Here is a 121,896-nt window from a genome sequence, read left to right as displayed (position 1 = left end):
TTGTTTAGGGTCACAAATAGAGGAGGCTTCAATGATGCCCCCTGCGGCCCTAGGCTGCATTTCTCTATTAATGGGCTTGAGCCTCTTCTCACATGTTTATGAACTAATATTTTCTCCACTAATATTTTCTCATGGTGAAAGGACTACTTGTGTCTTTGCCTACTTCTCTTTGGATTTCAAATGGATTTGTAGGACTTACTTGTTTATCCTCCGTAATAATCTTTTGTCATTTTATGTGCTGCAGACATCATCTAACAGGTGCTCAGTGTGTAATCTCTGTGTTGGAGCTTTTGTTGCACAGAGTTCTTCATTCCAGTTGTACTGAACTTGTCAATCTTTTATGGTCGGTGTCGTTTGTGTTTTTAGAAGTCCTTCCCTATCTGGAAGTCATAAAGACATCTGTCCTCTATTGTTTTATGAAGTTTTATCCATTGGTTTTTTTTTCTTTCATTATGACATTTATGTTATGTTGTAGGTATATACTTTTTTTAAATCGTATGATTAATTGGCCCAGCGTCTTTTATTAAGGAATCCATCTTTTAACCACTGATCTTTAAAGCCCAATCTGTCTTAAACCAACTTTATATATATATATATATATATATATATATATATATATATATATATATATGCAGGTTTGTTTCTGAGCTCTCTATTGTGACTTACTCTGATCTATTGGTTTATTTCTCTACCCAGATCACATTGTCTTATAGCTTTATAAAAAGTCCATATCTGACCAGACAAGCTCCTTGATGTTTGTTCTGAATAAGCAGCCTGTTTATATTTAGAATCAGCTTGTACATTTTATTTTTTTCTCTTTTTTTAAAAGATTTTATTTTTTACTTTTTATTTATTCATGAAAGACACACAGAGAGAGAGAGGCAGAGACACAGGAGGAGGGAAAAGTAGGCTCCATGACGGGAGCCCGACACGGGACTCCAGGATCACGCCCTGAGCCGAAGGCAGGCGCTAAACCACTGAGCCACCCAGGGATCCCCTCAGCTTGTACATTTTCACAAAAAACTCTGGGATTTTAATTGGATGGCATTTAGTTTATAGATCAATTTAGGAAGAATAGACATCTTTGTGGCTTTGAATCTTGTATCCATGACTTCCTTCATTTTTTAAGTCTTCTTCAATGTCTTTGAGTATAATTACACATTTTCCCCAGAACAGTATTACATATATTTTATTAAATTCATTCCTAGATACTTTATAGTTTTCAGTGCTATTGTAAATTGTATCAGTTTAACAAATACTTTTGCTATGTTTGGGGATAGAAATACAACTGGCTGTTTTATGTATTTTTTTTTTTTTGTAGCTGTGATCTTTTTAGAATCTCTCATTCTAATAATTTGTTGCCTCTGTTGAGTTTTCTATATACAAGTAATGACTGTTTTGTATCTTCCTTTCCAATCTTTTTACCTTTTCTTTTTCCAGGATAGCTATGAGCTCTAGTGTGCTGAATACAAGTAATGATTATAAGTGTCCTTGTCTTGTTCCTGTACTTGAAGGAAATATTTTCAATGTCTGATGAAAAATGTAAACTCAAAAGCTAATATCGCTTGTGACCCACAGGTATAAAATCCTAAATGCTACGCAACTGAATCTAACAGCATATAAAAATATATATCCTGAATATATATCCTAAGGAAGGTTTGTACCAAGAATGCAAGTTTGGTTCATTAAACAAAAGTTGAATGTTCTATTTCACATTAGCAGATTAAAGGAGAAAAATTATTTGCCATTTATTATAAAAGTTACGCTAGCCTCATACAATGAGTAAAAAGTGGTTCTTTTACTCATTTATTTGCAAAGTTTGTTTTAAATCAGTTTATCTTTTTCTTGGTAAAACTTGCATATACAGTTATCAGCACCTGGCTGTTTTCATTGTTGTTTCAAGTTTTTATTTAAATTCCAGTTAATTGGGCAGCCCCGGGTGGGCTTAGTTTAGTGCCGCCTTCAGCCCAGGGCATGATCCTGGAGACCTGGGATTGAGTCCCGCGTCGGGCTCCCTGCATAGAGCCTGCTTCTCCCTCTGCCTGGGTCTCTGCGTCTCTCTCTCTCTGGGTCTCTCATGAATAAATAAATAAAATCTTAAAAAAAAATTCTAGTTAATTAGCATATCGTATAATATTGATTTTAGGAGTAGAATTTAGTGACTCATTACTTACATACAACATCCAGTGCTGATCATTGCAAGTGCCCTCCGTAATACCCTGCACCCCCCAGGCCAGGCCCCCTGCCCTCCCCTCCAGCAACCCTCAGTTTTCCTCTGTAATTAAGAGTTTATGATTTGCTTCCCTCTTTTTTTTTCTTCCTTCCCGTATTCATCTGTTTTGCTTCTTAAGTTCGTCACATGAGTGAAATCATATGGTATTAGTCTTTCTCTGACTTATTTCATTTAGCATAATACCCTCTAGATCCATCCACATTTTTGCAAGTGGCAATATTTCATTCTTTTTATGGCTGCGTCCTGTTCCAGTGTGTGTGTGTGTGTGTGTTGTGTGTGTAATATTGTACACTCACACACATCTCCTTTATCCATTCTCCAGTCAATGGACATTCAGGCTCTCTTCATAGTTTGGCTATTGTGGACATTGTGCAATAAACACTGGGGTGCATGTGCTCCTTCAAATCTGTATTTTTGTGCCCTTTGGGTAAGTGCCCAGTGGTGTGATTGTCTATTTAACTTTCTGAGGATGCTCCACGTTGTTCTCCAGGGTGGCTGCACCAGCTTGCGTTCCAGCCAGCAGCATCTTGGGGTTTCCACTTTCTCCTCCTTGCCAACATCTGTTGCTTCCTGTGTTGCTAATTTTAGCCATTCTGACGTGTGAGGAGGTATCTCATCGTGGTTTTGATTTGTATTTCCTTGATGATGAGTGATGTTGAGCATCTTTTCACGTGTCTGTTGGCCATCTGGGTGTCATGTTTGGAAAAATGTCCATACGTGTCTTCTACTACCTGGCATTTTTAAATGGAAAGATTAACGATTTAAATCTTTTTTTTTTTTTTCTTTTTTTTTTTTTCGATTTAAATCTTTAATGTTTATTTTTCTCTTGATTTGATTTTGATATTTTATATTTTTTAGTAATTTTTTCACTTCATTTAGGTTTTCAAATCTAAATTATTTATATGTTCCTTATTTATTTATTCTTTGTGGTATCAGAATTTTTGTTCTCTTTTTCTCTATTGTGTCTTTTCTTTCAGAAGTTTGTCTCTTACTAGTCTTCAAGGAACTTGACTTTGTTTACCCCCATCTTTTGTATTTTTTTCCATTTTTTAAAGATTTTATTTATTCATGAAAGAGAGAGAGAGAGAGGCAGAGACACAGGCAGAGGGAGAAGCAGGCTCCATGCAGGGAGCCTGATGTGGGATTTGATCCCGGTACTCCAGGATCACACCCTGGACTGAAGGTGGTGCTAAACCGCTGAGCCACCCGGGCTGCCCTATTTTTTTCCATTTTATTAATTTTTATTTGTATCTTCATACTATTGATTTTCTCCCTTCCCAAATGTTATAAGAATGGCTATTCATAACCTGGGAAATAGCTTTTATATCTGATAGGCAACATGACACTTCATTCTTTTAAATTTATATTTCTTTATCCGTGATATTGAGCATAGTCTAACAACGTATTTGTTAGTTACTTATGAATTTGATGTGAAATGTAACAGATGACATCCAAGACTGAGGAAACTGTATTAAAAAAATTTAGAGGGGGATCCCTGGGTGGCTCAGCAGTTTAGCACCGCCTTCAGCCCAGGGCGTGATCCTGGAGTCCCGGGATCGAGTCCCACATGGGGCTCCCTGCATGGAGCCTGCTTCTCCCTCTGCCTGTGTCTCTGCCTCTCTCTCCCTCTCTGTGTCTCTCATGAATGAATAAATAAAAAATCTTTAAAAAAATTTAGGGACATATGTTTAGGGAATGATATAGCACTGTGTACATTCTATGTTATATGATATGTGTTTTATTGTATTAGAATCGCTTGGTTACATGGTTTGAACTCTTTAAGGACAGACACGAATTCATACTTATCTTTGAGTTTTAGACACTATCACATGCATCGGAAGGTTAGACATTGTCTGACTCTACCAAATAGATGGGTGGCTGGATAGATGGTGGATTAGGAAAGTAGGGTATGTTCAACTAATAGAGAGGGTGTTGACACCTTGTTTGCAGAATAAGAATAATGTTGAACCCGTATTCTATTGGCGTGAAGAGCCTGCTGTGCAGGGCTCCTGCTTTGATAGTTGCTCCTCTTCTAAGTCAATGTGGTCTGTAGCCTTTCAAAGAGACAGTGGAAATTGTGATATTCTTTATCAGTATATGGAGCATGGAGGTCAGGACGAGGGAAGAAAGGATGGAGCATGGTTTAAACGGGGAGCAGGACCTTTATGAGTTATAGGATAAAAGATTTATTATATGAATTAGACCTTATGCAACTGTCAGAGGGGCTGGAGAGGTGAAGATCCAGGAGGAAGTTAGGAGTCCCTCATTTCCAACCACTGAAATGGGACTGACTGCAGAGGGAAGGCTGGTGTGTGTTGCGGGCTGTGTCTGTGGGAGGCCGGGCCACTGGACGGTCTCTGAGGGCCTGCCCACTGCCGGCCAGCCAGTCAGTAATAACGAAGAGCAGGGCAGAGTGAGGGAGAGTGAAAACAGGCTGCTGGAACTTGTTGGCACCTCCGGGTCTGTCACCGCCTCTTGCCACAATGACCTTCAGAGCAATGACTCCTGATTCATTTCCACCTTTCAGGTCTTGTGAAAATTGGTCTTTTGGCCAACTCCAAGCCAGAACTGTGAAAGGTAGAGGATGCCTGGAAATGTCGTTCCAGCTCTGCAGGTTGACACAGTGCCATCCAACACAGGACTTCCAGAAGGGAGCACCCTTCCAAGGGTTACAGAAGCTGAGGCTTAAAACTAGATTCTACAGTGGGGAGGAAAGAGTCCTAATTGCAATGATTAGGGGAAGAACTGAGAGGAGAAATGCCCAGAGTGCTACATCTAAGAGAATAACTACGAGCATAGTGAATAGTGCCAAAATGTGCACCGTTTCCGATTTGGGGATGTCGTGAGCACAGCCCTGGTGGTGAAGTCGGAATCCTACTAAGTCCTACTTCCTGCACGTACCCTTCCTCATCCCATATTTATTTATTTATTTTTATATATTTATTAAATATTTATTTATTTTGTTTATTTGAAAGAGAGAGAGAGTGAGCGAGCGAGCAAGCAGGGGGAGGGACAGAGGAAGAAGCTCTGTCCCCTGGGGTTCTGGGATCATGACCTGAGCCCAAGGCAGATCTTAGCCAGCGAGCCACCCAGGTGGCCCCACCTCATCCCATATTTAAATGATGGTGCCCTTAGGAGTTCTACCTATGGCCTGCTGCTTCTCTGCCTCAAAACATTTGAGGGAGGACGGGGGAGAACCCACCGTTCCGCTCATAGCTACATGTTCAATTACCAAACCAATCTTCCTAAATCTCTACGTCCAGATAGTTTCCCGAAGTAGTAGTAGTGAATTTACACCAGCTTCATAGGCTGCATGTGCCACAGACACGTTAGATCCAGCATGTCTGAAACACAACTCGTTATCTCTGGCAGCCACCTCTGTTGTGTCTGTAGCAGTGGCTGACGTCCCCATGTATTTAGCTTCCAAGCCAGAAACTCAGGAAGTCACCTCTGACTGTTCCTTCTTCATTTCTGATGTACAGCCTGTCATTGGATATTTTAATCATACCTCTTAAAAGATCTCATTTATTTTCTTTCCATTCCTGTTATCTTAGTCCAGTGGTTCTGCATTCTTGCCTGACTCTTGCAAATGGCCTTTTCTTTTCTTTTTTTCTTCTTTTCTTTCTTTTTCTTTTCTATTTTATTTTATTTTATTTTTTTATTTTGCAAGAGAGTGAATGTGGAGTGCCCGTGAGTGGGGAGGAGGGGCAGAGAGAAAGTGAGAAAGAATCTTAAGCAGACTCCACATTGAGTGCAGGGCCCAACATGGGACTCGACCTAACGACCATGAGATCATGATCTGAGTCAAAATCAAGAGTCAGTTGCTCAACCGGTTGAGCCACCCAGGTGCCCCTACAATGAATGGTCTTTTTCCTCTTCTTCTTATTTTTTTTTTAAAAGATTTTATTTATTTATTTATTTATGATAGAGAGAGAGAGAGAGAGGCAGAGACACAGGCAGAGGGAGAAGCAGGCTCCATGCCAGGAGCCTGACGTGGGACCCGATCCTGGGATTCCAGGATTGTGCTCTGGGCCAAAGGCAGGCGCCAAACCGCTGAGCCACCCAGGGATCCCCGAATGATCTTCTTTTTATTTTCTCTATAGTGGAAATTGTTTTTCCCCATTTTTAAACTTTTTAATAATAGTCACCATAATAGTAGCGTTGTCCCAGTTTATAAGCTAGTAAGTAGCAGAGCCAAGATTTGACATCATAACTGTTATTCTGCTTCAAAGGCTTTGGTCAAGTTTCTTCTCTGAGATTCGGTGTCCCCACCTGTAGGATGCAGATAGTGTCATTACCTACCTGCAGGGCTGTTGGGAGATTGAAATGAGTTAACACACGTCCTCCATGTGGTACATGGATGAGCAGAGGCAAGCAGACGGCGCTCAGTCATGCTGACATTCCAGCTGTGGGGCAGCTGGAGTTTGCACCCCGTCACCCTGGCTCTAGCTCTGGGAGTCTGGTCCATTCTGCTAACGTGCTCTGCTGTTCAGGATGGGAAATGCTGCCGACAGGCTCCCCTTTCTCAAACCTCAGTCTGGTCATGTTCCGGTGGCCCTCCTCACTGCAGGTCGCGCTCCCCCAGTTCCACTTGCTGCTGTTTCAGGCCCGGCGGTCGCTGTCTGGAAGCAGGCGACCCCTCTGGTGACTTGTCGGAAGGTCGTTAGTGGGCTCACACTAGGTCACGAGGCCCGTATCATTCACCTGCTTCATCGCATCACGTAGGCGTGTTACCAGCTCACGTCATCACAAGCAGAGGGGAAGGCACAGTGCAATAAGCTGCGTTGGGAGGCCCCGCATAACTCGAGTCACAGCCTGTTGTATTTTTGGCTGCTGCTGGTGATCTCTTACTGGGCCTCATTTACAAATTCGACTCTATCATCCATGTACGGGTATAGGAAGAGACAGTGTGTGTAGGGTTCAGTTCCCTCCAGGTTTCTGGCCTCCACTGGGGGTCTAGGAACAGTATCCTGGTGGATAAAGGGGGACTGCCCTGTTTCCTTATTTAGAAACCTTCAGCAGCCCTATAATTCCAGTAAGACATTCCTTCACACAGCCACAACGTTCATGTTTGTCTGCTTATTTATATTATCTTGCGTCTGCTTTTCTCTTTTAATCCTAATCCGTGGAACCCCCAACATATTCTTAATATCTGGACATTTTCCATGCTCTTTCATACCTCAGCACTTTTGCACCTGTGATCCCTTCTGCTTGAAATGTTTGTCTCCCCCGCTAGAGAGTTCCTAATTGTCCTTTGGATTCAGTTCAAATCTTACCTCTCTTAAAAAACCCTGAGCTCTCCCATCCAAGTACTAACCATGTTGGCAAATTGATCACCAATAAAAAATAAATTTAAATTAAAAAAAAAAAAAAAAACCCTGAGCTCACCTGAAGCAGATTTTGATGTGTCTATATTGATAGTCTCAGAGCCCTTAGGACATTGTGTTTTAATTATTTGCTAGTGGGGCTGCAAGCTTTTGGAAGGTTCTCATTTTTGCAGCCTTAGATCCTAGCTCGGTGCTCAGTAAATCTACATGGAACAGATGAACAGACTTTAAAAGAGCGTTTATGCTGTTCCCATGGTAATCACCTATTTAGCTCATGGTAATGGGGAACTCTCGGTGTCAGGATTGTGTCAGCATTTTCTGTTCTTTAAAAATATTTTATTTTTTATTTTAAAAAATATTTTATTTATTTATTCCTGAGAGACACAGAGAGGCAGAGACATAGGCAGAGGGAGATGCAGGCTCCCCGCGGGGAGCCTGACATGGGACTCGATCCCAGGACCCGGGGTCACGCCCTGAGCCCAAGGCAGACACTCAAGCGCTGAGCCCCCTGGGTGCACCCCTCTTTTTTAAAGATTTTATTTATTTATTCATGAGAGACACACAGAGAGAGGCAGAGACCCAGGCAGAGGGAGAGGTATTTATTTATTTTACTGAGAGAGCATGTACTCACAGGTGTGAGGGTGGGGGGGAAGGAGAGGGTCTCAAGCAGACTCCACACTGAGCCCAGAGGGGGGGCTCCCTCTGTGCCCCGGGACCATGACGTGAGCCAAAGCCAAGACTCGGCTGCCTAACCTCTGGGCGTGCCCTGGCCCTTTCTTCCCTCTTTACTGCTCTACCTACAGCCGTGACTTGTGACCATGGGGTGTCCTTGCTTGCCGTGGCGTGGGACGCAGTTTCTTCCAATGCCTCATCAACTTAGCTTTGTCTGTTTGGTCTCTAGACCTGTGGCTGCAGGCGCCCTGTGTCTTACGTCCTCTCGCCTTCCTGGGGGGCCTGTCCGGCCGTGTCCAGTGGGGAAGTCTCCCCTGGTGTCCGGGACAGGCCGTGCCTCCCTCGGCTCAGTGACATGCGGCCTGCTAAGGAGGCGGGAGCCACGGGCCCGGTGCTGGCCGGTTTTGGGCCTTCATTCTTTCTATGCTCGATCCCTTATGCTGAAGTGTTGCTTTATATTTCTATTCCCTTAAAATATTGAACAAAAAAGCTATTTTTTTTTCCCCAAAGGAAACTGTATTGTTAGGATCACTCCACCTCCAAGCCAGAACCATGTTTTCACTTTCCTTACCTCTTGGTTGGTTTTCAGCACACGCTCAGCTCCTGGCAGACTCAGAGCAGGGGATGTTCTCGTGGAAAATTGTGCTTGTGTACATATATGTGGATGGGGGAGAGGGAAGGGGGAGGTGGAGGGATGCAGGAGGAGGACGGCTGCGCTGGCCTCTTCCCCAGCATGGGAGGCGGCATCACGCAGGGGGACGAGGTTTGCATTGTGGTTTTCTGCTCCCTGATCATATTTATTTTTTTTATAAATTTATTTTTTATTGGTGTTCGATTTGCCAACATAAAGCATATCACCCAGTGCTCATCCCGTCAAGTGCCCCCCTCCGTGCCCGTCACCCAGTCACCCCCACCCCCCGCCCACCTCCCCTTTCACCACCCCTAGTTCATTTCCCAGAGTTAGGAGTCTCTCATGTTCTGTCTCCCTTTCTGATATTTCCCACTCATTTTTTCTCCTTTCCCCTTTATTCCCTTTCACTATTTTTTTTTTTTATTGGGGAATAATCTTCTTTTTCATTTAATTTCTGGGAGTTAAGTATACAACAGGGTAAAATTGTAAAGTTACATAAAAAGTAACAGAGGCAAGCTTCATCTCCACTCCTGCCCCCTAGTTCCCTTGCTGTAGTAGCCACTCCTCTTCCAGAGAGAGTCTATGTATATGTAAGCCTAGTGGCACATCACTTAAAATACAAAAAAATCATATTGCCTGTGTGATCTTAGGCACATCTCTTGAACTTCAGCACAATTTAACTTCTTTAAATTCCTAGATGGAAATACTAAAACACGCTTGACGAAACCCACACGGGTTCTGTGACAATTAATGAAGTGCTGTTTGTAAACGGGCTTGAGAATCATTAGGTGTTTTACAATCACAGGGGGGAGGGGAGCGTGATCGTGCAAGCGCCGTCGTTCTGCACGAAGGACAGTGAGCCGTGTGTGGTCTGACCTGACAGGCATGGTTCAGAGTTGGTAGTAGGGCTGTTGTGTCAGCAGCACCCTGCATAACTCCACAGGGTGTTTCCCAGCCTCCAGGGCTGGTTGGCCTCATGGCATGTTCTCGGGGTTTTCTGCACAGCTAATCAAGAGATAACACTTGCACCCTAATTGCCAGGTATGCGTGCACTTGGGATACGAAGTGGTCACTTGTCAGGTGTGGAACTCGTCTGGCTCCCTCCCGTTTGCTCCCTCCTCATGTTTGGGGAGTTGGTACTGACACTTGACTGATGCAACAGTTTGAGTTACGGTCCCTTGATGCTGTGGGATCCATATTCACTTTTAATTGGTAGTTTCTGGAATCATTTCTCTCTTCCTCGCCCTGACTTCTTTTTTCTAATTGACTCTCAGGGGTCTCCAACTCCCGCTTTAATCAACCAAGGCAGAGCTGCCAGAGGGACCCAAACTGGCACCTGGAGACCTCAGGATCTTTGCTATGATTCTGCTGCTTCAAGTTTCCTTTCTAATCTGTTAAAACAACTTTGTCTTTGGATTAGGCCTGGGGGACGGGGATCCTTTGGGCATTGCGTTCACAGAGGCCGCTTGAACAGTGCCAGTCTCTTCAAGACTTTGCCAACTACTGTGTTTCCCTGAAGTTTTTTGTTCTTGCTAGCAGAGAGGGGAGAAGAAGATGTTTGGTTGAGGCATCCAGAATGGGCAAAGTGAATTATGGGGTAAATGAATAGATGGAAAAAACCTATCATTTGAGGCAAACTTACTAGTTGAGCCTCTACATTTTTGGTCTATAGACTGTTTCTCTATAGCAAAAAGCCTTGTAGAAAACTTACTTTGTCTGCTTCTGTTTGTCACTGCCAAAAAGAGAATAAACGAATTATGGAGTTTTGGCCAATAATTATTATTGCGTTACGTTTTTAAGGTTATTTAAAGAAATAATTTATTTTTTAAAGTACTTTTACATTCACAGCATAATTGAGTGGAAAGTACAGAGTTCCCATGTACCCTCTGTACACACGTGCGCACACACACACGCGCGCTTCCCCAACCATCAACATACTACATTAGAAGGGTACATTTGTTATAGCCAATGAACTTACATTGATACATTATTATCACCCCAAATCTATGGTTTCCATTAGGATTCACTTTTGAGGTCGTACATTCTGTGGGTTTTGACAAATGTATAATGTTGTATCCGCCATTACAGTATCATACGGAATAGTGTTACTGTCCTAGAAATCCTCTGTGCTCCTCTTATTCATCTTTTCCTTCCCTAACTCCCAGCAACCACTGGTCTTTTTACTGTCTTTACAATTTTGCCTTTTCCAGAATGTCATACTGTTGGAATCATAGAGTCTGTAGCCTTTTGGGATTGACTTTTGGGTTACATTTTTAAATGATATTTGAAAACATTTTTAAAAGTATGATTTTAAAGCTATGTTAGAGAATAAATTTGTCTCCTTCTGGCATACACAAACACATTTGTGTGACCTCTTTCCGAACAAATGGATACTGCTGAGGGGGATTGTCCTGGTTCCAGCTCACCCTTGGAGAAGCAAAGCATAGACTTGACTTTGAGCGCCTTATTACCAATGCTCGTTGGCCAGGGCACAGTCAAGATCTAGGATGGAAAACTTCTCTGAGGGTTGAATTGTTACCTTTCTGCTGAATGATGGGATAGTTGTTAGCCTGCGGATAAACTTGCTCACAAGGCTGTGTCTTGGGACAAGACCAAGAAAGAGATAGAAATCTCAGTCTATACAGCTTTATTGCTGTTCATTGGGAATGTGTTCTAGAAAAAGCATCTATCTATCTATCTATCTATCTATCTATCTATCTATCTATTCTTATTACCATCTAATGTATATGATTTGTAAAGTATTATAAGTATTTCCTGCAAGATTTTGATCTCTTCTAGGTAGGAAATGTCTTTCTAAAATATGTTACTAACTCTAGTTATCTGTTTCCAGTAAACACTCAATAAATATTGAGTTGAATATATATCATCCTGTTGTTGATTACAATTCTCTGAACACACGTTTTTTCTGTTTTTGTTTATGTATGTCTTTCTTATTCTTGCTTTAGATTTAGGAGATCAGATTCTCATTTTTGCCCCATGTATTTTACATGCTCATATTGATAGAGAAACAAAATGGCTACATGGTCTTGCTTATCTTTGCTCAGGTCATGAGAAAATATTAACGAGAATTCTATCAGATGAATAGAAGCAGATCTAGAATGCTGGGATTTTAGTGCATGGCCTCACTGCATGGCGGAGTGCATGGCTTCCCAGTGTGGTCAGGGAAAACTGCTTCCCAGGGGAAAAGGAATCTTAGTGAAGGTCTAAGGTTACCTGTCTTTTTGCCCTGTTGGCTTTCCTTCCCTTTGTGCTCATTTCCTGGTGCAGGCCATTTTTCTTTGCCTGGCCAGGATTGAACAATTGCTGGGGGGAGGACTATATCCTTTCTTATATTTGCTTACCTGTTGTTATAGCCCACTTAATAAGTTGGCAAGCAAAGAGGAGGCCTCTTTCACTTCTTCCCTGGTTTCTCCTGGACTCAGTTCCTGATTAAATTTATAAATGTTGATTGGACACCTACTCTCGTATTGGATACAGCAGTGTGAAAGTTTTAAGATGAATGTCATACAGCTAGTGAGTGATAAGCTGGAGCTTAAATTTAGATCTGAAACCAGGTCTAGTGCTTTTGACACTATACTGGGCTGTTTTGTGGGGATATTATTGCAAAGAAAATGAAAAATCATGTGTTTTTATTTAAACCCACAAAAATATAATGCAAGAAGGACTAAAGATATTTTAAAAGATTTTATTTGTTTATTAGAGAGAGAGAGAGATCATGAGCAGGAGGGAGAAGGAGAAGCAGGCTCTCCATTGAGCAGGGAGCCCAATGTGAGGCTCAATCTCAGGACCCCAGGACCATGACCCAATATGAAGGTAGATGCCCAACCGATCCACCCAGGCACCCCATGAAGGACTAAAATTTAATAGTTTTTTTATTTTTATTTTTATTTTATTTTATTTTTTTTTAAATTTAATAGTTAACATTAGTGTGTATAGTGTCTAATTCTCCTTAGGTGTTTAGATTTAATTTTTAAATGTATTTTTTCATATATTTAATGTTTATACTTGCTTGTTTGGTACAAAAAATGTATAATTGAGGATAAAGCCATATTAATCCAGCCTTTTAGTAAACCATTTCTGTTTGATGTATAGTTGCTCATATGAAAGACCTAACCATTGTTTGTCTCTTTTTCTTTATTTGGTCATTTGTTTCCTAAATTCCACATATGAGTGAAATCATATAGTATTTGTCTTTCTCTGATTGACTTATTTCACTTAGCATAATACCCTTTAGGTCCATCCATGTTGTTGCAAATGGCAAGATTTCCTTCTTTTTAATGACTGAGTTATATTCTTTATTTTATTTATTGTTTTCAAATTCGAAGGAGAGAGACAGAGAGAGCACAAGTGAGGGCAGGGGCAGAGGGAGAGGTTCAAGTAGATTCCTCACCAAGTATGGAGCCCAATGCAGGGGTCGATTCTAGGACACTGAGATCATGACCTGAGCCAGGTCAAATGCTTAACTGACTGAGCCACCCAGGCACCCTATGGCTGAATAATATTCTATTACTTCTTTATCCATTCATCTATCATTATCCATTCATCCATTCATGGACACTTGGGCTGCTATCATAATTTGACTATTGCAAATAATGCTGCAATAAACATATACCTTTTTGAATTGGTGTTTTCTTTTTTCTTTTCTTTTCTTTCTTTCTTTTTTTTTTTTTTTGGTGTTTTCATTTTCTTTGAGTAATTACCCAGTAGTGGGATTACTGGGTCCTATGGTAATTCTATTTTCAGTTTTTTAAGGAACTTCCGCACTGTTTTCCACAATGGCTCTACCAATTCGCGATTTCACCAAGAGTGCATGATGATTTCTTTTTCTCCACAAGGAGCATAAGCAATGTGATAGTTTATTTTAAAATTAATAATCTTGCAAGTCTCTAGGAAGAAATAAGCAGCCAAAGTCAAAGCTCAAAATGATGGCAAATGTTATTCTAAAATATATGGAAAGATCTTTTTTTAAAAAAAATAAATTTATTTTTAATTGGTGTTCAATTTGCCAACATATAGAATAACACCCAGTGCTCATCCCATCAAGTGCCCCCCTCAGTGCCCGTCACCTAGTCACCCTCACCCCCCGCCCACCTCCCCTTCCACTACCCCTTGTTTGTTTCCAAGAGTTAGGAATCTTTCATGTCCTGTCTCCCTTTCTGGTATTTCCCACTCACTTTGAGAAAGATCTTTTTGAAGCAAGGAGCACATTAAATTGGTGGTTGTAGTAAGTACTATTATGAAGGATAGAGATGGTTGCCTTGGACGATATGTTTAGAGACTGGAGGAGAGATAAAAATCAGCATGATATTGACAAGTTGTATTGATGTAGAATCAACCTCCAGAAAGTTCATTAAGTTTTAAACTATAACATTCATTTTCACAAACAATTCTGGGAGGAGGAATTTAGTCAGAGTAACTTAACTCCCCCAAGATGTTGAAGAGAATTGTTGACTGGACAGATTTGCTGTCCCTTATGGCAGTGCTTCGAAAATTGTCCACCAGGAAAATGATGCTTATATGACAAAGTGGAATACATTTGAAGGGACTTAAAGTCAGCTCTATAAATTTTGGTGAAAAAATTCACAATATTTCTTATGTCTTAAGAAAAAATCATATATGATTAAAATTTATAATAAAAATATTAAATATTAAAACTCTTCAAGTTCTAGGTATTCATCATTGATGAGAAATTTTCTTTGCATGAATATGTAGTAGCAAGTGGCAGAGGGTATATGTTACTTTTTCTCCTTTCTGGCTATTTAACAGAACTTGGGAAATTCAACTTCTTTGGATCATGCTTCAGGGTGTGATCATTCTTTCTTTTTTTGTAAGTTTGTTTATTTTGTAATCTCTACACCCAATGTGGGGCTTGAACTCACAGGAGCCCCAGGTCTTTAAATCTCATGGCTCATCCTTTTCGGTCATTGCCAATGTGATGTTAAAAGACCTTGTGAGGAAACGTTAAATGTTATAGTAGCATCTAATTAAGCTTTCTCTTATCAAGTCGTTTAGAAAATGTTTGATTTTCCTCAAGCATACAATGATGTTGCTGTATTAAGTCTTAATAAATATTCTTCAGGATTCAAGTAATAAAACTGACTAAACATAATAAATGACCTACTTTATTTATTTATTTATTTATAATAAATTTATTTTTTTATTGGTGTTCAATTTGCCAACATACAGAATAACACCCAGTGCTCATCTCGTCAAGTGCCCCCAGTCAGTGCCCACCGTTTAATGCAATCCCTATCAAAATACCATGGACTTGCTTCAGAGAGTTGGAACAAATTATTTTAAGATTTGTGTGGAATCAGAAAAGACCCTGAATAGCCAGGGGAATTTTAAAAAATAAATGATCTACTTTAAAGCTTCTTTAAAGCTTCCTTTTTTCTGAAGTTGAGGCTTTCAACTTCTGAGTCTGAGGCTTTCAGAATCCATGCATCCTGTGGGTACACCAGTGTATTTTCATGTGGACCTTGGCATTTCCCATGAGACTATTCAGGCGGTATAAGTATCAGGTAAGCCATTTAAAAGGCAATGAACTTTTTATTTTGGAATCCTTTTATATTTATAGAAGTTTAAAAGATAATATAGGGTCGCCTAGGTGGCTCAGTCAGTTAAGCATCTGACTCTTGATTTTGGCTCGGGTCATGATCTCAGGGTGGTGAGACTGAGCTTCCCGTTTGGCTTTGAGTTGAGGGTAGAGTCTGCTTAGGATTCTTTCTCTGCCTCCCCCCAACTCCCACTCATGCTCTCTCTCTCTCAAGATAGAATAACATAAAGATGAAAAAAAGTTGATATATAGAATTACACTCACCCAGTTTCCGCCATTGTTAACATCTTATATGGTACATTTGGTAAAACAAATAAACCGATATTTGTATATTATTGGTAACAGATCTCCATTATTTGGACTTCATCAGTTTTCTCTGAATGTCCTTTGTTTGTTCCAGGATCCAATTCAGGGTACCCACGTTGTGACCTCTCTCCTTTGTGTCTGTGACTCTTTCTTTCTTTCTTTCTTTCTTTCTTTCTTTCTTTCTTTCTTTCTTTCTTTCTTTCAGATTTTATTTATTTATTCATGAAAGACACACATAGAGAGAGAGAGAGAGAGAAAGGCAGAGACCCAGGCAGAGGGAGAAGCAGGCTCCATGCAGGGAGCCCCATGCGAGACTCGATCCCAGGTCTCCAGGATCATGCCCTGGGCCGGAGGCAGGCGCTCAACCTCTCAGCCACCCAGGCATCCCGACCTTGACAGTCTTAAGGAGTATTGAGCATGGTCTCTTGCAGAATGGCCCCTAACCTGGGTTTGATATTTTTTCCTCATGATAAGACTATGATTGTGGATTTTAGGGGAAGATACCATGGAGATGAAGTACCCTTCTTGTCATGTCATACCAGGGGACATGATACCCACAAGACATCGCTCAGGAGGTTAACCTTCATCACTAGGTTGATGGTGTGTTTTCTAGTTTCTCCACTGTAAAGTTTCTATTTTTCTCTTTCCCTTATGTTCCTTGGAAGCAAGTCACTATGTCTAGGCCACCTTTTGGGAAAAGGGGTTAAGCTCTACCTCCTGGAGGGGGAAGTGTCTATAAATATATATTGTTCCTCCCTTCTCCCTATCTTCAAGCCACAGATAGACCACAACTTCCTCCTTGAATACATTTGTCTACAGCATATACTGGTAATAACTCATTTTCCTAAGTTCTTATGGCATTTAATGTTCAAATCAAGGAAGGAAAATTAACACAATATCAATCTCACCTCTAATATTGGTAAACAAATGAGAAAGCGTGAGAAGATCCAGGGCTGGGGAGGCTATGGGAAAAAGAACATCTCATGCAAGTTTTTTAGTGAGATACACTTCACATCGCATAAAATTCACCCTTTTAAAGTGTAGGTAGTTTTTAGTATATTTACAAGGTCATGCAACCATCACCACTATCTGATTGTAGAATATTTTCATCACTCCCCACAAAAGTGGGAACCCATTCCAGTCATTCCCCAGTCTTCCCCCTGGCTAGTCCTTCATAACTGCTAATCTTACTGTCTGTATAGACTTACCTACTCTGACATTTTATGTAAATGGAATCATACAATACGTCCCCTTTTGTGTCTGGCATGCTTTACTTAGCATAATGTTTTCAAAGTTCATTCACATTGTAGCAAATACCATATTTCATCCCATTTTATGGCTGAATAAGATTCTATTCTATGTATATATCACATTTTGTCCATTCATCAGATGATGGACTTTTAGAGTGTTTTACTTTTTTGACTAATTATGAATAATGCAGCCCTGAGCATTTGTATATACATTTCATGTAAACATATGGTTTTGATTCTCTTGGGTTTATACCTATGTATGAAAATTGCTGGATCATATGATAACTACATTTATTTGAGAAATGGCTGAATTGTTTTCTGAAGCAGCTGTATGTACCATTTTACATATCAGCCAACAAGGTGTGACTGTTCTAATCTTTCCACACTCTGGCCAACACTTGGTATCGTCTGCTTTTTTGATTCTAGCTATGCTAGTGGGTATGAAATAGTATCTCATTGTGGTTTTGGTTTGCATTTCCCTAATGACGAATGTTGTTGAGAATCTCTTAATGTGCTCATTGGCCATTTGTATATCTTATCTGGAGAAATGTCTGCTCAGATCTTTGTTCATTTAAAAAATTGAGTTATTTGTCTTTTTTATTGTTGAGTTGTAAGAGTCCTTGTTATATTCTGGATAATAGACTCTTATCAGATACATGATCTGCAAATATTTTCCCCCCCATTTTGTGAACTTGTACTTTGGTAGTATCCTTTAAAGCACAAAATTTTAAACTTTTGATTAAGTCCAATTTATTTTTCCTCTTATTCTTTTTAAGTTTTGGTTTTATGTCTTAACAATTGAGTAATTCAAAGTCCCACAGATTTAAATCTATGTTTTCTTCTAGCAGTTTCATACTTTCAGCTCTTCCAATTAGGTCTCTGATTCATTTTTTAAAAAGATTTTATTTATTTATTCATGAGAGACAGACAGACAGACACACACACACAGACACACAGACACACACACACACACACACACACACACACACACAGAGGCAGACACAGGCAGAGGGAGAAACAGGCTCCATGCAAGGATCCTGATGAGGGACTCGATCCAGGTCTCCAGGATCACTCCTTGAGCCAAAGGTAGACGCTCAACCACTGAGCCACCCAGGCATCCCTCTGATTGATTTTGAATTAATTTTTGCATGTGGTGTGAGGTAGGGGCCCAACTCCATTCTTTTGCATGTGGATATCTAGTTGTCCCAATACCATTTGTTGGAAATTTGAACATTTTTGGGGGGCATCTCATTTAGCAGTATTTCTCAAAATTAAAAATACACATTTCTTAGATCTCAGAAATCCTTCCTCTAATTTGTGGAATATTGATGTGAATGTGTAGAGACTTATATTTAAGGACATTAGTTGCAACATTGTTTTAATCGTTAAATATTGGATACAATAAACTGCCTTAAGTGAGTAATTGATGAACAAATTGTGATATGTTCATATAATGGAAAACACTGTGCCTGTTAAATAGAATGAGGTAAAGTTACATGTACTGACTTTAAAAGTCCTATTATATTTTATTGAGTTAAAAATATTTATTGAGTTCCACTGTTTATTTATTTATTTATTTTTTCACCTTGGATATTAATTAATTAATTAATTTATTTATTGGTGTTCAATTTGCCAACATATAACACCCAGTGCTCATCCCATCAAGTGCCCCCCTCAATGCCCATCACCCAGTCACCCCCACCCCTGGCCCACCTCCCTTTCCACCATCCCTTGTTCGTTTCTCATCTTGATGAAGTCCCAATAGTTCATTTTTGCTTTTGTTTCTTTTGCCTTCGTGGATGTATCTTGCAAGAAGTTACTGTGGCCAAGTTCAAAAAGCGTGTTGCCTGTGTTCTGCTCTAGGATTTTGATGGAATCTTGTCTCACATTTAGATCTTTCATCCGTTTTGAGTTTGTCTTTGTGTCTGGTGTAAGAGAGTGGTCTAGTTTCATTCTTCTGCATACGGATGTCCAATGTTCCCAGCATCTTTATTGAAGAGACTGTCTTTTTTCCAGTGGATAGTCTTTCCTCCTTTGTCGAATATTAGTTGACCATAAAGTTCAGGGTCCACTTCTGGGTTCTCTATTCTGTTCCATTGATCTATGTGTCTGTTTTTGTGCCAGTACCACACTGTCTTGATGACCACAGCTTTGTAGTACAACCTGAAATCTGGCATTGTGATGCCCCTGACTCTGATTTTCTTTTTTAATATTCCCATGACTATTTGGGGTCTTTTCTGATCCCACACAAATCTTAATATAATTTGTTCCAACTCTCTGAAGAAAGTCCATGGTATTTTGATAGGGATTATATTGAATGTGTAAATTGCCCTGGGTAGCATTGACATTTTCACAATATTAATTCTGCCAATCCATGAGCATGGAATATTTTTCCATCTCTTTGTGTCTTCCTCAATTTCTTTCAGAAGTGTTCTGTAGTTTTTAGGGTATAGATCCTTTACCTCTTTGGTTAGGTTTATTCCTAGGTATCTTATGCTTTATGGTGCAATTGTAAATGGGATTGACTCCTTAATTTCTCTTTCTTCAGTCTCATTGTTAGTGTATAGAAATGCCACTGACTTCTGGGCATTGATTTTGTATCCTGCCATGCTGCCAAATTGCTGTATGAGTTCTAGCAATCTTGGGGTGGAGTCTTTTGGGTTTTCTATTTACAGTATCATGTCATCGGCGAAGAGGGAGAGTTTGACTTCTTCTTTGCCAATTCGAATGCCTTTAATGTCTTTTTGTTGTCTGATTGCTGAGGCTAGGACTTCTAGTACTATGTTGAATAGCAGTGGTGAGAGTGGACATCCCTGTCTTGTTCCTGATCTTAGGGGAAAGGCTCCCAGTGCTTCCCCATTGAGAATTATATTTGCTGTGGGCTTTTTGTAGATGGCTTTTAAGATGTTGAGGAATGTTCCCTCTATCCCTACACTCTGAAGAGTTTTGATCAGGAATGGATGCTGTATTTTGTCAAATGTCTTCTCTGCATCTATTGAGAGGATTATATGGTTCTTGTTTTTTTTTCTCTTGGTGATATGATCAATCACATTGATTGTTTTACGAGTGCTGAACCAGCCTTGTGTCCTGGGAATAAATCCTACTTGGTCATGGTGAATAATTGTCTTAACATACTGTTGGATCCTATTGGCTAGTATCTTGTTGAGAATTTTTGCATCCATGTTCATCAGGGATATTGGTCTATAATTCTCCTTTTTGGTGGTGTCTTTGTCTGGTTTTGGAATTAAGGTGATGCTGGCCTCATAGAACAAGTTTGGAAGTGTTCCATCTCTTTCTATTTTGCTGAACAGCTTTAGTAGAATAGGTATAGTTTCTTCTTTAAATGTTTGATAGAATTCCCCTGGGAAGCCATCTGGCCCTGGACTTTTGTGTCTTGGGAGTTCTACCGTTTAACAGGCACAAAGCTAAGAGCTTTAAAAGTATTGACTCATTTTTTAAAAATTATTGAGTCATAATAACCCCACAAGACAGCTATTATTATCATCATCCTATTATACTGGTAAAGTAGCTGAAATTGTGGTATTTAAGCAACTTGCCCACGGTTTCACAGCTAGCAGAATAGGCAGGATATAAAGTCTGACTCTAGAGTTTGTACTTTAAGGCATTGGTTATGAATTCATATGTATCCGTATTATTTGGCAACAGAGGCTTGTGTGAGTATACCAAACATCTGATAGAGCAATCCGCAAATCATCCATGGTCAGATTTAAAAGATAGGAAGGAGAGGGGAACAAACATGTGCTGAGAACCTCCTGTGTGTCTCTCATTGTGCTATGGTCCTTACGTAAATCGTCTCATTTATCTTTATGAGTTTATTTTCAAGATATAAGTCTTACAGCCATTTTTACAAAACAAGACTCTAAGAAATTGTCAAACTGCATAGCAGAAGACAAAGTGGGGCTTCCTGGGTTTAAAGAGTAGCCTAAGCAACAGTGTGGAGATGCTGGAGAGGGAGTAGTTAGGTGACTAGCCTGCCTAGAGCTGAGGGTTGAGTTGCGAGGGGAAGAAAAATACAGTAGGTTTAGTGGAGCCATACTATGAAGTGTGTTGAGTGCCAGACAGAGGATTTAAGGAATATTGACTTTGAGGAGCACAGTGAAGATGAGAAATCCATCATTTTTATATACTTCTTCATCCCTTGACTTTGTTACAACTATATATTATTTTCATAAGTAAAAAAAAAATCAAGGTAAAAGTATCTAATAAACATTTTTAGTTCTTATTCTATGCTAGGTATCATAGTATTGTTGACTCCCACTCATGAAAAGGCCATCAGGAACACACTTGTCACTGAACAAAGATAAATTTAATGGCTTTTTGCAGTAAGGGAGAACATATGTCAGGAGGAACATGGGGCATCCAAAAGGAAGATGTCAGAAAGGATTTATTATATGGTTTGGACTTCTGTTAGTTGACTTTGGGGAGAATTTGAAGAAATAGAATTTCTCTCTGGATGTTGTCAGAAAGTGGAAGATAATTCTGTGATTGTGTATCTTAAGTTTTACCTGAAAGGCAGTTGGGCTAAAGCTTTACTTGGTAAAGAGGCAGCAGTCACTAATATTATTAGCCTAAAGAGAGGGATGGTTGGTCTTTTTTTTTTTTTTAACAGTTGGTACTATATTCTTGTTCAGACATGATTATGGAGTGGTCTTCTTTTGTCTTGATCCATCGTGTTCACATAGTGGCCTGGCTGGATGGTGGTATTCTGTGAGATTGTTTATGTTCAATAGGTTTACACACCACAGCCTGACTGACAGTACCAGGCTGACTCCTGGCAACACCAAGACTCAGAAGACAATTGCCAGGCCAGTTCCCCAGTTGCAGAGGCTTTCTTCTCTGTCGCTGTGTGTTGGGGATCCAGAAAGGAAAAAGGCAATTCCTGTTCTCAAGGAGCTCTCTTGAGGGGGGGAAGTACACATAAATAAATAGACTATGCTACAATGTGGTACATGTAATAATAGGACTGTTAATAGAAACTTCAACAAATGATTTTTTAGCTTGGATCCAAGATTTATTTCAGTTGTACCATGGAGGAATTCCATCCCTAAGAAAATTTGTTGAAAGAGTTCCTATTGGCAAAGAGAATTTTCCCCCCTCTCTTTTAATATAGGGAAAGCATGCTGAGATAAAAATTTTAGGCTAGGGATAAGAAATGAGTGTGCTAAAAGTTATAGAAAGGTCTCATGGCTAGTTAAAATCCACTGCACCTTTAATGTACATTAAACATGTGCAGTCCTTTTGTGTATCAATTATACATCAACAAAACTGCTAAAAAAGTCACTACACCTTTAACTATTTGGTAAAGGTCATTAGACTTGTCCTAAAAATGAAGGTAAATTTTTCAGGAAATCTAACTTCTCTCATATACCAGTCCCACTTAATCACTCCAATAATGATAGCCTTCAGAAAAATTACTTGCCGTGAATTTAGGTTTTAGTAGTCAGTGTCGGTATTTAAGCTGAGCACACTTCCAGGGAAAAAGAAAAACTTTTAATTAGAGTAAGAAATAAAAGGCCACTAAAAAACTTATACATCTCCAACTTACTCTTTATTAGAACTTGGAAGTCTGAACATCTTCAGCTCAAGAGTTTTGACTAGTTCTCATTCTAAACAGGATGTTTCTCAGGGCGAGTTTCATGTCCTTATTGCGAAGACTATAGATCAGCGGATTAAAAAGAGGCGTCATTATCGAATATACCAGTGTGAGAATCTTCTGCATCAAAGTTGGGATGCCATATGTAGGACTCACATACATTACCATGACTGTCCCATAAAAAAGAGACACCACAGCTAAATGAGAACCACAGGTGGAAAAGGCCTTTCTCCGGCCAGCTGCAGAAGGGACCAGAAAAACAGCTCTGAGTAACAAGATGTAGGATCGAAGAATGTACATAATAGTAAAAAAGAGAACAAGGGAGCTCTGAGTATAGAAAATAAGTTCAGTAATGGGGGCTGGAGCACAAGACAGGGCCATCAGGGGGTCCATGTCACACAGGAAGTGGTCAATGATATTGGATCCACAGAAGGGGAGTCGGGAGATGAGGAAAATGGGGATTGGGTAGCCAAGGAATCCAGTGAGCCAGCAGAGAGACACCAGAGTTCTACAGAGTTTCCCAGTCATGACGGTGGGGTAGTGCAGTGGGTGGCAGATGGCCAGGTAACGATCATAAGCCATTACTGCCAGGAAGAGACATTCAGTCGTGCCCAGGGAAAAGAAGAAGTAGAACTGGAGGAAGCAGCCAGAAAATGAGATGGCCTTGGTTTTGGAGAGGATGTTGGCCAGGACGTTGGGAACAGTGGAGGAAGCATACCAGATCTCAAGGAAGGCGAAGTTGCCCAGCAGAAAGTACATGGGGGTGTGTAATCGTGGCTCCCATCTCACTGCACAGATAATGGTTCCATTTCCCAGCAGGGTCAAGACATAAACCACCAAAAAGAAGGAGAAGAGGAAAATCTGTATCTCCCAGCAACCGGGGAATCCCAGGAGGACAAACTCGGTTACAACGTGAATGTGTGTTGCTGACCTGTTCATGGGTCTTAAACCTAGGAGGACAGACATGAGTGCACCACAAGTCTCTCTGCTCCCTACTTGCCTCGAGAGCTTTTGTGAGAAGGGCACGTAAGCTCTGCAGGAAAATGTGAGATATTTTGAGACGAGATGAGAATAAATCCCACCTTATTTTGAATTGATCGTAGTTCTAAATCTTAGTATTCTTTTGCTAGAATCCAATGCAGCAAGAATCTTCTACATCAGTGGTACAGCCAGGCAAATTTCTTTCTTTCTTTCTTTCTTTTAAATTTCTTTCTTTTATGTTTTCTTTAATTCTTAAGAATATCTTGTATGATTTTGGTTTGTTTCCCTAAAGTTAATTATGGGTCTTCAATGCACAAACTCGTCCACTTTCTCTTATTCAACACACCCTGTTAAAAAAAAAAAGGCAAATATTTTGAGGACAGCTGATGTGAGGGTGGTTAAACCTTTGGCAACAGAACAAAATTAGTTGAATTTTAGTTGAATTACTCATGGAGCTAAAACTTACTCCAGATCATTGGCTTTCCAGAATAGTATAATCAACTGAATTAATTGTTACAGACATTACTACAGTCGAGACTCAAGGCTGTCCTTAAATTGTCCCTTAAAGATTTTCTTTTAAAATATCACTCTAACAGCTGTGTGACACCTAAAGAATTCACAAAAGACAAACCATATTAAGTATCTTTGCTCTAAAAGATAAGTGGGAATATTATTTTCAATGATCTCTGTATGCAAGTGTATATTTTTTATGTTTAAAGATTTTATTTATTTATTCATGAGAGACACAGAGAGAGAGAGAGAGAGAGGCAGAGACACAGGCAGAGGGAGAAGCAGGCTCCATGCAGGGAGCCCGACGTGGGACTTGATCCTGGGACCCCGGGATCACGCCCTGGGCTGAAGGCAGGTGCTAAACCGCTGAGCGACCCAGGCATCCCTGCAAGTGTTTATTTTCATATTTTTTGCACATACTATAAAAAATGAACTGTCTTATTTTTTATGTTCAGATCCTGCCTAGTTAAAATAAAGAAAATGATGTTTTCAGCACAAAGTTTTAGTTCATTTGGAAATAATTTTGGATGATAAAAACAAAGGGATCTAAGGCTGAATGGGGTCTTATCTGCACTTTTATCGGGTGGAATTTGTTTTCTGAAAGGGAGAGGATATTTTCAAATATTTCAATAGGTATGTACTTTTCAGTAGTTATTTAAGAATTGAACAAAAATACCAATTTTTGTGTTTAAGCAACAGAATAATCTTGTAATTAATTAATATTGAAAAGCACTAGGAGCCTTAAAAATGGTAGTTTCAATATTGAGTGTTTTTGGTTAAATTCAGACCTCTTGCCTTATCTATTGGAAGTCACTAGTTATAACTTGGTCAGTAATGGAAGATAAAGAAATTTGAAAGGCAAATAACAACAGATATTTGGGCTTCAATACGACTAGTCTCCTGTTGGTGGTTTTTAAGGAAGCATAAAAAGGAGGTTTGGGCACCCAAGTTCTAAAATTGTCCAGTTTTCCAATCGATGTTGAACTTGAAAGTCATTTGTTTACCACCCTCACTGAATAAGGTGCTCAACAGATAATTCCGACTGTTATTTATGAAGCATAAATAAGTTTCCTGCTACAGATCAGGAACTAGGTCCAGGCCCACAAATTCAAACTAGAAACCAGAATCTTGAGATCTGTGCCTCCTATCCTTCTTCCTGAAGAATGGACCATGCCTGCTTAATGTGAATAACAGGTTAGGACCCTCTCCATTATACACCAACAACTTCACACTTAATTTCATTTTTTTTCTACCACCAAACCCGGTAAAGTTTATTAGCAGAAACATTATTTTCCCCATAACCTCGGTCAAAGTGTTGGTAGGTAATGGGATAATCACAGGGTGGGGAGCTTAATGGCAAAACCGGGGTAATCAGTTTTTATTTTAACCACTGATAGACTAAACTGACTCCGTAAAGTTCTGCGTGGCTTCACCTTTGAAAGCCTCCAAAATACTAGCTGGGGATAGGTAGGGTATTAGAGGGGCAAATCTACCATTTTATACCATTAATAATGCTGTTTAATGCTTTTGGCATCCATAAACCACTATATGAGCCACAATCCTAGGAGACTAGCTTTTCCGTACACTTCTTTCTAGTACAAGAAACCAACCAACTAACCAATAAACTCACCATTCCTGGGTGGCCATCTGGAGAGAATAGTTTGATTAAATAGCCTCCTTCCTAGATGCCGGGTGGCTCAGTGACCGCACGTCTGCCTTCAGCTCAAGGTGTGATCCCAGAGTCCTGGGAGCCTCCCTCTCCCTCTGCCTGTGTCTCTGTCTCTCTCTCTGTGTCTATCACGAATAAATAAATAAATAAATAAAATCTTTAAAAAGAATAGCCTCCTTCAAACGTCCCTCACTTGCCTTCAGTATATCACAGCAGTGCTTGTAATATGGACAATTAGTCCCTTTCTCGTACATACGATCATGGATTTCCTGGCTCAGCCTGGAAAGAGGGATAGACACAGTGGAGCTGAACAGAAAGGCATTGTCTCCTCATTGGCTTTGGTGATGAAAACTCCAGGTAAGGGCATTATATGTGCTCCACTGGACTGCCTTAATTTCTGGAGGCTCTAGAAGCTTGTTTTCTAGGTGTTTACCGAGACATTTTAGCATGCAAAGGGGTGTTTAATCTCAGGGATTGATCCCTCTCAGGGATTACTCTGAAACTTGATGTCTCTCCCCAGGTGGTTTCAGTGGCTTTCTCATGTTTCCCTGGAGTGCATCCTCTTTCCAATATTTGGGGCTCTTCCAGGTTTTAGTAGATTAGCTCTAGTAGCTTAGCTCTGTTTTGTAGAAAACAGAGAATCCAGGGGAAAAACTGAAGAAATTTCAGGAGGCTTTCTATTGTGGAGATTATATTCCATTAAAGAGTCATCCTCTGTGGGGATTAGTGCAATAAATGGAAGTTTTGACCATGACTCAAATTCTGAAACTGAAATATGTTTGTGAATAAATGCTTAAGTGAAGTGTTGCAACAGAGAAACATGAAACTATGTTCTCTTGGTCACTTTAATTTTTTTTAAAATTATTTATGATAGTCACGGAGAGAGAGAGAGAGAGAGGCAGAGACATAGGCAGAGGGAGAAGCAGGCTCCATGCACCAGGAGCCCGACGTGGGATTTGATCCCGGGTCTCCAGGATCGTGCCCTGGGCCAAAGGCAGGCGCCAAACGGCTGCGCCACCCAGGGATCCCCTCTTGGTCACTTTAAAAAAAAGATTTTATTTATTTATTCATAAGAGACACAGAGAGACACAGAGACTCAGCCAGAGGGAGAAGCAGGCTCCATGCAGGGAGCCCGAGGTGGGAGTTGATTCCAGGACCCCGGGGTCACACCCTGGGTCGAAGGCGGCTCTAAACCGCTGAGCCCCCCAGGCTGCCCTCTTGATCACTTTAAAGTTAAACACACTACATTTTTTCTGGAGTCTTTCACTGTAATGACCAGGTGGTTGGTAATTACCTATTACCTGGAACTACCTTGTGTGACTGAAATCCAAGATGGCAGGAGCCATTTATTCACCTACTATGGTCAAATTGCCAGTTTGCATTATGATTTCACTTTCTAAGAGTGGGGAATTTGAAATCAGTTCAAACATGAGAAGAGATTTTGTATCATCTGTCTTTTGTTTTTCTTCTTAAAAAAACTGAGGTTTTCTGAGGGGCCTCTTAAACCACTTCTTTAAAATATGACTCTTATGGTGATGGTGATGATCAATGAGAAAATCTTCATTGCTGGTTCCTGGGGTAGTTTGTATGTGAACTTGATACTCAAGGACCTCACTGACCTACACTATTTCTCCATTGAATATTTTTGGCTCCTTTGTTAAATATTAGTTGAACATATTTGTGAGGGTTTATTTCTTGGCACTTGATTCTGTTCGGTTGGTTTGTGTATCTATTTTTGTGCCAATACCATATTTTTTGATTATGATAGCTTTGTAGTATAGCTTGTAATCAGGAAGTGTTATTCCTTCAGCTTTGTTCTTTCTTAAGATTTCTTTGCATATGCAGGATCTTTTGTGGTTCCATTCAAATTTAGGGTTCTTCCCTATTTCTGTGAAAAGATGCCATTGGAGTTTTGATAGGGATTGCGTTGAATCTACTGATGACTTTGGACAGTATGGACATTTTTACAACAGTAGCTCTTCCAATCTGTAAGTAGGGAATATCTTTCTATTTATCAGTACCTTTTTTCAGTTTGTTTCATCAAAGTCTTAAAGTTTTCAGTGTGTAGATCTTTCACCTCCTTGGATTAGATATATTCTTAAATATTTTATTGTTTTGATGTTATTGTAAATGGGATTATTTTATCTATTTTTCAGATATTTCATAGTGTACATAAATATAACTGATCTTCATATGTTGATTTTGTATCCTGCAGCTTTACTCAATGTGTTGAGAGTTCTAATAGTTTTTTTGGTGGAGTCTTTTTTTAAAATTTTTATTTATTTATGATAGTCACACAGAGAGAGAGAGAGAGAGAGAGAGAGAGGCAGAGACATAGGCAGAGGGAGAAGCAGGCTCCATGCACCGGGAGCCCGATGTGGGATTCGATCCCGGGTCTCCAGGATCGCGCCCTGGGTCAAAGGCAGGCGCCAAACCGCTGCGCCACCCAGGGATCCCCTTTTTGGTGGAGTCTTTAGGATTTCCTATATATATAAGATCATGTCATCTGCAAAAACAATTTACCTTCTCCCCCCTGATTTGATGCCTTTTATTTTGTTTTCTTGACTGATTGCTTTGGCTAGGACTTCCAGTACTACATTGAATAGAAATGGTAAGCATGGATACCCTGACATTGTTTCTAACCTTAGCAGAAAAACTTTTGACCTTTTACCATTGAGTATGATGTTTGGTGTGAGCATATATGGCTTTTACTATGTTGAGGTATGTTTCTTCTCCACCCACATTTTAAAAGTTTTTTTTTTTTAAATCATGAAAGGATGTTGTATTTTGCCAAATGTTTTTTCTACATCTCTTGAGTTGATCATATGGTTTTTATCCCTCATTTAATGAATGTAGTGTATCACATATATTGATTTAATTATGTTAAACCATCCTTGCATCCCAAGGATGATTCCCAATTGATCATGGTGTCTGATCCTTTTAATAGATTGTTGAATTTGGTTTCCTAATAGTTTACTGAAAACTTTTGCATGTAAATTCATCAGGGATATTGGCAGTAGTTTTCTTGTGTCTTTTTTAAAAAAGATTTTATTTATTTTAGAGGGGGAGGAGTGAAGGGAGAGGGACAGAGAGGGAAGGAAAGGGACAAGCAGACTCCAGACTGAGCACAGAGCCCAACATTAGGCTCAATCTCATGACCCTGAGATCATGCCTGGGGCAAAACCAAGAGCTGGACACTCAAATGACTGAACTGGATGGGGAGGAGGGGGAGGATGAGGAGGACTAGGAGGAGGGGGAGGAGGGGGGGAAGATGGGGAGGATGGGGAGGAAGGGGAGGATGGAAAGAAGGAGGAGGAGGGGGTGGAGGGGGAGGAGAGGAGGAGGGGGAGGAGAGGAGGAGGGGAAGCCAGAGTCTTCAGGGCTGCAAGCCCCAGTGCAGGGCAGCAGCCGGAGCGGCCCAGTGGGGGCGCAGCAGGTGCACCGAGCAGAGGGTGCAGAGGCCGCAGGTGCCCAGGGCTCACAGGTGCGCCCCTCCAGGGGGCCCACGGTCCCGGGTTGAGGCGGCCTCCCGAGCCCCAGGCAGCCCCCAGGGCGAGGTGCTGTCACCTGGTCACCTGGGGGAGGTCCTGGGGGGGTCAGAGTCCCAGGGGCATTGGGGTCCGGGGGGTCACTTGGGTGACCCCTTACTCAGGTGGATCCTTTCACCATCTCCCTAGTTTCACGCTCTCTGGACTCTAACCACCGGAGTCACAGGCTGTAGCCCTTTCCAGGTTGTTTTTCCCTTAGTAAAACGCATTTAAGCTTCTCCCGTGTCTTTTCATTGTTTGATGGCTCATTTCTTTTTTTTAAAATTTTTTTAATTTTTTCATTTCTTTTTTTAAAGTTCTTAATTTAAATCCCAGTTAACATACATTATAGTGTTAGTTTCAAGTGTAGAATTTAGTGATTCATCACTTACATAAAACACCTGGTACTCCTCCAATCCTACTTAATCTCCATCAAATGTTTCACACATCCGATTTCATTCTTTTTTATGGCTGAGTAATATTCTATTTTATATACGTATGTATGTACATATATATAAATAATATATATATATGTAATGATATATCTCACTTCCTTATCTATTTATCAATCAATGGACATTTGGGCTGTTTCCATAATCTGGCTACTGTCGATGATGTTGCTGTAAACATTGGGGTGCATACATCCCTTCAAATTAATATTTCTGTATCCTGTGGGTAAATACATAGTATTACAATTGCAGGTTGTAAGGTAGCCCTATTTTTAACTTTTTGAGGAATCTCTATAGTGCTTTCCAGAGTGTCTGCATTGGTCTGCATTCCCATGGACAGTATAAGAGGGTTCCTCTTCCTCTGCATCCTTGCTAACACCTGATGTTTCTTTAATTGTTCATTTTAGCCATTAACAGCCACCTGTTAATTTTAGCCATTCTTAAAGGTGTGAGGTGATATCTCATCATGGTTGTTTTTTTTAAAAAATATTTTATTTATTTATTTGAGAGAGACAGGGAGAGAGAGAGAGAGAGAAGGAGCAGGAGGTGGGGGAGAAGGAGAAGCAGACTCCCTGATGAGCAGGGAGGCCAACACGCGGCTTTATCTCAAGTCTCCAGATCATGATCTGAGCCAAAGTGGCCGCTTAACTGAGCCATCCAGGGACCCCTCTCATCACGGTTTCAATTTGTATTTCCCTGATGAGGGAGTGATATTGAGCCTCTTTTTTTTTTTTTTTTGAGCCTCTTTTCACATGTCTTTTAGCCATCTGGATATCTTCAGGTGTGTAGTGGTATCTAAATATTTTAATTTGCATTTCCCTGATTACATATGGTGTGGAACATATTTTCATACACTTATTTGCCATCTTTTAAAAAATATTTCATTTATTTATTCATGGGAGACACACAGAGAGAGAGAGGCGGAGAAACAGAGAGAGAGAGAGGCGGAGACACAGAGGGGGAAGCAGGCTCCATGTGGGGAACCCGATAAGGGACTCGATCCCCGGACCCCGGGATCAGGACCTGAGCCAAGGCAGATGAACCACTGAGCCCCCCAGGTGCCCCTACTTATTTGCCATCTTGATATCTCCTTTGGTGAAATATCTGTTAAAGTCTTTGGCCCACTTTTTGTTTGGATTGTTTGTTTTCATATTGTTGCATTTAAAGAGTTCTTTGTATATTGTGAATAACAGTTTTTTAACAGATACATCTTTTGCAAATGATTTTCCTCTTTTGTGACTTGTCTTCTAATTCTCTGGACATTGTCTTTTGCGTAGCAAAAGTTTTTAATTTTAACGAAGCCCAGCTTATCGATTATTTCTTTAACAGACTATGTCTTTGGTATGGTATCTAAAAAGGGATCACTGTACCCAAGATCTTCTAGATTTTTTCATATTTATCTTCTAGGAGTTTTGATTTTGCATCTTACACTTAGATGATCCATTTTGAGTTAATTTTTGTGGAGGATGAAATGTTCAAATCTAGCTTCATTTTTTTTTTTTTTTTGCATGTGAGTGTCCAGTTGTTCCAGCACCGTTTGTTTGAAGAGACTACCTTTGTTCTGTTGTATTGCCTTTGCTCCTTTGTCAAAGATCAGTTCACTGTATTTCTGGGACTCTATTTCTGGGTGATCTAGTCTGTTACACTGATCTATTTGTCTTTTCTTTTGCTAGTACCACACTGTTTTAATTACTGTAGCTTTATAGTAAGTCTTAAAGTTAGTTCCAGTTAGTCTGCCTATTTTGTTCTTCTTCGATACTCTATCAAATATTCTGGGTCTTTTCCTCTTTATATAAACTTTAGAATCAGTTTGTTGATGTTTATAAAATAATTTCTGGTATTTTAATTGGGATTGTGTTGAATCTGTCAATCAAGTTGGGAAGAACTGACATCTTGACAGTACTGAATCTTCCTATTAATGAATGTTGGCTACCTCACCATTCATTCAGTTCTTCTTTGATTTTGTTCTCCTCATAGTTCTTACGTATATTTTGTTTAGATATGTAATAATTTCATTTTTTGAGGTGCTGATGTAAATGGTATCATGTTTTTAATTTCAAATTCCCCTTGCTCATTGATGGCATATAGGAAAGCAGTTGATTTTGTATGTTGAACTTGTATCCTACACCCTGGTTATAACCACTTATTAGTTCCAGAAATTTTTTTGTTGATTCTGTTGCTGGGTGAACTGGGGAGATCCTGGGCCCTAGAGTCTGGGCCCGGCCCATCCCCAAAGATGTTGCTGAAGGTCCTTGGTCTTGTCTCAAAAAAGAATTCAGGGATAGGCATGCAACACAAACAAGAAAGTCCATTAAACTGAAAAAATACACTCTTGAGATAATGAGAATGGGCAAATTCTAGAAAGAGAGATGCACTCCGTGGGGTTTGGATTTCTGTTTTTTATTGACAGTTGTTACGTAGGGGATGGAATATTCATTACTTGTGGGAAGGATGCAGGGTTTCACAGTTTTTCTTCTTAATTTGGTCAGGGGTTTCCTGTTCCGGCACCCACCATCTTGAGCCTGTCTCGTTTGATCTGGCTTTTTGTGGAGTGTGCCAGAACAGGTCTCTGACTTTCCTGGTAGCTGGTCATGACCTCCTTATTGCTGGCTTCCAGGTACCCTGTTGAAAACTAACTGCCTACTCAAACAGTTCTTTCAGATTTTCTACATAGACAATCATGTCATTTGAAAAATGATAGTTTTATGTGTCCCCAATCTGTACACCTTTTCTTGTCTTATTACATCAACAAGGACTTCCAGTACAATGTTGAAAAGGAGTGGTGAGAAGTGATATCTTTGCTTTGTATCTGATCTTAGTGGAAAACTAAGTTTCTCATGATTAAGTGTGATGTTGGCTATGATAGCTTGCTTTCTTTCTGTTGTGAAAGTTTTCTTAAACTTAAGTTTTATGATAAAATTCTATCTCCTTCTTCTCCCATGGTCACTCCTAGCTATGTTCATTTAGATTTAAATTTTTGTTTTACATATTTTGTTTTGCAGAAAGGGTAGAGTATAAATATACACATATATCTATGCATGAATTTTTTCTTTCATATAAGTAAGAAATTACAAATAACAGAAATAACAGAAATATTTCTTCCAGAGAAAATTTTGTGTGAGGTTTATTTTTATTTTTATTTTTATTTTTATTTTTTTTTATTTATGATAGTCACAGAGAGAGAGAGAGAGGCGCAGAGACACAGGCAGAGGGAGAAGCAGGCTCCATGCACCGGGAGCCCGATTTTGTGTGAGGTTTAACACAAAAGTAGGGAAAAGGGGAAGACTCTTATTTATTTATTTATTTATTTATTTATTTTTAAATTTTTTTAAGACTCTCATTTATTGAGTACCGCATTGTAGGCATATTACATACATTATTATTTAGTTTTCACAATTCACAACTGAATCAGGATAAACTAGTATGTTTTTAGAAAAAACAAGTATATTTATTTATTTATTTATTTATTTTCCTTAGCTTTTATTTTTAATTTATTTTTATTTTTTATTTATTTATTTTTATTGGAGTTCAATGTGCCAACATATAGCATAACACCCAGTGCTCATCCTGCCAAGTGCCCCCCTCAGTGCCCATCACCCAGTCACCCCAACCCCCTGCCCACCTCCCCTTCCACTACCCCTTGTTCATTTCCCAGGCTTAGGAGTCTCTCATGTTTTGTCTCCCTGTCTGATATTTTCACTCCTTTTCCCTTTATTCCCTTTCACTATTTTTTATATTTCCCAAACGAATGAGACCATATAATGTTTGACCTTCTCCGATTGACTTACTTCACTCAGCATCATACCCTCCAGGTCCATCCACGTCAAAGCAAATGGTGGGTATTTGTCGTTTCTAATGGCTGAGGAATATCCCAGTGTATACACAGACCGCAGCTTCTCTATCCATTCACCTTTCGATGGACACTGAGGCTCCTTCCACAGTTAACTAGTATATTTGTAGTTAAATATCTGGGGATTAAAGAAGTTAAATAATAAACCAAGGATCACACAGTTGAGTTTATGACAGAGCTATAGTACAAATAGAGGTCAGCCTGAGACATGATCCATGCTCTTTTTATACAGCACATCATATTAATGAATTTATTGTTCTTTTTTAGTATTAACTAGGATTATTTAATCCCCAATACATAATGAGATTATACTTGGTATTTACCTTCCTTATTACTACTTTATTACTTTCCATTAAATAAAATGAAGGAATATTTAACAAGTCTTTTTATGATGAGGAAAATGCAAATCAAAACCACAGTGACACACAGCCTCACACTTGTTGGAATGGTCATCAAAAAGACAACTGGTCTGGTGAGAATGTGAGGAAAAAGAACCTGCATACACTGTTGGTGGGGATGTAAATTAGTACAGCCACTATGAAAAACAGTATGGCGTTTCCTCAAAAAAATTAATAAGAGAGCTACTATATAATTCAGCAATTCTACTTCTGGGTACATATCTGATGGAAATGAAATCACTGTTTACAAGAGATATCTGTACCCCCATGTAAATGCATCATTATCTACAAAGGCCAGGAGATGGAAAAAACCCAAGTGATGGTCGATTTACTAATATAATGAATGGATACAGAAAACATAATGTATATGTAGGAGTGGAGTATTTTTCAGCCATAAAATGATGGAAACCTTGCCATTTGCAATAACGTGGATAAACCTTGAGGGTATTATGCTAAGTAAAATAAATCAGACTGAGAAAGATAAATGCCCTATGACCTCACCTATATGTAGAATATCAAATCAAATCAAAACAAAACAAAAATCCTAAAATCAAGCTCCAGATAGAGAGAACAGACTGATGGTTGCCAGAGGTGAGGGATGGGAGTGGATGAAATAGGCGAAGGGTATCCAAAGGTACAGGCTTGAAACGCAATGTACAGCATGGCGACTGTTGTTAATAGGACTGTACTGCATATTTGAAAGCTGCTAAGTAAGAGAGTAGATCTTAGAATTCTTATCATAAGAAAAATATCTTGTCATTATGTAGGATGATGGATGTTCATTGGATTGGCTGTGGTGATCGTTTTGCAACACATACAACTATCAAATCGTTGTGTCCTACACCTGAAACTAAAATAAGGTAATATGTCAATTACACCTAAGAAAAAAAAAGAAAGAAAACAAAGGGGACCAAAAGTTTCAGACACCTTTCTCAACAACGCCTTGTTAAAAGAAGCAAGAAATTTCAGCATTCATATCAGCTTTTGGGGACATCTGCTAAAAATAGTTGGAAATACTCTCAAGGACTAGATAGAGAGGTATTTTCTAGCACTTTGGCATTTCATCACATACCCCATGGTCTATGCTCCTAGCACCTCTTCACCATGAAGTGGAATTTACTTATCAGTGTCATACGAAAAACACAGCGCTGACCTAAGAGAGACAGGCTGTTACCAGACAAAGGGAATAACCCTTTTTAAGCCTTGGAATGAGTCAACAGGAATGATTGAGAACTCTGATAATGACACTTAAGAGAATTAAAAACTCAAAAAATGAATAAAATTGAATATAAAGGAACAAGATAAACAGCTGGTATTCCAGCTAAGCTGGTGTTGCTATAGTGCTGGTACTATCATAAGGGCAACGTGTTCTATACAAAAAAAATAAGTATCTGCTCTAAGAATAGCATGGGAGTATCTGATCAACACTGGGGAAACTGAGTCCCAAAGGCCAATTAAGGGCCTCCTGAGGGAAGGGAACATTGGGGATATAACTGACTATCCTCGCTCATCAATTATCACTACTGGAAGTCACAGGAGACACTATCCCATAGGAGGAATCAGACAGATTTCAGAGAAACATAGATAAGTCTGTAGTGGAGCCAATATTTCTCTCCAAACCAGAAGTGTCCAGCAACGCAAGCGCCCTCTCTGGGCTGCTGCCTGCCAAGGAGCCCATGTTCTCCATCGTGCCTGCCTTCTGCTGCCCTGGAAACAGAGGATTACAAGTCAGACCTGCCGGATCTACGGGGAGGTGGGTTCAGAGGAGGTACAAGTGTAGGACAGTCCTCAGGTAGGCCTCCTATCTCCACCGCCCCTGTGTGATCCTGGAAACAATAGCCCCTCATGTCACCCGAAGAATGTAAGGAGATTCATCTTTACACCTGAGAGGCCTGGCTGTCAGGGAACCGAGAGATGGGGATGAGGAAGAAGGGAGAGTTGGTCCTTCTTAACCAGGAGCTACATCCGGGCGGAACCAGGTCTGTCCCTCACTGTGGAGGGGATTCTGAAATAAATTAATAAATTAAGACCAAACTACTAACAACAGAAACGTAGGCAACTTCACAGGCTTTGTTTTGCTTGTCTCACCATGGAAATCACACGACACGTAAGACTTACTCAGAGAAGGAAGTTTTCGTGAAGATTCTCCTTCAACTTCCCAAAGCAATGCCAACCTTCCACATCTGGACTAGGCAAGGGAGTAGGAGGGGGATCTTGGTCAGAGGGAGGGGTTATGGCTCCCACACTGCTCTCAGTTCCCAGAGGCCTCTGCTGGGCAGTATCTGACATTTGGGAGCGTCTGCATCCATCCCTAACCCAGAAGAACGGAGGCCTTTCCAGGACACTGTGTGACACTTCAGGCAAAACCCTCAAAAATCCTTAAATAATATACCAGTTACATTGCTCAGTTTCTCGACCTATAAGTAGGGATTCAACCTACACCAAGGTTTTACAGAAGCATTTGAATTCAACAGGTAGAAGATGGAAGTGATATGAAAGCCATCATGTAGATGTCTGGGGGTTCCAATTTTTATCGAGTTGACAAACCATGATGAACGCTGAAGAATGGATGGTATGTTTGATGATTTTTGTCTCAGTTGTCAGATAACTTTAGACACCGACACCTACAATTCAACACTGATCCAGAATAACAGTGAAATGCAGAAGGTTTCCGTGTGTTGTCACCTTTCTCCCTCTTCTGATGCCTAACATCTGGGTTTCTAATTCCAAACATTTTAGTAATTGAAACTCTGTCCAGTAGTAAGGGTCTATCTCTCTTAATCTATAGAAACGAATACGTGATGTTCACACCTACTTACATTTGTGAGCACTGCCATCAACCTTCTCCAAGCTGCTTACTGCATAACATCCTGCATTTTAATGCGAGAAGGTTCAGAGAGAGAAATGAGAGAATACAAATATCTAAAGTCTGATCACCAAGCCCTACCCAAGGTTTATAATCTTCAGCAGCGTAGCTATTTATTTAATGGAATAATAGAATCTGAGGGAGTTAGGGATCTCCAAAAAGGAAATATTTCTGAAGATTAAGGAATAAGGTCATATTTGTCATTGTCACTTTTTCCTCTCTACCCCTTAGGAAGCTGCGAATATGTCAGGAGTCAGCACAGTGACTGAATTCATACTCCTGAGTTTTCCGTGCTCCAGAGAGGTTCAGGTCCTCCTCTTCCTGCTGTTCTTTGTGTCCTACATCCTGACACTGATGGGGAATGGGGCCATTGTCTGTGCAGTGAAGCTGGATCCCAGGCTTCACACCCCCATGTACCTTCTGCTGGCCAACTTCTCGTTCCTGGAGATCTGTTACATCAACACCACCGTTCCCAATATGTTACAGAACTTCCTATCTGAGACCAAAACCATCTCTTTCACAGCCTGTTTCTTCCAGTTCTACTTCTTCTTCTCCATGGGCATCAATGAGACCCTCTTACTGCCCCTCATGGCTTTTGATCGGTACTTGGCCATCTGCCAGCCTCTCCATTATCCTATCATCATGAACAACCGCCTCTGCATGAACCTGGTGGCCCTGTGCTGGGTCACAGCCTTCCTCTGCTATCCGATCCCTATCTATTTTATCACACAGCTCCCCTTCTGTGGCCCCAACACCATTGACCACTTTGTCTGTGACCCCGGTCCTCTTCTGGCCCTGTCCTGCATCCCTGCCCCTGGAATTGAGCTTTCCTGTTCTCTATTGAGCTCTCTCATTATCTTCATCACCTTCTTCTTCATCCTTGGTTCGTACACCCTGGTTCTCAGAGCAGTGTTGCGTGTCCCCTCAGCAGCTGGCCGACGTAAGGCCTTCTCCACCTGTGGTTCCCACCTGGCTGTTGTGTCTCTTTTCTATGGATCCATCATGGTGATGTACATCAGCCCAACCTCTGCGAATCCAGCTGGGATACAGAAGATTATAACCCTGTTCTACTCATCAGTGACCCCACTTATAAACCCACTGATCTACAGTCTACGGAACAAAGACATGAAGGCTGCCTTGAGAAAAATTCGTATGTGTGGAGAAATTAGTCAAGACAAATGAACATTCATGAGTGGACCAAGATCATGATATGTATTTTTCCGCATCTTCCCACTTAAAAGTAGGTCTTTATTCATTTGTACCTAGAGATGCAGACTTAAATTCATCTGTTTCTGACGAGTTAAGGACAGTAGTAGCCCCAATTAAACCAGATCTTGCCTTCGAATCAGGACTTCATAGGTGGTAACTTGAATTTAGTGATCTGGATGTCTGAACTTTGGACTCTTCTCCCACCCTGCGCTCCAATAACTGCTTGCTCATTTACCTGTGATCCCTTACCTAATCCTTGACCTCATGACTTTTTTTTTTTTTACTTCTATTGCTTGAATCCATTTTTACACTTAAAGCAGAGATCATTTGGCTAGAAAGTCTACTTCTAATAGAAGTACATCCACAATTTTTGGCTCATACTAAAGGAAATTAGTACCAGTCTATAAGTCATAACTGAACTAAAGTTTTACAAATTTAATTGACATCCAAAAGACTAAAATGATCTGAAACACTGTCTCCCAAACCTGTGTGTCTCATAATTGTTTGAGGGTCTTTTTAAAAGAAAAACACGATTTTCAGGTGTTATTCCAGTGCTCCTAAATCAGAGTCTTTGAAGTAGACCCAGGAAATTCCCATTTAATGTTACTCAGGTGATTCTAGTGCATCTCTATCAGCACGAATCCACAGACTGATCTTGTAGAGCCACTATTTTAGATAAATATGTAACATAAATAAAAATCTTATATTAATTTTGGGGGAAGCGAAAGAAGTTACAGTGAGTACTGTAAGTGACTCAAACACTCATGATAATAGAAGTTTCTTTTCCTGCATCAATTTTGAAAGCCTCCATTTAAAAAATAAGGACTAGACTATATTCTTTTTACCTTTCTTACCTGTGCAAGAATATGAACATACTGGAAATAGGCTTACATTTTAAAAAAGGTCGTTAGCCCTTAAGAAGGGCATGAGATGGGATGAGTCCTGGGTGTTGTATGAAACTAATGAGTTATTTCATTAGCTACATCTGAGACTAATGATGTGCTCTAGTTGGCTCTTTAGATTAACTAATTAATTCATGGCTCTTTTTTAGTTTATTGCATGAAGGAGTTAGTCCAAGTGTAATGCAGGGCCCAAGTGGTTACATTATACAAGCTGTGAGGTTTTTAAACTTGTGACAAGAGACAGAAGGGTAATTCTGTTCATTGCAAGGAAATCCTCACTTAAGCTTCCGTGAAGCCAAAGGCACTTAAAACCCATGCACCTCCCAGCTGCTTCCTTAGCCAGTGCAGTCTCCGCCAGGAACTGGCACGCATCCTTGCACTGGTCACCCCGTGGCTGGGTTACCTCTCCCCTGATGCTCAGTCACAGTTCCGTTGCAGGCACCCCTCTCCTGGACGCCTCCACTAGTGTCTTTTCGTCATAGTCATCAGCGATCCCTTGGACAGCAGGAAGGACCTTCCTGCCACTTCTCTGCCCAGTTCTCATGTGGCTACGATCCGCAGGGCCAGCAGGAAGCGGGTCGTCACCCCAACTTGCATCAGCAAAGGGGTGCAAAGAGTGGAGGGGACATACAATCGGATTCCCTTTCCTCGTGGAAATGGCCCATGGAAGGGGGAAGGCCGGGGCTGGGGTGGGAAGTTGGGGGGATGGCACCTTGGGAGGTGAGGGGGCTCCAGGGGGCGGCTGCAGAGTCCTCTGCTGGGGTTCAGGGACTGGGGCGGCTGCTTGAATTTAAATAGATAAGTAAAGAAAGGTTAGTCCCCGGGGTCACCTGGGTAGCTCAGTCAGTTAAGCCTGCGACTCTTGATTTTTGTCTCAGGTTATGATCTTGGGGGGCTGGGGTCAAGACCCGCGTCAGGCTCAGTGCTCGAGAGAAAGTCAGCTTGAGGATTTTCTCTCTCCTTCCCTCTGCCCCTCCCTCTGCTCTCTCTGTCTCTCTCTCAAATAAATACATCTTAAAAAAAAAAAAAAGTCAGTACTTAGGGGCATTGCAGTTTGGGTTAGTCTCACATGCAGGAAGGCTGAGATGCGTGCACAGCCAAGGGGAAGTGAAAGCAGACGGAGAGCAAAGCCGGTGATTGTAAGAGACTGAAGTAAAGAGACGCAGAGGAACCCGAGGACAGTCCCAGGCCCAACTCTTGGATCGAGGACTAATCGATTGGCATCTGGGGTTGGCACGTTTACTCACCCATTGATTTACCTCTATGATATCCCAGCCTTTGTGAAACGACATTCTTGGGAGAGACAGCTAATAAGGAGATAAACACAAAGAGCTATAAAAAAAGATACTCTCCACTTTTCCTTTTGAATTACTTAGTATCAATATAAATTTTGTAGTGGCAGAATAGGGAATAATTCATTGATTAATTTTTTATTTAAATTCAATTAGCCAACATGTAGTAAGTACATCATCAGCTTCAGAGGTAGAGGTCAGTGATTCATTAGGTGCGTATAGCACCCGGTGCTCCTCAGTCATGAGCCCGTCACCCATCACCACTTCCCAACCCGCCTCCCCTCTGCAGCCCTCAGCTTCTTTCCTATAGTGAAGAATCTCTCCTGGTTTTTCTCCCTCTGATGACATTCCAGTCATCCACATATGAGTGAAACCATATGAGAACTGTCTTTCTCCAATGGACTTATTTTGCTCAGCATAATGCCCTCTGGTTCCATCCACGTCAAGGTAAATGGTAAGTGTTCATCCTCTCTCATGCCTGATGATAGGACATAGCTTAGAGAAGATGGTCAGAGAGGGGAGCCCAGGTGGCTCAGCGGCCCAGCGCCTGCCCCCGGCCCAGGGCGTGACCCCGGGGTCCTGGGATGGAGACCCGCACCGGGCTCCCTGCAGGGAACCTGCTTCTCCCTCTGCCTGGGTCTCTGCCTCTCTCTCTCTCTCTCTATCTCTGTCTGTCTCTTGTGAATAAATAAAGAAAATCTTAAAAAAAAAAAAAAGATGGCCAGAGAGTGTCTTTTGTGAGGATGTGATATTTTAAACTAAGGGAACAAGCCATGCGCAAATCTAGGGGAATTGAATTCCACATAAGTACAGGTATGATTATGGAGTTTTCAAAAGTAATAAAGGTTAATTTTGGTCATCCAGAAGAAAATGGTATATAAGGCTGAAGAGATGAGCACTATGAGATTATCAAGAACCTTCGAGGTCACAATAAAGAGTATTTTATCTGAACTCTGGGGAAGCCTGCTCAATACTATACACTAAGGGTAAGCCTTAATAAAAATTGTAATTTAATAAAAATCCATCTTAATAAAGAGCCATACTTTCTAAGCAATTCTTAACTTGGAACTACTTAATTAAGTTAGATTAAATTAAATCAAACATGTTTAATTAAAAATGCATTTATTGGGATCCCTGGCTGGCTCATTTGGTAGAACAGGTGACTCTTGATCGTAGGGTTGTAAATTTGAGCCCCACATTGGGTATAGAAATTACTTAAAAATAAAAATCTTTAAAAAAATGCATTTACTTCCATATATTCCTCTTTGTTCCATCAAGGAATGATGTGTCAACCAAAAATGTACAAGAAGAAAGAAAAGAAATATTAATTTAAGAAGAAAAGAATGGGCAGCCCGGGTGGCTCGGCAGTTTAGTGCCTGCCTTCAGCCCAGGGCATGACCCCGGGGTCCTGGGATCGAGTCCCATGTCGGGCTTCCTGCATGGAGCCTGCTTCTCCCTCTGCCTGGGTCTTTGCCTCTCTCTCTCTCTGTGTCTTTCATGAATAAATAAAATCTTAAAAAAATAAAAAGAAAAGAATGGGGTGCCTAGGTAGTGCAGTCAGTTGGGCATCTGACTCTTGGTTTTGGCTCAGGTTGTGATCTCAGGGTTGTGGGATCTGACCCAGGGTTGGGCTCTGCACTCAGCACAGAGTCTTCTTAGGACTCTCTCTCTCTCTCTCTCTCTCTCTCTCTCTGTCCCTCTTTCTGCCCTCACCACCTAAAATAAATAATCTTTAAAAAAAATAAGAGAAGTCCCTGGTGGCTCAGTTGGTTAAGCATTTGCCTTTGGCTCAGAGCACGATCCCAGGGTCATGGGATTGAGCCCCACATCGCATTGGGTTCTTTGCTTGGTGGGGAGCCCGTTTCTCCCTCTCCTTCTGCCTGCAGCTCCCCCTGTTTGTGCATGCATGCTCTGTCAAATAAATAAAAAAATCTTTAAAAAACAAAAAATAAGATGAAGATTTGTATTTCATAAGATCTTATATGGGTAAAAAGTCAAGCCCAGTTATGAATTTTCTTTAAAGAAAATTTGACATTTCCCCATTTAAACTATATTAGATGATGGCACATATTGGCACATAAAAACTTAGTGCATGCTGTATTTGTACATATGAAACTGTATTCCAACTAACACTCATCATAAGAAAAGTTCTTAGGAACTGAGGACAGACGGAAACGTCTCTGATCTGTAGCAGACATTTTAAAAAACCTGCATCTAACATCATACTGGTGAAAAGGAATGATTTTCCTCTAAAATCAGGAACAAGAAAAGAATGTCTGCTCTCACCACTACTATTCCATGTTTTCCTGGAAGTGTCAGTGCAATCGGGAGGAGGAAAAAATAGCATCTAGACTGACAGAAGTAAGATTGTCATGAGATATGAAATGATTATGTAGAAAATTCAGTGAAACCTATAAAAATGGCTACCAGAAGTATGAATTAAGTTTTTCAAGATTTCAAAATACAAGATCTATATACAAAAATCTTGCATTACTATAAGCAACTGCTAGTAGCAATCAGACGTTGGTATTAAAAAATACCATTTACAAGTGACAAAAACATTTAATAGAGACAAAGCTAGAGAAGAGGCGAAAGACCTATACAATGAAAACTACAAAACTTGGCTGAGGGAAATTGGAGATGTCAATAAATGTAAATATATAACTTATTCATAGGTTGGAAAACTCTATATATTTTAGAATTTGAGTATCATTGATACAGTAGCTGGCATTAGTCTTAAATGCAGCACATGGTGATGCCGTAGCTCTACACGTTGTGCTGCGCTCACCGCCAGCACAGCCACCACCTGTCACCATACGACACTGTCACAAAACCATTGACGATTTTCCCTGGGCCGTGTCTTTTATTCACGTGACTGACTCATTCCATAACTGGAAGCCTGTGTCTTCCACTCCCCACTACTCACTTTGCCCGTCCTCCTGCCCACCCCCCTCGCCCCTGGCAATCTTTGGTTTGTTCTCTGTATCCATAGATGTGATTCTGGTTTTTGTTTATTTATTCATTTGCTTTTTAGATTCCACATATAAAGGAAATATGGTATTAGTCTTTCTCTGTCTAACTTATTTCACTTAGCATAATACCCTCTAGGCCCATCCACGTTTTCCCATCCTTTTTATGGCTGCATAATATTCTAGTGTATGTATATACCAATTCTTCTTTGTTCATTAATCTATCAAGGGAAATTTGGGTTGCGTCCATATCTCAGATATTATAAATAGTGCAGCAAAAAAGCCCATACATGTATCCGAAGTAGTGTTTTCTTTTTTTTAAAAAAACATTTATTTATTTATTCTTGAGAAACACAGAGAGAGGCAGAGACACAGGCAGAGGGAGAAGCAGGCTCCATGTGGGGAGCCCAATGCAGGACTCAATCCCTGGACTTGGGATCAAGCCCTGAGCCCAAGACAGATGGTCAACCATTGGGCCCCCTGGGTATCCCACTAGCTTTGCTTTCTTCTAGGAGTTTTATGGTTTAACCTGTCACTTTTAGGTCTTTAATCCATTTTTGTGCGTAGTGTAAGAGAATGGTTCAGTCATTATTTTTTGCACGTGGCTGTTTAGATTTCTGAACATCCTTTGTTGGAGACACTGTCTTTCCCAGTCGTATATTCTTGCCTCCTTTCTTGTGAATTAATTGACCTTGAAGGCATGGCTTTATTTCTGGACTCTATTCTGTTCTGTGGGTCTGTGTGTCTTTGTTTCTGTCAGTACCATACCGCTTTGATTACTACAGCTTTATAGTATATGGAATTGTGATACTGCCAGCTTTATTCTTTTCAAGATTGCTTTGGCTATTGGGGTCATTTGTGGTTTCATACAAATTTTAGAATTATTTGTTTTAGTTCTGTGAAAAATGTTTTTGGTATTTTGATAGGGATTGCATTGAATCTGTAGATTGTTTTGGGTAGTATGGACATTTTAACAATATGGGTTCATCCCGTACATAAGCATAGAATATCTTCCCATTTGTTTGTATCAGCATTAGTTTTTTTTCCATCATTGTTTTATAGTTTCAGAGTGCAGGTCTTTCACCTCCTTGGTTAAATTTATTCCTGGGTATTTTATTCTTTTTGGTATGTATGTATGTACATACATACGTACATACATACACTTATTTATTTATTTACTTTTTAAAATAAACTTTTTATTGGTGTTCAATTTACCAACATATCAATAACACCCAGTGCTCATCCCATCAAGTGCCCCCCTCAGTGCCCGTCACCCAGTCGCCCACACCCCCCGCCCCACCTCCCCTTCCACCACCCCTAGTTCGTTTCCCAGAGTTAGGAGTCACTCATGTTCTGTCTCCCTTTCTTTTTTTTTTTTAATTATTATTATTATTATTTATTTATGATAGTCACAGAGAGAGAGAGAGAGGCAGAGACACAGGCAGAGGGAGAAGCAGGCTCCATGCACCGGGAGCCCGATGTGGGATTCGAGCCCGGGTCTCCAGGATCGCGCCCTGGGCCAAAGGCAGGCGCCGAACTGCTGCGCCACCCAGGGATCCCTTTGTCTCCCTTTCTGATATTTACCACTCATTTTTTTCCTTTCCCCTTTATTCCCTTTCACTATTTTTTATATTCCCCAAATGAATGAGACCATATAATGTTTGTCCTTCTCTGATTGACTTAGTTCACTCAGCATCATACCCTCCAGTTCCATCCACATTGAAGCAAATGGTGGGTATTTGTCGTTTCTAATGGCTGAGGAATATATCATTGTATACATAAACCACATCTTCTTTATCCATCATCTTTCAATGGACACTGAGGCTCCTTCCACAGTTTGGCTATTGTGGACATTGCTGCTAGAAACATCGGGGTGCAGGTGTCCCGGCGTTTCATTGCATCTGTATCTTTGGGGTAGATCTCCAGCAGCGCAAGTCAAAGTCTCTCTCTTTGCAGATGACATGATACTGTACATAGAAAACCCAAAAGACTCCACCCCAAGATTGCTAGAACTCACACAGCAATTTGGCAGTGTGGCAGGATACAAAATCAATGCCCAGTCAGTGGCATTTCTATACACTAACAATGAGACTGAAGAAAGAGAAATTAAGGAGTCAATCCCATTTGCAATTGCACCCAAAAGCATAAGATACCTGGACTAAACCTAACCAAAGAGGTAAAGGATCTATACCCTAAAAACTACAGAACACTTCTGAAAGAAATTGAGGAAGACAAAAAGAGATGGAAAAATATTCCATGTTCATGGATTGGCAGAATTAATATTGTGAAAATGTCAATGCTACCCAGGGCAATTTACACATTCAATATAATCCCTATCAAAATACCATGGACTTTCTTCAGAGAGTTAGAACAAATTATATTAAGATTTGTGTGGGATCAGAAAAGACCCCGAATAGCCAGGGGGAATATAAAAAAGAAAACCATAGCTGGGGGCATCACAATGCCAGATTTCAGATTGTCCTACAAAGCTGTGGTCATCTAGACAGTGTGGTACTGGCACAAAAACAGACACATAGATCAATGGAACAGAATAGAGAATCCAGAAGTGGACCCTCAACTTTTTGGTCAACTAATATTCAACAAAGCAGGAAAGACTATCCACTGGAAAAAGGACAGTATCTTCAATAAATGGTGCTGGGAAAATTGGACAGCCACATGCAGAAGAATGAAACTGGACAATTCTCTTACACCAGACACAAAGATATACTAAAAATGGATGAAATATCTAAGTGTGAGACAAGATTCCATCAAAATCCTAGAGGAGAACACAGGCAACACCCTTTTTGAACTTGGCCACAGTAACTTCTTGCAAGATACATCCATGAAGGCAAGATTAACATAGATTTAAAATTATTTTCTGCATTTGTGCCTTGTGTCATGAAGAAAAAAAGTTACAAACAAAAAAATATAATATTACTGGCTTTTATATTTATTTATGTAGTTACCTTTATTAGTGTTTTAAAATCTTTTTTTAGTTTCAAGTTTTTATTTAAATTTCAGTAGTTAACATATAGTGTAATATTAGTTTCAGGAGTAGAATTTAGTGATTCATCATTTACCCATAATACCCAGTGTTCATCACAAATGTTTTTTATATCTTCATTTGGCTTTAAGCTACTGTCTATTGTCCTTTCATTTCCACCTTGAAGGACTCCCTTTAGCATTGTTTTGTAGGACAATTTTGCCAGAAGTTATGTGAGAACAAAACACTTTAAAACAATGTGTGTCTAGCAATTGGGGAAAAATTAAAGTAATGATTTATTCACACAAGAGGACACTATTAAACTGAAAAAGAATGAAGCATATCTATTAGTATTATACTTGCGTAGGAAATTACAAAACTTTAGAATAAATAACAGCTGTGAAATAGTCTGTATAATATAATCAGTTTAAAGAAATCAAGTCCATTATATGTATATGCATTTCCATGCTTGTATACATATAGAAATTTAACTAGTACTAAACTTGTTATTTGTGGGAAGTGGGAGTGTGAGGAGGGTGTGACTTTACCATCTTATGTATTTTTAAAAAAATTTACAATAAGACTATATTATTTTTAGATAAAAATAAATATCAAAATGTAGTTTTAAAAGTAGGTAAGTTCTTTAAATGTTAAAAAAATGTAAACAGTAAGTGGCTTTGTGAATAAAATATATTTAATTCTTGTGAGGACTAATTCAAGAACTAGTTCACCCATCCAATTGCGAAAACTCTTCCTTTCTTCATGTGCTTACTATTTATCAGTTATCAAGCTACAGGCTGGGGACGAAAAGATAAGGATTTATACTCTGAGGGAAGAGACAGGCACATAATAGACTCGCCTGAAAGAGTACAATGATAAAAAATTACCGGGTGTTTTTTAGATGTATTATGAAGGGGCACACAATGCAACCTAGGGAAGTTGGGAAGGCTTTACAGTGGAAGTGATATCTGAATTCAATCTTAACAAATGAATAGGTGTTTGACAGGTATAGCTACATATTCATCATCTGATAAGTTGCAGTAGTAGGAAATGTACTATTTTATACAAAATACTTTTTGTTCCTTTTCAGCTAGTGAGTTTGGCTGAATCACTAAAATATTAGTGCTGAATTAAGGTAAAACTGTGGTAGGTAGTTCAAACCTGTCCTTAATAGCTTCCCAAGTAGATTTTCTGATTCCTTTCCCACTTTTTTTTTGTTGTTGTTCCTTTACTCACCTTGAAATATCATGCTCTCCACTTGCTCAAGAAGACTTTTAAAGATTTATCTTTTGGTCTTTAGGTGAGGGTTTTCTTCCTTTCATAGGCGATAGCATTTAAAAAATACTTATACGTTATTTAATTGTTGTTTTGGACGTCGTAGGGTATAAATACAAAGGAACTTTATTTTTTCTCACCATTTCTACTTCAAACACTTTCTGATGTTCTATTTGTCTCCATCTGTGGGCAATATTTTTGGCCAATGTGATAGCTTTTCTGATTACTTTTAGTATTAATACAGGGTCTCCTTTATCTCCTTTAAAATTTATTTAAAAATTTTAAATTTTTTATCTAAATTAAAACTTATTTCTTAAGACTTGGTCTGACTCAGGCTTGATGTACTTCTTTTCCTTTGCCCTTTTACTCGTCTTCCCCACATAATTATTACTGCTTCTGGTTACTCTATGTTGCAGGTGGGAGAGAAGCAAAGATGAAAGACTTTTCCTTGCATATTGTTTCCTTATCGTTTGGCAGAAGTTTGTATGTTGATTTTTCTCTTGTGGAGTGCTTTCTTTTTTGGGGGGTTGCTCTCTAAATTGTAGTTTCCTGATGTAGGCAGTGCTTCATTGGCTAGCTTCTTATGACTTCTTTCATTTCTGGATTCTGGTGACCCACTCCATAAGACTCACTTTTGGGGTTGTCTTATTCTCCAAGTAGTGCTTATGGGTGAAATCTCTTTCAAGATCATCCAAGTTGGTTATTTTCCATGAGCCCTATCTAGGCTAAATGTGAGTATTCTATATTTGCTCTATTATTGGTGGGAATTCATTTTGCTCCTGTTATGATTCATTTTCTTTGTAGGATTGCATACTAACAATTCACCAAAGATACTTTTCCTTATGGCTTGCACAAAATTTCTAGCCTTCCCTTGTACACTGTTGATGAGGGTAATGTATAAGTATTGTGAAACTGAAGTTGCAGTCTCTTAGTGTAGCCAACATTGATGTGTGGGGTGTCTGCCAAAAATCCAGTAAAGAATGAATATTTATACAATCTGAAGAGAAACCAGAGTATTCTATAAAAAATCCAGGCAAAAGGCATTTGATGTGTTATCTGTCTTTTTAAAAAATTTTTTAAAAGATTTTATTTATTTATTCATGAGAGACACAGAGAAAGAGAAAGAGGCAGACACAGGCTCCATGTGGGGAGCCCAACATGGGACTCGATCCTGGGTCTCCAGGATCACACCCTGGGCAGAAAGTTATGCCAAACCACTGAGCCACCTGGGCTGCCCGTGTTATGTGTCTTTTTAATGAAGCTCTAGAAAACCATGTAAGCAAATAACAAGTTTGATTCATATTGTTAACAAAGTTGTATGGACAGAGGTTGCATATTGAAAAAGTCAAAGCCTTCCTGGAAGTAAATATTAAGATTTTTAAGATCTCTTTATTGGGTGGCAAACTCCAGGGTAACACATCTATGACACTAAAAGCACATCAAATTATGATCAAATGCATGATGAATTTTGCTTTGCACCACAAGACCATCATGATTATGAATAAAACCAAGCCAGTCCAGGTTGGAAGAAGATTACTGTCCAACTTTGAGAAAAAGAATCATTGGTTTTCACAAAATCTATTCATGAGGGTTTGAGGATTTTCATTCCACAAATGGCCTGATGGAGGGCAAATTTCATGTCCCTGTTGCGTAGGCTGTAGATGAGGGGGTTTAAGACTGGTGTCACTACAGAGTATATCAGTGTGATGACCTTATGCATAGCAACTGAGTTGCCAGATGTGGGACTTACATACATTACCATTATGGTTCTGTAAAACAGAGACACCACAACTAAGTGGGATCCGCAGGTAGAGAAGCCCTTTTGCCATCCAGCTGAAGAAGGAACCTGAAGCACAGCTCTGAGCACCAGGGCATAGGACCCAAGAATGTACAAAATGGTGAGAATGATGATAAGAGAGCTCACAGAATGGGATACATGCTCTATGATGGGTGCGGGGGCACAAGACAATGCGATCAGTGGGTCCACATCACACAGAAAGTGGTCAATAACGTTGGGACCACAAAAGGGTAGTTGAGAAATGAAGAATATAGTGATCCCATGTCCAAGGAAACCAATGAGCCAACAAAGCAACACCAGAATGACACAAAGATGCCCAGTCATAATGGAGGGGTAGTGCTGTGGATGGCAGATGGCCAGGTACCTATCATACGCCATGACACAGAGGAAGAAGCACTCAGTTGTGCCCAGGGAAAAGAAGAAGTAGAACTGAGCGAAGCAACCAGAGAACGATATGGTCTTTGTTTTGGAAAGTAAATTGACCAGCATGTTGGGAATGGTGCAAGTCACATACCAGATTTCTAGGAAGGAGAAGTTTGCCAGGAGCACATACATAGGGGTATGGAGTCGATGGTCCCATCTCACTGCACAAATGATGGCCGTATTCCCAGTTAGAGTCAAGATATAGACCAACAAAATCATTGAGAAAAGCATGATCTGTATTTTCCAGGGACCAGGAAAACCCAACAAGACAAACTGTGTCACAGTAGATATCTCTGACTTATTCATGGTCTCCAAACTGTGGAGAGAAGACAGTGACAAGTCATTTTGCTGCTGACACATCGAGACTTCTCTTAGGAGAGGCAGTTTGAGTGATGCAGGCAGACGTATTAAAAATTCTATAAGAAGTGTTGAATAAATCCTGCTCTATTCTGAGCGAGGCATTTGGCCCTGATTCTTTGTAAATGTACAATTCTAGGCTGCTTGAACTTTCTCTGACAGAGGGCAAAATCAGTTAAATTTCATCTTCTTTTGATATAAAGAAATACTTGAGTTAGAGGCAAAAATGGCTTGTCTTATATTTAATTTTTTTCAGTGAAAGTTGTTTATATACATCAGTTAGTGCAATTCACTTCAAAATGTGAGTACACAAATGCTAGCACTTAAAAATAGGTTTGTATCTGACACATTTTATAGATTTGACTGGTTTGAGCTTTGACATTATCACAAATTCTCTGTCTCCACCTTTTTCTCCAGCTATTTCCATTAGGATATTTATTTTCTATCACTTTTTAATGATACTGGGAGAAAATCCACAAAGATACTCAGATAGTAGATTTTTACTGCTATTTCCTATTTAAAGATGTTTACAGTGGACTAAAGCTCATTTATAATTTGGTATTTAATGCTTTGTTTTTTAACAATGAAAAGTCACTATAATTCACTTAATGGCCAATTTATAATGCTTCATATACATTTGAAATATGTCATTAAAGACGAATATTTCATATGCAATATATTGGGGAATGAAATTAAAATCACCAGGAGATTGTCTTCTAAAACTCACTGATGTGACAAGTCTTTCTTAAAATCCACTATCTGGAAGATTTTACTACTTTAGCTTATTATTTTATTATTTTATTTTGTTTTGTTTTATTTTTACTTTAGCTTATTTAAAAAGTACTCCCAGGGGATCCCTGGGTGGCTCAGCAGTTTAGCACCTGCCCTTGGCCCAGGGCGTGATCCTGGAGTCCCGGGATTGAGTCCCACATTGGGCTCCCTGCGTGGAGCCTGCTTCTGCCTCTCTCTGTGTCTCTGCCTCTCTCTTTCTCTCTCTCATGAATAAATAAATAAAATCTTAAAAAAATAAAAAAATAAAAATACTCCCAATTGCAATAGAAAACAAGACTTGTCTTTATTCCTTAACAGCACTATCATCAAAGATGATGTCTTTTTAAGAATCAAGTACAGCTCAGAGAAGAGAGCACAATGATAGCTTTAACATCTTGGAATCTCCAGAAAATTTTTAACAAGATACTTCTAACTTTGATAAGAGGACAGTTTTCCTTAAAAATAGTTTTGATAGAAGTGGTGTATATAGGATATTCATAGTCCTCCCTGAACATAATCTAATAGAAAAAAATCCTTCTATTCAGTGATGTTATATTAAGCAACATAAATGTATTTATAATGAAGCAACAGTTACAGTTTCACTAAATGAATAATGTCTAACATGACATACGAACCTATTCATCTAGAAGCAAACATAACCTTCCTATTGGACTGGTTAAATCCAAGAAGGTTGTAGTCTTATGGACAAGAAACCAAAAGAAAGATATTAAAAGATGGCTATAAATTCTTTATAATCTTTTGAACCAGGATGATTATGAAGAAGTAAGCTAACCTGCACTGATCATCATTTTGGTTCAGGGTTTCATAGAATAGATCATTTTGTGAGAAACAAATGGTTCCCCCCTATGGGAACTCTATGCTTTCCAAGCAAGAGACCTCTTTTCTCAAAAAGACAAGAAAGCAGTGATGCAGGGAGCAGCCACTTACCACCTAGAACAACAGCAACAATGACTTGAATCAGATTCACAAATCAATATACACAAGAATCCATGTATTTGAGCTATCAACCACTCTGACATTAAAAAAAAAAAAAAAGGACCTCACAGAACAACTATTAGCTACAGGGCAAGTGTGGTAAATGAATTTCACAAATACTTTTCAACGTGATTATAAGAAGCTGTTCCTAACATATTCACTGTTAAATCTTATCTGAATCTTACTCGTTATACACACTGATTTGATTTTACCCTTAAAATTTATTTTTTAATGCCACCTCTCCTGAAGGCGGAGATGAGTAATGGAATGGACAAAGAGGTGAGAGCTGAGAGAGGAGACCAACACAAAACATACAAAACAAATCCCTGTTTTCTTTTGGTTTCAGCACCAATGGATGGAGCTAGTTCCATACTGTTTTGTTCAAAATATCTCTGAAAGTCATACCGTTCCTGGTGCCCCAGCCGCTTCATGAGAAGAGGAAGATATGTGGATGACTTTGGCACCACTTAGTGTACTCATTTTGGGGGAGTGTAAGTTCCAGGGTAATCTAAATACTCTGAGAGTTTTGTTTTAGCTTTCGAGATGTGAGTGACCAATATTCCTTGATACTCAATCTCTTGGCCATATTGAATGAACAAATGTATAGTTGCATAGGCCCACCTGTGGTGCATAATAGCAGCAATGCCCATTGTAGACGATGTTTCCTATATAGGAAGTTTTCTTAGGTCATCCTGGGGAGAGCCATAGGGAGGTCACAAAGATTCTCTCCTTCACTGCCCTTAATCCTTAATGTGGAAGCCCTGTGTGCGAGCTTCGTGTATTAATTTATTTCACATCCCTTGCACCATAAGATTCTAGTGGCCGATTTCCAACAGAGTGTGCTAAAGTTGTGCCCTGGTTTTAACTTACGTGTCTGTTTAGCCATTGTTGAGAATGCTCACGTATGATCCTATAACTTTCCATTCCTTCTCTAGGGACCTTCTTCCTTCCTGCCTGGGGGTTTCACTAATATTTCTGACAAGTTGGCCTATAGTGATTAGTAGATAATGTGCTTCATTGACTCTCTGGGGACCCCATAATCTCTTTAAGTTTGTGTTTCTCAAACAAGTATGTGATTCTGTGCCAGGGGATACACACAGCCCCTAATTAAATGTCTTCCGGAAAGAGTTTTACTCAGAGAAGATAATTTTGTAGTATACCAAATGCGTACAGTGGCACAGAAAGTATAATTTGTGATTATTTTTAAGATAAAACTTTGTCTTTAAAAAGAATACTGTCCCCAAATGCCCCATGTTCTCTGACCATTGTTGCCAAACATTCTTTGGTGGTGAAAAGGTTTAAGAAATGCTGTAGGAGAGTATTTAATCACCTAGCACCACCAGCAAGGCTATCTTCTTGGCACGCCTAATTTCATTTCCAATATGGTCATAACTAAAAGGAAATGCTTTCATTTTAAGTAGATTGGCCCCTCAGCTAGTGGATTTCCTGTTCCAGCATGGGCACAAAGATGGATTTGTTCCTGGCATAATTTTCTCTTAATACTTTTCCAACTGAGACTTTGCCCTGTAGGTTTCTGAGAGGCATAAAAGTATGTTTAGGACATTGTTATTCCACATCACAAGTGGCATTGTTACAATTGATTTGGGGAAACATTATGAGCGAAGATGCCCAACTGGGAGAACGTATAGATGATTATTGTGAAGTGCAGGGCTTAGAAGGCTGGATGGAGCAGTCTAGAGAATGAGGGCTTTGAATGGCAGGAGAATTTGTACTTTAAGTGATAGAAGGATGAAGATACTCTGTTTTCAGTGTGAAAGACAGCTTTAAACAATAAAAAAGTCCATTACTGGGTGGGTTTATTTGTTTAATTTTTGGTGGCATTTTGGTCCATTGCCTTTAAGAATATTTAATTTTCCAAATTTGGAAGATTGCACCCTCTACTGAAAAGCTCCAGGTACACATGCATTTCATTTTTTTCACCAGCTAAGATTAAAACAGTGAAGATACATCATAGACAAAAAATATATATAAAACAACAAAATATAATTACTTAGCAAGGTAACGCATGTTTAACATGTTTTATTTAGCATGTTTCATTGATGAGCTGAACTTGAATTGCTAAGGGACTATGAAAAAACAAATATCTTCCTCTACTTAAGTATGAGCAATAACACGATTTACTGAAGCCATTCTCTATTGTTTTTTAAATAAATAATCAAGGTTGGAGTGACACATTCTGCTTCTCTTTCTTTTTAAAAATTTTTTTAAATTTAAATTCAATTTAGTTAACTTAAAGTGTATTATTAGTTTCAGGGGTAGAATTTAGTGATTCATCAGTTGCATGTATTAACACCCAGTGCTCTTTACATCAAGTGCCCTCCTTAATGCCCGTCACCCCATAACCCCATCCCCCCATGCACCTCTCTTCCAGCATCCCTCAGTTTGTTTCCTATACTTAAGAGTCTCTTATGGTTTGCCCCCCCTCTCTGTTTTTATCTTATTTTATTTTTCCTTCACCTCTCCTATGTTCACGTTTTATTTCTTAAATTTCACGTATGAGTGAAATCATATGTTACTTGTCTTTCTCTGACTGATTTTGCTTAGCATAATGCCCTCTAAAGATGTTTCAGTTTTGGTTACTTCTTAATCCTAGGACTTTCTTTAGGGCATCTTTCATGTCTTTGTTTCGGAGACTATAGATAAGGGGGTTTAAGAGTGGAGTCACTGCCGAGTATACCAGAGTGATGATCTTTTGCATTCCCGTTGGATTCCCTGATGTCGGGCTCACATACATCACCATAAGGGTTCCATAGAATAGAGACACCACCATTAGATGGGACCCACATGTGGAGAATGCTTTAGTTCGACTGGCACCAGAAGGAACACGAAGCACAGCTCTGAGAACCAGGGTGTAAGATCCCAGGATGAAGAGGAAGGGCCCGAAGATAATCAGTGAGTTGAAAGTGTAACAGAGAAGCTCAGTGGAAGGAGCAGGGATGCAGGCCAGTGCGAACAGTGGGCCTGGGTCACACACAAAGTGATCAATGATGTTGGGTCCACAGAACGGAAGTTGGGAGATGAGGACAATGGGGACTGGATAGCAGAGAAATCCACTCACCCAGCAAACACAGACCAGGGCCACACAGAGCTTCCCAGTCATGATGGAGGGGTAATGGAGTGGGCGACAGATGCGAGGTACCGATCATAAGCCATAACTGATAAGAAGAAACACTCCGTTGTACCCAGTGAGAAAAAGAAGTAGAATTGAAGGAAGCACCCAGTGAAGGAGATGGTCTTGGTCTCGGAAAGGATGTTGACCAGCATATTTGGGACAGTGGAGGAGGTGTACCAGATCTCTAGGAAGGCAAAGTTTCCCAAGAAGATGTACATGGGTGTGTGAAGCTGCTTGTCCCATTTCACTATGCAGACAATAATCCCATTCCCCAGCAGGGTGAGGAGATAGATCACCAGGATGAATGAGAAGAAAAAGTTCTGCATCTCTCTTTGACCAGGGAAACCCAGGAGGACAAACTCGGACACGAAATGCATTGTTGTGTTCTGGGATTCCAAAGCTGTTAGAGAAGCAGAGGTAACCAATGAGTGAATAATGATGAGCATTAGTAGGTTTTGCTAACAATTCACTTGTAAATGAACAAAGTATTTTTACTTTACATGATCTCATTTGATCTTCCAAGTGACCCTTGAGCTGTAAGGAAATGTGCTTCATTTCCCTTTTCCAGATAAAAAAACTGAAGTTCAGAGAAATTTAAGGGATTTACTTAAATATGCAAAACCAGTAACTCCTAGATACACTGGCCCACTTAGAGATTGGTTTGGAGCAAAACTCACTCCATTTCAAATATTCCCAAAACCCTGAGTCTCAGTAATGTCTCATTTTTTTCATGTTAACATCATTGCCTCTTGGATATCCTTACATGTAAGCATACATTTTGGATATATCTCTTTACTTTGAAACAAAACTGAATATAAATCTGAAGCAATGAATTGTCTTCCTGGAGCGTCATATACAGAAGTCCAGTGACAAGCAGGTGAGTGGAACTGTGCGGTGGGAGTCTCAAGCCTTCTTGCTTTTCTGCTCTGAAGGAGGTACTCTAGCAACACTGGGATTTTGTAAGAGCAAATCATTTGTGTAGCCCCCTCTAGGTCATATTCTGCTAGGTGGCATCTGGATTTGTAGAACAATCTAGCTCGTTCCCTCTTGAGAGGCTTTGGTTCCCTCAAAGCGCTTTATGTTGAGCAAAATCTGTCTTCTTTATTACTTCTTTGTACTGATCTGGGACTCTCCTTCGCTGAAGCTATACAGAATAAGTCTCATTCCTTTTCCATTATGGTGATAGTCGGGGGGGGGGGGCGCTTAAGTAACAGATTGAAGCTATCTCCCCTATACAAGATTTTTTGGATGCCATTTTTTTTCCTGGCTTGTTTCCTCCTTAGCTGCACTTTTCTACATCATGACTAGGTTCTTGAAGTAACTTGCAGCTAGTTATGTCCAGTATACATTTTTTCCAGTATACAAAGCCATGTTCCTCCTCCTCCTCCTCCTCCTTCCTTTTGCTAGGAATTAAGCTTTAAACACTATAACTTTACATTCATCATTTTGCTTTTATCTAAATTAAATAATGAATTAGAAAGGTCACCTTAGGATATGCCAGAAGGATCTTCCTCATATTGGCTGAATTAGGAATGGAGATGTGAGTATAAATTTGGATGTTGCTAACAACCTTTCTATAGAACTATTGGTCCAGGCTTATTTCTTTATTTTTATTTTTAAAAATTTATATATTTGTCAAGCATGAGCGGGAGAAGGGGCAGAAGGAGAGAATCTCAGACAGGCTCCATGCTCAGCAGAGAGCCCAACACAGGGTTAGATCTCACGACTCCGAGATCATGACCTGAGCCAAAGTCAAGAGTTGGCTTCCTAACTGACTGAGCCACCCAGGTGCCCCATGCCTATTTCCATATCCTAAGGTTTCTGAGCTAAAATTCAATTTCGCTGGGTAAAAACACCACCAATATTTTAAATTTAGTAACACATTGACTATAGAAGTAGGATAATTTACCATATTATTTATTAATGTTACTGTTAAGATACTTACAAAATTGCATCCTATGCCATTTATATAATCTTCAGGGAGCATGAGGCCTGCTTCTCAGTATTTAATCAAACCTGGAGCAAACTGAGAGTAAATATTTTATTGCCAGGGTAACTTTGGATATTTGTATTGATTAACAATATTTTTAGAATGATGAAAAAGACTCTGTAATAAACATGACTTTTATGAAAATCTAAATTTTGTCAAGTAAGTTAGTTCAATAGACTATAATTATGACCATATAGATAAAAATTTCTAGGAGAGTTATAATTTCAAATATACTTCCCATAACTATACCTGTATTTGCCAGACCACATGCTGTCATTTTTGGTCAGAAAATATAGTTATTTGGCTTAAAAGAAAAAAATAAGTTGAACTGAACTGAGGAGGGCACTTGATGGGATGAGCACTGGGTGTTATGCTATATGTTGGCAAATTGAACTCCAATAAAATAAATAAATAAATTATAGCACATTATCATTTACTTTTTCCATTTGGGCATTTAACAAATGTTTTTCACTATTATATTCCTAGCTAAGTCCTGAGGTACAATGGTAAGCATGAAAGATAAAATTTCTCCCCTTCTGGAATTTATGACTTATATAAGCAATCAAGACTACCACCTGCATTAGTGTCTTGAACTGTGTGTTTCATAGCACAAACCCAATTATACATTGTCCTGAAAACAATATTTATTTGAGCTCATATTAAGTTAGATAAATCTATGTAGTAAGGGTAGCAGCATGATTGCCAACTTTATTTGACACGAATGAAATATTTTTGGCTTTTTAAGACAGCAGGCAGAGACATGAGATATGAACTGATTTACTCTACTCACAGGCCAGGAAGCTCTTGGCACCAAAAAAAAAAAAAAAAAAAAAAAAAAAAGGAAAAAAAAAGAAAGAAAGAAAGAGAAAGAAAGAAAAAGAAATATAATTCCAATTCATGGTTTTTGACTTGGAACCAGACCTCATAAGTCTTAACTCCCTCCTGGTCGTCTGACTTCACGATGTCCAGGATATTTTGACATTTGTGCTGCACTGAAATTTTAGTTGCCTGTGGAATAGAGGATCAGGAAAAGGGATAAATGGGCTCCACAGACAATTTGAAATCTCTCTGCATCCATTCCTGCTTCCTCCACCTCCAAAGTACATCATTAGTAGCTCAAAGGGTGAACCTAAATTCATTTCTTTCATCTTTTATTCACCTCAAGTGATACAACAAATGAGCAGCTGGAGAGAGGAGGAAGGACAAGGAGCGTGGACAGTCTTTGTGCGAACTGCTAGGGAAGCCTGATCCATAACCGCAATTACTTGCTCGACATTTAAGCCACTTGCCCAGAGAAGTGCAGGGATTCTTTTTCATTTACATATTTATATTTTTAAGGTTAATTTGTAAATTTGGTCATTTGGTAAATTCGGTAAAGCCAAAGAACAAGGGACTTTGCTGAGGACTTTCTTGGCTTCCATTTTCCACTTGCCACTTAGCAAGAACTCTGAAAAATAAGAACATCCTGCTTTAGCTGCCCTAGTTGGAGGATATTTGTCAACCCAAACTACTAATCAATATTAGAAACAAAGCAGTACAGGACTCAGGCTTCATTCTAACCGAGGATTTAATGGCCTCTCAAAACATCCAAGACACTTGAGCCCCGTGTTCCCTAAGCGAGTTGTACAGTGGGAACTCTGATACTAGAGTGAATCCTTCGTGAGAATAGATTACCCCAGACACAAGTATGGTAGGAAAAGAGAACTGCAGGACCTAAGACCTCGTTCCTACAAAGCACAAAGGAACAAAGACTGGGGGGTTTACAGAAGAACCACAGGCTCTTAGTATGGACAGCAGGAGGTATACAGGGGCAGGGACGCCCTGATGCTCGGGGCTTGCCTTACATGCTGGATGGGGTTTCTGGCTCCAAGGGGAAGATGTAAGGGAAGCCTCAGCCACAAGAACATCCTCATTTAACAATCAAAAAGGCCCATTCATGAGTGGAGAGCAGCATTTGTGGCCCAAGAGACTTGCTTCCTTTTTGTATTCTGAGCCAAATGAAATTTGTCTTTCCTGCCGGTCGTTTTTAAGAACTTATATGTCCCTCCTGAATAGGATTCATAGCTCCCAGAATGCTCACTGTTCATGTGTCTCTGTGCGTGCATCTAATCCTGCCTATCTTTGTGTATATCTCCCCCAGTGGTTTGATTAGTAGGACACAGAGGTCCGAATAATATCCAAGAAGTCTTGTTGGCGGAGATATTCTTCCTCTAAGGAATTGATCTCCCTGGGGAAGAAATGGAAGAGAGGAGTGAGTGGGACAGGTTAATGGGAGACAAGAAAGAGAATGTGTGTCCCTGAGAGAGAGGGAGGGAGGGAGGGTGAGAGAGAGAGAGAGAGAGAAGAGGACCATGGTTTTGTAGGACAACCTGAAATCTGGCATTGTGATGCTCGTGGCTCTAGTTTTCTTTATCAATACTCCCCTGGCTATTCGGGGTCTTTTCTGATTCCACACAAATCTTAAGATGAGTTGTTCCAACTCTCAGAAGAAACTCCATGGTATTTTGATAGGGATTGCATTGAACATGTAAATTGCCCTGGGGAGCATGGACGTTTTCACAATATTAATTCTTCTAATCCATGAGCATGGAATATTTTTCCATCTCTTTGTCTCTTCCTCAATACCTTTCAGAAGGTTCTGTAGTTTTTATACCTAAAACTTTACCTCTTTGGTTAGGTTTATTCCTAGGTATCCTATGTTTTCGGGTGCAATTGTAAATGGGATTGACTCCTTAATGTCTCTTTCTTCAGTCTCATTGTTAGTGTATAGAAATGCCACTGACTTCTGGGCATTGAGTTTGTATCCCGCCACACTGCTGAATTGCTGTAGGAGTTCTAGCAATCTTGGGGTGGAGTCTTTTGGGTTTTTGATGTAGAGTATCATGTCATCTGCGAAAAGGGAGAGTTTGACTTCTTTGCTAATTTGGATGCCTTTTATTTCTTTTTGTTGTCTGATTGCTGAGGCTAGGACATCTTAAGATGCTGGAAACATTGGGACACCTGCACCCCGATGTTCACAGCAGCAATGTCCACAATAGCCAAACTGTGGAAGGAGCCTCAGTGTCCATCCACTGATGACTGGATAAAGAAGCTGTGGTCTATGTATACAGTGGAATTTTCCTCAGCCATTAGAAATGACAAATACCCACCATTTGCTTCGACATGGTTGGAACTGGAGGGTATTATGCTGAGTGAAATAAGTTAATTGGAGAAGGACAAACATATTGTTTCACTTTTATGGGGAATATAAAAAATAGTGAAAGGGATTATAGGGGAAAGGAGAAGAAAATGAGTGGGAAAAATTAGAGGGAGACAAACCATGAGATTCCTAACTCTGGGAAACGAACTAGGGGTGGTGGAAGGGGAGGTGAGCAGGGGGTGGGAGTGACTGGGTGATGGGCACTGAGGGGGGCCTTTGATGGGATGAGCACTGGGTGTTATGCTGTATGTTGGCAAATCGAAGTTCAGTATAAACTGCATAAAGTTCAGTATAAAATGCAAAAAATATATATAAATAAGTAAAATAAAAAAATAAAGTCTAGTTTGTCTGATGTTAATATTGCTACTCTCATTTTCTTTTGAAATCATTTGCATGATAGATGTTTCTCCATCCTGTCACTTTCAATCCATCTGTGTCTTTAGGTCTAAAATGTAGGCAGTATATAGGTGGGTATTATTTTTTTCATCCATTCTATTGCCCTATGGCTTTTAGTTGGAACATTTAGTCCATTTTCATTCAAGGTAATTATTGATTCGTATGTATTATTGCCATTTTATTACTTGTTTGTGGTTGTTTCTGAGGACTTTCTCTTATCCTTTTTGCCTTTATCTCTTTTATGTTTTGCTGATTTTTTCTAGTGATATATTTGGATTTATTTCTCTTTATTCTTTGCATATTTATTAATTTTTTTGATATATGGTTACCATTATTTTGTATATTACCTCTTTTGCATATAGTAGCCTCTATTTGATGATTGTTCCAGTTTGAGCTCATTCTTTTTCCCTCTCCTGCCCACATTTTAGGTATATATTATATTTTATATCTTTTTTTTTTGGTGAGTTCCTTGATTGATTTTTACAGAAATATTAATTTTTACTGCTTTTGTGTTTCCTACTTTATACTGTTGTGCCCAAGATTGCAAATCCGAGAAACCACCAAGGAGCCGATACTGATGCAAGTACATGAGGGTTTATTGACAAGCTCAAGCTTGGGTCCAAGTGCACCCGACACAGTGGAGCAGGGACTTGGACCCCGAGGGGGGTTACAGCTGGGTTTTAAGGGCTGGCCTAGGGGACCTCCAGAAGCGGGGGCGGGGAGGAAATTCTTAAGCTCTGTTTTCATTCCAATACAGGACTTTCTGTCTCTGTCAAGGGTGTTCTGCGGTTTTCCCTGTAAAGCTCAGCTCTTATTCCCAGGGGCCTGGGACTGCTGTACTTGTGCTAACGCTAAACTTGAGGTGGAATGGCCTTGATTTTCTCGGCCTCCACATATACGTTTACTTTTTGTCTGTCCTTTTTTTTTTTTCAAAGATTTTATTTATTTATTCATGAGAGAGAGAGAAAGATAGACAGAGACACAGGCAGAGGGAGAAGCAGGCTCCATGCAGGGAAAGTCAGGCATGTTTTTTGCTTTTAAAAGCAGTGACTTTTGGGCAGCCCCAGTGGCTCAGTGGTTTAGCGCTGCCTTCGACCCAGGGCATGATCCTGGAGACCCAGGATCAAGTCCCACCTCGGGCATGGAGTCTGCTTCTCCCTCTGCCTGGGTCTCTGCCTCTCTCTCTGTGTCTGTTATGAATAAATAAAATAAAAATCTTAAAAAAAGTAGTGACTTTATGAAGAAAAGGCCCTGGAGTGCCCTGCAATGAACAGTTTACCAGAACCTGGCAGTACCTGTATCAGGACAGTACCCTGTACGTGTCACTTATGCCCTGCTGTTGTGTCTGAGTCACGTTGCCTTTCACTGAAGTTCTCTGCACTGACTCTCCTATTGTGAGCTGCGCCTGTTTTCTGTGCTGTTAGTGGGACCCGTGTGGGCCAGATGTGAGGGAGTTGCCTGCCAGGGAACTTGGCTGAAGGGTGGTTGTGTTAGCAAAATTCATGCTGGATTCATGCTAGCAAAATTCACCAGTCCTGTGTTGGATTCTCTGAGGCACTGTGGTGGCTGGAGGCTGCATGCAGGGGCGGTTGGGATGTGAGGCTGGGCATGGCCTATGAAGATGGCTGAGTACAGCTGCCTGGGTGTGTGACAGTCGCTGGGGGTGTGCAGGAGTGTGGCAGCTGGCACCATGTGCAGCGGCAGCTGTGCCCCTGTATGTGGGCACTTTGCCTGGTGGTGGCTGGGGACGCATAAGTGGGCACAGTGGGTCATCTGGGCCCCGTGCAGTGGCAGCTGAGTACCTGGCTGCCAGGTGAGGGGCCTGTGCAGCATTAATAACATTGCCCTGAGCCCTGGGCTGAGGCTACTAGTGTCTGTGTGGACCTGCCTCCTGAAGGTAGCTCAGAACTGTCTTCCATAAGCAACCACTGCCCCTCCCCCCATTATGTAAACTGCTGTTTTTGTGTTGCCTGTCTATGCAGGCTGCCGGCCCCTTAAGGGCAGCAGCTCAGCTGTCACTCCCATCCCAGCTCTCCCAGTGTTGGGTTAGCTGACTTTTAAAACTCCAGGCTCCAAGTTCCACTGGTTTTACAAACTTACGAAGTTCAGCCACTTTGGTTTTCAAAACTAAACATTATGGGGATTAGTCTTCCTCATGTGACCTTCCTGGTATGAGGGCCCATTTCCCATGGGCATGGCTCCCTCCCTCCAACAAGCAGCCTTCCTCTGCCTTTCTGACTTTCCTAACCTTTCAGTTGCAGCAGCTTCTCTATATTTAGTTGTGGAGTTTTTTCTGACAGTCTTTGTATTGCTCTCCAGTTTATTGACTTGAATGTAGATTCTATCTATTTGTCAACATGGACGGGATGAGGTCAGAGTCCTCCTACTCCACCATCTTCCTAAGCGCTCCTCTCTATTATCTCTTACGATTGTTGTGAAAACATCATTCCAGAATTAGAAGTTTCTTTCTTAGAATCTAGGAGGACTTTCATTCATTTTGAGCAAAGGAGCTCCCTGGCTTTCCCCTCTCCCCAACTATGTATCCTCAAGGACAGATTACAGATACAAATTCCTTTAGAAATAGACCTTTTTATTTGACAACTAGAAATTAGAGTTCTAAAATGGCCATGCTCTCTCTATTGTCCACGAAACTGTTATAATATAAATGGTATTATGTTACTCTGCTGCTCAAAAGTCTCCAAAAGCTTCCCATCTCAGTCAGAATTAAAAGTTCTTAATATGGTGTACAAGGTTCTGCACACTTTGGCCCTTCAATCATTCTCTCTGACTTTATCTTCAATTCTTACCCCTTAATCTCTCTACTTCTGACAATTCTACCTCCTTGCTGTTACTTGAACATAATTCTTCCTTGGAATCTTATAGAGAACCTGTTTCCCTCTTCCTGGAATGCTCTTGCCTCAGGTGTCTATATGGCTCATTCTCTTATCGTCTCAAGCTTTTGCTTAAATGCTGCCACCTTCATGTGGCCTTCCCTGATGATAATTTATTTAAAATTTTAACCCTTTGTCCCATACTTCCTCTCCTCACTCACCTTCCTCCATAGTGTCTATCACTTTTTTGGCATGCTATATATTGTACTTATTTTTTTAGTTGTCTGTCCTCCACTGGAAAGAAAACTCCACATGGATAGTGGTTTTTCAACATTTTAATCATGGTGTATCTCTGGAACTGAAGAGTGCTTAGAACATAGAAAATAGAATGAACCTTTTGTTGAAAGAATTACTACCATTTTATTTAATGTTAGGATATGTATCACTTATATAAACATGAAACTTTGTCTCTAACCTGGAAGAGTCTCGACCATGCAGAGCCAAGGGATAAGAAAGCCATTCTGTTATTAAATCCTCTAAGTATGTATCCATTAGGCATTTAAATTAGATTCTTTATTCACTTTAAAAAATATTGGACTGTTTTGAGCAATGCCTTGAGTACACCAAGGCTGAGCACCTGGGGTAACTACCATTGTTCTACCTTCTACTGCTGTTTCCCAATAACCAAAACTAAACAGTATGCAATAGTACGGTATGATGCCCTTATAATCACTGCCTACTGGAGTTATCCATTTTGAAAATATTGTTACATTTGGAATGTAAAATGAATCAGCTATGGTTTATCTCTACCAGGTTGGCTGAAGAATAAAACATTGAGGGTCTCCACTGAGAAATATTTTCTTTAAAGTGTGCACTGGAGAATTAGTAGCAGTAAATCAAGTCTTTCTTAATTAATCTTTCATGTCTGGACATTGATTTGCTTGGTCTCATAGATACATAAACATGCTCATTCTATCCTCAGGATTTTTAAGTGCAGCCTTCATTTCCTTGTTTCATAAACTGTAAATCAGAGGGTTTAAGAAGGGAGTCACCACGGAATAGAACAAAGTCAAAATCTTCTGAACTTCAGCTGGGTTATCAGCTGTGGGGCTCACATACATTGCCAAAAGGGCCCCAAAGAATAAGCATACCACTGTCAGATGTGATCCACAGGTGGAGAAGGCCCTTTGCCGGCCAGCAGCTGAAGGCACTTTTAACACAACTATCAGTAAAAAAGTATAAGAGCCAAGAATGTACAGAAGTGTGAGGATGATAATGAGGGAGCTTAGGACATAGTGGATGATCTCCATGACTAGATTTGGGGCACAGGACAGAGCCATCAGTGGGTCCATGTCACACACAAAATGATCAATGGTGTTGGGTCCACAGAAAGGCAATTGAGAGAGCTGTACGGTCGAGACAGTGTAACTAAGAAACCCCAATGCCCAGCAAAAAGACATCAAGATATGGCAGAATTGTTGAGTCATGGTGGTTGAGTAGTGCAGTGGATGGCAGATAGCCAGGTACCGATCGTATGCCATGATGCAGAGGAAATAGGTTTCAGTTGTACCAAGGGAAGTAAAAAAATATAACTGGAGGAAACAGCCAACAAAGGAGATGGTTTTTGTCTCTGAGAGGAAATTGGCTAGCATCCTGGGTACCATGGACGTAACGTACAAGATTTCAAAGAAAGAGAAGTTCCCTAGGAGAATATACATTGGAGTATGGAGCCGTTGATCCAGCATCACAGCACAGACAATGGTCCCGTTTCCCATTATGGTAAATATATAGATCCCAAAGAACAACAAGAAAAGGAAACTTTGCAACTCCTGACAACCAGGGAAGCCTAAGAGGACAAATTCAGCCACAGTGCTTGTCTCTGAATTGTTCATGAATTCCAGGGCTGCAGGGGGACAGAAAACACGATTATACAAGGTATATCATTTCCTGAAAAACTTGTATAGGAAACCTACACAAGGTGTGTATGTTGGCTATTTGACAGTTAGCTTGGAATAACCCATCCATTAGCTCCCAGCTCTTATTTAAAAGTAACCAATCAACAATCCTGATGATCCCAGATTTCAATAATCTTGGGTTCATAACAATGGAATATTTACATTATTTGGATTTTCTTTATCACTGGGGTTAAGTTTAAAAGAAAAGTAATCTTGGGGCACCTGAGTGGCTCAGTTGGCTAGGCATCTGCCTTCCACTCTGGTCATGATCTCAGGGTCCTAGGATCCAGCCCCATGTCAAGCTTCCTGCTTGGTGGGGAGCCTGCTTCTCCCTCTCTCTTTGCTCCTCCCCCTACTCATGGTCTTTCTCTTGCTCTTTTTCTCTCTCTCAAATATACAAATAATTTTTTTTTTAAGGAAAATACTCTCTTCCCTTTGAGATTTTGGAAACTCAGAGTATTACCCTCTGTTAAAGACTGTAAAATGGTTATCAGCTGGTATGTCTTTTCCTACCCATAGTTAATTATTTCTAATAGAACAGTTTTTAGTCTGTGTTATTTTTTTAGTCAATAATTAAGAGTGGAATAACTTTTTTTTTTTTTTTACATCTCACCCCAAGTAGAAAGTGCTTGATGTCTCAGATACACTAGGTCTATGAATATCCGTTCATACTCTCTGAGCTTTTTGCACCAGAATACTTTTCTCGCATAATGAATGACAACAATTGACAAATTTTAGCATAGAAACCAAGAGGAAAGGTCATAGTAATATTTTTCTGGAAAGAGGGGAATAATAATGACCTCGGAATATTACTTGAGTTGAGTTATATTGAGTTGATGCTTTTAAACTCACATAATTTGTCAATTGAGTCTTCACTATTTTAAACAAATGTGGTGTTTTATGTCATTTACCATAAATCTTTCATTAAAGTAAACAATTTGAAAAAAAACCACACAGTTTCAAATATATGGTTCAACTACTTGAAAGATTCATTCCTATGTTGCCCACATATCATGCATGATGGGTTTCAGTATTTCTGACCATAACCTCACCTGTGCAGGAAACACAGGATCTTCGTAAGCTGGGAAAGGTCAGTTTTCAAAAGTCAAACAAACATAACATAGCTCTAAATGTTGCAAAAGGTCAATTCTTCTTACTGAACATAAATTATATTTTCTTTCATTTTGGTTATACACAAAACATATGTGAAAATATTCAGTAAGCTTTCTCCAACTGCAAGGATTTTTTTTTAAACATTAAGTTATTCAATACATTTCAAACAATCTAAAATTCTTATGTCTTGTTATTTCAGTTTATTAATGCTACAAATGCTATAAGTACTAAATTTACCTTGCCAAAACTAAAATTTACTTTCAAAATGAAAATATTTATTTAAAATAATTAAGAATATGAAAAATAGAGAAACAGACACACACAAAAAAACCCCTCCCAAACAACCCCACTTCCTAGAAAAAATTAATTTTAACTCTTTGGAGAATTGCATCCTTCTTTTCTTTAAAAATTAAAATGGAATTTTAAAAAATATGCTCTTTTATAACTTACTTTTAAGACTTAATAAACTTGTCTTTTTTCCATGTTTAAAATATAGCTCTACTCCATATAATCCAGTAATTCCACTTCTAAGTGTTCACCTGAAGAAAGCAAAAATGGTACTTTGGAAAGATATATGCACCCCTATATTTATTGCAGCACTGTAATAGCCAAGATATGGAGCCTACTGCATCCATCAGTAGATGAATGGATTAAGAAATGTGGTTTATACACACAATGGAATATTCCTCAGCCATAAAAAAATGAAGTCTTGCCATTTGAGACAACATGGATGGACCTTGAGGGTATTATGCTAAGTGGGATAAGTCAGAGAAAGACAAATACCATATGATTTCAAATGTACGTGAAATCTAAAAAACAAAGAACAACAAAAATAAAAAATAGAAACAGATTCATAGAGAGCAAACTGATAGCTGCCAGTGTGGAGGGGGTTAGAGAAAAGGCAATATAAGTGAAGAAGAGTAAAATACATAAATTTATAGTTATAAAATAAGTCACAAGGTGAAAAGTACAGCATAGGGAATATAGTCAATAATATTGTAATAATGTGTATGGCGACAGATGGTAACTATCCTTATGGTCCTGAGCATTTTATAATTTACATGGTTGTTAAATTATGTTGTATGCTTGAAACTAATGTATGCCAACCATGCTTCAATTAAAATTAAAAAATATATAGCTCTATATGATCTGTTCAGTGGCTACATTGTCTTCCATAGATTTAATGAACTTCTTAGTGATAGTTTGTTACCAATATTTTGTATTATAATAAGCACTATATCATATTCTTCTTATTAATATATAATTATTAATTTGTAACATTTTATTATGAATATATTTGACACATACAGTGAGCTTATAATGATTAAAATTAATAATTAGACTAATCAATCTATGGTCTTAGTTTTTGATGATGAAGATTTTAGGTATGTTTTTGATGTCATCACTAAAGTCATCAGGTCAAAACTCTATTTAAAAACTAAGTTTTTTATCCGAGTGTATTTAACGTGCAATGTTACATTAGTTTCAGGTGTACATGATTCAACAGCTTTATATGTCAGGCCTTGCTCACCACCAGTGTAGCTGCCATCTGTCACCATACAATGTTATTACAATACCATTGGCTACATTCCTATGCTGTGACTTTTATTCCCATGATTTACTCCTTCCATAACTGGAACACTGTATCCTCTACTCTCCTTCACCCATGTGCCCTACCGTCCCCTCTTGGAACCATCAGTTTGTTCCCTGCATTTATAGGTCTGATGTATTTGTTTTGTTTTTTAGATTTTGCAAAGAAGAGAGATCATGTGATCATATGTCTTGCCCTGTCAAGTCAAAACCCTGTTATTAATAAGATAAATTCCTTTTAAGCTTTCTTTTTAAAAATTTTTAAATTTTAGTTAGTTAACGTAGAGTATAATATTGGTTTCATGAGTACAATTTAGTGATTCATCACTTACATAGAACAACCAATGCTCACAAGTGCCCTTCTTACCAGCTATCACCCATTTAGCCCATCCCTCACTCGCTTCCCTCCATCAAACCTCAGTATATCCTCTGTCATTAAGAGTCTCTTATGGGGGGGATCCCTGGGAGGCTCAGCAGTTTAGCACCTGCCTTCTGCCCAGGGCGTGACCCAGGGTCCCGGGATCCAGTCCCACATCAGGTTCCCGGCAGGGAGCCTGCTTCTCCCTCTGCCTGTGTCTCTGCCTCTCTCTCTCTGTGTCTCTCATGAATAAATAAATAAAATCTTAAAAAAAAAGAGTCTCTTATGGTTTGCTTCCCCCACCTCTTTATTCTCTTCCCACCTATTCATCTTTTTTTCCCCTTAAATTCCACATGTAAGTGAAATCATATGGTATTTGTTTTTCTCTGACTTATATTTGCTTAGCATAATACACTCTCGTTTCATCCACACTGTTGCCAATGGCAAGATTTCACTCTTTTTTTTTTAATTTTTATTTATTCATGATAGTCACACAGAGAGAGAGAGGCAGAGAGAGAAGCAGAGGGAGAAGCAGGCTCCATGCACTGGGAGCCCGACGTGGGATTCGATCCCAGATCTCCAGGATCGCTCCCTGGGCCAAAGGCAGGCGCTAAACCGCTGCGCCACCCAGGGATCCCCATTTCACTTGGCGGGGGGGAAATTATTAGAGAGAAATGGAGAGCACAAATGGGGGGGGGGTGGAGCAGAGGGAGAAGCAGACTTCCCACTGAGCTGGGAGCCCAGGACAGGGCTCAATTCCAGGACCTTGAGATCATGACCTGAGGCAAGACAGACACTTAAGTGACTGAGCCGCCGAGGTGCTCCAAGATTTCATTGTTTTTGATAGCTGAGTAATATTCTGATACATATATATATATATATATATATAGGATGGATTAAGATGATATATATATATTTTATATATTATAAAACATATATATGTTTTTATATATATCATCTTAATCCACTCATTTTTTAAACTTTATTTTTTAAAAATTTTATAAGATAAATTCATATTTAATGTTTCTATAAATGTTATCTATGTCTCTGCTAGAGCATGTGCCATAATGACTAAATCATGTATTTATGTGTTTCTTTCTAGATTGAAAACTTACAATTAATGATATCACCTAAAAGCTAATCTACTGAGATTATGAACTATCACTGAGCACCCACTCCGAGCATCATCAGATGGAGTTTTAGTGACTCTGACTGAACTTTTAGTGGGGTCACAATCACACCTGTGCTGTATAATCCCTTCTTGCCTCATATCCCTGTCATATGTGCGTCCATTCTAAATATAATCCCCTTAGTCCTTTGCCCTCTTTTATATTTTCAAATCTATAATCACCATTCTGCTCAATACTTCTTATTCTGTCTTTTCCTTTAGAAGAGCTCCCTTCCTCCCCTTACATATTTCTTGGTGAATGGCTCTACTCTTAGCATTTGCCAGAGCCAGAAGCTTGGGAGTCATTCAAGGCATTTTCTAGTTCTGTCACCTTCTGTAGGCAGTCAGTCACCACATCCTGTTGATTTTCCCTACAAGTGTATCTCAAATCCATCCTAGGCATGTAGGAAATCAATGTAAAAGCTTTCTTTGTTTGAACGGCCCAGTAATGGAGTAGAGCTGCTAGACACATAACCTAGGAAGAAAAATAGACCTCATCACAAAGAACTGAGAATGTGGTTTTAGGAGGAAAGCACCTGGTTTGGTGAGGAAGAAAGAGCTCACCCTCTGGCGATATCTATGTGCTGACACACCATAGCTGGAGCACGTACACAACTGATTGGCTCAACCCAGTAATACATAACTCCGTGGCTTTAGATCACTGTACTTAAAGGAAAATAAATGATAATATCACATTGATTTGGGATCAAATACCATATGACATACTGGATGCTCTTCAGCAAGTTAACATTGATTTTTCAGAGTTTTTGTGCAAATACTGTTGACTACATGTGCCTGGTACAGTTCCTGGAATAGATTAGACCTGAAAAAATTCATAGCTATTGTTAATACTACCAACAACTATGATTACAAAGTAACTAGGATAAGCTTTCTTTGGCATAACCATTTAAAACCTAAATTAAAAACAATATTAAATGAATCTAAGAAACTGACAAAAAAGTCACTAAGTTTCAGTGCATCACACAGCAGAGCTATGGGTAGCTCTCTTTGGTTGCTCAGATTTATTTTACTGACTTTCTCATATATTCTGGTGCTTTAAAACATAGAGCTTCATCTGATAAAAAGGAAGAAGACATTAAAACATGGTAGTGTTAATAATTCAAGATGTAGGAAATCAATGGTCAAAGCGAGGGCATCACATTACCGGTGCTGTCGTAAGAACTAAGGGGCAATAAATTATATTTAACTTAACTGGGCATTTAGAAAATGAGTTGTTGAACCACATCTTCTAATATTGTTATATAATTCATCAGATTTCTGAATAATGAGGCATTCCTCTGTGAATCATTAGGCCAGAAAGTTTTAGGGATTGTTAAACTGAGGGAGATCTGAGTAGCTGGGTCCTGGAGTCAACAGTTGATGTAACACAACTTATTATTAAATTACTGGAGTTACTGTGGGTGAAATCAAATACCAAGAGGCATAAAATCCACACAAGTCTCCAAAAATGTATTAATACTAAAATGGGATTTTACTGGAGCTAGCATCCATTTGCAGATGTCTTCGAAAAAAAAATGCAGTGATGCCTAGACAGAGAGAGATCTTACTTACACTTCATGATAGGGCCAAGTGTGGAGAAGGCTGGGCGTATCTTCTCATGGATGTCTTTGCTTCCTTTATGTGAAATCAAGACAGGGGCCTGACCCCAAAAGTCCTGGGGTACACAAAGGTGACCGCTGACACTCTCTTTCTTCCCTTCCTGAATCCCTCCCTCTCCCCAGGCCCCCAGGCACTGCAGGCTCCAGCTTTCCAGTAACTCCTGGAGAATCCTGGATGCTCCAAAGAGACGCCTTCAAGTTAAAGGTGAGCATAGGGGGATCCCTGGGTGGCGCAGCGGTTTAGCGCTTGCCTTTGGCCCAGGGCGCGATCCTGGAGACCCGGGATCGAATCCCACGTCGGGCTCCCGGTGCATGGAGCCTGCTTCTCCCTCTGCCTGTGTCTCTGCCTCTCTCTCTCTCTCTCTGTGACTATCATAAATAAATAAAAAAAATTAAAAAAAAAAATAAAGGTGAGCATAGGCAGAAATGGTCGGCCTGCCTCCTTTTCTCTCTTTGAAAAAACTCTTAAAAATTGTGCTCCACCCCCACCGCCACCGCCACTCCTGACTTCTATCCTCTGGGGTCTCCCTACTTGAGAGGTGTAAAGATTGCCCCACGTGTCGGGGCCCATGGGGCTGCAGTCAGGGCAGGGGGTGCTTCTGGGGGGGAGGGGGGAGCCCGTGAAGGCAGCGTAGACCCGCCATCTGCCCTTGAGCATCTGCCTTGGGCCTCGGTTGCCCATTGGTGTTTTCAGGGGCGTGTGTAAGCAACTCAGTCCCCCAGCACACAGATCTGTCATTTGTCTCTCTCATCAGAGGACATCAGCAGGTGGATTTTATTATTATTTTATTTTTATTATTTTATTTTTTATTTTTTATTTTTAGCAGGTGGATTTTATATATTGGTTATTTTGCTGTAAAATAGCTGAAAGAAGTGAGATGCGAACCTCATGAGATTTCGAGATGAGGACACAGATGAACAAAGGTGAAGGGTGTGTTGTTGAGACTCTGGGGGGCAATTAAGGTTTCATCTTAGAGACTATTGCCAAGTCCTCAGTCTCCCCTTGGGAGGGTCTATGACTCCCTCAGGACTCTTCGGTGAGACATCCTTTTTTTATTCAGTTTTTACATAGTTTGGGTCCAATTGGCTCCCAGAGTGAAGGCAGGAATAATGTCGTAAAGGCCGTGCTGAGGTGTCTGCGTGGATTTCCAGAGAATTTCTTTTTGTTTTCAGGAGAAATAGTTTTCACTGTGAAATACAGTAAATGTTTACAGTGTATATTGCTTATACCCTGGAAATGTGCTTTCTTCACATACTTCCATAAATCTTTGCTTCCAGCCCTTAATTACTAACAGACTCTGTTTTCTGTCTGTCCTATGTGTTCTTTGTTTCTTCTTTCTTGTTTTCTCCTTTTAATTCAGGTATTTTTATGTCTTTTGCCTCTATTATCTCTTTTTCAGGATTTTACAATATTTTGTATTGTGGTAAAATATGCATAGCATGAAAATGGTCATTTTAACCATTTAATTTATTTTTAATTTGAGAGCAAAATAGCACCCGCGTGAGAGCCCACGCGGGAGGCGGGAGAGGGAGAAGCAGGCCCCCCGCTGAGCAGGGTCTTAGGGCTCAACCCCAGGACCCTGGGATCTGACCCCAAGCCAAAGGCAGACACTTAACCAACTGAGCTACCTCGGTGCCCCCATGTTAATCATTTTAAGATACAAAGTCCTGAAGCATTAAATATATTCACATTGTAATGCAACCATCACCAACATCCATCTCCAGAACTTTTTCATCATCCCAAAGTGAAACTCTGTACCTATTGAACAATAAGTTCCCACTCCCCTCTCCCATAGCCTGACAATATATTGGGGCAATTGGAGGAAATGGTATGCGTAAATCCAAGCAACAGCTGAACCATGGCCACAAACTTCCAGGGATGGCAATTTTTGGTTTTTCTCTGAGTGGTGTGAGGTTTAGTTCTGGTTCATGCTTACTTGAGGATAAAGACCACTAAGGGTTCCCTATGAAGTTCCCTCAACTTCATGTGAGCCCTGGGATCCCATCTCCATCTCTCCTGCCAGGCATTGCCATGATGCATAAGGATTTGAACTATAGGCAAGTGCATTCTTTTTTTTTTTTTTTTTAAGATTTTATTTATTTATTCATGAGAGACAGAGAGAGAGAGAGAAAGAGAGAGAGAGAAGCAGAGACACAGGCAGAGGGAGAAGCAGGCTCCGTAGGGAGCCCAACGTGGGACTCGATCCCGGGTCTCCAGGACCAGGCCCTGGGCTGAAGGCGGCGCCAAACCGCTGGGCCCCCCGGGCTGCCCTAGGCAAGTGCATTCTGAACTTGAATGACTTTAGTGCTTACCACTCAGACTTCCAAAAAAAATTGACCTAGCAGTTTCATGTTGTCTCTCCATATTGTCAGCACTTTCAAGTTTTATTATTATTTTTAAAATTCAGTATCTTTCAGGGTGCTTGGCTGGCTCGGTAGGTGGAGCATGCAACTCTTGATCTCGGTGGTGAGTTCAAGCCCCATATTGGTGTAGAGATTTAAAAGATTCAGTATTTTTCTTTATTCTTATAAGGATGGTAGATTGAAGTATCCAGCTTTCTATTACAAAAACTTGTGTTTACTACAGATTTTGTTTTATTTTAATTATTATTATTTGAGAGAGAGAGAAAAAGAGCATGCACATGTTTGCATGTGAACTGGGAGGGAGGGGCAGAGGGAAAGGGAGAGAGAATCCCAAGCGGGCCCCAACACCCAGTGTGGAGTCTGTTGTAGGGCTCAATCCCACAGCCCCGAGATCATGACCTGAGCTGAAATCAAGAGTTAGTGGCTTACCTGACTGAGCCTCCCAGGTGCCCTCCTAAAAATTTTGAAAAAATATTTCAATTTGGACTTTAATTAATGTCATATTTTATAGTCATTTTGGTTTGGGGAGCTCATTACTCTCTAGGAGTAGTTAGTTATATAGTGACTTATAGAGGAATTCCTAGAAGCACTTATATTCTTTTCCTAAAAAATATTGATTTATTTATTTTTAACTTCGAGTTGTAGTTGACCTCCAGTGTTACGTTAGTTGCAGGGACAATGTAGTGATTCAACAACTTTATTTATTTTTTAAATTTTAATTCCAGGATCCCTGGGTGGCGCAGCGGTTTAGCGCCTGCCTTTGGCCCAGGGCGCGATCCTGGAGACCCAGGATCGAATCCCACGTCGGGCTCCCGGAGCCTGCTTCTCCCTCTGCCTGTGTCTCTGCCCCTCTCTCTCTCTCTCTGTGACTATCATAAATAAATAAAAATTAAAAAAAAATAAATTTTAATTCCAGTATGGTCAACATGGTGTTATATTTGTGTCAGGTGTATAATACAGCGATTCAGTGATTTCAAAGGGTACTCAATGCTTGTCAAATAATACATTATGCTATGCTCCCCGTAGGTGTAGCTGTCGTGTCATCATACAACACTATGATAACATCATTGACTATATTCCCTATTCTGTGCCTTTTATTTCCATCACTTACTCATTCCATAATGGAAGCCTGTATCTTCCACTCCCCTTCACCCGTTTTGCCCATTCTGCTACTCTTCTCCCTTCTGGCCATCATCAGTTTGTTCTCTGTATTCATAGATTTGATTCTGCTTTTTGTCTATTCATGTGTTTTGCTTTTTAGCTTCCACACATAAGTGAAATCATATGGTATTTGATTTTCTCTGTCTGACTTATTTCACATAGCGTAATACCCTTTAGGTCCATCAATTGTCACAAATGGCAAGATCTCATCCTTTTTTATGGCTAATATTCCATTATATATAAACATACACCCCCCATATTCTTGATCCATTCATTTATTGATAGACACTTAAGCTGCTTCTATTATCTTGGCTATCATAAATAATGTTGCAGTTAACACTGGAGGATACATATATCTTTTGAAATAGTGTTTTTGGGGTAAATACCCAGTACTAGAATTATTGGATTCTATGGTATTTCTATTATTAACTTTTTGAGGAACCCTCATACTGTTTTCCAAATTGGTCATATCAATTTACATGGCCACCAATGGTGCACAAGGGTTACTTTTTCTCCACATCCTCACCAATCTTTGTTATTTCTTATCTTTTTTTTTTTTTGTTTTAGCTGTTCTGACAAATCTAAGGTGATATCAATGGATGGACCTAAGGTGATATCTCATTATGGTTTTAATTTGCATTTCCCTGATGATTAGTGATGTTGAGCATCTTTTCATGTGTCTGTTGGCCATCTGTATGTCTGTAGGTTATTTTTTTTGTCTTGTTGATGGTTTCCTTCACTGTGCAAAAGCTTTTTATTTAGACATAGTCCCAATAGTTTATTTTTGTTTTTGTTTCTCTTGCCTCAGGAGACATATCTAGAAAATTGTTACTAATGACTGATGTCAAAGAAATTACTGCTTATGTTTTCTTTTAGGATATTTATGGCTTCAGGTTTCAAATTTAGGTCTTTAACCCATGTTGAGTTTATTTTTTGTGTATGGTGTTGGAAAGTGGTCCAGTTTCATTCTCCTCACCTGAAGCAACCCCTGTTATTAGTTTCTGGATCCCCTTTAGGAGGTAGTTTATACATTTACATGAAAGGTAGTTATACTCAGCTACTCAACTTGCTTTCTTCACTCAGCAGGTATATCTTGGATGTCAACTATACTTCAAAAATAATAATAGGTCCCGAAATATACCTTGGAGATATTACATGACATTACATATCCCCGAGCTACTTCACATTTTATAAGATCAAAGACAGTATTCCATTGTATGACTGAACTGTAGCTTATTTAACTAGTCTGCTATTAATAGGAACTGACATTTTTTCTCAACATTTTGCTATTGCTGCAATACTGTAATGAATAGGGCAGCCCGGGTGGCTCAGCGGTTTGGCGCTGCCTTCAGCCCAGGGCCTGATCCTGGAGAACCGGGTCAAGTCCCACACCCGGCTCCCTGCATGGAGCCTGCTCCTCCCTCTGCCTGTGTCTCTGCCTGTCTGTGTGTGTCTCTCATGAACAAATAAATAAATAAATCTTAAAAAAATACTGTAATGAATATTCTTATATTTTCATCATTTCCCACATGTGTGAGAATATCTCTAGACTGAGGACCTTAGAAGTTGGATTGCTGGGTTGCAGGGTGTATGTCTTCTAAATTTTGATCAAAGTTGCCTAATTGTGCTGTATAAAATCTGTGAAATTTATTCTTCCACAAACAAGCACGAGAGAAGCCATTTCACCATTCTCAGCCACACAGTGCTTATCAAACTGCTTGATCTTTGTCACTCTGATGGGTTAAAGATGAAATTCCATTATAGGCTTATTGTACCTTTATCTTTTATGAATGAATTGGTGCTCTTTCCATATGTTTAAGAATATTTCCTGCATGTTGTCTATATCCTTTTGTTTATTTTCCTATTGGGATATTGTTCTGTTCTCTTACTGTTCATAGAGTTTTATGTATTTTTTTAAAAAGATTTTATTTATTTATTCATGAGAGACACACACACACAGAGAGAGAGAGAGGTAGAGACACAGGCAGAGGGAGAAGAGAAGCAGGCTCCATGCAGGGAGCCTGATGTGGGACTCGATCCCAGGACTCCAGGATCATGCCCTGGGCCAAAGGCAGATGCCCAACCACTGAGCCACCCACGCATCCCAAGTTTTATGTATGTTAAGGAAACTTTAACTGGCAAATGATTGAGACTTCCTAAATTATTGATGGGAAAATAATTGAAAAGCCCTAAAGACAGAAATATAGGATTAGTTGGTAACAAAAAGCAACTAGTGAAAAGGGTGGTGAATAGGAAATTTTTGTTTTTTTTACCAATAAAGCCATTATCCTCAACCTGCCACCCCTGATTCCCAACCTTCATTTTCTTTATCTGCAGATCAAGTCGTTGAATTGGTAAAGACATTTCAATATTAAAGTGACCTTTCATTTAGGATCTAGGAGGGAGTTCAAGGAAAACTAGTCCAAGTGACTATATACCTCTTGTGTAAATATTTTTGGTGACCTACAATTGCTGAGCTTCTCCTATACAGAAAAAAAAAAGCCTAAATTTGTTCCCTGTGGTTCTAGTGTTACCTCTGATTTTACTGTAAGCAGGACTCCACTGCTTCCCCTTCTCTTTGGGAATCTAGAGCTGCTTGCAATAAAAAGAAGAGAAGGTCTGTACCCCAAACTTGTGTTTATGCTGGTCCCTGTACCCACATGCCTCTCACTTGTCTCTGCATTTTTGCTACAAGATCATGTTCAGCAAGGGAAGGAAGTGAGACCACGTGGAATTTAGATGCGATTGAAGCAAAGAAAAGAATTTCTCTGGTTATTGTTGTGACTAAGAAGTTTGTATCACACTAACCTTTCCACCAAAAGTGACCATGAAATCTGGACAGAAGCCCCAACACCGTCATTTGAGTCGCTGGAGAACAGTCAGCACAGGCAAGACTTCAGAGGACACAATTCCCAGAAGCAGAGGACAAGGAAACAAGTTCCACACTCACCTTGGGTGCTTCTTCCTGAGGACGTTTGACAATTCATTGGGTGACGGTGTCGTCTGGGGATATGGAGGCGCGTGGGAAAGAATGGAGGGAAGGAAGAGTGAAGTCTCTGTAAGGCAGTGATTTCTCTGCTGAGGAGATAAAGGATTTGGTGTTTGTGGCTACTAGAGAGGCTGGAGTTTGAGAAACAAACCCTGGAGAGAGGAAGACCACAGAGAGTGAGGCTCCAAATATGATGCAATATCCCTTCAAGGCATTTTTTGATTTCCAAGCCACTAATGTGCAAGATGAGAGCCCAAGAAATACAGTAGAAGGTAAGAGTAGGAGTGTAAAGCACTGAGCAGAGGTTTTAGGAGCACAGGGTTCACGGAGTGCAGAGTAGGAAGCCAGGGCACTAGAAGGGAGGGACCCTGTGAACTGTCCAGGCTTGCGGGTGAGACTCAGAAGGCTGTGTTCCTGGAGTACGAGTCGCCTTGCAGAAACAGAGGCAATTTTTATACCTAAATATAGTCCTTAAATGAGATCAAAATGATCTGTCTCTACTTTTTGTACTGCTACAAGAAAACTGAACCTCTGTTGATTTACTACACCAATTGTCTTCACAATTTTTGAAATATAATGTTTAGTTTCAATGTTAAAAAATTGCATGCTAATAAACAGGAGAAATGATCAAGAGCCAAGGGAAGAAGTAAACAGCAGATACATGCTTATAGGTGCTCGAGGTTTTCGGTCAGAACAAGGATGAATAATTATTGGAAAAAACTAGTTTTTTTTTTTTTTTGATGTTCAATATCTCTAATCATCAGGGGCAATGCAAATCAAAACCTCAATGATGTCACCTCACATCTGTCAGAATGGCTACGATAAATAACACAAGAAACGATGAGTGTTGCTGGCAAGGATGTGAAGAAAAAGGAGCCCTCATGCATGGTTGGCAGGGATGCAAACTGGTGCAGCCACCATGGAAAACAGTATGGAGGTTCCTCAAAAATTTAACAATAGAAATACCATATGATCTAGTAATTCCACTCTTGGATATTTAACCAGGGGAAATGAAAACACCAACTCAAAATGATATACACATCCCTATGTTTATTGCTGCATTATTTATAACAGCCAAGACATGGAGCAACCTAAGTAACCATTAACAGACAAGTGGCTAAGGAAATATGCACAATGGAATAAATATTACACGGCCGCAAAAGGGTGGGATCTTGCCATTGGAGACAACATGGATGGAGATAGAAGGTATTTTGCTAAATGTATGTACTGCCAAAGCGAGCACGAGGGTATTTTGGTAAGTGAAATAAGTCAGAGAAAGATAAAACACCATATGATCCCACTCATAAATAGTATTTTATTTTATTTTATTTTATTTTATTTTATTTTTTTAAATAGTGTTTTAAAGCATGAATAAAGAAAAAGCAGAATTAAACTTATGAATACGCAGAATAATCTAATGGTTGCCAGTGGGGAGGAGGACGGGGTTGGACAAAATGAATGAAAATGCGAGGGAGATACAGACCTTCCCTTATGCGGGGAGTAAGTTGCAGGAATAAAAAGCCAGAGCATGAGGAATACAATCAATGACGGTGTAATAGTGATATAATGACACAGATGATAGCTACACTTGTTTCTTTTAAAAAAATTTTTTTGATAGCTGCACTTGTGATGACCATAGCATAACGTATAAACTTGTCAAATTGCTAAATTATATACCCCGAACTACTGTAATATTGTATGTCAACTATATTCAAATAAATAAAAAAACTAGTTTTTTTAACCTGAAAATAAATTAAATACAATTTTATAAATAAGTTAAATATAATATTGAGCTCAAATTTCCCAAAAGCCTTTATTGATGAACACTTTATATTCCCAGAAGTTTCTTCAGGGCATGCTTCATATCTTTGTTCCTAAGACTGTATATCACAGGATTAAGGAGTGGGGTCACTACAGAATAAAACAGAGTGACGATCTTCTGTGTTCCAGCTTCATGCTCAGATGTTGGGCTCCCATACATGACGAGGACTGAGCCATAGAACAGTGAAACCACGGCCAGATGAGACCCACAGGTGGAGAAAGCCTTTCTTCGTCCAGCTGCGGAAGGGACTTTCAGGACTGCTCTTAGGACCAGAGTGTAGGATCCCATGATGAAGAGAAAGGGAATAATGAGGGGCAGAGGACTTAGAGTGGAGAAGACAAGCTCTACCACAGGAGCTTTTTTGCAAGTGAGCGCTAGAAGAGGACCTGGATCACATAGGAAGTGGTCAATGATCCTGGATCCACAGAAGGACATTTGGGAGATGATGATGATGGGAATCAAGAACCAGAAGAAACCAAGTACCCAGCAACTGACCACAAGACTGGTGCAGAGACGTCCTGTCATAATGGTTGGGTAGTGTAGAGGCCGGCAGATGGCAAGGTACCGATCAAACGCCATAATAGCCAAGAAAAAACATTCTGTAGAACCCAAGGAGAAGAAAAAGTAGAACTGGAGAAAGCACCCAGAGAAGGAGATGACCTTGGTGTCAGAGAGGAAGTTGGCCAGCATGTTGGGGACAGTGGAGGTGACATACCAGATCTCTAGGAAGGAGAAGTTGGCGAGCAGGATGTACATGGGAGTGTGGAGTCTCTGGTCCCAGCGCACGGCACAGATGATAGACCCGTTGCCCATGAGGGTGAGGAGGTAGAGAACGGAGAAGAGCCCAAAGAGGAGGAGCTGCCCCTCCCTGGAGCAAGGGAAGCCCAGGAGGATGAAGCCGGAGATGGTGCTGGACGTGTTGGTGGTGCTGGAGACTTTCATGGGTCTGGGAGCGTGAACAGATGATTACATTATTGGATGGCAGTGTAAGGACAGCTGAGGGCCCAGGTTATATTTAAACCATCCTGGGAAAGAAAATAAAGTCCTATATGTTAATAGTTACATTTTTTTCTTTGAAACAAGTACTGAACTGGGTTGCTTTTTACTCTCATCGACATTTTCACTGTGGCCTCAAGATAACTTTGGTTAGAATTGATACGATCTTGAAGGAGAGTGTTATAGAGGTGTTTTAAGATTATATTAGACCTTATGTTTAATAGAGTTTCTGTCTACCTACCTATTCTTACAAAATGGAGTTTTTTTCTATTTTTAAAGAGGTGACATCATTGCATTTGTGGCAGAAACTGAGAAACTAGTTATGTAGCACAAATGTGGAAGTTTTTTTTTTTTTTAATGTGGAAGTTTTTGAATGACTTCTTTTACATGATTTTTGAAACTGGCCTTATTTAAAACTAAATGATTAAATTATTAATTTAATATTATATACCAATTTCTTGTGTAAAAAACACTCAAGCCAACTGGAAGGAATTAGCCTTAGTTCCCGTTGTGTTAAAAGAGCAATTATAGATGGCCCATCCACAGTTGCCCAATGTGAGGAAATTGTCAATGGCCACGTTGAAACCGGTCTGTGTTTACCTGAAAAAGAGATATGAATTTTCCCAGTCTACTATTGTAGATATAATTCTAGTCTAATAATTCAAACTATGGATATTATTAATAACATGGAATTCTAAGTAATGGTGATTTGTAGGGGATGCAAAGCTAAAATCTTACTCCATTCCTCAGTAATTACTTAGGATGACCTCAAGACAAAGTGGTTGAGCAACAGAGAATCTGTGTCCCCCACCCCTGCTTTTATATTAAATCCATATTTTGCTTCTTGAAATTAGGCACAAGGAATAATAATTTCTTACTACTCCTAATAATTTCTAAGAATTTCTTTTTTAATTTTTATTTATATTTATTTATTTTTATTTTTTTCTAAGAATTTCTTACTGTGAGTTGTCAAGTTCTGAGGAAACTATAGGACCAAGAGTAAAAGAACCAGCACACGCTCCTTCTCGGGTACTGGGGTGGGCGCTTAGAGAGTTGGGACTGAGTAAGAATACAATTTGTATGTGTGCAGGTGCTGGGAGAGGGATGAGACTAGGGCAGTTATAACACAGTAAATACTTATTATTTTTAGGAAGATGTCTATTTATTTATTCGTGAGAGACACACAGAGGCAGAGACACAAGCAAAGGGAGAAGCAGGCTCCCTGTGGGGAGCCTGATGTGGGACTCGATCCCAGAACTCGAGGATCATGACCTGAACCGAAGGCAGATGCTCAACCACTGAGCCACCCAGGTGCCCTAATAAATAGATATTTTTAAAGACCTTCTCTGGGTCATTTTAAACTCAGGACCTTCTGATTCTGATGGCAGGGGGATTTTTGGTGCTGATAAAATGTCCACAGACCTACCTGACTCTATTTAACATATATAAACTGGAATGGGGTTTAATGGACTCTGCTAGATTCACGCACAAGAACTTCCATTTCCTAGAAGTCTTTTCCTTTTCTGCCTTTAAATTCATTTGTCTCCAAAAATTTCTGAGACTACACAGAGATCATTTAAGAAGGGGAGTTGGAAGCAGACAACAGAGAGTGTAACCCCTGTAGTTTTTACCTGCTGATGCTGTCCGTCTTGCTGGAGAATAAATTTTGGATGTTCTTTTTTTCTTTCACCCCCCCTCCCAAAATAAATAAATAAAGTCGCTCTGTCCCAGCTTCACTCGTGACTGAGGACACTAAGCACTTTGCCTTTTCTGAAGTGTCCCCTGCTCTGTGTTTTCAAGGTTGCGCTGTAGTCAGAGGCGGCCACTCATCGGTAAAGGATGAAAACAGGGACACACAGAAAGCATTCTGCTAGGGGTAAAGGTCCTTCATAGATTCAAAAAAAAAAAAAAAGATTAAGTCTATAAGTCTAGTACCAATTTAGAGGAAGGTAACTGAATTTGATAAAAAACAATAGCTACTAATAGTAATTGATAACAAATAGTGATTAGTATTTTTGACCAGAGTTGTTTTGCTCTATTTCTGAAATTTCATTTTAGGAAAAAGCATCTGCTCAACAATCTAATAATTGGTCCTTGAATTAAATGCCTAAGAACTCTTTTTTCCCCCCCGGGCAGAGCTTATTTCAGTGTAGTATTTCTTCCCTTTCTTTTACCCTCACATTTAATTCATCAGCAATTTCTGTTCATTTGTTTCCAGAATAAGTCTCAGGCTCACCCACTTCTCTGTAGTTCAAGCTGCTTTCTTTCTCTGCTGGACTGCCGTGATGCTGTCCCGCTTCCTGCTTCTACCCTTGCCCTCTACAGCCTGCCATCCATGCCACAGCCAGAGGGACTGTTTAAAAAAGCAAAATCAGATCAGTCCTTTTTCTTGCACACAGACTTCAATTAACTCCCCAAAGCACGTAAAGTAAGATCTCCAAACCAGGGTCTTTTTATTTTTAATTAATTAATTAATATTATTTTTTTCAAACCAGTGTCTTTGATTTGACTCTGCTTAACATCTCCAACCTCATCTCATGATGCTGTGAGTCAAACACACACACATATACACACTTTCTCTGTACTTTGTCCCTTGTACACCCCCCCCCCGAAACATACACTGTTGTGCAAAGGAGGCGCACACACACCTTCACTAACACAAGGACTTCAAATATAAAATAGGGTTCAACAGGCAGAGGGGCTGCGAAATGTGCCCCTCTCTGTGCTCACCTCCCTGGGAGGTGCACGTATTTGGGTTATACCCACACTAGCCAGCATTTCAGTAAAGATGGATCCATTTCTGTAATGTTTTATACCAAGGGTCAGTAAATTTTCTCTTAAAAATTTTGGCTTGCCAGGGCACCTGGGTGGCTCATTCAGTTAAGTGTCTGTCTTCAGCTCAGGCCAGGATCCTGCAATCCTGGGATGGAGCCTGCTTCTCCTTCTCCCTGTGTTCTCTCTCTCTCCAATCAATCAATCAATCAATCAATCAATTTATCTTGAAAAAAATTGGCTTGCAGGCCATGTCGTCTCTGTCACAACTGCTCACCATTGCTGTTGTGTGAAAGTTAACTACAGACAATACCTAGAAGAATGCACATGGCTGTGTTCCAATAAACTGTCATCTGTGTCCACTGAAATTTGAATTTCATATAACTATCATGCATTACAGAATGTTTTTCTTATTTTGATTTTAAAATTCAAGATAAAAACATAAAAATTCTTAGTTCACTGGCCATACAAAAACAGGCAGCAGGCGAGATTTGTTCCATTGGTCATAGTTTACTGACTCCTGCTCTTCATGTTGATAAGCAGGACGGCAAGGGCGTCCATTTGACTGGGACAATGGCAACGCGCTCCAGCAATAATGCCTTTTAAGAAAAAAGAGGGTCAGCTGGGATGAACTGTATGGACAGCTCTCAGCTAAATTACAAAAATGAGTCTAAAAAGCTATCAGGATTTGCCTTTTTCTGTCTCTACACACGCACACACACACACTCACATATATGCACATAATGGTTCAGAGATACAACACTGGCCTTCTTCTGGCTTCTAGAAGCAATCAAGTACTTTCCTGCCTCAGGGTTTTTGTTTTTGTCTTGCACTCTTTAAATCCAGTGCTCAGGGATCCCTGGGTGGCGCAGCGGTTTGGCGCCTGCCTTTGGCCCAGGGCGCGATCCTGGAGACCGGGGATCGAATCCCATGTCGGGCTCCCGGTGCATGGAGCCTGCTTCTCCCTCTGCCTTTATCTCTGCCTTGTCTCTGCCTCTCTCTATATATATGACTATCATAAATAAATAATAAAAAAAAATTTAAATCCAGTGCTCAGGGGCCCCTGGGTGTCTCAGCCAGTTGAGCGTCTGTCTTCAGCTCAGGACTTGATATTTGGGTCCCGGGATTGAGTCCTGCATCGGGCTCCCTGTTCAGTGGGGAGTCTGCTTCTCCCTCTTTCTCTGTGATCTCTCTCTCTCTCCTAAATAAATAAATACAATCTTAAAAAAAAAAAAATCCAGTGCCCAGCACAGTCTGAAGAAAATAGTATTTTGTAAATCTTTGTCAAAGAAATGAATATCTACATTGATTGGTACCGAGAATATGGGTAGATGATAGGTAGATAAGTATTTACCAGTTACTTCATTTAAACTTCAAAGATCCTGTGAGATGAAATTTTAGGAAATAAAATGTAGAAGAAAGACTCCAAATGGCCTGAGACTACCAGAGCATTGGCCCAAACTTGAGAGGAATTCCATTCAAAGGAAGCAATGCGAGATGGAATGTTCTGGGTGGTAGGACATGTTCCACCCAAGACCCAGAGTTTCCTAACTGCTAAAGACAGTTGCAGTCCCACCGCTCTGGGTATTGAGGTAGGGATGGAAATTCTAGATTTAGTGTCACAACAGAGCTGCTTAGTGGCTCTAGTGGAGTTTTTAAAAAAATATTTATAAGCTTTGATTTCTTTATATGGAAAGGCAGTAGCAGCATATAACTTTTAATCACTTTTTATTATAAAATGCTTACTCCTGTTCCAAGTACAGCAGTACTGTACACGCTGTGAAGACTCAATGGGTCTAGAGGTGATATTTTAGTCACATTTATGTCTCAGATAAAATATCAGTTGGGCAGATTGTTTCTTATACCTGAAGCCAAAAGATCCAGGCCAACTATCTTTCAGGGCAATTCTCCAACTTTGAGAGTAGGACAGAGCTACTCTAGAAAACAAGAAGCGCGTGAAGAATGCTTCTCTTGTGCCATCACCGTTTCGTGCTGGACCTCAGGAAATTGCCAGTGGACAGAAAAAAAAGGTATCTCTAACAAGACTGCATTGTCACTCACCTTTTATTAGTTGGCTGCTCTGTGCAGAGAGCGGCAACGCTTACTTGGTGTGGGGCTTTGGTGGATGGCAGGAAGGTTCTCCAGACTCAGCTCTAGGAGGTGCTGCATCAGACGCATGCCCGTGTGGACCCGTGTTGGGGCTGTCAGAGCTGTGTTAGGTATTCAGGATCTTAGACTGGGTTAAGACAAAGCCAAACAAAATAACTTATACTCTCTCACTTTCATTATATCTTGAAAAAGTTGGGCTAGACTAGACTCCATCTAGGATGGCCAGGTCCTGAGCTGTAGGATGAGAGAAATATTTCTTTGATATTTTGCTTTTTTCTTAAGGCAGGCCCAAGCAGACACGGTGTACGGGGGCACTGTTGGCTGCTCTCATAGTGGCATGTCTCTCTGCTTCATCTGGTTTGGGCAGATTGTCACATCTGTTCCATTTCTGCAAAGTCCTTGAAGATAGGAACAGTGTTCTCATTGACGAGAAGTGATAGGCAGCTAAGCATAGGAGAAAGCAAAGGATTTGGAGTAAGGGGGCTACGGCTTGAATCACCAGCTGCGGACACGTTGTCAACTATATAAACAATTTCTCAGTTTGTTCATCTATAAAACTGGCAAAGTAACACTTCCACCAAAGAATTTGGGATTCTGAATGAGATAATATGTGGAAGAAACTTACATAGGTCCTGACACAAAAATGGTTAGGAATTAGCTATATGATATGTGCCTGAAGCAAAGTGGAAGGGGACCTCATTTAGGGGGTAGTAGTTTTTGTGGTTCTTTTATGTTTATTTTCTTCGTGAAGCAGCACATCATCCTTTTCAAGGGGACAAATGGGGAACCCAAACCTGAGGATTCTTTTATAGTGTCTGGTCTTCCTGGAGAGGAAAGCAGGTACCCTCCACAATAACCATCAATGAGTGGAGGTGTGGAAGTAGGGTAAGGTCTTGTGTTTGTTGGAGGCAGGAGAGGCTACAAGCAGAGAGTCCAGGGAGGGAGCCCTACTCCGTGGGGATCACCTTTGCACTTCTAGAAAGAGAATGGTGTCAGGAGACTGTTCTGTGCTAGTTCTTTTCTTCCCCTGGGGCCTGCCTTCTCTGGAGACCCTGATACCTTCCACCTTTGTTTTCTAGTGGGACAGAAAATATTATCCTTTTCCAGCCCCAAGCTTCTCAGGGATGACATGAGACTAGTTACTCTCCAAACTCACTCAGGGGACCCACGCCTGCCCAGGAGAGAGTCCACCAAAGGAACACAGGTGTGGTGGCTTCATGCAGGAAGCTACTCCACCTCCAGTGAGTGATGTGAATCATGGGTTTTAGGGACAGAACCTTCTGGGATTTTCCAAAAATGAGAGATGGAGGAAGATGTGATGAGATCTCAGGCATAAAGGGCTGTGCAGTTTCAGCAGAAATTGATCTTCTTGGCTCCTACCTGGTTCCTTTACAGATCTCTTCCTTTCCTGTTTGTGGTTGGGCTCTGTGAGCCTCCAGCAGCCAAATCTCAGGGCACACTTCCAGGTCCAAGAGAGGCTAGAACAGAGCATTTCGTAGTTCCGCTCCTGCAGTTGCCTTTGGGAGTTGCGCTCTGGGCCTTCCCCATCTCTGGTGGAGTGCAGCTCTTCCCGCAGGACGCAGTCTCTGTGCCTCTGTCTCCAACTGTGGAAGGAGTTTCACCTAAAGAATCATTAGCTGATTGTTTCTTTTGCTGTGCAGAAGCTTCTTATCTTGATGAAGTCCCAATAATTCATTTTTGCTCTTCTTTCTCTTGCCTTCATGGATGTATCTTGCAAGAAGTTGCTGTGGCCAAGTTCAAAAAGGGTGTTGCCTGTGTTCTCCTCTAGGATTTTGATGGAATCTGGTCTCACATTTAGATCTTTCATCCATTTTGAGGTTATCTTTGTGTCTGGTGAAAGAGAGTGGTCTAGTTTCATTCTTCTGCACGTGGCTGTCCAATGTTCCCAGCACCATTTATTGAAGAGACTGTCTTTTTTCCGGTGGATAGTCTTTCCTCCTTTGTCGAATACTAGTTGACCATAAAGTTGACCATAAATCCACTTCTGGATTCTCTATTCTGTTCCACTGACCTATGTGTCTGTTTTTATATTCCTCAGCCATTAGAAATGACAAATACCCACCATTTGCTTCGACGGGGATGGACCTGGAGGGTATGATGCTGAGTGAACTAAGTCAATCAGAGAAGGACAAACATTATATGGTCTCATTCATTTGGGGAATATAAAAAAATAGTGAAAGGGAATAAAGGGGAAAGGAGAAAAAATGAGTTGGAAATATCAGAAAGGGAGACAGAACACAAGAGACTCCTAACTCTGGGAAATGAACTAGGGGTGGGGGAAGGGTAGATGGGCAGGGGGTGGGGGCGACTGGGTGACGGGCACTGAGGGGGACACTTGACGGGATGAGCACTGGGTGTTATTCTATATGTTGGCAAATTGAACACCAATAAAAATAAATTTATTAAAAATAAGACTTATTAGTTCATTTTGCTTCTTTGTTTGAACAGCTTTAGTGTTTCCCTCTGTCCACTACACAGGATTCAAAACTGACAAACAGGAACACCTACAATTCAGCCTAATATTATTATTCCTACGGTGATTTTCCTTTTCCCCAACATTTCTTACAGATGTCTTTGCGCCATGGCCACATCCAGCTACTTAGGCATGCGATGGAGTGAATACTTTCACCCTCTGAAAAGTAGACAAGACCACCGCACTGATGACTTTAAACCCTGTGGTGTGAGGTACCCGGGGAGATTAATTTATTCATGCAGATGAAGAGAGCTAATTCACGAAGTGTCCTCTTTGTATTCTTTGTATTCCTTTTTCTTTGCTTTTGTTAGCCTCTCTTCTCATTGACGCCCCCCCCCCCCCCGCCCGCCCACAGCCCAGGTATCTTCTCCCAGAATTCTTGGAGGTGAAATAAATCAGTCAGAGAAAGGCAAATACCCTATGATTTCACTCATATGTGGAATTTAAGAAACAAAACACATGAATCTAAGGGAAGGGAAGGAGAACTAACATAAGATAAAAAGAGAGAGGGAGACAAACCATAAGAGACTCTTAGCTATAGGGAAAAAACTGAGGGTTGCTGGAGGGGTGGTGGGTGGGGGTATGGAGTAGATGGGTGATGGGCATTAAGGTGGGCACTTAATGTAATGAGCAATGGGTGTTATATGCAACTGAGGAATCATTAAATTTTACCCCTGAAACTAATAATACACTATATGTTAGCTAAATTGAATTTAAATTAAAAAAATTAAAGAATGGATTAGGATGTTAACAGGCAAATCACAGTCGAGAAAATCCATTGATTAATGACATAAGAAAAAAATGCTCAATCTTACCACTATTAAAAGAAATGCCAATGACCTTCATTACCAATGGGCTATCTCTTCTGAGGCAGACTGGGAAAGTTTAAAGCCTTTATATTTGTTTCTAGGGGCAAATAGGATATTTAGAAAGATGGTGGAAACGTGATTGTGAATAGCATTGAGTGAAAGCAATATAACAATATCTATTATGTGTACTACTCTTTGGCCTGAAAGTATACTTCTGGAAACATCTCCCATAAAAAGAAAGACATAAGCAGTTTAGAGCATGTGTGTGTGTGTGTGTGTGTGTGTGTGTGTGTGTTGCATCATTGTTTATATGAACAACGATAGGAAGTGAAGTTAATGGATATAAGTAGACAAATAGCTGAGTAAATTTTGCTAATTTTGTCCAATTAAATGGCTAATAAGAAGAATGAGTTAAAATTTGTAGTAGGTGACTTTGAAGGAACCCATCAATATAATGCTAAGTGAAAAAAACTCAAGATATAAAGAAGTTTATATATTTCCATATTTTAAGACAGTTGTACTGTCCTAAAAAATTTAGGGGAGTATATGTGTATATTGTGCATAGTTATAGAAGGTATATGTGGCATGTAAGTATGTGACAGTGCATGTCTCTGTGTGTATAAATATATAATTAGATGGATATGGAGAATAACATAGAAGGATATATATTAGGTTATTAATATTCTTATTGAATAGAGTATAAGGTGGTTGTGAGGAGAAGTGGGGTAGGAGTTGTGGGAAGAAGTAAATAAAGAAAGAGTAAAGAAAAGTAAAGAAAATAGTGAAGAATGCCTTCCTTGAGACAGCATGTCTGTTGTGACCATACACATAAAACTATATGGTGTGTATAAATTATATATACATTAATATAAGTTATAAACTATATATAATATGCATATGCAAATAGATATGTCTGAGGAGTTGGTTACCTAAAATTCAATAATAGTTGTCTTAGGATAGGGGTGATTTGTTTATATTCATTTATACTTTATTGTTTAAAAATATTTATAATGAACAAGTGTTGGGTAAGTAAGAAAAGGATTAAGATGTTTTCATTATAAAAATAATTGCAATATTAAAAATGCATATTGAGTAGAGAAAACTGATTTTACTTTGAGATATAATGCTGAATGTAAAGGGCAGGGCAAAGGGCTGATGCAGTTTCTATCTCTTATGGTTCCTGCTCTAAAGGAAATCAGATGGGCTATTTGAGTTTCTGCGTCCCTTGAAGAATAATTTTTTTAAAAAGATTTTATTTACTCATTCATAAGAGACACACAGAGAAATGCAGAGACATAGGCAGAGGGAGAAGCAGGTTCCCTGTGGGGAACCTAATATGGGACTTGATCCCAGGCCCCTAGGAACATGCCCTGAGCCAAAGGCAGATGCTCAACCACTGAGCCACCCAGGTGCCCCTTGAAGAATGATTTCCACATTTTAGTTATACAATATAACTTTTATTTGCACATGTTGTTTCTTAAAAATGTTTTTTGATTTTAATTTTTGTCATATTTTATATTCAGACTTTTGCCTGCAATTGCAGTAGATTGGAGAACATGAGTTGGACTATAGGAGCTTCACAGACCCTTCCTAGAAACACTCCTGACCTCTATCTTACTGTGACCCTGTAGACCATGAGCTATAGTTAATTGTGTGGAAATAGTTCACTTTCCTGCTCTTTTGCCCTTCATCTCTCCCTGCTTTGCACACACTATTCTCCAGCCGACTTCTATAGCAACTAATATCTCTCTTGGTCATAACTTATCTCACAATTTAACTTTTTTTCCATCATAAGCTGTCAACTCCATGGGGGGCTGAAATGTGACTTATTCTCCTTATTTGATTCATTTCCTGGCTCTGTACCTGACACACTGAAAGTATTAATTAAATGTTTGTTTTTTCAAAAGATTTATTTTATTTATTTATTTATTTATTTATTTATTTATTTATTTATTTATGAGAGACAGAGAGAGAGAGAGAGAGAGAATGTGTATACTGTGAGTGGGAGAAAGGGCAAAGGGAAATGGAGAAAAGCAGACTCCCCACTAAGTGAGAAGCCCCACACAGGACTTAATTCCATGGCCCTGAGATCATGACCTAAGCCTTGAAATCAAGAGTCATTTAGCTGACTGAGCCATCCCTCATTAAACGTTGCTTAATGAATGAGTAAACAGTAAAACCTATAAATAGTTCTGAAAAGAGACTAGGTATAACTTTAACACAGTTTATTTCCTCCTACAAATCCTCAGATGACAGAGTAATTCCCATGTTTTCTCTCCAGGACTAAGAAGTCTGAATGAAATGATATCTGTGGGCTCTTAGATCCTAGCCCCTTCATATGGTATGGAGGGCAGCTTGCTTTTTAGGTTCCTCAAGGAACTCAGGAATCATGCGGGAACTGTTCCTCAGGATCCAATTCGTAGAAAATTTGCCAGTAGAGATGACATCATCATTATCATCATCAACAATAAAATTTTGTATCCAAGATACTAAGAGTACCTAGTGCAAGTAAATCTCTTCCTTTCTCTTGTATCTAAGACACCCTCCATCCTTTCTGCCCAGGGGAAACCACTGTTAGGTTTCACATCTATCCTTTGAAAGATAGTCTATCCTTTCTAATAAAAAAATGAGCACATAAATTTATAATTTTATACATAAATGACAGCTCACAAACTATACATCATTTATTCACTTAACAATATAACTTGTAGGTGGTTCCATATCTGTACATCTAAAACTCCCTCATTTAAAAAATGCTATATCATTTTGCATTGCATGGGCACATCATAAGTTATCTAAACAGGTCTCAACAAATGGACAAGTACATGGTTTCCAGTAATTTGCTGTTGCAATAATGAATATTCTGCATGCGTATTTTCACATACGTATGATTATATAGACTGTACTTAGAAGCGAGTGCAATTGCTGGGTTAATGGATACTGTGCTTTTATTCATCTTTTATTTTTATTTATTTATTTTTTGATACTGTGCTTTTAAACGTTTTTAAAATTGTCTGTAATTTATTCTAAGTAGAAATTGCACCAGTTTACATTTCTATTAATAATATATATTTCTCCCTCCCCAGATAAAAGACTATTTGATAGCTGCACATCTGAATGCCACAAAATGCTTTCTTATAGTTTATTATGTATTTCTTTCTTTATGAATAGAAAGAGCAGCTGTTTAAAATGTAAAAAGATTTTTCTGTGCATTATAAACTTATGACCAGAGCAAGTCCCTCAAAATTTCCATTCTCCAGCTTCTTAATCTATAAGATGAGGGAATTGGATAATGTCTCTGAGTTCTTTCTTGCTCTGATGATTCTAGGAAAAGTACAAATCACCACAATGAATAAGTTCAGTAATAGGATGAGAAATTCTCAGAGTGGTATTATTAATTTTTTTCACCTGAAAAAGTATGAAAGTGGGCCAGTTACTCAAAGATTTTTTTAAAAATGAAGGTCAAAATTTTTTATATTCCTAGAAATTTCCACAGGGCACATTTCATATCTTTGTTCCTTAGACTATAGATCACAGGATTAATGAGTGGGGTTCCTACAGAATAAAACAGAGTCACCATCTTCTGCATCCCAGATTCATGCTCAGATGTCGGGCTCAGATACATGACCATCACTGAACCATAGAACAGTGAAACCACAGCCAGATGGGACCCACAGGTAGAGAAAGCTTTTCTTCGTCCAGCTGCAGAAGGGGCCCTCAACACAGCTCTCAAGACCAGAGTATAGGACCCCATGATGCAGAAGAAAGGAATAAATAAGAGCAAGGAACTTAAAATCATCCAAAAAAACTCCATTACTGGAGCTCTGGCACAGGTGAGTGCTAATAGGGGACCCGGATCACATAAGAAGTGGTCAATGATCCTGGATCCACAGAAGGACATTTGGGAAATAACAATGATAGGGACTGGGAACCAGAGAAAACCAAGTACCCAGCAACTGACCACAAGACTGGTGCAGAGACGTCCTGTCATAATGGTTGGGTAGTGTAGAGGCCGGCAGATGGCAAGGTACCGATCAAACGCCATAATAGCCAAGAAAAAACATTCTGTAGAACCCAAGGAGAAGAAAAAGTAGAACTGGAGAAAGCACCCAGAGAAGGAGATGACCTTGGTGTCAGAGAGGAAGTTGGCCAGCATGTTGGGGACAGTGGAGGTGACGTACCAGATCTCTAGGAAGGAGAAGTTGGCGAGCAGGATGTACATGGGAGTGTGGAGTCTCTGGTCCCAGCGCACGGCACAGATGATAGACCCGTTGCCCATGAGGGTGAGGAGGTAGAGAACGGAGAAGAGCCCAAAGAGGAGGAGCTGCCCCTCCCTGGAGCAAGGGAAGCCCAGGAGGATGAAGCCGGAGATGGTGCTGGACGTGTTGGTGGTGCTGGAGACTTTCATGGGCCTGGGAGCTGTGAAGGAACCCATAATCACTGAATATTCCCGAAGCAGCAGAGGGACTTCATTTTCTTTGTCCAAAGAAGAAATTGAGATTAGTTTATTTGTTCATTTTTAATTCAGTATTTATTGGATGTTTGCTGTTGCTAGGTAATTTTTCTGGATATTGGGTATATAGCAGTGAACAAAATAGATTAAAATCCCCATCACATTTAGTTTATCCTGGGTAGGAGAATGCAATGTAGACGGACATTACCATGTACAATTCTCTTTTTCTCTCCTCTTAAACAAACACACTGGCTTAGCTCTTTTCTTGAGAAATGCCTTTTTAAGATAGGCTGAAGTCCTTGTTATGTCCAGCAGCAGTGTCATGGAAAGTGATGGAAGTGATGGAGGTACAGATGATGCTTGCATCACCGAATGCAGCTGTTTGTAGGCAGGTGCCTTGTTGGTCATACGATTCTGGAGCAAGAAAAATGTGGAACTTTTGATTTCTATTAAAAATTATTTGGCATTTGGCTATATTTCAACCTAACCTGGTGATTTACTCAGTCTAATGCTATTATCTACCAATTTCATGGGTAAATCCATCAGGTTTGCCAGAGAAAACTACCTGCAAAAATAGCCTCTAAGGCCATTTAGAAAAATATCCTGAAAATTAACTCAACATCAATATTCTGATCATATTGGAAAAGGTCTGTTCTCTAGGGTAAGGATGCAGTGACCCTTAGGATGAAGGAACTTCTCTGGGTCAAAGATGTTTAGAACATTTACTTGATTCCCATGTCAAGGGGTATTCATGTGTCCACCAAGAACTTCCAAGATTCCAGCGATCTCTGTCTCGGTGTCTCTTACCACAGGGCTTTGCTGGCCTCAGCCAGAGTGGGAAGGGATGAGGAGAAGACTGGATTATGTGCTCCATCTCTGTGTGCTTTTGCCCAGCTTTAAATTAGTCTGTATTGGAGCTAAGGTTAAGTTAAAAAAGATTATATATTTATTTCTCATAAAAGGGGAGCTGAAAGCAGGTTTTTATTTAAAAATCTCTTATTTGTAAAACAGCTCTCTTTTCATTTAGGATAAAAATATTCAGGACTTTTTGTCTTGGGTGAAGAAAAATTTTTGCCCTAATTTGCCCGTCTCTTTGTAGAACGTGCTAACACTAATATTGGAGTCACTTGGTACATTGCTTACTTAAAAGTGGCAGAGGGCAGGGTCTGATATAACCCTTGAACTCAGGTTATGCAATCTCAGGAGTTAAAACAAAAATTTTATGAAACCTGTTTATAATATTAATTTACAGACATGATACTTGGATTTCATTGATTCAAGGGATCTGTTGCTTAGTAGTGGTTGTGTGTTTTTGGTTTGGATTGTTTTGCTGGTTTTCCTCAAATCTCAACTTATATTCATTCATCTCTTTGGCCATCTTATTACTGGTAATGTGGGTAGTTGAGTAAATCTTTGGGAGCTTTCTTTTTTTTTTCTGTTATGTTTTAATGTCACATCTCCCTCTCTCTTATCCTTCATACACAACTCAGTGGCAATTTCGGTTTGCTCTATTTCTAAAATTTGTCTTGATGCATCTGTTTTTCTCTCTTTCCCCTTCACCTCCTCATTCAAACTACCATTATTATTTCTCTAGATTACTACAAATCCTCTTGAATGATTTCTCTTCTTCCTGCTTTTGCTTCTTTACAACCAATTCTCTACACAGCAGCCATACCAACCTCTAAATAGTGTAAATAAAGTTATGTCATTTCTTTGTGTAAAAACATTCAGTAGCTTCCCAACCTGGAATAAAATCCAAGTTCCATTTTATGGGTCATGAACCCTGAAGACCTGACCATCACCTATTTCACCAATTTCTTCCCTTCCTCTTTTACTCATCGGCCTTTTCCTCTTTCCACTTAGTTACGTGGGGCTTCCTTCTCTACTAGAATAAGCCAAGTCCACCTCTGACAACGTGCTTTTGCTCTAGGGCTTTTTTTTTTTTTTTTTTTTTTGGTCTGGGAATCTCATCTGGAACCAGTTCTTCAGTTCCCAGGATGAATACTCTCTTCTGAACACTCTATGTTAGTTCCTCTGCCATTGTTTTGTCCCTAAATTTCTATTTATCTTCTTTTTAGTACTTATCAATATTTGAAATTATTTCTCGACTTTTTAAAAATTTATTTTATTTATTTTATTTTTTATTTTTTTAATAATAAATTTATTTTTTATTGGTGTTCAATTTTCCAACATACAGAATAACACCCAGTGCTCATCCCTTCAAGTGCCCCCCTCAGTGCCCATCACCCATTCACCCCCACACCCCACCGCTGACTTTTTTGTTGTATTTTCTGGTTGAATTAAGTCAGAGAACTTGTCTGTTGAATTCACTGTTTGATTGTAGTTGTGGCACATAGTAGGTGCTTAATAAATTGTATAACTGCTTTTCTTTTTCAAAAATATTTTTAATTATGAAATACATGTATCATACAAAACTCTAGAAAAATGCATAAATTGTAATGACGAGAATAATAAAAGCTTACAAAATATCTATAAAAGAAGAGATTTTAGGAGAAATATATGCCAAGCCCCTTAAAATGATATTATTTATATGAAAGTGATTTTTACACCATAGGAACATAAAAAATAATGTAAGTAAATTTTCAGGATTTTTTTTTTAAATTTTCAGGAATTTATTATTTAATAACTTTTCTGTATTACCTTGAGTTACTAGAGTTCTGATACAGATTTCAGGGAATTTATTTAAAAGGGGGTTATGAGAGATGGAATGTTCTTGGTAACCAAAGCTATTCTATTTTAAGTGATCTCTTCAACTGCTAAAGGATGGGTGACAGAGTGAAAAAGTAGGAAGATAAAGGCCTAAATTCTGTTGGTTAAAAAGAAATTTACTTATGGATATAGCATAGTTATTGAATATCTCTTAATTTCTCAAATGTAGAGTGGGAGCTGGTACTACATAATTCTTAATCCTGTTAATCTCTGAGATGTTTGTTGTTATATCAGCAATGCCCAGACTACACAGGACGGTTAGAAGTGACATATAATCCTGGAATGAAAACCCTGGCTGGATTCTGTATTAATTATATATGAAGATTCAAGATACAGCACAGCTCCCTTGCAGAATCGTTTTCCAAGTAAAAAGCCTGACAAAACTGTCCAGGAAAATAGGAAACGTGTAAAAATATTTTATGCTAACTCCAATGAAGTTAAATGTGGTTCAAGTTAGAGATATTTCTGCTAAGCTGTTTTGTTGCTCACTGTTTTGCAGTTAGCTCCTAAGCGTAGGAATCAGCTGCTATGTTAACTGTCAGGCTCAGTTGGCTGAGTGCCCCTGAACTGGCATAGGGTGACATGGCCAATGCTGTGCAAACATGAACACAGGGCTCCCAGCTGTGTCTGTGCACTCAGGCTGCCTGGACAGAGGATTAACAAAACAAAGAAGCTTCACTTTTTAACTTGTGAAATTAGTATCCATAATACTGATGCATCCTGACTTCTTTTTCCCTAAAGCTGGTCTCAGAAACACAATGGAGTGCAAATCTTGGTATCCTCACTAGCTAAAAATTTTAAGCAGCCAGCCCAGACAATTCTCCTGTGAACATAACCCTCTGCCTTATGCATGGGAAGGGCGGCTCCATGGAGGACCATATATGGGTTCAAACCCTGCCTCCACCACCTTCCAGCTGTGAATGCATATTAACCTATTTATGATTTGATTTTCTTTTCTGTAAGGTAGAGAAAGTGAGAGTATTGATTATAGAGGGTGTTGTAAGGGTTAAATAATATTTGTAAAATGCCTGGCAACCAGTTAGTGATATATATATATATATATATATATATATATATATATATACACATATCACTTCCAGAAAAGTTTATATAATGGGGTAAAGGGATATATATATATCCCATATATATATATATATATCCCATATATATATCCCATATATATATATTTTTATTTCCCTTATATATCCCTATATATCATATATATATATATGAGCCCAGGATTCGAATTCCAGCACTTACATTGCATTGTTGTGGGAAATTGTACAGGACAGTTATTTCTTATCTCTTAGTTTCCTCAAACATCAAATGGAGGTGATAATGCCTTCCCCCAAAGGATTGGTATAAAGACTGTTGAATGGGATCGTGAATTGACAAGGTGGAAGCACTTTGTTGATATTTGACATATTATAAATGTTGGATTTTTTTTGTAAGACTGTAGCAGAGTTAGCAGGAAGCTTTTAATCAGAGATGTAGATTCTCCAGCTATATTTTAATATTTTTTTCCTCTCTAAGCACCACATTACCTTCTTCCCTGAAACAGGAAAGGAGCCTCAACTGCAGCTTCTCAGTCAGTATCTCGTAGGCTTTTCTGAGAGTAGAAGCAGTTGCCTTTGCAGTAACCAGCTGGAGAGAAGGCATAAATAGGTTGGAAGGAAGATCAGTGAATGTATATGCCACAGGATACAGGAGTTCTGAGCAGAGTTTTTCTTTTGCTCCTGGAGGATTCATTTACAGTCTCTAGAAGGGGAACAGTGCCAGGAGACAGGTCTGTGCTAGTTAGTCCCTTGCTCACTCCCTATCTTCTCTGGAGACCCTTGAGCCTTTATTTCTGTCTTTAGTTTCCCCAGTGGTGGGGGAAGTAATATTTTTACTGGGTCTAAATCTCTTAGAGATCACTAGAGATGCCATCAATAGTGATTGATTCCTTGCCAGCCTGTCTAGCATACCCAGCTTACGTATGCTCAAGGGAAATTCTGTCAAACGAGACCTTAGATAAGGTGTCAGTATTACAGAAGTCTATTTTTTGGCCTTCTGATGTGTTGATGTCAGTCACAGGCTTTGGGGACAGATTGTCCCTCTCCCTATCAGAGAGGGATCAGTTGGGGGACCTTAGCCAAGGGGCTGTGGAATCACCCTCTGCCCAAGACCACCATGGCCCCCTCTTCTCTCAGGTCAAGGTTCTGAGTTTCAACAGTTTTGCTGAAGAATCCTGCCTCTCCTGGGACACTCCCCAGGCCTGAGGATGCTCTAGGCCAAGGGAGCCACACAGCGGGGCCATCCTGTAGCAATGAGAAGCTGCACTTGCGACTGGGCTTCAGGTGTTCTTCATTCTCAACAAAGGAGCGGGTCTTTTTAGCACAGCTCATAGTCCTTGAAGGCACTTCCATCTTAAACATCTCACACCCTGTTGAAGCATCTTTGACATTTCCCATACCCGCAGAGTAAAACTCAAGGTCTGAAGCCTGGTCGGTAAGGCCCTTGCAACACAGCTCTGCTCTGTCTTCAAGTCTTATTTCTCAGAGTTTCCTGCTCTTTTTTCTCCTCTGCTCCGGCCAAACTTACCTATGCTCACACAGAATTCTAGCCACATATTTGTTGAGTGAGTCATTGCACCCTCTGGAAGGCTTGAAAGAACCTGACTCGGAAAGCAGGAGAACCCACTCCTGTGGAGTGAGCTGAATGCACATATCCAAATAGCAGGTTTACACGTTAATTGTATGCAGGAGCATCCACATATTGCTTATTTTTATTCCTTTTTATTTGCCAAATCTACCCTTCCTGGTTCCTGTAATTACATTTCGGAATACTTTGATACTATGAGCAAGTACATTATGAATTGGGTAGGACGTTAGGTGCTGACTTAGGCACCTAGTCACCACTGTAATGTTTAGATGGGAAAAACTTGTTACAAATTTCAAGTAATCTTGGCTTGAATTTGTATTTTCAGCAATGATTACTTTAAAAGTATAAATCCTATATGGGAAACCTGTCACAAAAGAGGATACAAAACAAAAACATCAGGGAAAACTAAATCCTCAGGAGAATTAATGTTGTTTTATTTCACAGTATTCTTTTTTTCCTCCGTGTTTCCAGTCAGCTATTTTTAAGGATGAAGTTCAAGATATTTGTGCATTATAATATAGTGTTAGTAATAGTACTATTACTAATAGTTAACTAACAATAGTTAGTTGATTGTTGCACAATCAAGCTGTAGCAAAATTCTTTCTCTTTTTGTTAATTATGAAGTACACAAGCTCAGCAGCTCAATTTAGTACTTATAATGAGCTCAGATCAATACTAAAATTAATTTTTTTCTCAAAGATTTATTTTAGAGAGAGCATGAGCAGGGAGAGGGGCAGAGGGAAAGAGAGAGAGAAGCAGACTCCCTGCTGAGTGTGTAGCCCGGATGTGGGGCTCTGTGATTTTAGAAATGGTCAATTTGTAATCTTGATTGGATCCTGGGCTGAAATCAAGAGTTGAATGCTTAACCGACTGAGCCACTTAGTCACCCCAATATTAAAATTAATTAGAAATTTTTCTCCTGGAGAAAAAAATGCTTTAAAATCTTGCATAGAATCTGATAAGCATTTATCATTTAGGATTCAATAGTTCTTATTCCATTCTAATTTATTTGTGCTAAAAAGCAGTTACTTTAATTTTCAAATATAAAAGTTTGAGTTTGAGGATAAAAATTCCTTTCCATAGAATTCTACTGAAAAAATGACTTTGTTTTTAGAAATCTGCTTTAGAACCTTGAAGTCATCACCAATCTACTAAGGTTCATTTGATTTTAAAAATGGTCAATTTGTAATTTTTTTTTTTCAATTTGTAATCTTGATTGGATCCTGGCCCCTCCCAAAAAAGGAAATCCATCCCTACTTCCTACCATAAAAGATATCAACAGGAAAATCAGGGAGATTACAGAATAAGGTCTGTAAATTAGATAATAGCGTCATATCAGTATCAATATAAACCACATGCTCTGGTTAGGTGAGAAATCATTCTGTATTTCAAGAAAATACGCACTGAAACATTTAGCTGTAAAGGCGTCACTGAACTCCAAGTTGGGCTGCCTGTCACTGGAAGTGCCAGGACTCAGCAGATGAGTCTTGATTAGAAAGGAATCTGAACTTCCTTGAGGAGGCCTGCAGCCTGGGGATGAGGCGGACTCCTGTCCACACGCCAGCTCCAAGGTTTCTGTGTGGCCCAGGGATTCCTAAAGGGGTTCAGGGCGGGTACTCAGCAAAGGAAGTGCAGGGGTCTGCTCCATTTTTTGGATCACAAGCAGACTTGATGGTGCCAGGGTTCATGTTACCTCAGTGCTGGTGGTTGTGTGAGGTCTTCGGTTATTTCCTGACCTGCAGGAGTGCTCTGTTCTTTCTGCAAAGGAGAGCAAAGGTTTACGGATAGATACCCAAAGGGAGGTCAGTAAAATCATTTGTGTGGCCTAAAAACAGAAATATATTTTGCTAAAAACTCTGCTAGGCTAATCAGAAAGCAGAGGCAGCTTCAAACAGCCTTGCTGGCCTTTGCAGCTGCTGAAAGGTCTGGTCCTTCACTTGTTAGGGCCTGTGGCCTGCGAATCTCAAAGACAGTAAATTGGTTCTGTTATGGATCAAAGGCCTTAGGCCAGCAAGCGAGGGGAGTGCTGACTTGAACTGAGTTAACCCTTAGGAACAGCCAGGTGCTGCCACAAAGGGGTGAGATGCCTGCACCTTACTCCTAAAAGGTACATATGTAGAGAAGAGTGGGGCGTCCCGAGATATAAGAAGACACAGACGAGTTATGCTGGGTGAAATAAGTCAATCGGACAAGGACAAACATTATATGGTCTCATTCATTTGGGGAATATAAAAAATAGTGAAAGGGAATAAAGGGGAAAGGAGAAAAAAATAAGTAGGAAATATCAGAAAGGGGAGACAGGACATGAGAGCCTCCTAATCTGGGAAACAAACTAGGGGTGGTGGAAGGGGAGGTTGGTGGGGGGGTGGCGGTGAATTTTTTGGTGGGCACTGAGGGGGGCACTTGATGGGATGAGCACTGGGTATTATTCTGTATGTTGACAAATTGAACACCAATAAAAAATAAATTTATTAAAAAAAAGAAGACACAGACGATAATAAAGCAATTGTAAATTTTGACCAATTGGAATCTGGATAAAGGGCATATAGAACTTCTATATTATTCTTGTAACTTTTCTGAAAAACTGAAACTGCTTCAAAATAAAAAAAATACAGACAAGATCGGGTGCGTTCAGGGGCACTTGATGGGATGAGCACTGGGTGTTATTCTATATGTTGGCAAATTGAACACCAATAAAAAATAAATTAAAAAAATAAATTAAAAACAAAATCTAAAAAAACCCAAACAAAATAAAAAATACAAAAAAACCCCTTCATATCTCTTGTATTTATCAAATGTGTCTTTTTTCCCCTCTTGGGTCTCAAGATCATACTTGGAAGCACATAGCCTTTCTAAAGAGACAACTTCCAGTCATCCACCCACCTCTGCTTAATCAACATTTACTGTGTATCTGCGATTCTTCTGTGACTCAATATGAGAATTGCATAGAGAAATATATAGAAAGGAGTGAAATGCAAATGACTGTAAAAGATTGTCCTCATCTACAACTGAATATTCCAGATGCAAAAATTCAAAAAAGATGCCATGGAAATTTTATAAAACTATTTAACGAGTAAGAATTTTGGAACTGTAAAGGACATTGACCTTGGAATAGGAAAAGAGTCATATTTTAAATGCAGAGATCCATTCGTGACCACAAGTGCATTTCATGTGGATCTATCACTGACACAAGATGTGAAAACTTTAGTGTGTTGACCTTTTGTGTTATTTCTTTAGAATTTTTCATGTTTTCTCAAATATATATACACATACATATATGTGTGTGTATCAGTATTTAAATAAAAATTGAGTTCTGAACTGTGATCTGTATTATATTTTGCAGACCCACTTATTCTAGGCATTCATTTATACTGAAAGATTTAAATAGTAAAGAAATAGAAACAATCTGCCAACTTTTTAGGGACTCATTAACTTGTGAATATGAGGCCCGAGAAACTAGAATGTGATTGATAAGTCTTCAGTTTGCAATATTGCTTATATTCATATTCAATTCAATATTGCTTATATTCAATATTCATCACAGTTTCTATCTTATCAGATGGTATCAGAGTCAAGAACTTCCCTCGTTCTGACTAGTACCTGTGAAACAGACTGAAATGAAGCTGGATGGGCCAATTACTAAGTATTCATTTTTTAATCTCCAGCTCCTGCTCCCATTCTCTCAAGGAACTTAGTGCCCTCTTTTAATTTAATTCTGAGAAATTTAAGACACTTTTTTTTTTTTAAGACAACACTTTTTGAAGTTATAAGCTTTGTTAGAAAAAAAGTAAGGGATATGGGACACCTGGGGGGCTGTAGTTGAACATCTGCCTTTGGCTCAGGTCATTTGAATTCCCACTAACAGCGCATGAAAGTTCTTTTTTCTCTACATCCTCGCCAGCACTTTCTTGTTTTTTTGATTCCAGCCATTTTGACAGGTATGAGGTAATATCTCATTGTGGTTTTGATTTCCAATTCCCTGATGATTAGTGATGTTGAACATCTTTTCGTGTGTCTATTGGCCATCTTCTTTATATCCCTTCTTTGGAGAAATGTCTGTTTATATCTTCTGCTGATTTTTATTTTATTTAAAAATTTTAAGGGGTTTTATTTATTCAAGAGAGACACACACAGAGAGAGAGGCAGAGACACAGGCAGAGGGAGAAGCAGGCTCCCTGCAGGGAGCCCAATGCAGGACTCGATCCTGGGACCCTGGGATCATGACCTGAGCCGAAGGCAGATGCTCAGCCAGTGAGCCACCCAGATGTCCCATCTGCTGATTTTTAAATTGGATTATTTGTTTTGGGGATGTTGATTTGTATAAACTTTTTGTGTATTTTGGATACTAACCCTTTATTGGATATTTATTTGCAAATATCTTTCCCCATTTAGTAGGTTGCCTTTTAGTTTTGTTAATTTTTTTTTTCTGTGCAGAGCCTTTTATTTTGATGTCGTCTCAATAGTGTATTTTTGCTTTTGTTTCCCTTGCCTCAGCAACATCTAGAAAAATGTTGCTATGGCTGATGTCTAAGAAATTATTGCCTGCAGTCTCTTCTAGGATTTTTATGGTTTCAGGTCTTATCTTTTTAATTATTGGAGTTCAATTAGCCAACATATATCATAACACCCAGTGCTCATCCCGTCAGGTGCCCTTCTCAGTGCCCGTCACTCAGTCACCCCCACCCCCGACGCACCTCCCCTTCCACTACCCCTTGTTCGTTTCCAGTTAGGTGTCTCTCATGTTCTGTCTCCCTCTCTGATATTTCCCTCCCACTCATTTTCTCTCCTTTCCCCTTTATTCCCTTTCACTAATTTTTATATTCCCCAAATGAATGAGACCATATGTTTGTCCTTCTCTGACTGACTTACTTCACTCAGCATCATACCCTCCAGGTCCATCCACGTCGAAGCACCTGGTGGGATCCGTCGTTTCTAATGGCTGAGGAACATCCCAGTGTATACACAGACCACAGCTTCTCTATCCATCATTTGTCTGTGGACACCGAGGCTCCTTCCACAGTGTGGCTGTTGTGGACATTGCTGCTGTGAACATCGGAGTGCAGGTGTCCCGGCATTTCCCTGCATCTGGATCTTTGGGGTAAATCCCCAGGAGTGCAATTGCTGGGTCATTGTTTTATGGTTGTTTTTGCAGTTCATCTCTGTTCCTTTCTTTTCTTGTTCTCTCATATTTTGCTTGTTTTCTTTACTGATGTACTTGGATTCCTTGCTCTTCTTCTTTTTGTATATTTGTTAACTATTTTTGATTTGTGGTTACTGTTAAGTTTGTATATAACATTTATGCATATAGGAGTCTATATTTACAGTTGATGGTTGCCTAAGTTTGAACCCATTCCTTACTCCTCTTCCCTCATGTTTCAGGAGTATGGTATCATATTTTACATCCTTCTATTTTGTGAATCCCTTGACTGATTTTTATAGATATATTTAATTTTTGTGCTTTTTAAAAAAAGAATTTATTTTTTGTGTTTTTACTTTTCTTACTCTACTCCCGCGATTGGTCTCCTCCCTCCCCCTTTATTCAGAGTCCTCTTTAACTTTTCTTGTAGGGCTGGTTTAGTAGTCATGAACTCCTTTAGTTTTTGTTTGTCTGGGAAACTCTTCATTTCTCCTCTTTTGAATGGTAACCTTACAGGATAGAATATTCTTGGCTATAGATTATTTTTCTTTCAGGATTTTGAATATATCACCACTCCCTTCTAGCCGACAAAGTTTTTGCTGGAAAATCAGCCAGTAGCCTTATGAAGTTTCCCTTGAATTTAACTGTTTTCTTTTCTCTTGTTGCTTTAAAAATTCTTTCTTTATCAGTACTTTTATTCATTTTGATTGCTACATGTCTTGGTGTGGACTACTTGGGCTGATTCTGTTGGTGGATTTCCGTGCCTCCTGGATCTGGATGTCTCTTTTCTTCCCCAGATTAGGAAAATTTTCAATTATTATTTCTTCAAATAAATTTTCTGCCCCTTTTCCTCTTTTCTCCTGGGATTCCTATAATGTGAATATTATTAATCTTGATGGTGTCGCTGAGTTCCCTAAGTTTATCCTCATTTATTGCTATTAATTTTCTTTCTTCTGTTCAGCCTGATTGCTTTTCAATGTTCTGTCCTTCAGGTTGCTGATCCATTCTTTTGCTTCCTCTATTCTATTATTTATTCCATCTAGTGTATTTTTAATTTTAGTTATTGAGTTCATCTCTGGTTCTTTTTTGATTTTTATCTCTTTGCTAATAGTCTCATAGAGGTCCTCTACTTTCTCCTCAAGCCCAGTGGATATCAAGTCCATTATTTCAATTCTCTATCAGGCACATTATTTATCTCCATTTCATTTAGCTCTCTTGTGATTTTGTCCTCTTCTCTCATTGGGACATATTTTCTGCCCTTCATTTTGTCCAATTCTCTGTGCCTGTTTCTATGTTTTAGGAAAGTCAATTACATCTCCTGCTCTTGCAAGTAGTGGCCTTATGAAGAGGCTTTGTCATGCCCTGCAGTTCAATGTCCTTGTTTACCAGAAGCTGATACTTCATAGGTGTCTCCTATGTGTGTTGTATGTGCCTTAATATTGTGGCTGAGCCACTTTTGCCTTCAGTCTAGTCATCTTCAATGGCTCTCTTTGTCTGTTGTGGGCAGGGTTTGGTCCCTTGTTGTTAGTGGGCCAGTCTGGGGTCATCTTGGGCTTGAATTAAGTCAGATCAGGCATTTGCCAGAGAGGCAGTAGCACCAAACTACTGGGCACTTTCCCTGAGCTGTCCTCTGAGAAATTCAACTGGATGTCTGTCTGCAGGCCACTCCTAGGGCAGCATTGGGGCTAGTATATACAATTACCTTCCCCTCTTCCCTGTGCAGGAGTCACTTTTGGAATAGTGCTGACCCTTGTTGGGGTTGCGTGCACACTGCCAAGATTGTGGCCCCACTTTGGATGGCTTGGTCAAGGTTGTATTGGAGGGTAGGTTACTAGGACAAGGTAGGGGTGGGATGTGTGGTGTTAGCAAGGTTTGTGTGAGTTTGCTGTGGGAGGGAACCTGGAGGGGAAACTTAGATGGAAGGGGCATGTCCACAGGAGAACTTGGGGATGGGGTGTGCTGTTAGCAAGTTAGATAGTGAATGTTGGTGCTGTGTTGGTTCCTTGTGTCTAGGCTGGGGCCCAGGGAAGGGAAATTGTGCCTGCCAGTTCTCTTATTCTTGGAGAATTCTCTCAAGGTTCCCTGCACCTCTAGCACATGCTCTGAAATTAACGAATAAGTCTCCCTCCCATATACCCTACGTGGTTTTTCTGAATGCTGCTTCTATGCAGTAACTCCACAGAGCTTTTAGTTGTGCTGTCTCTTAAAGAGAGTGGGTGGGGACTCCATTTTCTCTTGTCCTCTTGGCTCTCCCAGAGTTGAGCCCGCTGATTTTTAAAGTTCTTGGTGTTAAGCCCTGCTGATTCTAAGAATCATGAAATTATGCCTTTCTGGTTTTCAAAGCCAAATATTACAAGGATTGGTCTTCTCTGTGTGGGTTCCCCATGCCTGAGGTGCCTGGTGTGATATTCTGTTTTTTTCCTCTTTCTGTGCTTGCAGAGACCCTCCCACAGCCAGTCCTATGGTCTGTCTAACTCTTCACCATGTCTCTGCCCTTCTTATCCTCTTCGATGTGGCCTCTTCTCTACATTTAGCTGTGGAGAGTCTGTTTTGACAGTCTTCGGGCCATTTTCTGGGTTATTTACACTGATGAGACTATTTTCTAGTTATATTCATTAGATGAGGTGAACTTAGGATCCTCTTACTCCATCAGCTTCCATGGAGTGTCAGCTATCGTGATTTTCTGTTACTTGTACAATATCCAACATGTTGGACAGTTTTCTTTCTAAAATCAGTACCTTTTCATATTGTGATTGCTTCACTTGGTTGTACTTCTTTTTTCTAAGCACAAATGCATTGTTCTTCTACTGTGTCATGGAAGATGGTTAGCACTTGGCCTGCTGCTACTCACTGCACTATCCCATCCTCATGACAGGATCTGTGGTAAGGTGATGTGACTCTTGACTCACTGATTTTCTCATTCAGTCTCTATCTTCTTTCTAAGTGACATGGTGGTATAGATTGGGTTCCATGGAAATGGATGCTAAGGTTTCATGAAGAGAGATTGTTGTGGAGTTCTCTTGGGAACAACAGCTGTACAGGATTGAGGAAAGTAGGGTAGGGTAGAAGAAGAAGTTGAATTGTGATAAAGTTGAAACAAAAGTCTCAGTTGTTGCCATATGAAATCCTGTAGGTGGGATGGCTGTTCCTATTTGTCACAGATTTAGGAAAGAGTGTTAAGCCTTTGTACACCAGCACTGACCAATCATTGGATGTGAGCTGACTCTGGGTAGGGCAGATAATCAAGGAAAAAGCTAGTCTCTGTGGCTTGAGGCAATTTCTGGCAAGGATATCAGCATGCTAGACTTATGTCAGTTAGAGAAATGAGTGTCTCATTCTTTTTTTTTAATAGCTGCTGTTTGTTGTTTTTATTTTATTTTTAAAATTAATTAATTAATTATTTTGTATTTTTTTTAAAATTGGAGTTCAATTTGCCAACATATAGCATAACACCCAGTGCTCATCCTGTCTTGTGGAGTGTCTCATTCTTGAAGGAAAGATCTGGACAGCACATTATAGCATCTGCTACAAATGGGCCCACTGAGTCATGTACCATACTTAAGCCATATCATAGAACATGTACTATATACTTGTCATTTCACTTTTTTGTATATCCGTGGATCATATATATTGGTTCTAAGAACTACATTTCAGGCACTCCCAGCATTTCATTGTTGAAATGCCTTCTCTAAATGTGAGTCTCTCTTGGTGGTGCTGTCTCTGTTCTATGAAACCATGGTAATGTATATGCATCCCATATCTGGCTATTTAGTAGAAACAGAGATGACTAATCACATCTTCTCATATCCTCTATAATAATGATAGCCTCTATAAAGACTCTAATTTTAAACATCTTGGTAAAATCTACTCAATAAGGGCATCAAACCTGTTCTTAGTCATGTCTTTTATGGGATGAATATTATCCATAGCTCATGAAGAGTTCTTCCTATTAAAAGATCCTGTTGAAGGAACCTAATTTTATTAATTATACATCTCTGGCCTATTATAAAAAATGAAAATATTTGGTACACCTAAATTACTTTGGAGGGAGTTGCATATATTGTAAGACCAAATGTAAAAACACTATATTGAGAAGTCAATGAAATATAATTTGATTTTTGTAAGATAAATGAAAAAACCTTGATATATGATTACAAATATTTTGATGTAATTAGGAGCATGGAGAACAGTATGAAGCATGTGTATTAGGTTGCTAATATTGTCTGTCTAGTAGGGGGTGGTGGTGGTAGAGTGAAAAGTAGATTGAGGATGAAGTGGTAGGAAGGAGAAAATAAAGGAGTCCACCATAAGAAAAACTCATTCATGTAAAATTAGCATATGTGAATGTATGTGTACTTGTATACAAGAATACATGAAAGATTGTTGACTGAAGTATTAATGGTGGTTACCTCAGAGTGGTGGGATTTTAGATAACTTTAAAATATTTTTATAAAAAATAAAATATTTTTATAATTTATTGTTTGAGAATTACTATAATGAGCATTTATTATTTATATACTAGGAAAGAAAAATCATTTTTTTTACTGTGGATGAGAAGAATAATTGCATTGAAGAGATCTTTCTTGAATACAAATAAATATCAATGTATCCTTTGGAGTCAAAAAGAAAGATGAATTTATAAAAATAGGTCAAATACACAAAGTACATTTCACATTCCAGCTTACATGGTTTTTTTTTTACATGGTTTTGGCTCAAGAATAAATTCTGAATGTAATATTTTAAATATTGAAATGTATGTAAAAATTTTAAAAATCGACGTGAGACTCTTGCCAGCTTCATGACTCAGGAATGTCTTTGTCAAGGACCTAGGAAGTCTCTTTGAAATGTAATCATCAAAGTTGGTAGTGCCCCAATTCCCCCTTTCTGTGGGGGTGTATGAGCCTAGCTTTGTTGGCCTATTTCCAACTTGCAAAACTGTCTCAGGTAGTAGACATAGGTCTATTTTTCCGTTGTATGAAGCCAATTAGCAAACACAGATGGCCATTCCCATTACTAAGTGAATCTAGGATGAACTATGTGTGACAAGGGTGCTGTCAAGTCTTTTTGAGGACTATTTTTTATTTTGAAAACATGTATGTAAATAAGTTGTATTTGCTCGCTACATAAAGGAATGAGATTTCTATATGTCTTTGCCATCTCTTAGCCAATTGCTGTGATACACATATTCCCTTGCTTTAGTGCTTGTTCAATAATAAAACTATTTTATTCTCTTCAATCACTGTGGAGAGGCTTGGCAGGAGATATATTTTTTCCACAAATAAACCAACTTTAATAGATACAATTTTGTATTTATATAGTGCCTTCTTTAAGAACCTTAGCTACTATACAGATATTATATCTAATTAATCCCTACAACAACCCTCTGGGGGTAGTATTACTCCCATTTTACAAGATAGGGATGCTGAAGCATAGAGAGGTTAAGTGATTGGCCTAAGTTCACACAATTCATTGAAGAGCTAAGACTGGAGCACCTTAGCCTTTCAGCTCGCAGTTAAATACCTCATGAGAGGATCTTTAATGAAAAGCATCCTTAAAGAAAATATCAAGAGTAGTAAGTTATGAAAGTGAGGTCTTTCTACTGCCTTCACAGAAAAGAATAATCTGATATAGGTGGTTGGAAGCAACAAGACCCGTATATTGCACATTTCCTTTCCCCCTTTTCCTGAAGTTTCATGGCCCCTGTCTTAAGCAATCTTCTAAAGGTAGAGTTTTGAAGATAGAAGTCATATGACTTAGCAGTGAGACAATTTAGAATATCTACTTTCAGTCATAATAATTTATAGAAATTTTTATTCCAATATACAAAAAATATGGGACAGCCATCTCAAAAAACATGTACATGGGTAGAGAGCAATCAGCCACCTTTTACAACTTAACCCCACCCCTCATTTCAGTCACAGTCAACCAACATGCAACCTCATAATGCTTTCTATATGCATCACTTTTCGTACTAAATTGGCAGGATATATTTTAAATTCTATTTCTTCAACAAACTGAGTTCAGTTTTTCAATCTATGACTCTATCAACTATAAAGTTAGTGAGATGAAGTGCATCTCTGAGATCCTGTATGGCCCCATAAATTTTAGGAAATAAACTATATGATGTATAAAGTTCAAAACGATGTAGACAATATTCTGAATGATATCAGTTTTCTTTTTAACTAAGAAAATAAAAACAGATTCTGTCTCCAAATCTTCTAAACCAAGACTCTTACTTTTATGTTCTCAATAATTTCTTCATAGCATGTTTCATATCTTTGTTCCTTAGACTATATATTACAGGGTTGATGAGTGGAGTAACTATGGAATAAAACAAAGTCACCATCTTCTGCATCCCAGCTTCATGCTCAGATGTTGGGCTCACATACATGACCATCACTGAGCCATAGAACAGTGAAACCACGGCCAGATGAGACCCACAGGTGGAGAAAGCCTTTCTTCGTCCAGCTGCGGAAGGGACTTTCAACACAGCTTTCAGGACCAGAGTGTAGGACACCATGATAAAGAGAAAGGGAATAAACAAGAGCAGAGAACTTAAGGTGGAGCTAGTTAACTCTATCACAGGGGCTCTAGTGCAGGTGAGGGCCAACAGGGGACCTGGATCACATAGGAAGTGGTCAATGATCCTGGATCCACAGAAGGACATTTGGGAGATGATGATGATGGGAATCAAGAACCAGAAGAAACCAAGTACCCAGCAACTGACCACAAGACTGGTGCAGAGACGTCCTGTCATAATGGTTGGGTAGTGTAGAGGCCGGCAGATGGCAAGGTACCGATCAAACGCCATAATAGCCAAGAAAAAACATTCTGTAGAACCCAAGGAGAAGAAAAAGTAGAACTGGAGAAAGCACCCAGAGAAGGAGATGACCTTGGTGTCAGAGAGGAAGTTGGCCAGCATGTTGGGGACAGTGGAGGTGACGTACCAGATCTCTAGGAAGGAGAAGTTGGCGAGCAGGATGTACATGGGAGTGTGGAGTCTCTGGTCCCAGTGCACGGCACAGATGATAGACCCATTGCCCATGAGGGTGAGGAGGTAGAGAATGGAGAAGAGCCCAAAGAGGAGGAGCTGCCCCTCCCTGGAGCAAGGGAAGCCCAGGAGGATGAAGCTGGAGATGGTGCTGGACGTGTTGGTGGTGCTGGAGACTTTCATGGGTCCGGGAGCTGTGAAAGACCATCACATTATTGAATGTCTGTATGGATGCAGATCCAGATATGCATTGAAACCACTCTGTGGAACGCAATAAACACTTATATCTTAGTAATTACTATTTCTGTCTAATCCTGAAATACTGTTCTAGTTTAGTTGTTGAGCTGAAAAACACAAGAAGCCAGTGAATATCAGTGGATAGACAGATGTTTCTTTATTGTGAAATATATGCAAACATGATTAATACATAAGCTTATAACTTAATGAATCATTATATATATACCTCCGTAGTAACTACCACTGAGGTCAAGAAATAGGCTATCATGGGGTGCCTGGGTGGCCCAATCAGTAAGTGTCTGCCTTCGGCTCAGGTCATGATCCCAGTGTCTGGGTTCGAGTCCTGCATGGGTTGCTTGCTCAGCGGAGAGTCTGCTTCTCCCTCTCCCTCTGCCTGCTACTCCCCTGCTTGTGCCCTCTCTCTCTCTCCCTGTCAAATAAATAAATATAATCTTAAAAATAGACTATCACTTGTACCCTAGAATCCTGCCTCATGCTTCATCCTAATTACTATCCTCTCCCTCTCGATCCTTCCAGCTGTAACATTCCCCTTAGACAGCTTTTAATAAATACTCATAAAAATGAATGAATAATGCACCTTTTTCAGTTCCCAGAAAGAGTTCACCCCAACACAGCTACTTGTGAGCAAAGGTGACTCAGATTGTGTGTTGTTGGAGCAGTAGAACCTTGCGACTATTGGAATCACGTTACTGCTTTGCGGTAGTTAACAAACTCATCAATTCTATTTGGTAATGCAACCCACCAATTTCAGGAGTAAAACATTCAAATTGTAGGAAATAGCTGCAGCTCACTTCTGTTAATATAGCTCCCCAGCCTTCTAGGATAGATACAGCTGAGGGATAGGATGAGGATTATTGTGGTTTTGTGGAAACGGGTCTTTGTCTGGGATGGGGATATGACTCCACAAAATCCATTTTCTATTTCTATTCCAGTTGATATATTCCAGTGGAACCTGATACAATTCTCTAATGTTAAGGTAAATGTAGCATTAAGCTTGAAAAGAAGAGAAAACTTTAATTTTTTCTCCCTTTTTGTCACTGCTTGGGAGCACCTCAAGTCAGGATGACTTTAGATGGTTATATATTTGCATAATGGCTTTATGTTTTGCTGAGCTAAGAAAAACACACAATATACATCCTTTGTTAAATAATCCTGCCCTGAATCCTGGGTCTTGGTATTATAGCCTCTGTAAATAAGGTAAGTCTAAGAAACATGAAAAATATCCATTTCCATTATCTGGAATGTAGTATTAATTAATCAAATTATTTTTCAGAGCCTGCATAGTTGTCCAAGGAGTCTGACGGTGGTCTGTTGGGAGTACTCAAAAACAATAAAATTTCTGGAATAAAATGGCAGAAGGTGTCAGGAGGGAAGTAGTTGATGATAGTATATTTTTGTGTTGATTTAAAAGGAAGATTTATGATAGGAAACTGGCAAACTGAGTAATGTTTGGAATTTATAAACTGTACAAAAGCTTCCCTCTCTGAGCAAGATCTATTTCTGGATTTTATTTGATTTTGATGACATGGGGGACTCATGTGGCCAATAAAATTTCCCAAGATCCTGATAGTTTATGTTTTATATTACAGCAGGTCTTTTAGTGCCTCAGCTGTGGGAGGAACAAGTTCTGGTTCTTGTACCATAAACTCATACTTTCTAAATGCCCTTTCCTCTTTGAATTTCAGAACACGTGACTTGGAACTGAGCTTACGTTTCAGATACTTAGTATTCATCTTTTGAAGGCAAACTTAAACCAGACATAAAATATTTAATATTCATTTGCATCACCTTACACTGTTCCCATTCAGGGTGAACATAATCAGAATGTAGTCTTTTCTGAAGTAATCATTTTTTCCCCAAATGTTTGTTCTTTCAATGGGGCTGTTAACAAATATTGAAGCCGTGGACAGTACATTAACTGCCAAGGAATGGAAGGAGTGACTCAAAATAAGATTTGCTTTAACATGTGAAAGCTGCTAATGGACTTTAAATTCCATAGAATTAAAAAAAAGTCCCTTTTAGTCTTAACAGTTTTAGTATCAACTTAGAAAAGCTGTTCAGTTTTCAATAGTTCAGAGTAATTTATTACTAATTGTGGTTAGGGTATTGCTTCCTTTTTTTTTTTTTTTTTTTTTTTTTAAGTAGGCAACATGTCCAGCCTGGGGCTTAAAGTTAAGACCCTGAGATCAAGATCTATGGTGAGATCAAGAGTCAGATGCTGAACCAACTGAACCAGCCAGACCCCTAAGGTTGGGGCATTTTTAATCAAAGTACTTCGCAGGATATTTCTAAAAGTCGATTTTTTGTAATGATCACTTTGTCCATTACCTCAAAATATTTTCAGCACTTTTAATGGCTTAATATACAAGAACTTACCTTTCCTGGTTTAGTCTAATGTCTCCTCTCCTCCTTCCTCTTTCCCCTCACATCCAGTTCATCAGCAAGAACCTTCTGCTCCTGAACTACGACTCATGTCATATACTCTCTTTGTCTTCACTGTTGTTTCCCAAATTTAAATGACTGCATCTTCCCTTCCTTGCGCTTCTGCAGTAGCAACCTAACAGAACCCCTTGCTTCCACTTTTGTTCCTCCACCCTCCATCTGCCAAGCAGCAGCAGCAGCATATAACTTCCTAAAAACAGAAAAACCCATCACGTTAGGCTTCTGAATAAAACCATACCTCTGCAAAGAGGAGTTCTGTGTCAGGAAGTCTCACCAAGGTGTTCTAGAAAACAGGAATGGCCATCACCATTTTATGCTCAATCCTGTATATCTAGCAGGCCTGTATTGCTACTCATCTTTTATCACTTAGTTCTTCTGCACAGAAGAGAACTGCGATGTTTACCCGTCACGAGTCTGAGCAGGAGCTGCCAAAACAACAACAAAAACCCCAAACTGATCAATTCCCATTGTAGCGACTGCAGAGGGTGCTGTCAACAGCAGTGTCTTTACCACCCCAGGCTGAGTTAATGGACTGAGTTAATTAACAACAGTCATCTTTTTTGTTTTGTTTTGTTTTTTGCTTTCTGTTTTTGGTTTACTTGTTAAATTAGTCAACTCAGAAAAGGTTAAGACAGCTAAGTGAGTGAACCAGGTCCTGGGCTACACAGCTCAAAAAGGCATTTCCTGATCTTGGTATGTCCCGTGCTGGCCCCGTGTCTCCGTTGCCCCCCAGACATGTCTCGAGACGACTCATTTCCCTCCTTCAGCTAGGTTGTATAGTCTCAATGAGGGGCCTGCACATCAGTAATCGGTAATCGGTAGAAAATACTGAAAAGTCAGGATAATTTTCCTGGTTGGAGTTATAGCTGTGCGTTATAGACAAGACATAGGATCCAGAGTCAAGAGCTTTTTTTATTGATTGTAGGAAATTAATACTCAGTTTCTTTAGTGATAAAATGCCATAATCATGCCTCTTTAGAGGGCTGGTCCAAAGATTACTGAATGAGATAAGTGCCTGCAGAGGTATCTTGGCTGTTTCCTGACCAGAAAATGCTTAAGAAATAATTGGTTGAACGTGACCGGCTGTAGCAAATTTGGAGGGCTGTGGATGAAAGCTAGTAGGTTGTGACTTTTGCTCTTTTAAACACTTCGTAGCATTCTTACCTGGATCAGCAAAGGGAATTCCAAACTGAAGTTTCTCAAAAGCTTCTTTTTTTAAATTTTCTTAGAGAGATGGCAATAACCAGAGGGGAGAAAAGAAGTAGAAGTGGTTGTGGTAAGGACCCTTGGTTGTGTTTGTGGAAGGGTGGAGAGGTTATAAGCAGAGTCTGTCAGGGAGTAACCGCCCCCCCCTTTTTTTTGGATCCTTGAGGATCCATTTATTGTTTTTGAAAGGAAAACCGTGTCAGGAGACATCTCTAGGCTTATTACTCACTTCCCTTGGGGCCTAGCTTAATTTCTGTGGGTTTTTTTTTCCTATATAGGTTGAAATATTTCCTTGCTTTAAATCTCTTACAGGAAGGATGACATATTAACCAATCAATTGATCATTTTATTAATCAACCAACACATCTATCCTTAACTTCCCTAAGTGTGCCCCTTTGCAATTCCTCCCTCCTACCCTTCCCTGACATCACTTCCAGGTATCCCCTAATATTTCTCTCACTGTAGATGTTTGCATTTTTTATACCTTTATATATATAAATATATATATGGAATCATAACATGTATTTTTTTGATCTAGTGTCTTTCACTCATCACAATTATATTTTTTTATTTTTAAATTTTATTTAAATTCAATTAGCTAACATGTTGTTATTGGTTTCAGAGGCAGAAGTCAGTGATTCATCAGTCGTATATAATACCCAGTGCTCATTGTATCACGTGCCCTCCTTAACATCCATCACCCAGTTACCCAGTACCCCCACTCCCCTCCCCTAGCAATCCCCAGTTTGTTTCCTATGATTAAGAGTCTCATGGTTTGTCTCCTTCTCTGATTTTGTCTTGTGTTTTATTTTTCCTTCTTTTCCCATATGATCCTCTGTTTTATTTCTAAAATTCCACATGTGAGGGAGATCAGATGATAATTGTCTTTCTCTGATTGGCTTATTTTGCTTAGCATAATACCCTCTAGTTCCATCCTCATTACTATAAATGGCAAGGTATCACTTTTTTGATGGCTGATTGGCAGTCCATTGTGTGTACACACACATGCACACACACACACACACACACACATCTTTATCCATTCATCTGTCAATCGACACCTGGACTCCTTCCATAGTTTGGCTACTGTGGACATTGATGCTATAAACATTGAGGTGTAGGGTTCCCCTTGGATCGCTACATCTGTATCTTTGGGGTAAATACCCAGTAGTGCAATTGCTGGGTCATGGAGTAGCTCTATTTTCAACTTTTTGAGGAACCTCCACACTGTGTTCCCGAGTGGCTGCACCAGTTTGCATTCCCACCAACAGCGTGTTGTTTCCTGACTTGGTTCATTTTAGTTCTTCTGACTGGCGTGACACTCGACACAATTATTTTAAGATTCATCCATGTTGTATCTAATGATGGATCATTCCCTTTTATTGCTGATATTCTATTGTATGGATAGACAAGAATTTGTTCATTTGTTTGCCTTTTGATGGATGTTTGGGTTGTTTCCAGTTTTGTGTTAATATCAATAAAACTTCTAGGAATATTTGTGTATAAGACGTTGTATGCTTTCTTTCTCTTAGGTAAATAGCTAGGGGTGAAATGGCTTTACGAAATGGTAGATAAATGGCTAACTTTTTAGGAAACTGCTAAACTTTTCTAAACTGCTTGTACTGTTTTACATTCACACTAGCAGTGTATGAGAGCGCTGGCACCATTACATCATCATCAACATTAGTATAGTTGTTCCTTTTTTTTTTTCTTTCACGAACTCATATTTTATTTTTTTAATAAATTAATTTTTTATTGGTGTTCAATTTGCCAACATACACAATAACACCCAGTGCTCATCCCGTCAAGTGTCCCCCTCACTGCCCGTCACCCACCTCCCCTCCTCCCCTTCCACCACCTCTAGTTTGTTTCCCAGAGTTAGGAGTCTTTATGTTCTGTCTCCCTTTCTGATATTTCCCACACATTTCTTCTCCCTCCCCTTATATTCCCTTTCACTATTATTTATATTCCCCAAATGAATGAGAACATACACTGTTTGTCCTTCTCCAATTGACTTACTTCATTCAGCATAATACCCGCCAGTTCCATCCACGTTGACGCAAATGGTGGCTGAGTAATATTCCATTGTATACATAAACCACATCTTCTTTATCCATTCATCTTTTGATGGACACCGAGGCTCCTTCCACAGTTTGGCTATTGTGGACATTGCTGCTAGAAACATCAGGGTGCAGGTGTCCCCGCGTTTCATTGCATCTGAATCTTTGGGGTAAATCCCCAACAGTGCAATTGCTGGGTCGTAGGGCAGGTCTATTTTTAACTCTTTGAGGAACCTCCACACAGTTTCCCAGAGTGGCTGCACCAGTTCACATTCCCACCAACAGTGTAAGAGGGTTCCCTTTTCTCCGCATCCTCTCCAACATTTGTGGTTTCCTGCCTTGTTAATTTTCCCCATTCTCACTGGTGTGAGGTGGGATCTCATTGTGGTTTGGATTTGTATTTCCCTGATGGCAAGTGATGCAGAGCATTTTCTCATGTGCATGTTGGCCATGTCCATGTCTTCCTCTGTGAGATTTCTCTTCATGTCTTTTGCCCATTTCATGATTGGATTGTTTGTTTCTTTGATGTTGAGTTTAATAAGTACTTTATAGATCTTGGAAATTAGCCCTTTATCTGATATGTCATTTGCAAATATCTTCTCCCATTCTGTAGGTTGTCTTTTAGTTTTGTTGACTGTATCCTTTGCTGTGCAAAAGCTTCTTATCTTGATGAAGTCCCAATAGTTCATTTTTGCTTTTGTTTCTTTTGCCTTCGTGGATGTATCTTGCAAGAAGTTACTGTGGCCAAGTTCAAAAAGGGTGTTGCCTGTGTTCTCCTCTAGGATTTTGATGGAATCTTGTCTCACATTTAGATCTTTCATCCATTTTGAGTTTATCTTTGTGTATGGTGAAAGGGAGTGGTGTAGTTTCATTTTTCTGCATGTGGATGTCCAATTTTCCCAGCACCATTTATTGAAGAGACTGTCTTTCTTCCAATGGATAGTCTTTCCTCCTTTATCGAATAGGAGTTGACCATAAATTTCAGGGTTCACTTCTGGGTTCTCTATTCTGTTCCATTGATCTATGTGTCTGTTTTTGTGCCAGTACGACTCTGTCCTGATAACCACAGCTTTGTAGTACAACCTGAAATCTGGCATTGTGATGCCACCAGATATGGTTTTCTTTTGTAAAATTCCCCGAATTCGGGGTCTTTTCTGATTCCACACAAATATTAAAATAATTTGTTCTAATTCTCTGAAGAAAGTCCATGGTATTTTGATAGGGATTGCATTAAACGTGTAAATTGCCCTGAGTAACATTGACATTTTCACAATATTAATTCTGCCAATCCATGAGCATGGAATATTTTTCCATCTCTTTGTGTCTTCCTCAATTTCTTTCAGAAGTGTCCTATAGTTTTTAGGGTATAGATCCTTTACCTCTTTGGTTAGGTTTATTCCTAGGTATCTTATGCTTTTGGGTGCAATTGTAAATGGGATTGACTCCTTAATTTCTCTTTCTTCAGTCTCATTGTTAGTGTACAGAAATGCCATTGATTTCTGGGCATTGATTTTGTATCCTGCCACGCTACCAAATTGCTGTATGAATTCTAGCAATCTTGGGGTGGAGGCTCTTGGGTTTTCTATGTACAGTATCATGTCATTGGCGAGGAGGGAGAGTTTGACTTCTTCTTTGCCAATTTGAATGCCTTTAATGTCTTTTTTTTTGTCTGATTGCTGATGCTAGGACTTCCAATACTATGTTGAATAGTAGTTTTGAGAGTGGACATCCCTGTCTTGTTTCTGATCTTAGGGGAAAGGCTCCCAGTGCTTCCCCATTGAGAATGATATTTGCTGTGGGCTTTTCATAGATGGCTTTTAAGATGTCGCAGAAAGTTCCCCCTATCCCTACACTCTGGAGAGTTTTGATCAGGAATGGATGCTGTATTTTGTCAAATGCTTTCTCTGCATCTAATGAGAGGATCATATGGTTCTTGGTTTTTCTCTTTCTGATATGACGAATCACATTGATTGTTTTATGAGTGTTGAACCAGCCTTGTGTCCTGGGGATAAATCCTACTTGGTCATGGTGAATAATTTTCTTAATGTGTTGTTGGATCCTATTGGCTAGTATCTTGTTGAGAATTTTTGCATCCATGTTCATCAGGGATATTGGTCTGTAATTCTCCTTTTTGGTGGGGTCTTTGTCTGGTATTGGAATTAAGGTGATGCTGGCCTGATAGAACGAATTTGGAAGTACTCCACCTCTTTCTATCTTTCCAAACAGCTTTAGTAGAATAGATATGATTTCTTCTTTAAACGTTTGATAGAATTCCCCAGGGAAGCCATCTGGCCCTGGACTCTTGTGTCTTGGGAGGTTTTTGATGACTGCTTCAATTTCCTCCCTGGTTATTGGCCTGTTCAGGTTTTCTCTTTCTTCCTGTTCCAGTTTTGGTAGTTTGTGGCTTTCCAGGAATGTATCCATTTCTTCTAGATTGCCTAATTTATTGGCGTAGAGCTGTTCATAATATGTTTTTAAAATCGTTTGTATTTCCTTGGTGTTGGTAGTGATCTGTCCTTTCTCACTCATGATTTTATTTGAGTTTTCTCTCTCTTCTTTTCAATAAGGCTGGCTAATGGTTTATCTATCTTATTAATTCGTTCAAAGAACCAACTCCTGGTTCTGTTGATCTGTTCCACAGTTCTTCTGGTCTTGATTTCGTTGAGTTCTGCTCGAATTTTAATTAACTCTCTTCTTCTGCTGGGCATAGCGTCCATTTGCTGTTTTTTCTCTAGTTCCTTTATGTGTAAGGTGAGCTTTTGTGTTTGAGTTCTTTCCAGTTTTTGAATGGATGCTTGTATTGCGATGTATTTCCCCCTCAGGACTGCTTTTGCTGCATCCCAAAGATTTTGAACGGTTGTATCTTCATTCTCATTATTTTCCATGAATCTTTTAAATTCTTCCTTAATTTCCTGGTTGACCCTTTCATCTTTGAGCCGGATGGTCCTTAACCTCCATGTGTTTGAAGTCCTTCCAAACTTATCTAAGTATTTCTTCACTTTGGTTATTAATTGGTTTAAATATTTGGCAGCTCCCACATTCGGAGCATATATATTGAGGATTGTTAAGTCCTCTTGTTGGATAGATCCTTTGAGTATGAGATAGTGTCCCTCTTCATCTCTCACTATAGTCTTCGGGGTCAATATTAATTTATCTGATATAAGGATGGCTACCCCTGCTTTCTTTTGAGGACCATTTGAATGGTAAATGGTTCTCCAACCTTTTATTTTCAGGTTGTAGGTGTCCTTTTGTCTAAAATGAGTCTCTTGTAGACAGAAAATAGATGGGTCCTGCTTTTTTATCCAGTCTGAAACCCTGCGCCTTTGGATGGGGTCATTAAGCCCGTTCACGTTCAGAGTTACTATTGACAGCTATGAGTTTAGTGTCATCATATCTATTCAGTCCTTGTTTTTGTGGATTGTTCCACTGAACTTCTTCTTAAAGGGGAATTTTAAGAGTCCCCCTTAAAATTTCTTGCAGAGCTGGTTTGGAGGTCACATATTCTTTCAGTTCCTGCCTCTCTTGGAAGCTCTCTATCTCTCCTTCCATTTTGAATGAGAGCCTTGCTGGATAAAGTATTCTTGGTTGCATGTTCTTCTCATTTAGGACCCTGAATATATCCTGCCAGCCCTTTCTGGCCTGCCAGGTCTCTGTGGAGAGGTCTGCTGTTACCCTAATATTCCTCCCCATAAAAGTCAGGGACTTTTTTCTCTTGCTGCTTTAAGGATCTTCTCCTTATCTTTGGAATTTGCAAGTTTCACTATTAAATGTCGAGGTGTTGAACGGTTTTTGTTGATTTTAGGGGGGGATGTCTCTATTTCCTGGATCTGAATGCCTGTTTCCCTTCCCAGATTAGGAAAGTTTTCAGCTAGGATTTGTTCAAATACATATTCTGGCCCTCTGGCCCTTTCGGCGCCCTCGGGAACCCCAATTAAACGTAGGTTTTTCTTCCTCAGGCTGTCATTTATTTCCCTTAATCTATCCTCATGGTCTTTTAATTGCCTGTCTCTTTTTTCCTCAGTTTCCCTCTTTGCCATCAACTTGTCTTCTATGTCACTCACTCGTTCTCCCACCTCGTTAAACCTCGTGGTTAGGACTTCTAGCTTGGATTGCATCTCATTTAATTGATTTTTAATTTCTGCCTGATTGGATCTAAATTCTGCAGTCATGAAGTCTCTTGAGTCCTTTATGTTTTTTTCTAGACCACCAGTCGCTGTATAATAGTGCTTCTGAATTGGCTTTCTGACATTGAATTGTAATCCAGATTTTGTAACTCTGTGGGAGAGAGGGCTGTTTCTGATTCTTTTTTTTTGAGGTGAGGTTTTCCTTCTAGTCATTTTGCTCAGTGCAGAGTGACCAAAAACAAGTTGTATTGGGAAAAGGAGAAAAAGAGAGAGAAGGAAAGAAAAGAGAAAAAGAAAAAAGAGAAAGAAGAAAAAAGGGGAAAAAGAGAGAAAAAGAGAAAGAAAAAGAAAGAAAGGAGAAAAAAAGGGGTTGGGGTGGGGGAAGCAATCAGAAATCAAGAAGAAAGAAAGAAAAAAAAAGCACAAAACAAAACAAAAACAAATAAAACAAAAACAAAAAAACACGGGGGAGTATCTTCCGATTCTGTATACTTTAAGTCCCTTGACTTCCCCTGGAACTGGTCCGTCTAGCTGGTCTTCTGGGGTAGGGGCCTGCTGTGCTGATTCTCAGGTGTTAGCACTTGGGGGAGCTGCTCTGCCCCTGCCTGGTGCAGGGCTCAGTGGGGTTGTTCACCCCGTGAGGCCCCCGGAGGAAGCCACAGTGGCGGGGGCAGCTCTGGGACCCTGGAGTCAGCTCCCGCAGTAACTCCGGGGCTCTCCGTCTGCAGGGCCTGGGGGCTCCCGGGCAGGGCCGCTGATCTGCTCAGCTCGGGGCCGGAGCGTCCTTGCTGTCCTGGGCCCTCCCGGCCTCTGCCTGTCCCGGGGGGAGGCCGGATCCTGGGCTGTGTCCCGGTGCCCTGTGCCCCGGGGCCTGCGCTGTTGGATTCGCGCTCCCGCCCCGCAGCCCCCTCCGCGGAGCCGCCGCCTGAGCCCCTCCGAGCAGCTCCGGGTCCCGCCGAGCGCTGCAGCCCTTAGGGAGCTCCGCGCATCTCCCCGGGGCGCAGTTCGTCTGTTACTGTCCCCGGGAGCCCGAGGGCATCCCCGCCCTCCTGGGTCCTGCTCCAATTCCCCGGGAGGCCTTTCCGCCCGGGAAGGTTGGTGCAGCTTCTGCTCCTCCGGGACGGGGCTCTCCTGTCCTGGGGACACTCG

The 121,896-nt window shown here is 39.8% G+C and overlaps 8 protein-coding genes across 9 annotated transcripts; 1 reads left to right on the top strand and 7 right to left on the bottom strand.

Annotated features, from left to right (window-relative positions):
- Positions 1-22,598: 22,598 nt before the first annotated feature.
- On the bottom strand, positions 22,599-23,552 carry LOC112915018 (olfactory receptor 11H4). The gene has a single exon (XM_025992319.1). It carries the CDS (start codon positions 23,547-23,549, stop codon positions 22,599-22,601), a length of 951 nt encoding a protein of 316 aa, XP_025848104.1. The 5' UTR covers positions 23,550-23,552.
- A 13,551-nt stretch (positions 23,553-37,103) lies between these two features.
- Positions 37,104-38,667, top strand: LOC112915017 (olfactory receptor 11H6-like). Its single transcript, XM_025992318.2, has one exon. It carries the CDS (start codon positions 37,104-37,106, stop codon positions 38,040-38,042), a length of 939 nt encoding a protein of 312 aa, XP_025848103.2. The 3' UTR covers positions 38,043-38,667.
- Positions 38,668-49,072: 10,405 nt separating this feature from the next.
- On the bottom strand, positions 49,073-50,044 carry LOC112915016 (olfactory receptor 11H7). Its single transcript, XM_025992317.2, has one exon. The coding sequence runs from the start codon at positions 50,015-50,017 to the stop codon at positions 49,073-49,075; it is 945 nt and encodes a 314-aa protein (XP_025848102.1). The 5' UTR covers positions 50,018-50,044.
- A 4,378-nt stretch (positions 50,045-54,422) lies between these two features.
- Positions 54,423-55,414, bottom strand: LOC112915015 (olfactory receptor 11H6). Its single transcript, XM_025992316.2, is given in 2 exon segments — positions 54,423-54,988; positions 54,991-55,414. Coding segments are annotated over 2 exon segments (990 nt in total).
- Positions 55,415-64,397: 8,983 nt separating this feature from the next.
- LOC112915014 (olfactory receptor 11H4-like) lies at positions 64,398-65,276 on the bottom strand. Its single transcript, XM_025992315.2, has one exon. The coding sequence runs from the start codon at positions 65,274-65,276 to the stop codon at positions 64,398-64,400; it is 879 nt and encodes a 292-aa protein (XP_025848100.1).
- Positions 65,277-79,529: 14,253 nt separating this feature from the next.
- On the bottom strand, positions 79,530-80,495 carry LOC112915013 (olfactory receptor 11G2-like). The gene has a single exon (XM_025992314.2). It carries the CDS (start codon positions 80,463-80,465, stop codon positions 79,530-79,532), a length of 936 nt encoding a protein of 311 aa, XP_025848099.2. The 5' UTR covers positions 80,466-80,495.
- Positions 80,496-92,175: 11,680 nt separating this feature from the next.
- LOC112915012 (olfactory receptor 11G2-like) lies at positions 92,176-93,141 on the bottom strand. The gene has a single exon (XM_025992312.2). It carries the CDS (start codon positions 93,136-93,138, stop codon positions 92,176-92,178), a length of 963 nt encoding a protein of 320 aa, XP_025848097.2. The 5' UTR covers positions 93,139-93,141.
- A 16,763-nt stretch (positions 93,142-109,904) lies between these two features.
- Positions 109,905-115,261, bottom strand: LOC112915011 (olfactory receptor 11G2-like). 2 transcript variants are annotated; one of them, XM_025992310.2, is made up of 2 exons: positions 115,242-115,261; positions 109,905-110,808 (listed from the first exon to the last, which is right to left on the bottom strand). In XM_025992310.2, the coding sequence occupies exons 1-2, from the start codon at positions 115,259-115,261 to the stop codon at positions 109,905-109,907; spliced, it is 924 nt and encodes a 307-aa protein (XP_025848095.2). The 2 variants fall into 2 exon arrangements, with proteins under 2 accessions (XP_025848095.2, XP_025848096.2); XM_025992311.2 differs by lacking the exon at positions 115,242-115,261 and having other exon boundaries at positions 109,905-110,879.
- Between the last annotated feature and the right edge of the window lie 6,635 nt (positions 115,262-121,896).

This window comes from Vulpes vulpes, chromosome 10 (assembly GCF_048418805.1).
Source record: "Vulpes vulpes isolate BD-2025 chromosome 10, VulVul3, whole genome shotgun sequence".
NCBI classification, from domain to species: Eukaryota; Metazoa; Chordata; class Mammalia; order Carnivora; family Canidae; genus Vulpes; species Vulpes vulpes.
Note: the sequence above shows the minus strand (reverse complement) of the source record. Positions and strands in the feature narration are given on the sequence as shown.

What these genes read in the sequence shown, in the direction of transcription:
- LOC112915018 (XM_025992319.1), bottom strand. Translation starts at nt 23,549, where the DNA reads ATGAACAGGTCAGCAACACACATTCACGTTGTAACCGAGTTTGTCCTC.
- LOC112915017 (XM_025992318.2), top strand. Translation starts at nt 37,104, where the DNA reads ATGTCAGGAGTCAGCACAGTGACTGAATTCATACTCCTGAGTTTTCCG.
- LOC112915016 (XM_025992317.2), bottom strand. Translation starts at nt 50,017, where the DNA reads ATGAATAAGTCAGAGATATCTACTGTGACACAGTTTGTCTTGTTGGGT.
- LOC112915014 (XM_025992315.2), bottom strand. Translation starts at nt 65,276, where the DNA reads ATGAACAATTCAGAGACAAGCACTGTGGCTGAATTTGTCCTCTTAGGC.
- LOC112915013 (XM_025992314.2), bottom strand. Translation starts at nt 80,465, where the DNA reads ATGAAAGTCTCCAGCACCACCAACACGTCCAGCACCATCTCCGGCTTC.
- LOC112915012 (XM_025992312.2), bottom strand. Translation starts at nt 93,138, where the DNA reads ATGGGTTCCTTCACAGCTCCCAGGCCCATGAAAGTCTCCAGCACCACC.
- LOC112915011 (XM_025992311.2), bottom strand. Translation starts at nt 110,840, where the DNA reads ATGAAAGTCTCCAGCACCACCAACACGTCCAGCACCATCTCCAGCTTC.